The 144,179-nt window shown below is 39.5% G+C and overlaps 2 protein-coding genes across 8 annotated transcripts; both read left to right on the top strand.

Annotated features, from left to right (window-relative positions):
• Positions 1–25,301: 25,301 nt before the first annotated feature.
• On the top strand, positions 25,302–59,169 carry LOC131219008 (probable prolyl 4-hydroxylase 9). 2 transcript variants are annotated; one of them, XM_058213963.1, is made up of 8 exons: positions 25,320–25,723; positions 25,801–25,923; positions 30,088–30,245; positions 32,682–32,784; positions 36,725–36,820; positions 56,648–56,713; positions 56,804–56,923; positions 59,055–59,169. In XM_058213963.1, exons 1-8 carry the CDS (start codon positions 25,595–25,597, stop codon positions 59,136–59,138), a joined length of 879 nt encoding a protein of 292 aa, XP_058069946.1. In that variant the 5' UTR covers positions 25,320–25,594; the 3' UTR covers positions 59,139–59,169. The 2 variants fall into 2 exon arrangements, with proteins under 2 accessions (XP_058069947.1, XP_058069946.1); XM_058213964.1 differs by lacking the exons at positions 56,804–56,923; positions 59,055–59,169 and adding an exon at positions 42,097–42,195 and having other exon boundaries at positions 25,302–25,723; positions 56,648–56,711.
• Positions 59,170–71,644: 12,475 nt separating this feature from the next.
• On the top strand, positions 71,645–90,477 carry LOC131219007 (uncharacterized). Of its 6 annotated transcripts, XR_009157950.1 has the most exons (9): positions 71,645–72,301; positions 72,429–72,488; positions 72,600–72,659; positions 86,828–86,953; positions 87,098–87,270; positions 87,373–89,173; positions 89,291–89,366; positions 89,460–89,507; positions 89,927–90,200. XR_009157950.1 is itself a non-coding variant. In XM_058213962.1 (8 exons), exons 1-7 carry the CDS (start codon positions 72,179–72,181, stop codon positions 89,348–89,350), a joined length of 2,403 nt encoding a protein of 800 aa, XP_058069945.1. In that variant the 5' UTR covers positions 71,645–72,178; the 3' UTR covers positions 89,351–89,366; positions 89,989–90,200. The 6 variants fall into 6 exon arrangements, 3 of the variants coding, with proteins under 3 accessions (XP_058069945.1, XP_058069944.1, XP_058069943.1); XM_058213962.1 differs by lacking the exon at positions 89,460–89,507 and having other exon boundaries at positions 89,989–90,200; XM_058213961.1 differs by having other exon boundaries at positions 89,460–90,200.
• The last annotated feature ends 53,702 nt before the right edge of the window (positions 90,478–144,179 follow it).

Here is a 144,179-nt window from a genome sequence, read left to right as displayed (position 1 = left end):
GTTCTCCTTGGGCGTACCTATGAGTATTTCTCCGGGTGACTAGTTTGCCTTGGGCGACCCTTTATTTTGACAGCTGGATGTGCATCTCCAGATCTGTGACTTGAGCATACATTCATACATCCATACATTTACATTTAAATTCACATTATCCTCAAATATGATTGATTTTGTCTGGTTTAAACTGTTTTGAAATGACATGATATGCATGAATCCTTACGAGAAATACCCACTGAGTTTTCACTCACCCAATCGTGCGGTTGCATCAAATAGATATAAGGTTGATGACAGGTGGAGACCCCTATGACAAGACCCTAGGGATGACTGAGGTGGAGATTGACAATGAGGACCCTTATGTGAATGTAGTCGGGCCGTTGGGGCTCACTGATATTTTAGGATTTACATATTTTCATGTTGCAGACTTTGCGTTATATTTGAATTGTAATAAAAAATTTCCCTGTTGTGGGATTTCATTTTGCTTCTATTTACTTGTATTAAACTTCCTTGTTGTTACTCTTGATATCCCTAGTTTATGTAGTGATTGCTTTACTTTATACTATGAAATTTACTATTAATTAGAAGTATGATGGTCCATTTTATAACGTAATACTCAGGTTCTCAATGAAGAGCAACTATCCTCGGGTTTTGAGAATCAGGGTGTTACACAAATGAAAAAAGAGATAGAGAAAGAAGATTAGTTCTACGGACTTGGACCACTGCACTCTTCCGATTCTTATGGACCTTTTGGTCTTAGTAGTTTCAGGTTCATATTGAACCTGCTGGCTTAAATAGAGAACATTTAGAGCTTGCTGGTTTAAATGAGAGAATGAATTGGATTATTGGCGATGATCGAATGAACCAATCAAGCTCTATTTATATAGGCAAGGATGACTGAACATTTTGGGCTAAAGTCATAAATATGATGGACCATTTTTATTATTAGAGAGAAACTAGCTGGGTATTTTTATTTTATTTTTAGTTTCTGTCCGTTTTGCATGTGGGAGACTTGTTGCATGCTAGCCGTTTAGACACAGTGGCTTGCCATTTATGTTTATTAGGCTAGCCACATGCAATAGTTTATGCATGGTCTAGGTTATTATTACATGAGTAGTTACACCAAGCCTCTTAAATTACTCTACAACTCCTATATAAGATAGAGAGGTCTCTCTCAGATCTCTTACCCACAGTACTCAACTCCAAACCCAACCACCTAACCCATCTCATTTAGCCACTGTCGCACTGTAACTCACACCAACCTCACGCCAGGTCGCATAAGGTTGTGAAGTTGCGACTCATCTATGACACGATGCACACATGCGAAGTGCAAAGTGTGTTATTAGTACCTCTACAGCCACACTACTTCGCATGCTTAAGCTTGAGCCTATGCTCATGCGCATATGCGCACATGTGTTGTATTGCTCCTCTATCTCACCAAGCAAATATTAAGTTACTCAATACTCTACTTATAAAGTAGACATTTTCTTCTCTCATATCCAATATGTGACTATTCCTAAATGTGAAAAAACCAACTTTTTTCGCAAACACTAATATTTTATATATATATATATATATATATATATATATATATATATATATATATATAATTCTTTTTTATTTAAAATATTTTTAACTAAAATCATTTTTCCATAACAATCCCCCACTTGCTTGAAAATAATTTTTTAAAAAGAAGACATTTTCTAGACTAAACACAACTCATATGCATAAAGTAAGATATCTTTCGATTTGAATCCTTCTATAGTGTAAGTATCTCAAAGTTCTATTAGAATTCCTAGTAGTTGTAGCTTTGAACCAGTTATTCCTAGATGACAGAATTGGAGGTACCACACATATACTCACTTTGTGTTATTTGAGTTCCCACAAATCTTGCTTAGGACATTTAATGGTCATGTGCTTATCCTATTTCATGAATGATCTTAAGAGAAACTCTAACTTTCATGAGAGGCGGCACCACCTTTATGTTCACATATGTGAAATCCTTTTAGTGTATCCATTACTATGAAGACATTTGTCCTTTAAACCGGATTTTATTAAGAGTTTTAAGACTTGGCTCTCTATCTATAACGGCCAACAGTACTTATCATAAATGAGGTTATATATGATTTTAGTACTGAAACTTTCCATATATTAGTAACTTGTTTTTACTCATTGAACCTGAACTTAGAAATTTTTTAATTTTGGGTTGGTTTTCCATCACTGGTAGAACTTTGATTGGAAAGTTTTAATCTTATCCCTCTAGATGTTATCCTTACTACATTTCGCGTTAGAATTTTGGTAAAAGGATCAAACAAATTATTAATTGAAAATCGTAATGATTCCATATTGAATCAATTGTCTCATATAGTTGTGTCGCGGACTTATATGTCTGGACTTTCCATTATAAGTGTCACTGTAGGCTCTAGATAATGTGGCTTCATTATCACAATGTAGTGAAATAGTCGGTATAACCATCGCACAAAACATGATTTCTAATAAAAGATCCCTAAGCCAATCACTTTCTTTACCTGTTATAGCCAGTGCTATGAAATCAGACTCCATAGTCGAGTAAGTTATACAGGTTTGTTTCTTGGATCCCCAAGATACAACTGTACCTCTTAGGGTGAAGACCCACCCTATAGTAGACTTATTGTCCCCTTAACTTGATATCCAATTCGCATTAGTATATCCTTCTAACACAGCTGAAAAATCTAAGTAAAATAACATTAAGTCTTTAGTTGCTTTCAACTAACTAAGAACTCTACTAACTGTATTCCAGTGTTCCGCATTAGGTTTGCAAGTAAACCTACTGAGTTTACTCACAACATATACAATATCTGGTCTAGTGCATTACATATCATACATTAGATTGCTTATAGCAATCGCATATTCAAGTTGTGCAACTGATCTTCCATTATTCTCATTTAGCATGATACTTGGATCAAATGGGATTTTTCTTCTTTTATTTTTAGATACTTAAACTTATTTAGTATCTTCTCAATGTAATGTGATTGGCACAATGCATAACTCTCACTACGTTTCTTAACTTTGATACCTAAGATGGTATCCACTTGTCCAAGATCCTTCATTTTGAATATAGAAGATATAAACTTCTTTGTTTCAGTTACACCTTCCATTTTATTACTTATTATTAACGTGTCATCAACATTCAGACAAATAATAGTTATATAGTTACCTCTAGCTTTGTAATATGTGCATTTATCAACTACATTATGAATGAAACTATAAGATAACATTTCCGAATCAAACTCTTGATACCACTATTTGGGTGCTTGTTTTAGTCCATACAATGATGTTATCATTTTATAAACTTTCTTCTCATTTTCTGGCAGAATGAACCCATCAGGTTGTTCCATGTATACCTCCTCGTTAAGGTCACCATTCAAAAAAGTTATCTTTACATCCATTTGGTGGATGTGAAGATTATGTATGGATGCTAAAGCAAATAAAATCCTAACGAATATTATTCTAGCTGTAGGAGAATACGTGTCAAAATAATCCATCCCTTCTTTTTATCTAAACTCCTTAGCTACTAATCTAGCTTTAAAGATTTGGATAATCTCATCAGTGTGATATTTCTTCCTAAATACTCATTTACATCTTATAGGTTTGGAATCTGGAGGTAAGTCCGCCAGTTCAAATGTTTAATTTTATTAGAATACTGATTTGTGTACCTTATTTGTCAATCATGTAAGTCCATGTGTCATATTGTCGATTGAGCCCTTGGAGGCTGAAGACTAAACACAGAAAAGGACGTGCAACATCAAGGAGCAAAAAACTTATATATGAGGTACCTTGGTGACCCTAACCCTTGACTCAAAACAACCTAAATCTTTAGATGATCTTAACCCTAATAGGTTAATCTTTTATTGATCATGCCTTAACTATAGGAACCTAAATTGAACATCCTTAAATTATCTTTAGATGTCCTAAGTTGCTAGAATAACTGCACAAATTCAGCAACCTTTGGTCTCACTTAAAGTGTTGGGAATAGTACAACAAGCGCAACCCTGAAATTTATTCTAATTCGATTGAAACCAGACAAGCTTCGGCTGGACTCGGTGCTACAGAACTATGAATTCAATCCAACCAAAAATGACAAAAATGATTAGCAAGCCTTTTTAAAAAATAATATATTTCGGATCTAGCTGGACATTCCTTCGGCTGGATTTGATGCGATCGAAGGTCATGTTCAGTCCGACCAAAGGTACTAAAATTTGTCCAACAACCTTTATGGTTTTTTCCACAGGCTAATTCGGTGTGAACAAAGCTAACTTCGGTCGAACAGAAGACTAGCTGTTAGAGATCTGTTGAAACCTTTTTGTTATAAATATTGCATTCAGATCTTTGGACATATTATGAATTTTGACATTTTAGAGACCATAGTGCATTCCAAGCTCTATTAAACCTCCTAGAATTTATCCCATTGAGATTCTTAGTGATTATTCACTTAATGAGCATTCCATACTCTACAAGAAGATCATAATCTTAAGCCTTCTCTAGGTTTAGACACCATCTCTATTGGCAAATCATAGTGTTTATCAACCTCTACAGTGTCCATCAAGGAGAATCCCTTAGGAAATCAACTTCTCATTAGTTGTAGGAGATTGTACCTAACCTCGCATCACCTTACACATCGCGAAGGAGCATCATATGTAAAGTATTTGATTTTGGAGCTAAAACATTGACAATGCATTAACATCACAATCGAGGGAGCATAAAGAGAGCTGATTGAAGCATGAGAGAGTATCGTTTAAGCAACCCAAGAAGGTGTTAAAATAGGGGCTCAATCTAATAGGTTATCAATTGTAAGAGTCCAAGTAAATTCATTCTTTGTGTAGGATTGAGTGTAGAGTTTGAATATTTCTAAACTTGATAGGTTCTTCTATAGGATTTTGGTTTTTATGTATGACTTAAATCAAAGTCCTTGTGTAGGCCACCGGACACCGGTATATACGTGTCAGTCTCTAAAGGAGCCTCTGAAGGGAGTAAACATGGGTCATTAGACTAGGACCAAGGTTCGTGGCGAGCCTATAGAAAATCATGTAACTCTTCAGTGGAGCCAGCCCTTATGTAGGATTGTAAATGTTAGAGGTGAACCTGATTTAAAACCTCCGATACTGAAATCTAGTAAATTCATGGGTTGAGTGCATCCGTTGGGAATGGAGTTGGGAAACTGAATTACTATACATGCTTGTGTTTGGGATTGTTTTTGAGCACTTGTTTAATTATACTTATTTGATTAATTGATGAATTGTATGTATGCATGATTAAATGAATGCTAGGAGTTAATAGGTAGCACATCCCATACACACATGTACACTATCATTTGTATACTAGTTGCCTCATTGGAATATCATTTGTAGTCTATGTGATTGGACCCACTATTGGCTTGAAAGTGTAACACATTGAATTTCGAGCGTCGAGTAAAGCTCTACTCCCGAGATCCAGAACATCACTTATGCATTATGGATGACAATGTTTAGATTTGTTCCATGTTAATGAGTTAAGCATGCGTGGGATTATACTAAACAACACATCATACTCCGGATAAAATTAAGTTAAGCAAGCGGAAGTCTAAAACATATCTATTTAAGTATACAGGTGTTTCACAAATTTCCTCTAGAGTATGAGTACGTAACCGAGTTCAATATATATATATATATATATATGTATTATTTCAAAATAAACAAACTGAATATGTAAAAATGTTCGACTAAGCCCAGATGTCCCAGTGGTCCCTGCGTATCGGCACGAGGTCTACATTGACCCGCCCGAGAGTTGAAAGTAGGAGAATTCCTCCTCCTCGTCTAAGAAGTCCTGCTCCGTAGCATAGACGTCATCTGCACCTATATAAAAATAAGAGTCTGGTTGGTGTTTTAAAACATCATCCCAGAGTGGGAGTGAGTGATCAACTCTGTGGTTCTATAAGGCAAAATTTACACATGCTATCAAGTCAATTAAGCAGTAATAATAAAGCAATCATAAACAATCACTTCTTAACTACTCTTTTTAATGCAGGAATGGTGTGCAAGTAATGATGCATGCCCTCACATCAAAACTCCCTCACACGCGACTCCGACAACTTATTTCGCATATGACAACACTGCCTCAAAACGGTGCAACTCCAACGCATTTTAAGCACAACCTAACTAATGCAGTGCAATGCATGGTTGTGTTAGCCAAGTAATTAATTAAGCTTATTCATACAGCAAGTTTGGGAAGCTAGGATACCTCCCTTTATATCATTGACCCAAATCGAACATTCGACATCGGACAACCGTAGTAGTCTTACTCTTACGTTCTTGATCCATCTAGGTTTGTCACTCCTAGTCAAACACATATGATAGGCAAGTTGCAAGAAATTTATGCTCGTAGTCACTACGGGAAGGCTCATCACCTCAGTGTAGGCCGACAACTCGAACACAATGTCCCATACTACCATGCCTAGCTCACGAGTCTTAATTGCTCACTGGCAAGGGTGCACACGGGTCAGTTCGGTCCGGTTCTGGGGTGAAACTGGAACCGAACCATTCCTAACGGTTTTACCATTTTTGGAACTAGAACCGAACCGTTGGCACCCTGGAACCGAACCGAACCGGACCATGAAAAATGGTTCAGTTCCAGATCGGTTCCACGGTTCTGGGCATCTGTACGAAAGAGGTGATTTGTTGCAAGCCTGCAACAGACCGTATATTATCACAGGAGCAGAATGGGAGGGTGAGAGAGAGAGATATATAAATAGACAATGATCTGAAGATTCTGAACCATTCATCTGCGTGGCCTGACCACAGTACGAAAAAAATCCAATGGGTGGATGATCTTAACCATCTGATCAGCAACACTACACAAATAAATATATAAATAAACACCATTAGGACAAATTTCTCACAGTGAAGCCCACGGGATGAACCGTCCAGATCGTTCCCCATTCCAACTCATGCCATATTTTATATCACAACCATTACAATCCCAAGACAGAAATTTCTACCGATAGATCTAGAATAGCAAATTCAAATTTCACTCCGACAGATCCATCGAATTCCACACTTCCAGCAAACAAAATTAAAATAAAAAACATAGATTAATCCAATTTCTCTCATTTCCACCTAGAAAATGGGATGGACGGATAGATGGAGAGAGAGAGAGGGTGTCGCACGGTGATTGGGCAGGGGCATGGGCGCAGTCGGCGTCTCGGCGAGAGAGACTTTTCTCTGAGAGAGGGCAGGCAGGGGTGCAGTCGACGAGAGAGAGGGCAGGCAGGGGTGGCAACAATGGGCTAGAGAGTAGAGGCTTTTAGTCTTTTTTTGTTTTAAAGTAAAGGCACGGTTCGTATATACAGTTCAGGTCATGGTTCGGATCTACGATTCGAATCAATGGTTATGTTCGGTTCTACAGGGCCTTAAACCAGAACCGATTCGTATCCAACGGTTCTCCAAATTTTGGAACCAGAACCGGAACCGATGCTATCTAGAATTGGACCAAACCGGACCGATCCAACGGTTCTGGTCCAGTTCCACGGTTTTACCGGTTAAATGTGCACCCCTACTCACTGGTCACTATGGAGAGGCTCGTTACCCCAGCGTAAGCTGACAACTCAGACACGGTGTCCCATGCCACTATGCCCGGCTCATGAGTCTAGCGGATCGTGGTACCATGGTTAATGTGGGTCTTTACATTGGTGAGGGGTACCTTAGATTTAAACAGTCGTGTCCATACAGGATGAACATACAATAGATCAATCGGTTCATTAGGAAAACTCGATTGGTACAGGCGCACGTTGACTTAATCGACATGGAGCGCGTAAGCACCCCTCGTGGCCTAGCCACTATCGACAATCGTCATGCGACTCGGATTCATCGAGTTTACCCAAGGTGGCAAGACAAATTCGGCCACCCGAACAAGGACTTTTACCGATTGCCTGGGCTACGTTTGTAGCCCCAACCCTATCCAAATGCTGCTACAACAATGTGAGATATCCATCCCAGCATTCAGCAAAACTATTCAAGTGGATTTCTCATTTGGGCATTTCATCGAACACATAGAGCATGCTAATACAACATGCTTTCATCAATTGATTTCATAGATGAAAACATACATATGCATAAGACAACAGGGAATCCTATCTTAATACTTATAATAAATACAAATCATCAACAATTTCTCATTGAAACAATTTATCGAACACTTAAACTACGTTAGTTACAACATGTGTTTTATCAAATATTCATACGGAGAAATCTATATGCATATAAAAATGCTGAATCCTAGATTAGAAATCATGGCAAGTACAAATCATTTTTAATTTCTCATTTAAACATTTCAACAAACACATAAATTGCATCATTTACATATTACAGTTCATAGGTGTATTTTATACGGAAATCGGCGTATCTAAGGCAGTATGGTAGCAATCAAGGAAAACATAAATAATTGGCTGACATGAAAGCATTAATAGACCGCAACCTAAGCATTTATAGTTCATACCTTTCGTTAGAAAGCTCGATTTGGACTCGGTCCAAATTCTACGTTTCCAAAATGGAACGTCGGGCACCCAAATGACGAAACTGGTTAGCTAGGTTGACAAACAACTATCATAGATCTCTACAATGATTTTAGGGTTAGCATTTCTTACCTGAAATCGTAGCCAAAAGAGATTTGATAGTGCAACGAGGCGGTGATTTGGCATGTGGGTTCGTGGAAGAAGGTTTCTGCACAGATCTCCTAAAGTTCTCCCTTCTCTTTTTCCTCTTTTCTCCTCTTTTCTCCTCTCTCTCCCTTAAGGTTTTACAAAAATTCGCATATGGGAGAGAGAGGGTGTGTGGGAAGCTATTTATAGGCCCAGTTGTGATACAAATGGCCCCAAGGCCACTTTATACATGGTTTATACCCCGTGGGCGGCTGTTTCTGACGAATAGGGCTCATAGGAAGGCCCACAACACATCTACATCATAGGTATGCTCCCTAACAATGGATCCATGCTAGGACACGATTTCGGTGTGATCGGATAAGCCGATCGACCATGGAAAGCCTGTGTCAGATCAACGGTCGTACGTACTCAATTGGGGCCACGGTTATACGGATATGTGCAGGGAAATTTTCTTTCTCCATGGGTGAAGTTTGGTCACAAACTAGCAGTCCGAAATCCTCAACTTTGCGTGAGAGCAAACAACCCAATTCACTTAACTTTCAGTTCATTTTCTAAAGATATTGGCGTTTCTCACGCACTTCACTCATGGTTCAAGTTGGACATTTCTGGACACTATTTGGGCTTGATTCTCGCGATGGTTGTCAAGCCCAACAAGACAGACATCTTCCTATAATTTTGTGGTCATCGGACCCTCGACATGCGGTCTAGGTCTGTTACCAAGTTTCAATGTACTCTCGAGAGTGATAGGTCCTTGGGATTTTTCATAGGTCTTTAAGATGACATTGAGTCAGTGGTACTCATGGTTTTAGGCCTTTTCATTTGTGAAAATGGTGGTCCAAGCTTAATCCACCGATTATTTAGTACTTAACTAAATTCCATCTAAGTTATATATAATCGGACGTGGTCCTTGGGTAGTTCTGCCTGAGGTAGTACTCGGGTCCTTGTACAGATTTTTCCAAGACGTTACAGGAAGCCTTAGTGTGAAATTACCTTAGTTTAATACACATATTAGTTTAATAAGTAATTGTGTTTAATATATGAAAATTTTATTTAGTCCTAATCACCCTCCCCCTCTGTACTGCTCCGATTTTCAGGGGCCGAGCAGGAACTCGGCTCCCGAATTCCCGGATGCCATGTGTGTCATAATAAACTTCAGACTTTAATTACATTTGGATGATTTCATAAACAATGGAGAGTTTAACAGGGCATGAAGCATAAATAAGTCATTAAGCATAATCAAGTGCCACTAAATGTAAAAATATTCAAACCACAAATCTAAAAATATCCAAACAGGGAACTAGTCCCACCCATACATATGTACCCAAAGTAACTAGGGCCCAAGCCCAATCCCTGCAGTCACCAAGCTCAGTCTAGAAAGATCTACCATAAGCCTGGTAGTGCGCTTGCTCCTCCTCGTCGTCTATGCCGGCATCCTCCAGCGTGTCCAGCTCCATCAACCCTACATTTATAATGTGTTCTGGTTGGTGTTTTAGAACACCGTCTCAGGTGGGAGTGAGCAGCTAAATTAGTGGTTCCATTAGTTCTAAGTTATACACGTTATCAACCCAATTAGCACAGGTAATGATAAAACAAGAAATCAAACATTTTCTAAATATTCTTGTTAAATATGCACATGAAGATATGACATGATGCATGCCCTTTCCAAACAACACTCCCTCACACACGACTCCGACCACCTGGTTCGCAAATGATAACACTCTCTTAAACGTGCGACTTCAACGCTTGTTCCGCCACATTCTAACTAATGTAATGCGGTGTATGATCATGTTAGCCGAGTAATTATTAAGTTCAATTCATCTAGCATATTGGCAAAGCTAGGATACCAATGTTATGTCACGAGTCCTTATCTAGATCACGTGGCTCATTGCCACACGTAGCGACTCCTTACCAGTATCCCTTGATCCAACTTTAGGTATCACTCGTTTATCTCACAAATCAACAATTTCAAAAGTATGACATAATACATAAATGTATGAGGATCAACCCGGTATGAATTGTCACCCAATACCGGGTATGATCACTCAATTTTGAGGTGTGGGCTTAGCACATAAAACCAAAACACAGAGGAAAAGGGCTCGTCACCCAATTCCATTCACGCCCTGAGTTGTTCGAACGATACTCTATCACGCAACCATCGGCCGAGAAATTTGACGAGGGCCATTTGAACAATAGTCTATCACCTCTATTAGTGCTCAATGGTCACTATGGGGAGGCTCATCACCCCAACATAGGCCAACAACTCAGACACGGTGTCCCATACTACCATGCTCGACTCATGAGTCTTAATTGCTCACTGGTCACTACGAGGAGGCTTGTCACCCCAACATAAGCCAACAGCTCGGATACGATGTCTCATACCACCATGCCCGGCTCATGAGTCTTAGTGGAATCATATCGTACTAACGGTTATGAATGAACTCATCCATTAAGAACATGGTATCCTAGATTCAATTTGGTTGTGTTATACGTTGTGAACATACATGATCAGACGACTAGTGAACTAATTTGATTGACCTGGGAGAACCCTAGTGTAATTGACATTAGGTGCAAGCATCCCATATAGTCCAACTGCTGTCGGTTGTCCATATTTGACCCGAGTCGATCAAACAAGCCTAGGGTGGCTACTCCAACTCGGGCCACCCCTTTAGTTCAGATGGTTAGCCAACCGACCCAACATCGTAGGAATCATAAGTATCACTATGGACTAAGCATTACATTATGTAATTATAGCATATGTTCTACTACACAACCACTTAGACATTTTATCGAACATGTGAGCATCAATAGAAGCAATACACCTACTTAGACATTTTATCAAACATGTAAGCATCAATAAAACAACTCATCTACTTAGGCATTTTATCAAACATATGGGCATCAACAAAGTAGTATATTTAATTGAACATTTAATCAATCATATGAGCATCCATAAAAATAACACATTCAATCACCTAGACATTTTATCAAACATGTGAGCATCCGTATCCAACTAATAACATATATTATAGATAAACCAAAATGTTGACATATTAGCATGCACAAATTCATTTACAAGCATCTAATCATTAACTGAGACCCTCAAGGATCGATAAATGATAACCTAGAGATAATGGTCCGCGCTTTAAGAATGAACATCCAATTTTGAGCTCCTAGGGTTAGGGATTTGAGGAAAATCACAAATTTCTATATAAACACCAAGATTATATGAGATTCATGTAATTCATTTTAGAAAGAACCTAGGTTAATAAGTAGGTTTGTTTCTTACCTCCAAATCGCAAATGGGGTGGATTCGGCGAAGGAGAATGATCGATGTTTGGAGCTTTAATTGGAGGAGACCGATAAAGGGAAGCACTGAATCTTCCCCACTCCTACTCTCACTCTTCTTCTCTTCTTCTTTTTCCTTCTCTTTCTCTCTTTCTCTCCCTTGGAGGATATAAATTCGTATGGAGAGATGGGGTGCCCAAATGAGGCCCTTATATAGTGTCAGATTTGGTATAAATGGCCCCAATGGTTGGTTTTTTATTATTTTAGCCCTATGGGAGGGTTTTTCTAACCTCTAGGGCCCATTACGGGGTGTACATGTTGATATGCACCGTAGGATAGTTAGCCCTAATGATGATCTACGTATGGATATGATCGGTCTGTCATTTGGATGTGTCAATCAATGGATATGATTGGAAGTCTATTTAACGGTCATCGATGGTCGATCATGGCCACGACTATATGGATATGAGCAAAAAACTATCCTTAATCAGTAATCCAATTTTGCTTATGGATTGACGGTCTGAAAGCCACAACTTCACGAAAGAGCAGAATGTCTATTTCGCTTAAGTTTCAGATTTTGGCCTAGGGGATTCACGCATTGCAAGCACTTAGCTTTCAGCCTAAGTTGAGCCGTTCTAGACACTTTCTTGGTTCGCCATCCGCGATGGATGTCAAGTTCAGTAAGACAGACATTATTCTATAATTTTAGAACTAGTGGCCCACTAACGAGCAGTCTAAAGCTTGTTTGAAAAATCGAAACATTTCTGGAATGAATTAGGTATCGAGATTTCTCATGGGCAATGATTAGGGTTTGGATTAACTATGTTCATAGTGTGGCCTATTTATAATTAGTGAAAGTGGAGATTTGGTCATGATTACTCTAAACCGTCGGTTTTAGGCTAAAAGAGTAACGCGATTGATTTAATCTATTAGTCAAGATCCATGTTTTTTCTGACTCGGCTTCGGGTAGATCTGAGAGTGAATAAGGGTTTAGGAGGGTTTTGGGTAGTGAAAATGAGTTGAAAAGGGGTAAAAGGGGGTTTAAGGGGGTGTAGGGTCGTGTAGAGGGGACCCCTGCACGTGGGAGGGACCACATGGTCGGGCCGGCAGTAGCGTGCCACCGTCGTGGCGGTGCCACCGCGCTCCTCTGGAGCCTTCAGCGGTGTCCACTCCCCTGGGGTTTGTGTTTTCACTCCGTGGGACCCCCTGGGTCCCCTTAAATATATACATTTCATCTCTAAGTTGAGTATGGTGCATGTACTGCGGTCCAAGGGTTGTTTTTAATCAATGGTAGGTCAATTAGATAATAAATCACAAGGCTAAACTCGATACTTAGTGATCAGGCGGGTTCATCAGCTTTCTACGATTGATTTATTGAACTTGTGCAGTTCTTTACTGGTATCACCCATGTATAAATTAACATTTAGTATTAATGGTCAGTAAGTGATAATATAAGTTAATTATATATAAAAAATTCAAGGATTTTTAGAAATCCAAAACAGCGAAAATCCATGACGTTATACCCTCTAGGACATACCTTCATTCCATAACTCTGCCAAGATTTCGCGCGTCGTAATATCCTATTCCATGCAATTTCGATTAGTATCAGAATAAGTATCTCTTTAAGGGCTTAAACGCCTTAGGTTAATCAAGGAACTTGAGAATGATGTATACCTAAGAGGGGTTTGCTGTCTCATGACCATCATATTTTGATGGGTCTAACTACACATATTAGAATGCTAGGATGAGGGTCTTTATAATATCCATTAACCGTATGGTTTGAGATATTATCGAATAAGGATGGACGATACCCATTGAACAAATTGTGGTTGATGGTAGAACCATTAGTGCTCTCAAAGATAAATCTAAATGGAGTGATAATAAGAGAGTGTGGTATACCTATGTTGTCAAAGCTCTCAATGCTATTTACTGTGCAGTTTTTCCTGATGAATTTAAACGCATTTGTATATGAAATAGGGAATGAAGCATGTGACATATTGGAAGTCTCTTACTAGGGAACTAGCACAGTAAAGAGATCGAAACTTCAACTCTTAATAACCAAATTCATAAACGTCAGAATGAAAGAGTCTGAAACTTTCATGAAATTTTACTTTAAATTAAATGATAATTGTAATTCCATGTGGGGTTTAAAAGAGGATTCCGGATGGTCGTATATGTAAGAAAATACTTAGATATCTCCCGAATAGATTCACTCCCAAAATAACCTTGATAGAAGAGTGTATAAATATAAATGAGATGAATATATAAAAACTCTTAGGTTTCCTACAAACATATGAACTACACTTTAAGGTCCACTCTAGTATAAAGAAACTATTTATCCTTAAAACATCTTATAGGCATTCACATAGGCATAAAATTGTTAAATTTGATAATGATAGTAACGATAAGGATAAGGATAGAGATTTTGAAAGAAAATTCAAGAAATCCTCAAATTGAATAAATGGAAGAGTCATAATAAGACGGTTGAGAATCGAAAATGTAAATTAGTCAAACAACCTAAGCAAGTCTAATGTTACAACTATGAGGGTTATGTATATATTGCCACCAATTGCCTTAGCAAAGTAAGATCCAAATGCAGGGCTATGGTAGCAACATGGAATGATACAGAGGAGTCCGAATCCAATTTAGGAGAATCCTTTAGTGATGAATACCTTGGATACTTATGTATTATAATGGCCTACACTATGCTCTCCCTCCCTTGAAACTTGGAAGACCATAACACCTTAGATTAGTGACCTCATAAGGTCTATAAGGGCTAATTGAAAAATCAAATGATTTTAGCCTCATAGGTGTGTCATTATTTTTATTTTTTCGGGGACACTAGAAATTCCAATTGTTAAGTGTCGAGGGCACCATCCTCAAATTTGTGAAAAAAAAAATATGTGATTTTATTTTTTCAAATTTGGGGTATTTCAGCACGTTTAAACTTAATGTTCATTGCAACCGAATTCAGGTTGTGTGGCGCTGTTTAAAACTCCGCGCTATCTCATTTCCGTCATCTGACTACTAGTTTTTTTCTATACGTTTTTTCCTGTTTCAGCTAGAGGTTTTCCTTCCTACCATCGATTCAATCCTTCAATTCCTCCTTCAAATATCAGGTATTTATACTCCAATTATCCATAGGGTTTGTCCATTCTCGTTTTTCTTGAGTATCCTGCTTGACTCGCCCTCCAAATGAGTAATCCGACCACATCTCCTCCCAAAGAGGGTTGTTCCAAGAAAAAATATGATGCTAGCCCCTACACTTGCACTAAGACCAAACAACTTGTGCACAAAAGGGGCAGGACCTCTGCTTAAATCTCTAGACAAAGTCCCTTGTCTCCAGTTGTTTCCTCCTAGTTCCTTTATGGAAAGACCTTCACCATCCATTAGCCCTAATGAGACTAAGTTTTCTAAACGTAAAATCATTTGTGAAAGGAATGTCAATTTTTAGTGTTTGTAAAAGTTTAATGTCTACAACATCTTATTTCACCGTGGGTGGCATCCTATTCTATTATTTGCGGGTGTAGTAAATGAAAATCTTGTTCGGTTATTCTTCTCTCACTGCACTTAACCAGATGATGAAGAGTCCCTCAGTTTTGATGTTAAGTACAAAGGTCGAGTGTTTGACATTACTCCCACGTGCATTTCGTGTTTGATTGAAGTCCCCTTGTTCCTATACGAGCCTGCTAAATTAACATCATCAACGAAAGATAAATGGGCTATGTGGACTAAACTTCTATGTAATAGACAAAATGTCCCATGGCACAACGGGAATGCACTTCGTTCCTCCAACATGTCTAATAATTATTGTATTTTACATCTCATATTTGTGTCAAATCTATATCATTGGTTAGGAAATCATACCGAACTCACTCCTTATATAGTCAAAACTTTGTATAATCTCAGCGGTGGTGAGCCTATGTGTCTGTCCATAATGATCTATCACTAGCTTGTCTCTGTGTTCGAGTCAAATTTTACCGGTATACCATTGAATCAGTTAGTATGTCATCTTGCCATTGATTGTGGCTTTTGAGAGCCAGAGGGCATTCTAGTCATAACTCTTAAGTTCGATGCTCATTGCATTCGGAAGATGAATCTTCCCCTAGCTTTTGAATCATCTCAAGTGCCCACAACCCCTGCTCAAAGGACATCCATGCATAGGATTTTGTTGCAAACACAACTGAGGCATCATCAGATGCACCTTTGTCAACTACTACTATTGACCTTGCCACAACACTATTTAGAGACTACACCACAGACAAAGATCATTTCTCGTATCATATGCATAAAGGGCCAGTAGTCGTAGATATTGGCATAACAAACCTAGATTCTTGACAAGCAGTTGCAATTAGGCATCGACCAAATGCAGATTATAGAGCGGTAATCACGTCTAGAGCAGATGTTTCAGTCTATTTAGCATTAAGGAAAACATGTGGTGTCAAAGTCAATTTGTATATTTTTGTTGTGCCTTTTGACTAACTTGGTCATTCATGTTCATATTCATCTTTGAGCTGTGTATATGATAAGTAGTTTTATATACTATCTTATGATGGATGTTGTGCTATTCATCTATGCACATGGGATATATATTTTTTTTTTTTGTGGATGATATTGACATACATTTACTCATTCATGGCCTAGACATATCTGCCCATATTGGTGTATATTTATTTAAGTTAAATTTGTCTATGTGGGAATAACTTTCTTATGTGCTTACAAGTATGATGTTTATGTTAATCTTCATATGCATCCATTTTTCAAATACTAACAAAAAGGAGGAGAAAGATCAAGTCCCACCAAAATAAGTGTATTATGTTTTTGCAGAATTTGTTTATTGTTACAGGGATTGATAATGACAGGAGAGCAAGTATGGGGGAGAAATGCAAGTTTATATATCTTAGTATATCGAGTTATAAATTTATTTGACATATAATATTTTGAGTTGTTTTGGTATGTCATTGATATGAACCATGCATGACATTGTTTAGGTTAGTTTTTTTTTCACATAATTGATAAAGGAGGAGATTGTTAATGCACTAATTTGTACACTTTATTTTTCAATCACGTGAATTCATGTGTCATATAGTCGGTTGAGCCCTTGGAAGTTGAAGACTGATGACACAAGAGGAAGTAGAGCATCAAGGAGTTAAAAACATGTATATGAGGTGCCTTGGTAGCCCTAACCCTTGACCTAAAACAACCTAAACATCTATATGATCTTAACCCGAATAGGTAAACCTTTTATTGAAGATTCCTTATCCATAGGAGCCTAAATTAAACATCCTTAGATTGGTTTTAGATGTCCCAAGTTGTTAGAATAACTATATAAATTTAGCAACCTTCTGTCCCACCGAACCCTTCGATCCCATAAAAAGTGGTTAGAACAGGATATCAAGTATAACCCTGAAATTTATTATAGTCTGACTGCAACTGGACAAGCTTTGTCTGGATTTGGTGACACTGAACTATGAATTCGGTCTGATAAAAAATGACCAAAAATGATCAGTAAGCCTTCTTGAAAAACCAGTATATTTCGGCTTTAGCCGGACGGTCCTTTGACTGGATTTGGTACGACTAAAGGTCATGTTCGGTCTGACCAAAGGTACCAAAATTTGTCTAGTAACCTTTATGGTTTTTCGATAGGCTAATTCAATGCAACCAAAGCTAACTTCAGTCGGATCGAAGACTAGCCATTAGAGATCTGTTGGAATCTTTTTGTTATAAATATGGAATTAAGATCTTTGAAAAGATTATGAATTTTGGTATTTTAGAGACTTTAATGCATTTCAAGCTTTATCAAACCTCTTATACTTCATCTCATTGAGATTTATACTTTCTTCTAAGTGATTATTCACTTTAATGAGCATTTTATGCTCCTCTACAAGAAGATCATGATCTCAAGCCTTCTCTAGATTTTAAACACTGTCTCTATTGGCAAAGTGTTTGTCATTAGTTTTAGGAGATACTACCCAACGTCTCATCACCTTCGTCACCACAAAGGAGCATCGTATGCAAGGTGTTTGATCTTGGAGTTGAAGCATTGACAACGAATCAGCATCACGATCGGGGGAGCATAAAGAAAGTCGATTGAAGAATGAGAGAGCATTGATTAAGCAATCTAAAAAGGTACTATAAAAGGGCCTCAATCCAATAAGTTGTCAATTGTAAGAGTACAAGTACACACCTTCCTTATGCATGATTGAATGTAGAATTTGAATTGCCAAACTCAATTAGGTTCTTATATAGGACCTAAATCAAAGTCCTTGTGTAGGCTACTAGACACTGATGTGTATGTGTTAGTCTCTGAGGGAGCCTTCATGGGAGTAAACGTAGATCCTTGGGCTAGGATCAATATTGGTGGCAAGCTTATAGAAAACTACACAAGTCTTTGAGGGAGCCGATCCTTATATAAGATTGTAAAAGTTAGATGAGAATTTGAATTAAAACCTTTGATAGTAAAATTCGGTACACTCATGGGTTGAGTGTGTCCATAGAGAGTGGAGTAGGGAAACCGAACTACTATACATGCTTCTATTTGAGATTGTCTTTGAGCACTTGTTTAATTATATTTATGTGATTGATTGATAAATTGTATATATGGATGATTAGATGAATGTTAGGAGTTAATAGCTAGCACATCCCACACACACATATACACTATCATTTATAGACTAGTTGCCTCATTGTAATATGATTTGTACTTTATGTGGTTGGACTCACTATTGGCTTGGAAGCATTAGTGTTAAATTGCCTTAGTTTAATACGTATATTAGTTTAAATAAGCAATTATGTGTCTAATAGATGAAAATTTTGTTAGTTTAAATCACCTCTTATAGGACATAGCCTTCATTCTGCAACTCTGCCAAGCTTTTACGTGTCGTGGTATCATATTCCATGCAATTTCAAATTTGACACTATCAAGTTCATCTAATCATTAATGGTTTCCTTTTAAAAGGTTGAATCTCTAGAAGACATAGCATCGCTAAAGGTTTTAAGGTCAATCTTCTGTAGTCATTACTATAGTTATCTTCCTAATAACATTCTTTCTATCACTTTTTACGAGATGGAAAAAGATATGCTGAGAGTATATCTATTCATGGTCAAGACTCTTTTCTACCCTTACCCTCTGGCTCTTACGAGGTTCACTTGGAGCTCCAATTTCTTGTTGAGCTTTACTTATAGATTCCCTTCTAAGATTTAGATTTTGTTATCCTTTGAATACAAAGATAATGAGTTCTCAAATAACTCAATGTCGTTGGATTCTATAGTAGTGTTAGACTCTAAGTCTAGGAGTCTATAAGCTTTGTTATTTTATGCATACTATACAAATGTGCACTTGATAACTCTAGGTCCTAACTTGGTTCTTTCGGGATCAGGTGTTATTCAATATGCGAGACACTCCCACACTTCAAGATACCTTAGGTTAGACTTCCTACCTTTCCATACCTCATATGCTAAGATTTTGGTTTTCTTAGATAGGATAGGATGTGGAATGCTGCAAGTAGTGCTTCACCCCATAAACTTAGTGACAACTTTTCTTGTATTAGCATTGAGTTAACCATCTCTACTAAGGTCCTATTCTTCCTTTCTACTACACCATTATGTTGTGGTGTGTATGGTGCAGTGCATTGGTGTACTAAGTCGTGTTCTTCACAAAAGTTGGAGAATTCTCTTAAGAAATATTCTCCTCATCTGTTATTGTGGAAAATCTTTATTTTCTTATTTAATTGATTTTCTACTTCCACTTTATATACCTTGAATATATTCAATGTTCATCTTTATTCTTTAGTAGGTATACATACACATATCTGGAGTAATCATCAATAAAGGTTATAAAGTACTTTTTACCTCCACGGGTGAGAATGTCGTTTAACTCACAGATATCAGTGTGCACAAGATCCAATACTTGAGATGATATCTCAACACTTGAAAATGGTTTCTTTGTTAGTTTGGAGCATATGTACAATTCACATTTATCGTTCTTGTTTTTAATGTATAAGATCAGACCATTCTTAGCCATGAATCTTAAGGTATTATATCTTATATGTGCTAATCTACTATGCCATAATGTTACATATTCAACTATATACGCAGAAATGCTACTTTCATTCAAAGAAAACTTAATCATGACTTTACAAGCATATCTCTTTTTGACAAAGTTTTCATTTTTTGATATAATTAACTTGCCCAATTTATACATTATCCGTATCCCAGGTTTTTTCAGAAGATCTCAGAAATTAAGTTTCGCCTCATTCTGGGACATGCAACACGTTAGTTAAGATTACCTTCTTACTACCAATCCCATGATTCCTTTGCCACGATCTTCGATTGACTTTTATTACCCATTTGGACTTCTTGACTATTGGTCACGTCTTCATAGGTTTTAAAGGTTGGCCCATTGTAGCAGACATGGACTGTGACAACCATCATATCATCAACCAGGAATTTCCCTTGGATCATGTTAACTTCGGCGATCATGGCAACTATATCATCTTCAACTGCATTTGCTTCTATCTTCAATTTGTGAAGTTGACATACTTGAGCATAATGCCCCATTTTTCTATAGACATGACAAAGGCCTTTGAACTTGTTGTTCTTCTTTTGTGATTTCTTGAATTTTCCTTTATTAGGTTTTAGGAAATCCTCCTTCTCGGGATTCATGTTTTGAATCCTTTCTATTACTTATACCTTAGATGAGGAATTTTCATTTTTAGCTCTCTTGTCACGATTGCGAGATTCTTCCTCAATTCTTAAATATTTTTAAATTTATTCCGGTGTGTAGTCCTCGATCTTATGCAGTAACTTCTTCCTATCATCTTTCCACATCGGGGGCAATTTTACGATTATAGCCCAAACTTGGAATGACTTAGAGAGATTAATTTTAAGGGCCTTAATTTTGTTTTACAATTAGCTGTAATTCTTGAATTTGGGGCAGCAATGGTTTATTATCTACCATGTTAAAGTTGAAGTATTTGACTATCAGGAGCTTGTTGGTACATTCTTTTTCAGCCTTATATTTGAATTCTAGGGCGGTCTAAAATTCTTTTATATACATAGTTTAGGTGTACAAATCATATAGATGGTCATATAAAGCGTTTAGGATGTGTCCACGATACAACAATTCATCTTCAACTCATTTATTGCGTGCAACAACTTGTTCGGGTGTGTCCTTGTCAATTACTTCAGTAGTGGTTATAAGTTCGGATCCAAGATGTAGTAAATCTTTAATGTCGTCAGTAGAAACTTTATCTTGTCTTGCCACCTGGTGAAGTTAGTTCTGTCGAACCAATCGAGTTGAATCAGATCTCAGTTCATCAATTTGATGGAGGATACTCCTTCGATTTCCATTCTAATAATGCTTTAAGATTGTTGAGATTTGTTAATATCAAATTACTGATTTATAATTATAGTAAGACACAAGGAAATAGGAAACTGAAAATATAAAATATTAATGACAAGCTAAATCACTTGTAATCATGTTGTCCTTTAAGCGTTATTCAGCCTTTCTCAAGGTAATTGAGACTACTGACAGGTTGCAGGAAAATAACTCAAAGGATATGATTTTGTATTTAGCAAACACGAAGGAACCATTGATTGAACTTTGTAAACACAATTTTACTGGTAGATGAAAGTTAAAAAAGAAAAATCCCAAATGGAAATAGAGATAGAGAAAGAAGATTAGTTCTACTAGCTTAGACCATTGCACTACTCTAGTTCATGTGGACCTTTTGGTCCTGGCAGTCTCTGGTTCGTATTAAACCTGCTCTTTGAACAAGAAACACTTAGAGCTTGCTTGTTCAGATGAGAGAATGAATTAGATTGCTGGTGATGATCGAATGAACTAGCCAAGATCTGTTTATATACAAAAGGGTGGCTCGACATTTTGGTCCAAAGTCATAAACACGATGGACCATTCCTAACTGTTGGAGAGAAACTAGTTGTTTTTTTAGCAATTCCTAACCATTTTGCATGTGGGAGACTAGCTGGATACTAGCCGTTTAGACATAGTTGCTAGTCGTTTTTGTCTATTGAGCTAGCCACATGTAACAATTTTTGCGTGGTTTGGGCTATTACTGCATGAGCAGTTACACGAGGCCTCTTAAATGGCTCCACAACTCCTATATAAGGCAAAGATGTCTCACTCAGATCTCTTCTCCACAATACTCCTCAACTCTGAACCCATCCACCTAACATATCTCATTTAGCCATGGTCGAACCATGACTCCTACCTGCCTCACGCCGATTCGCATGAGGTCACAATAAAGCGACTCATCTATGATACGATATGCACATGCGAAGTGCAAAGTACGCCACTAGCGCCTTTACAACCACACTACCTCACATGCCCACACCCTCACACTAAGACTGATATCGTGATTGTGATCTTGCCCGTATGAGTGCGTGTATTCTGGTGCTCTTCTATCTCACCAAGCAAATATTAAGGTACTCAACACCTTACTTATAAAGTAGATTTTTTTTCTCTCTTCCATCCGATATGAGACTATTCCAAAAGGTGAAAAACCATGATCTTTTCACAAACACTAATATATATATAAAATTCTTTTTTATTTAAAATATTTTTAACAAAAATCATTATTTCATAACATATCCTTTTTTGTCATTATTTGAAAATGAAATAGAAATCCACCGTTGATGTTGCCGACACAATCAAAATAATTAGGACGACCTGATCCGAACTGTTGTCTTTGGTTCCAGTTCGACGACTAGATGGTTTGGTTTTCATACTAGGATGGCCTACTACACTATTTGATCAGCCAAGTCATCCTTGTGTTGATTCCCATCTTATGCAGGTGATTCCAAAATTATGTGCCAATTGATGGGGTTTTCCTCCTCAGTTCAGAGGAGATGTGGTGCGGATCGGATGCTTCAAATCTTCGCATTACTGCGCTGCTTGACTAGTCGAGGGATTTGCTCGACTGGTCAAGTGGGCCGCTCGACCAGTCGAGCGGTGCTCAACTCAAAGTCTAGCGAGCTATTTATTTTGGAATTCCGTAGGGCTTGACCAGTCGAGGGTCAACTCGACCAGTCAAGTGGGTTGCTTGACCAGTCGAGTGGGTCGCTTGGCTCGACTAGTCGAGAGTTACACAGATTCAGTCTGGATTTAGTGCAGACTACGTAAATTTGAGGCGGTTTCGCAAGAGGTGCGAAAGGGAGTTGCCTAAACTATAAATAGGGGTCCTAAGATTATTCTAGGGTAGTTAAAGAGAGTTTCCTAAAGCTTTGTAAGGGTTTGTTAAAGGGTTTAGGGCTATCAAAGGTGTGAGAGAGAGAAAAGAGAGAGAGGAAGCTTGTGGAAGGGAGATTCTGCTCGTAGAGGTGATCTACTTCGCAGTCGACATCTCAACGCTTCTACGTCCTCGTGATCGGTGAGATCTCTCCGTTTTCTTTATTCTCTTATTATTCATCCACTCCTGCGTGAGTGAAGAAGGTTTGATCCAAGCGATGTATGCTTGTGATCGGTTGTGACGTTTTACTTTATAGTGAATTGTTGCTTTGGACGAGGTCCTGTGGTTTTTACTTCTTTGAGGGTTTTCCACGTAAAAATTTCTTGTGTCGTGTGGTTTGTGCTTTAATTTATTTCATTGCATTATTATCCCATAATTCTGGCATTTTTGAGAGGCTAGTCCTAAGGTTTTGTACAACGGCTCCCAACACCAATTAGATATCCTCCAACCAACTTGCCAATTTGTACCCCTTTCATGAAACCACTGTGATGTATAGGTTTCGTCTACACCATACATCAACTTTTTTAGATCATTTTAGGATATGAGCTTAAAGATAAGACAAATTTGAAGCTTAAGTGGGCTACATAGTGTAGATTGAACACCCACTATTAAAAACTTATTGGGAGCCGCAAAAGTTTTGATTAATATGATATTTGTGTTTTTTCTTTATCCATGTCTCAATGATTTTATGTGCGGGTTGGATAGTAAATAAACATCATGGTGAGCCTTAAGATGGTTTCAATAGTGGCCATTGTTTTCATCGTTGTTTCTTGTGTAGTCCACTTGAGACTTGAATCTGCTTCTTTATGGGCTCATACTCTCGGAGAGTGTTTGAATTTTTTTAATTCTTAAATAAATATAATGTAAATGGTAAATTATTATATTTTACTCTTATTTAAAAATTAGGAGTATTTTTTCTTCAAAAGTGGTTTAAAAAATACTAACTTAAATTTGTTGGCCACACCGTGATGTATATTACATATTCACACTAGTCATCCATTTTGCTGTAGCATTTCAATGCATATATTACGTATTCACACTATTCATCCATTTTGTTGTAGCATTCCAGTGCATGAGCTCAAAAATAAGACAGATCCAAAGATCAAGTGGCCCATATCACATGAAACTATGGTCATAAAAAGGATGTACAACGCCAAAATAAAAGCCATACATCACGGTAACAGGATAACTGCTCAATTATTCCATTCAACGAAAACAGAATGTCATTTAAACAAACGGTGTGGAATAATAATAACAGTTCATTTATAGTACTTTACTCGCGTGAAAAAGCGCCTATGCAGAAAACCAGTACTTTGAAGAAAACTCTCCCGGCGTTGTGCGGCGGATGACATGTAAGCGTTTAGAAATTTTATACATCGCATATAAGGCTCTGATTTAGAAAATGCTAAACTGATCGATTTGATTATTCAACAATTGAGTCAGTGGACATTTGTTGGATGGTATACGACGAGAAATATGCAATGGTCTTAATTAGAAAAACAAGTGTCCACCAATCAGAAGTTTGGATTGTTTGGCAAATCTGAACTTGGGATTGTTGCTTTAGTTACTATGAATTCCACAGTTCAATCGGTTTATTTGAGTCAAGTGTTACACACGTATACAATTTCTGCATGCTCGCGTATCAAGAACCGTACACTGCCAGAGTATCAAACCATCGGGGTAATTAAGTGTTACACGTGTACAATCCCACGGCTCAACCGTTTTATTTAAGTGTTACACGTGCACAATCACACTTCAACATGCGCGCTCAGCCTTGCCATCCCCGCGCATGCACACGTGCTAGGAAACTAAACAATGTAGATTGAAAGCTCCGATCTCTCACACGTACTGCAGATAGGCACACGTGCCAGATGGTAGGGCTACCAAACACAAACGTGGAATTAGCAAACCTCGTCAACGGGCACCAACTCGGGATGAGTGTGACAAAAATCTCCGATATCATGAAAATATCGCGATAATATTCTTTACGTTATTTTCGCGATATTTGTCACCGTGAATCCGTTACCGCTGCTCGAAACCGAATCCTCCGAGAAAATTCAATTCCCTGCTCCGAACGCAGGGACACTATGGTAATTTCACTCGTCCATAAACTACCAAAAAACAGCAGAGCTGGCAGAATGAGTAGAGTCGCAGACGCTCCCGTTCCCGCCGTTTGCCTGTCTTCCAAATCCCAAACCTCAGGCCGACCACCGCTCCTTCCATTTATACCCCTCTCCAGCTCTCTATTTCCATCTCTCCCCCCTTCTCCCCAACAGCAACAAGATTCAAACGAAGAAGAAAATTAAAAAAAGAGAGAAAAATCTCAATCTCCGAACATTCTAGAAACTATATAAGCGGCAGCAACTGCAGCAGAAGGAGAAAGAGCAGATCTCTGTCGATGAGAGGGACCAAAGGGAGAGGCGTTTGGGGGAGCCTCAGCTTCAAGCTAGGGTTTCCAGCGGTTCTCGTCTTCTGCTCTCTTTTCTTCCTCGCCGGATTCTTTGGATCGATGCTCTTTCTCTCCCATGTAAGATTCTCTCTTCTTCTTCCTGTTTCAATTGGTTTCTCTTTTAAGATCGATGCTTTGATTGTCTGCGTTCGCAGGATATTGCGACGAATGTGCATAGGTCGAGGCTGCTGGAATTGTCTGGGGAAGAGGGGGAGCATGTTTTGATGATGCCGTCTGGAGAGACCGGAGAATATTCCATCACCTCGATTCCATTTCAGGTTCTTGAATTCCCCTTTCTTCTTTTGTGATTGTGGGGAGTTTTTGTTGAGCTGTCGTGAGGAACTGAGTGCTTGCATTTGGAGGGATTGTGATGCGCATGTGTGAATGATGTTGATTGCTTGATGAATGACTGCTGAGGGTTGTGATTTGTTATGAGATTGACATTTGCAGAAGAGGAATATATGATTATCGACCTGAGGGTATAGGAAAATACTTGGGGTTTTAGTTTTGTGTAAGTGGGGCTCATGTTGGGGTGATCCACGCTATTAGTTCTATTGGGCCTCACATTGCATCGATTGTGCAGAAATCTCAGAAATCCTGACCTTTCATTTTCAGTAGATGGTCAATAAGAGAAATGAGCAACTGTCCACATTTCAACTGAGAAAGAGCAAAAACTTGGTGGCTGGGATCTCCCACCTGGGAAAGTTTTGGTGCATGGTTCATTCCTGTTCGGGCTGAACAAATCACTGGTCTAGATCAGTGGACCATTAGACCCATAGTCGCAGTTTTTCTTTTTTTTTTCTTTTTCTTTTTCTTTTTTTTTTTGTGCAACAAAAAAGAAAAGAAAGAAAAGGAAAAAAAAAGTCAAATATAAGAATATCTTTTTAATTTTTTTAATGAGTTCTGGAGATGTATTCAGTGTAGGATCTAACCATTCGTTGGTAAGAAGTTCGTTTGTCGGCTTGACGCATTGATGAGTTTTTGATTCTTTGACTTCAAAAAAGAAAAAAAGAAGAAAAAACTGTTATAGCATTTGGGAAATATAATTCATTTGTTGATCATTAATTCTTATTGTAATTATTTTACATATTTTGAGTTTATAATCGAACGTCATGACAATAGTCCAATTAATTGGGGTCTGCTACATGAATCCTTTTCCTCCATTCTACTTTATCAATGGTCATAACTTTGCGTAGACCATGGTCATTATTAATTATTTTCTTACTTCCTCTACCCTATGCCCTTTTGGGCCTTCCCCTTGCCCTTTTAGAGCTTTCAACTGGTACAAGGCTTTTATTTTATTTAATTTATTTATTTATTATTTTTTTCTCTTTTATACACCCACCCACCCCACCCCACCCCACCCCACATGGGCACTCGAACCCATGACCTTAGTGTTGAAACACACTTTGTCTACCATTGAATCCATAACCAGCCCAATTCACATGACCAAACCATCTAAGGTGCTGTTTGATTTTTCATTTCCCCCTGTAATTGGTGGTAAATAAACATTTATTATTTACAAAAGGAATTCTCTCTCCAGCCGCCCCTATGACATAACATCTAATAGCTTTTGATGCTAATACTGAGGGCTGAGCTAAAATCTGTGGGGCCTACCATGATGTATGCATCTGATCCATGCCGTCCATCCATTTTACCAGCTCATTTTAGGGCATGAGCCCAAAAACGAGAAGGATCTAACGCGCAAGTGGACTGTCATAGAAGTTTCTTGGAGGAAATTGAATGCCTACCGTTGATAGCTTATTGGGGGCCATAGAAGTTTTGGATGAAGCTGATATTGGATGAAGCTGATATTTGTGTTTTTCCTTCATCCATGTTTGTTTGACCTTATGAACAGCTTGGATGACCGCCACACATAACTGTGGGCCCTAAGAAGTTTTCAAGTTTCGATGGTGGACGTCATTATCCGCCCTATTTCCTGTGGTGTGGTCCACATGAAGTTATAATCTGCCTCATTTTTGGTTTCATGCCCCAAAATGAGCTGGCAAGATGGATGGACAATGTGGATCATACACATACATCACGGTGGGACCCACAAAGTGCTATTGCTCAATCCCCATCCATTTTCTAGAAAGGCAATCTTGAAAACCAAGGCCTGAATACAAAGCTAAGTTCTTTTCTTTCAAATAGCTGTGGAAGTCATCATTATATATTTACCACTATTTACCTAAAGAAATGGAAAACAAACAGCCCCTTAGTCTACTTTCCCACATCTTATTATCTACTAGTGCTACTCCTATGCTCCCTTGGATGCATTCATTTCTAAATCTGTTCTTCCTTCTCTTGCCACTCGTCCATCTCTACATCCTCATTTCAACAACACTCATCCTACGAGTATGTTGTTCCTTAATTGCCCAACATTCTGTCCCATAGAGCATGGCTGGCCTTATAGCTATCCTATAAAAAATTTCCTTCAGTTTCATTAGTGCGCGGCAATCACATAAGACCCCACAGGCACATCTCCATTTCTTCCGCCTAGCTTGAATTTTATGGACAACATCTTTCTCAGTCTCTCCACTCCCATGCGTGGGACATCCAATCATGCATTGGTTGGCTAAGCCACCATGCTGATTACCTGACCCAAGAATCAGGCTAGTCCACTTATCAGACAGGCCAGACATCTATGTTGAATGTGTACCTGTAACATTTTCAATACCATTTTGGTTTTGTATACTGGTGGTCCACCTAGTTTGTTGACATGCCAAATTATTGGCCAGGTCATCTACACAGAGGATCGCTTGATGAGTGGTTTGGATGTCTCACAGTTGCCATATTGGCACATGTAACCATGTCTATAGATGGATGCGGGATTGGTAGAATTTGCAAAAGTAAACCATAAGCAAAATAAGCATAAGAATATTTAGAAGAGAGAAGATTTAGATTGCATATGCGCTTGTAGCTGGGTGGTTAAGTTATAGTTGTCTAAGGCATGAAGGGTAGGTTTGGGTGTGGGAGTGGGGAAGCATTTGCTTCAAAATGATAGCAAGTATACAAGCTAAGAAGCAGGAACATGAGTTGCCCGAAGCATCATTAGAAGTGGGAGTGAGTGCTTAGTAGAGGTTTTGTGCAACTAAGGACATGTTCTGTGAATGAGTGGTCTTTGTTTGTATCTCACAGGTCTTATTAATTTATTTACATCTTTCAAACATTATTTGAGACGTTGGTAACAAGCTGGGAGTTCAGTATGAGCCTGTTTACAGGCATGGACAGTTTATGTGGTTTCAGGAGGAACATTCAGTTTTAGGCCAAGCAGCACAGTTTGAACAGTTGGACCTCTTGAAACCACATAAACTGTGTATGCCTGTGAACCAAACAACTATATCTGCCGGTTTGGGTTTAATTGGCTGGGATGGTCTATTTTTAAACATTGAGGTGAACTACAGAAAGTGTTTTGGGAATTTTGAGTAAATACTATATTCTCTTGATTTGAGGTTTCTGTATCTGTGGTTGAATGGTTTTTTTAGACCTTACCTTTCATGTATTTGTTGAGTTACTAAAGCACCCCAATTGTTTTTTTTTTTTTTTTTTTCCTTGTATCCTGTATCAATTATTCATTGTATTGTCGGTGCATCGCATCATATCCATTTTAATAGTAATTGGGTTTTAACATAATGATTGCAATGCTGAAATTTTCAGCATTAGAGGTGTGCAGATTGAAGAAATATGTATTTAAATTCAGTACCACATACACTAGAAATAAAACATTTTACTATGTCTAAACCGTTGTGTAAAATGAAAGAAAAGAATGCAAAGACATTCAGCAAATTGATATTGGTGATTGACACTCAATGACAATGAAGAAAACACAGCTTTTGCTGAAATCTGGGTATTCTTGATTTGGACTTCAGAGTAGGAAACCTGGGGTGTTGGGGGTGTTTGTAGAGACAACCAACTTATGATTAAGCCTTTTTTTTTTCTTGGGGCCATATGGGGTCAGGGACTTGCATCTCTTGAGCAATCTCCTGGGCCGTGGCTTCCTTTCAGGTTCCACGGAAGCATCCTGTTTATGTGAAATTAGAAGGTTGTTTGCTCCTTTTTGAAGTTTATTTCTTGTGAATCCCTAGAGAAGCTAATGCTATTGTGGATGACTTGGCCAAGTGTGGTGTGGCAAAGCATTGGCTCTTATCCATCGTCTAAATGGTTGCGCCCTTTTTTCTTCTTTTAGTAAAATATTGTTGCTTGTAAAAAAATTACGTTATTCTCCTCAAGGAGTGCCAGGATCCAATTTATTAAATGAGTTAGTTGGGTGGAGATAAGAGTTGTTACCTTACGCAGCATGATGGTACCTGATTCTTGTTCAATATACAATAGTCAAGCAGTCAAACCAACCCACCAGTTGGATTGCATTCTTTTAGATAGAGAAATTCATGGGGTTATGTTTCCAGTAAGTTGTTTTGTTGCATTATGATTTTTGAAAGCAGGTTTTGAGCTGGAAACCTCGTGCACTTTATTTTCCGAAATTTGCAACTGCAGAACAATGCCAGAGTATTATTAGAACAGCAAAGGCAAGCCTTGTACCATCAACATTAGCTTTGCGGCATGGAGAAACTGACGAGAACACCAAAGGAATAAGAACAAGGTAACTTCTTCCTCTGTACTTTGGATGAAGGAGGAAAGTACATCTCATGTACTATATTTTGCTATGAGATACAAGCTAATTTGCCTGTAAACTGAATCTTCTGAGATTAAGAACTGAATCTTCTGAGATTAAGAGCACCTAAAGTTCTTAGGTGCAAATACATTCTAAGTGGATGGGTTCTTTTGTATATCAAGTGCCCAGACTTTATGCAAAATGGCGTCATTTTCCCATGGGTTTCAATGCTGCCTGGAGTACTCCTGTGCTTCTAGATTTGAGGGATTTGATTTAATAGTCACAGAGATCTATTAAGGGTGGCGATAGGCTGGCTTGGGCAGGGCCGTGATACCGCTAGTTATTTATCAGGCCTGCAATTCAGATCTGAGTTTTAAATCTTGAGTGTGGAAATCTTATGAAGCTGATAGGGCTGCTCTCTTAGACTTTTTTCCTGTGATTTAGTAAATATGTTTTTCGCATATTCATAAAGACAATTCTTGACGGAACAATGCCTTTTCTTGCTCATGGATGATTTATTTTCTTGTTTTGGATACAAATGCTTATTTCAAATTGCTTTCACTACATTCACTGCTAATTTAATAAAGAAATTGTTCTTTTGGAAGTGTAGTGATTGTAATTTTGGTTGTGGATTTTAGTTAGTTTGTTCACGTCTATTTATATTTTTATTTGTTGAACCTGAAGAGTAACTGGATAGTTGTATCACCATTGCTTTTGGAGCTCCTTATATTGGGCCTGCCAATAAAATTTTTTTTTGAAATGATACAAAATGATATGCTGTTTTCTGTTTAACTGAGTTGTAAGATAAATGAAACATGCTAAAGTGATACAAGGGAAGACGTCCCAGCAGCACCAGCACATCCTGTGTGTGCCCTCTTTTGCTGTTCAGTCAGGGACCTGGTTACATTCTCCAACTGATCACCCATTGAAAAGTCTTAGGGGCCTTTTGGCATCTCTGCTAATAAGAGCTTATTTGCCTATTCTAAAAAAAAATAAGAGCTTATTTTGGAAATAGACTGTTTGATAAAACTTTAATTTTAGAACTTATTATTTTAGAAACTAGGAAAAAAGCTGTTAAAAAAATAAGCAAATGGGAGGTTACTTTTTCTTTAAGAGCTTATTTGGCTTAAGTGGGTAGACATTTTTAGTTAATTTTTGGACAAGTTTGTCCTTAAACCTTAAGTAATTCCCATCTTGCCCTCTTTTCTTCTCTTTACAATTTCTCTATGGTGGGCCCACGTGATGAACAACCCATATTGAAGGTAGGGCTCCACATGATGAATGGTCCATATCAAGGTGGCTCACATAATGCACGGTCATATCAAAGGTGTGGCCTCTTGTGATGGCTTGTACACATCAAGTGGGCCCACCTAATGGACGGTCCACATCCAAGGTCTTGCATGATGGATAACGCATGCTTAACATGATGGATGATCCACATAGAAGGTGCGCCCCACATGATGGATAGTGGCCATCAAAAGTGAGCCCCACATGATGGACAACCCACTTCGAAGGCACACACGATGGACACATTAAATGTGGATTCCACATCATGAGTAGTGGACATTGAGGGGCCGCACATAAGGGACAATTGGCATTGATGGTGGGCCCCGCATGATGGAATGACCTACATCAAGGTGGGTCCCATATAATGGATGGTCCACATAAAAGGTCAACCAAAACAATTGTTTGGATTGCTCTTATAATGGAGTTGTAATCTTTAAAAAAGACATCAACTACCTTTTAAAAAAAATTCTTATTTGAACGTTTTACCAAACGTGCTTATTTCAAATAAGAGCTTTTTATGATTTTGAAAATGTGATTTACCAAACGGAACATATTTAAAACAAGAGCTAGAACAAAAGGAACTTATTAGAGTAGCTATTATTTGAAAAGCTCTTATTAGATTAGAGTAGAGATGCCAAACGGGCCCTTAGGCTAATACTAAGATGATATTATTATTATTGTTATTATTTGCACCTTCTAGGGCTTATACTGTTGTGAATATTGAATTGTAGAAAGACTCCCTGCAAACAATAAGAAAAGAAAAAAGAAACAGGAAATCAGGGTTCCAGCATTAGATTTTCTGTAAAAACAAGATGCGCTGTTCCGCCAACTTGATTGAGTCTTTTGACCAGATCCAAGACTAAATTTTTTAGGCCCTTTGGGGCTTTCACTTGTTTGTTGTTTAATATCCTTCCCTCATTCAGCATTTCATTTAACTTACTCTTATTATATAGGCTTTAGCGGTTTCCTTGTTAGAGTTTTTCACACAATTCATCCTGTTATTCAGTGCTGAATTTGCAGGTAATTACTTGTATAATAACTATGAATATATTATATCTTCAATATGTTATGAAAAGACGTTAATTTGTTAGGTGGGGTAGTAACTGATGATTGTTGGCTTATATACCTCATCAACAGTTCAGGCACATTTATCAGTGCATCAGCAGATAAAACGGGAATCTTGGAGCTTGTTGAGGAAAAGATTGCACGAGCTACGATGATTCCAAGGTTGCATGGCGAGGTATATTGCTTCGCCATTATTTTGTTTAGAAAGACGATTTCTAATGTTACTGTGGTTGTTCTTTCTTGGTAGATGGTTTAGATATTTTTACTTTCTCTCAAAATGGCCAGGCATTTATATTATCTTTAAGTATGGAAAGATAATCCTGTACATGGTTGTCAATGTTCCAAAGGAGTTCAAAACCTCTTCAACACATCCATGGTCGAATGAGTTCCAAAATCCAATTTTTGGTGGTGAATGGGCCTTGTCCCACCCAGTTTTTAAGAGGGACCCTTCTTCCCTCTTGGATTCCTCTTGTTTCAAGGGAAAACTCTGTCTGCGTGCTAAGATCAGTCTCATCTTTGTTTCTTGGTTGGATGTTTCTTGTTGTATAAGAGATGATCACTAATCATGTCTTTTATTTCGTTTCCAAGATACAGTTTTTTTTTTTTTTTGATGAATGGTGATGCTTAGTGAACAATGTTATCAAAATCATTAATTCATTATTGTATTGCAAATTGTAAAAAGGGTTGAATCATATTGAATTGTAAATCATACAGTAAATCGTAATATTTTTCCTAGTTTTCTAAAAAAATTGAAAAAAAAAAATAAAAAAATCTGAAAAAGTAAATAAAAAAAAAAAAAAAAAAAAAAAAGAAGAAGAAGAAAAAACTCAACAATCATCCATTTCCCATCAAATATGAACCAAATAATACCATATCATGATAGTGCTAAAGGATTCTTGTCCTTTTTTTTTTTTGGTCTTTTAAGAAATTTAACTTAAAGTGACTATTTGCATTCATGGAAATTTTTTTTTTTTTTTGAGGGAAATAGCTTTTTTTTCCCAGGAAATGCTATTTCTAGAAAATAGCGAGAAATGAAAAGACATTTTCCCTTGATTGTTTTTCAACAAGATTTTCTTAATTTTATTTTCTTTATTTTAAAAATTTGTTGTATAGAAAAAAGAATCTGTCATGAAAGTTTTACTTGAAGACAGAAGGTGGCACGTGTGTGTGTTGAAGATGGATCATGGCATGTGTCACATTGGCACTGGTGGGATGCTTGAAGATGGACGGTTGCACATGTTGCACATTTGGCATGTTGATGCATGTTGTGCATGTGGAGCGCTTAAAGATGGATGGCAACACGTGGCACGTGTACAACAACACGTGGTACATTTGCAAATGTGGGGTGCTTGAAAATGAGGGTGGCACAAGTTGCACATTGGGGTGTGTGCTCAAAGTGTTCCAAAATGGTAACGGTGGCCGTAACGGCCACCACCCTTACCATTATAATACAGGCTGTAATGGCCGTTACGGCCTTTTTTTATTTTTTGAAAGAACAGTTACTGGACCGTTACGGGGCCGTTATGGCCTGTTTTTCTGTAACGGCCATTACGGCCATTTCGACCCCGTAACGCTTAATGGTTATGACCGTTACCGTTACGTAACCGATTTTGAATACCTTGTGTGTGGCACCTTGACACACTTGACAATGGGTGGTTGTACATGTCAAACATGTGGCACATTGGCATGTGTATTGTGCTTTAAGATGGATTGTGGTGCATGGCACACTGGCACATAAATGGACATTTGTACATGTGGTGCATTTTAAGGTGGTTAGTGGCACATTACATATGTCGCACGTTGGTGCATGTCACGCATGTGAAGCGCTTAAAGATGGACAACAACCATGTGACACACGTGGCTCAACAACACATGGCACATATAGGGCGTTTGAAGATTAGTATGGCACATCGAAGTTTGTTGCATGTTGAAATGTGGATTGTTAAAAGATGTGTGATGGCACACGTGACAATTTTTAGATGGATGATGCACATGTTGCACATGTTGCATTGGCACATGTGGGGCACTTGAAGATGGACAATTGCACATGTGGGGAACTTAGAAGATGGGCAATGGCACATGGGACTACCATGTTGGGCACTTTATGAAAAGAGGGATAATTTCCTCTCATTTCCCTTATTTTCATAGAAATGACATTTCTTAAGTTCAAGCAAGGAAACAAAAAAAGGGGGCCTTTCAGGAAATGAGAGGGGAATGGAAATTTTGTTTTCAAGAACCTTACAAAAACAAACAACTGAAATGTGATTTGCTTGGAAATGGCGTTTCCTTGACTTATATTTCGACAAATTCAAACATACCTAAAAAGCATAGAAGAATCCTTTAATAATTTATGTTCTTTTTACCTTTATGGAGTGTAGAATCGTGTTTGAAAAGGGGCGGCATTTGATTTTGTAGAGCTATTAAAATAAATTTTGATTTCTAACCATCATTACCACAATACATATAGGTCAACATGATCTCAACCATCCATAAAAAAACATTCTAGATAAGTCATCGATCAATTTGGTGTTTCTACCAGTTAAGAACTAAAAAATCATAAGTAAAAGTTCTAGGATTTAATGTTGAAGAGAAGATCTATCATTTAATCTCTTACAAAGAACAAAATAAAACAATTGACCTTTTCTAAACAATTCTTAAAGCCTTCACCAATTTAAAACATTGAATGAAAGCCAAGCTTAAAATAGAAGAGAATTAGTATAATTTGAATTGTAAATCGGGATTTGAATCATTAATCGTAGTAGTCAAATCATAGGATCGAAGGATTCATCTAAAAAGGGATTCAAGGTGGGATTTGAATAGTTATGCCTAAGATTTCGACCCAAATTGTAAATCATAAAGTAAATTGACAACCAGTGTTTTAAATAGCGAATAGCTTGTTTTTTAGGTTGGGAAAAAAAAAAAAAAAAACAAAAGAAAAGAAAATGAAAAAGATGGCTTTCTTGTTTTTTAGACTTTCCCCAAAATTGTTCACCTAACTTCAGTTTGTGAAGTCACCTTTGTATCTTGTGTTTTGATCTTCAAAATAGGCATAGATCATTTGAAAACCCTTGTATATCCTCCACCGAGCTGGCCCCTACATAGATGCATCATTTTTCGATCCTTGCTTAGGCGGGATTGATGTTGAAACATTATTCGTGAAGTTTAACTCCAAATAATTAGGACAATGCTATGATGATGATCTTGGTGATGATGAGGATGATTAAATATTTGGTTAGCATTAGAGAGTGTGAATGCTTGGGATTAGACTAGGTTGTCTATGCTTTTTGCTAAAGTATAGATATAGGATAGTTGCATAAGAACTCGATTTTTTCTTTTTTCACAATTGAGAAATTTCTCTCAAAACTAAGTGTGGCATTTATTCTATGCAATGTTGTCAGATGGCAAAAGCAATCCTGTGCGATCGAAGGGCTGTGCGCATAATCACATATGCAGTCACACAACCCCTTGAAATTTTTTCCTCTTCGAAAAAAAAAAAAAAATCTGAAAAAATAAAGGAAAAACGAAAAAAATTATAAAAATTTATGAAAAAATATGTAAAAATACTACAAGTGTATGGAACTGTTTTTTTTATTGTTTCATTACCAATTTCATTAAAAATTTGTTATATTTATTACATCTATTAAACTATAACAAGTCAGCTAACATATCCTGTCCATCCTTCCAAAATGGCTTATGTGATCACATATGACAACACTGATTATATGCTTGCAGCCCTATTTCTTTTTCTTCTCTTGAGAATTGGCCCAAGGTATTTTCTTGTTGTACTTGTATTGGTTTTGTTTTCACTACATTGACGTTCCAGACTGATGTATTTGCCCTGTGTCATCTGAACTTGTACAAAAGGTTATGTTTTCATCTGAGTCAAATGTCCGTACTCCATAGCGTATCTTTTTAAGACTTACAAATTCATTGGTGATGGAACAATGACTTTTTATTTTATTTTATTTGGAAGTGTCTTATCTTTTCTTCCATCTATAAGGCTTTCCTATTAATTTCTCCATTTCTTTGTTTGTCTTCTTTTGAATTAGTTAATCTTGTATTTCAGGGCAATTTTAACATAGTGAGTAATGTTCGAGGATATCACCATGTTGCAGGCATTCAATATCTTACGTTATGAGATTGGGCAGAGGTACAATTCTCATTATGACGTGTTCAATCCAGCTGAATATGGCCCTCAAAGAAGCCAAAGGGTACGCACTAATCAACAGAATAGGATTTTCCTTGCTAAAAATGCAGCATGATTGTTTATCAAATATATGCCTATGTGATGCTTCCTTCACATATTACATTATCTAGCTTGTGTAGATATCCGAGCCTCCAGTGATATGCAATTGTTTGCATTTTAGCTTTGATACGTTGACATCTGCATATCTCCACTCTGACACGATCATTGCTTCAAAAATAAAAATAAAAAAAATCCATTGTGACATGCTTGTGCAGTATTCACGGATAATTTCATCAAAGTTGACTTGCTTGTGGATGTTGTTAAAAAATGGAAGTCAAAACATGTCGAACTCTTATGAACGATCTGGAATCTAAAATTGTGAACATCTATCACCTGTACAATCGTAGATGATGGATTCATAAAGATCTTTTTTTTGTTGCTCTATTAACATTTTTTCTATTTCAAGGAGTCGATGTTGAAAGTACAAGCAACAGTAAGCATACATGCAAAGGAATATAATATAGCAGCCATAGGATAATTTGTTCATGATTTACATGGATTTGTTTTCTTTTCTTCTCTAGTTTTGCATTAAACAAGATTCCAGAATTTTATTTGAATTGCTCCTAGTATACACTAAATCAGCAATAGCCAACACCGTGGGTTTGCTCCCTATAGGCGTGGGTTTGACTCCCCTCCTCGGCATTACCCGATGCACGTGGTTTTGGGTGGTTGCGTGCATCTGCAGGGAATAGTCTCGCCTAAAAATGGGGGTGGGGACAACCTAAAAAAGTATTGATTGGTGTTGTAGTTTCATTTTCGGTTCAGGTTGTATGTATCTTTGGGGGTGTTTGATTTTCCATTTCCCACAGTAATTGATGGTAAATAAACAATTATGACATTTCACCGAAGTTTGGAAGAGAGGAAAATACAGGATCAATTACGCCTCGAAAAATGTGATTCCATGCATAAAATTGGACATGGATTGCATACCTATCATCTTTGTGGGACCCACTGTGATGTAGGTCTGATCCGCACCGTCCATCCATTTTACCATCTCATTTGAGGGCATGGACCCAAAAATGAGGCAGATTCTAAGCTCAAGTGAACCACAAAATAGGAGACGGGGGAATGACGTCCGTCGTTGAAAGCTGAAACACTGGTAGGGTCCACAGGGATGCATATCTGTCATCCAACCCATTCATATGGTCACACAAACATGGATGAAAGGTATACACAAATATTAGCTTGATCCAAAACTTTTGTGGCCCCCAAGAAGGTTTCAACGGTAGGCTTTCAGTTCCCCTTGTTTCCTGTGGTGTGGATTACTTGTACTTTGGATATGCCTCATTTTGGGCTCATGCCCATTATGAGTAGGTAAATTGGATGGACGACGAGGATTGGGCACATACATAATGATGGGCCTTAAAGTGTTTTCACACAATCCGTTTTCCCGCCTCGGTTTTAGCATTGGTTTCCGCTAAACGCGCTAGTTGTCAACATCGGTCTTGGTGTTGCTGCCAGAATTGAGTACATAAGTAATAATGACTTATGTACAAGTATTTACAAAGGGATTTAAAAAATCAAACACCCCCTTATTATAACCAGTGTTCGAGTTGTCGGTGTCGCCACAAGTTTCGTTGGCCGGAGATAAAGATATAATATCGTTATTGCTGATGACTGGAAATTTGGGAAAAAAGGAAATAACATGAGGAAAACGGTGGAATATTTCAGTGAAACTTCATGACAAGCCTAAATACACATATTTGCATATTTAGAAATTAAAGTAAAAAATAAAAATAAAATTGCATGACATAACCGTAGGGCCCACTGTGATGTATGTGCCTTATATCCACACTGTCCATCAAATATGACAGCTCCTTTTAAATCATGATCAGAAAAATGAACAAGATCCAAATCTTAAGTGGACCATACCATAGGAAACAAACCGTTGTGATTAAATCACCACCATTGAAAATTTTATGGGGTCTATTGGAATGTTGATTTGCCATCCAATCTATTGATAAGGTCACAAAGACGTGGATGAAGAGACCACACAAATATCAGCGTACTCCAAAACTTTTGTGGCTCATGAGAAGTTTTATCGGTCGATTACCATTGTTTCCCACATTATGGTCCACCTGCTATTAAGATCTGCTCATTTTTTGTACCATGCCCTAAAATGAGTTTTCAAAACAGATAAACGGAGTGGATATAAGGCACATCCATCACAGTGGGCCCAGGGATTCCACCCACCTCAATGGATACAGACCCATTAAAGTTGCACCCCAGAATCCCTCAAAATCGGGAGTGCTACTTGGGTGCGACCCGAATAGCAATGTGGGTGGGACCCTGACCATAGGGCCCACCTTAATGCATGCATTGTATATCCATGCCGTTCATCTGTTTTCCAACCTAAATTAGAGTGTGGTCTAATAAATGAAGAATCAATTTCAGGTGGACCATGCCACAACAAACAATCATTGAATGTTCACCATTAAAAACTTCCTAAGGTCCATCGTAATGTTTATTGATTATCCAACCTATTGATAAGGTCAAACAAACTGGATGAAAGAAAAAAAAAATATATATCTGTTTGATCCAAAACTTGTGGCCTACAGAATGTTTTTAATGGCCAATAACCACTGTAACCTATGGTGTGGTCTACATGAAAATTATATCTACTTCATTTTTTGGGCCATGCCCTAGTTTAATCTGAAAAAATAGATGTATGGCATGGATATACAATGAATGCATAGAGGTGAGTCCTACGGTAAGGGTCCCACCTACATCGCCGGTTCCGGGGTCTCACCCAAGTCCTGCTCCAAAATCGGAGGTGGATTGGGTGTGTGCCACACCACCGACCTCCTTGGTGTGTTGACGTCACCAAGTTCTGTTGGCCCCATCTTGATGCATGTGTTATATCCACACCGTCCATTCATTTCACAAGATCATTTTAGGGCATTGGCCAAAAAATGAGTCAGATTCGAATCTCAAGTAGACCATACCACATAAAGCAGTGAGGACTGAACGTCTACCATTGAAAACTTCTTAAGGGCTTTCAAATTTGGATCTACTTAAGATTTTGCATCAGTTCATAAAATGATCATTAAAAATTGATGTAGAGTGTGGATATACAAAAAATGCATCAAGGTGGACCTTGCACATTAAGGTTAACACCCACTAAAGTTTTACCTATGTAACACCTAATCCACTTCCCTTAATAAACGGATTGCATGAGAGCATACTTTGTAAATTCTATGGGGCCCAAAATGATTTGGATGTCTTATCCAAACTGTTTATCCTTTTTAGAAGGAAATTTTATGGAAACATACCAAGAATTAAGCATATCAGAAGCTTAGGTGGACCACACCACAGGAAACAGTGTGAATTGAACGCCTACCATTGAAACTTCTTCGGAGCCACAAATTTTGAATCAAGCTGATATTTGTGTTATCCCTTCATCCTTGCCTTTGTATCCTTATGAAAAGGTTTGATGACAAATAAACATCACTGTGGGCCCTAGGAAGGTTTCAACGATGGAAATCATTATTCTCACTGTTTCCTGTGGTGTGGTCCATTGGAGCTTTGGATATGCTTCAATTTTGGGCTTAGGCCCTAAAATGAGTTGTAAAAAAGGATGGACGGCGTGGATAAACCACATACATTCAAGGTGGGCCCAAGAGAGTTTACTCAGTATGATAAAGCGTATCGAGTATATCAGTACGCAATCGGCTTCCACCCTTCGAAGCTTTAAAAAAAACCATTTGCAAGGGAAGGAATTTCACCGAAGAAAGGGGGGTTTTTGAAAGGTGGATTTCATTTGCACTGAAAACTCTCCCATCTCAGAAAGGGGGATTTTCGACTAACGGTTTCAAAACCCTAAATCCAACCCAAATCGGGAAGAAATCCCCAAAATCCCGGATTTTTTGCCGAAATCATCCATCTTATGAAAATCTTCCAATTGAAAGAAGGAAAGGGAAAATTTGAGATTTCTCTTACCTCTATTGAAGAGGGAGCTATCAATCGATGTCAAATTCTCTTCTTCCGAGTTCCGATCAACTAGGTATTACCGAAATCAAAGATTTTTTTTTTTTTAAAACTTTTTATTTTTTATTTTTTATTTTTACGTATTTACTCAAGGATACAGTCGATATTCTCGGCGAGAATCCAAATTATCGACGATAACGAAAATTTTGCCGATATTTCGTTGATATTCCATAGAGAAACGAAAAATTGGGGTTTCGGTGTCGCCAATGTAGCGACACCGATATTATCGGCGATATTTTGATAATATCGCCAACAATTTAAACGTTGATTATAACTAGGTTGGGGAAAATCCTAATTACTCTTCCTTTTTTCTTTTTTTTTTTTCCCTTTTACAGAAAGGGCTAAATTTGTCCCGTTGCTACTTGCTTTATATTTGGTCCATTGGCAATAATGATGATACAGATAATTTCCTTTTTCTGGAAAGAACTTTTTGTTCTGTACAACGATCTGTATCTCCTCTCTTAGGTACCTTAATCTCTTATGCTTCTTTCTTCCCTTAGTTCTCAAATTTTGTTTCTTTCTAAAAAGTTGCTTTTTGTTGGCCTTTTCTCCCACTGGTTCTTCCTGGCACGTCCAGGAAAAGTATCAAGACCTTCCACTTGTCTTATTGCACCCTTTAGTTCTCCCTTGCTTTTCCTTTTCCTCCTCCCTTTTCTTTTTTGTCTTCCTCAAAACTACTCAAAATTTCATTCGCTGCATTTCTCTGCCAGGCATTTTTTGGTGGTTCTGTTCATATCCACTAGGGTTTTACATATGCTCTCTTTAGAAGAGCTTACATTCTAATATTCTATAGGACAGTTTCTCTGATATAACTGTTTGTTTCAATTCACTCCATGGGAGGGGTCAGGAGGAAAATCTTTATGCAATCCACGAATAAATTTGCTCTCATGGCCTCAAATATCAACTTTTAGCTCTTTACGATTACTAGCTCCAGCTCCCAGGACTGTTTGTCATCTATGATACTCATTAGATATGTTGGTTGTATGGTAATGAAATTGTCCTATGTTTTGAATGGAAAAGCATTGCAAGCTTTCTTGTACCTTTGATGAACATACATATCATTAGAGGGCATCTTCTTCTTCGGATTCATCACAGCCATCTCAACTTACTAATGTGGTTTACTTTTGTAGTCCAAGACCACCCATCTCTCCATCTACTGTTCTATCATATCTCAGTCCTACTGATTCAACAAAGGCACAGGGCTTATGGGATCATTTGTTTGAATTTTTAAACTACATGTTCGTAATAATGCAGCATGTTGCCATGGAGGCTCCACTGGAGAGGCGTCTTTATTCGTCTTGGGTTTTGTTTCCAAGGATATTGCTGCACTCTTCATCGAGTCATAACTCATAGGTGCGACATTCTACAAATCATCCGTTGCCGTTTTTCTTGATAGTGATGCCTTTTTCTTTAGGCCAAGTTTGCTGAGTTTCAGTCCCTTCACAATGTAGATTTGCACCTAGAAAAGTAGAAATTCACATTGGCGAGATACTGCAGATGTCCAGTTTCTTGCTTTACAACAAATCACTCTCAAGATCTATTCTTCTTGGTGGTAGTAGTGTTGTGAGATATTGATGAGTTCATACTCATCATATACAAATGGGTCCATTCAATGTTAGAAAACCTTTTCTTGTTGCATGTGATTTTGTACAAGAATATGTTATGATTCATCATTATCATCTAAGTCTTATCCCAACTAATTCGGGCCAGCTACATGAATCTTATTATGCAATTCCATTGTATCCATTGTTTGAATTATCTCTGATATTATTGAAATATCTCCGATATTATCATTATCTCCGGCTTGGTGATACTGACAACACTGGTAGCGATACCGATAACACCTGTAGTATTAGAAATTCCAGGCATCAACAATGTATCGCTAAGTATTGCCAACGTATCGATATTGCCAATACTCTTAATTGTGTAAATTCCATGCGTCACTTGTATTGCCAATGTATCGATATCGCCAATGTATCGCCAATATTTTCGACTGTGTAAATTCTAGGTGACGCGTGTATCACAAGTGTATCAGCAATATTTCAATAAAATTGCCAACATAGAGATGTCACAAAAAAGTTTGTTTATTAAAAAAAATAATTTCTAAATTTTTTATGAGCACATTGTTGTATGCAGTTTTCAATTTGTCGTTGCTAATATTGATAATATCTCGATATTATCATTATCGCAACATGCACGATATCAAGACCACAATCTTTCGTTTCCTTTCCAGATGTTGATGATTCTTTGCAAAATATTGTATGTTGTTGATATTCTGCAATATCGATGGATGTTTGGATGGATGGATGATTGGATGGTTAGACTATTTCCTACGACGACACATCTTAAGCCCCCACTAAATGGAAACTTATTGTGTATACATTCTTTTTGCAAATTTTTTATTCTTGAATATATAAATATGTATATTTTAGCATCTCCTGAAGTTTCATTGAAAATATAAACGTTGTTTCCCATGTGTTCTCGCATTTTCGGTTATCAGTGATATTGTTGGCGATATCGACATTGTTTCCGTATCCTGGGCCAATGAAACTTGTAGCGATACCGATACTTCGAACACTGACTGTATCAAGGACCATATCCTTAATTGGTCCATAGGTCTACCTCCACCCATGTCCTTTTGGGCCTTTTGCCCTTTTATAACCTTCAACTCGAATCAACTCACTCCCGACTAGTACAATTCTTGGTTGCAAATGCAGATGACCATACCATCTAAGTCTACTTTTCCTCTTCTTATTAGCAATCAAGGTTGCTCCTAAGTTCTCTCAAATGCATTTGTTTCTAATTCTATCCTTGTCTAGCCACTCATCAACATCCTCATTTCAACTACGCTCATTCTATGAATGTGTTATTCCTTGATTGCCCATCATGTTGTTTATAAAGCATGTGTGGTCGTATGGTCTTACAATTGTCCAATAAACTCTCCCTTTCTTTAGATTGGTATGTGCGATCACATAAAACTCTAGAGGCACATCGCCACTTCATCCACATTCTAATTGAATGAGCAACACCCTTCTCAATCTCTCCGTTCTCAAGAACTGCCGACTTGAGATGCTTGAAGTAGAAGTATTGTTAGTAAATAAGAACGGAAATGACTTAGAGGTGCACTATGGGCACTGGGAGTTGGTGTACACATCTTTTGCCATATAAGTACGGTGGGATTTAGCAATCAAAGTGAAAATTCTCAACATCCCATTTTGAAATGGGTGTTTAGATTCTTGCTGACATTCTTGGATGTTGGGAGATGTTTGCGCAACAACTCCCAGTGCACATTTTGCACACACGAACTTCTTCCGATAAAAAAGTTATGTGAAATATTTTATCCTGTGGTAGGAGCCTCCACAATATGGATGCTCTTTTTTCTTTTTCCTCTTGATGTTGCCTGTAGGCCTCTTTATCAACTCCCGGTGCACATTGCACACACGAACTTCTTCTGATAAAAAGTTATGTGAAATATTTTATGTTGTGGTAGAAGCCTCCACAATATGGATGTTCTTTTCTTTTCTTTTCTTTTTTCCTATTGATGCCGCCTGTAGGCCTCTTTATCAGATGGATGTCACCAATGCCTTTCTTAGTGGTGGTTCACTACATGCATCAATCTGAGGGTATATGAAAATTCTAGATTTCCATCATGGTTGTTGCCTTTGGTGGGTTTTCTATTGCCTTAAATAAGCTCAGATGAATGTAATTTCAATTTAGTGTCTTTCTTACTACTAAAGGTATTGCCAATCACATCCCAATTTATTTGTCATACAATGGGATTGTAATGCTTCTTTGTGTACATGATATAGTGCTTCAAGAAGTGATGCTCTTGAAGTTTGGATTTGTCAAATTCTTCAATGCACCTTTTTTTTTTCTAATAAGTGGTGAGAATTTTATTGAAAAAAAAAAGAAAAGAAAAAAGAAGTTAAGGCAATATAGTGGAGAGGGAAATCCCTCAAGAATTGTTGATAGAAGCCCTTGGCCCTGAAACCCATAGTTCATTGTGATTAACCCTCTCCTTGTCCAATTTGTCTGCTCGATCATTAGGTGATCGGTGAATATGATGCACGAATAACACTAGAGAAGCAACTATATCTCTGGCCTTGTCGAAGTATGTAGCAACTCTCAAGGGGTAATCTCCATATTCCAACCATCAGGGACAAAACAAGGGAGGCAACGTTTGTGTGCCACATGGCTTATGGAGGGTGATAAAAATACAAGGTTCTTCCATAGTATAGCAAGTGTTCGCGCAAGATGCAACAAGATTAGTAGCATTGTAGTGGATCGATGAGAAAAAAGTGTGCAACGCGATGGTTCACTACTATAAAGAACTGCTAACTAATGAGGGGTGGATAAGACCAAAGTTAGATAATCTATCTCCTTGAATCTTTCCAAAGGAGGAGCAAAATTGCTTTAGACGCCTTTTTCTTCAACGAAAATTAAAGCGGCTGTGGATTCGTTGGGAAGGGATAAAACTCTAGGTCAGGATGGGTTCCTCCCTTTGGCATTCTTCCAGGCATTTTGGGAAGAGTAGTAGTGAAAGAGGATATCATGAATTTCTTTGAGAAGTTTTATAAAGGGGGCGGGGGCGGTTTTCTATGAAAATAGGGGCTTCCTTCATTGCCATCATTCCAATGGTGACAGGTGCAGAAAGTTTAAAGGACTTTAGGCCAGTTAGCTTGATCGGTAGTCCATATAAGATTCTCGCTAAAGTCCTGACAACCAGATTCTAGGAGGTTCTAGTAGGTGTCATTTCTAAGAACCATGGAGCTTTCGTTGCGGATCGACAAATTTTAGATAGTGCCCTCATAGCCCATGAGTGTATCAACTCTAGATAAGGATGGGATGAAAGGAATGGTGTGCAAGATGGATATTGAGAAGGCCTATGACCAAGCAGATTGGAACTCCTTGGATTATATGCTTGACTGTATTGGATTCGGGAGGAAATAAAGAGCATGGATGAGGGAGTGCACCAACTCAGCTAGATTCTCGGTTCTGATTAACTGTATCTGAAATGTTTCTTTAAAAGTTCAAGAGGCATTAGACAAGGGGACCCGCTTTCTCCACTTCTCTTTGTGGTGGTGGCCGAAGCTTTGGGAGGAATGGTGAATTGTGGGCAAGAGATTGGTCTTTTTTGCGGCTTTAGCATCACCTGGTTGAGCCCCACAATCTCCCACCTTCATTTCGTTGATGATACGAGTCTCTTCTATGATGCCAATGAGGCCATGGTGGACAGGATGAACACAGTGGTTAGATGCTTTGAAGCGGTTTTGGAGTTGAACGCTAACATCATTAAGAGTGATATGTTAGGTGTTTGTGTGTTTTGGGAGAAAGTTGATCAAGTGGCTAGCATTTTCTGGTGTGGGGCGGGTGCTTTTCCCTCCACCTACCTCAATTTGCCCGTTTGTGTTCGTAAATCAACAAAACATTTATAGGACATTGTAGTGGAAAGATTCGAAAGAAAATTATCTAGGTGGAAGAGTCGGTGCCTTTCTTTTGGTGCTTAAACACCCTTATGAAAGCAACCCTATCAGATTTACCCATCTATTTTTTCTTTATTCAAATGTCCGAAGCCTGTTTGATAAGGTTAGAGAGGCTTTGGACTATAGCGATCATTGAGATATTTTACTTTCAGTTTATGAAGCATTTGTTTAATTTTAGAAAGTGTGCATGTTTTGTGAAATGGTATTATGTGATGGGTTTTGAGCATATAATATATTAGTCATGCCCTTAGGTGCGGGATTTGAGTCTAGAGAATTCGGGTGCTAGATTTGGGGCATGGCATCTATTGCAAGTATGGGTGCAATGAGGGAGGATGATGCACTAGGGACTCCACATATAATTAGGCATAAGAGATTTAGGTTGGATGAACCTGACACTCTTGGGGGAGTGGTTATGGAGGTTTAGGACAAAGGATGGTGTGCTATTGAGGGAATGGTGTGCTAATCTTATGATGGGGGAGGTACGGGCATAAGAGATTTAGGGTGGATGAACCTACCACTCTTGGGGGAGTGGTTATGTAGGTTTGGGACGGAGGATGGTGCTCTATGGAGGGAATCTATTACTATGGGTGCAGTGAGGAAGGATGTTGCACTAGGGACTCCATTTACAGGCTTCGGCGTTCGGTAAAGGGATAGCATCTATGAAGGCGAAGTTCCTCAAGGGGATCGGCTTCTCTCTTGGGAATGAGGAGAAGATCCAGTTTTGGGAGGGTGTTTGGATTAGCGATGCCTAGTTGCAAGATACATTCCCGAGAATTGCCCATTTGTCTACTCTTTGCAATATTCCGGGCTATGCATTGCTATTCTTATTGTAGAGAGTTTGTTGTGTGGTCTCCCTCATGTTGTAGATCCCTCACCAATGAAGAAGTAGAGTTTGTGATGCTACTAGATTGTATCTAGTTGCGTCACCCAGTTAGTAGTGAATAGGACAAGATAATCTGGTGGATGGACAAGTCTAGATGCTTGTCTGTTTTTTCTTTTTATGTAATGCATGAGCAAAGTAGGCAAGGGGGCTTTGTGCAAAAGTAGTACGTGTGCCCTTATGGAGCTCCCTGGAAGATCCTTTGGTTGGCTAGTCGAAAGGGAGAGGCTTCTGATGTGTATGGCAAATGCGAAGTCGGTCAACCATCTTTTCATTCACTACCCATTTGCGCATTTAATGTGGTTTGGTTTCCTTAGAGCTTCCACATTTCATGGACTATGCTAAGTTCTGTTGGAGGCCTTATGTCTTGGCATGGTGTAGGTCTTCAGAAGCAGGAGAGGGCCTTGTGGAGTCTGAGGCCCCGTTTGTTAAATTTGAAGTCTAAAGACCGAATCTGAAATCTGAAGCCTGAATTTAAAATCTGAAGTCAAAAAACTTGTTTGATAATTATGGTTGAAGTCTAAAAATTAAGTACTGAATTTGAAACAACTTGTTTGTTAACAAACATCTTAAATGTCTGAAATATGTTAATTTGACACATTTGCCCCTATCTCACGTTTTGAAATGTTTTACATTATAAAGAAATTATTTTTTATTAAATGAAAATAAAATCATTATATTTAATTCAAATAAACTAAAATACTTAATAGAAAACTAAAATGTCATTATTCATGAGTTCCTCAATTCCTCAAGATTGTCACTACGTGTCGTGTAGGGTTGAGCACCAGTAGCAACGAAACCTTCAAATAAGGCCCACCTTGATGTTTATATGCTGTCCAAATCGTTTATGAGGTCATTCCCAATTGGATGAAGTGAAAAAAATTTTATGGCCATAAAAATGCTTCGACGGTGCTCACTGAACGCCCACTGTTTCCTCTTGTATGGCACACTTAAATATTTTATAAACTTCAATTTTAGTCACACGTCCTTAAATGACTAAGAAAAACGGATGGACGGGGTGGATTTCTCAAAAACATCGCGGTGGACTCCACCCAAAATCATCCCACAGGAAGTTCCTGTGAAAGGCTTTCGCAGGAAATCCGCATCCGGGTACTACTTGGACGAATGCGGATTGGCTGGTGTACCTCACACCAGCTATATAGCTGTTGTATTGACGTCAGCAAGTTCTGTGGGTCCCATCATGAGGTATGTGTTATATCCAAACTGTCCATCCATTTGGCGAGCTCGTATTAAGACTTGAGCAAAAAAATAAGACATATCGAACTATCAAGTGGACCACACTGCAAAAAGCAGCAGGGGATTGAATGTCTACCATTGAAACCCTTTTTGGGGTCACAGAAGTTTTGGATCAATATGATTTTTTATTTATTTTTCCTCTTCATACAGTTATTTGTGACCTTATGAACATATTGGATGGAAAATAAACATTATGGTGGACCCTATGAATTTCTTAATGGTGAAAATCATTATCTTTGCTGCTATTTGTGGGGTGGTCCATTTGATCTTTGGATATGATTCATTTTTTGGATAATGCTCTAAAATGATCTCTAAAAATAGATGAACGGTGTAGATATAATAAATACATCACTGTGGGGCCCATGTAACTTTGATCTCCTTTGAACCGTTTGTACAACTTGGAGCTCGAGGAGCATCAGTGCTCGTCTTCGCATGACACGTACCTACAACAACTATATAGCTGGTGTTTGGTACACCAGCCAATCTGATTCCGTCCAAGTAGGACGCGGATTAGCTACTGACAGGTTGAATAGCGAGATTCGCTACCGAAGTGACGTCACCAAGTTCTGTGGGCCCACTATGATGTATGTGGCCCCCACCATGATGTATGTGCTTTATCTACACTGTCCATCTATTTGGAGATTTAATTTTAGGGCATGAGTTTAAAAATGAGGCAAATCCAAATATGTAGTTAACTCACCACAAAAAACAGTGGGGAGATTAATGCCTACCGTTGAAACCTTCCTAAGGCTCACAGTGATTTTTATTTGAAATCCAACTTGTTCACAAGTTAACACAGACATGAAAGAAGGGAAAAAACAAATATCAGCTTGATTAAAAACTTTTGTGGCCTATTTAATTTTTTAATGGTGGGCATCACTCTCCCCACTGTTTTCTGTGGTGAGGTCCACTGGAGCTTTGGATTTGACTCATTCTTTGGATCTTTACCTAAAATTATATTTCCAAATGGATGGATGGCGTGGATACAAAACATACCTCATGATGGGGCCCACATAACTTGGTGATGTCACTTCAATAGCGAGTCTCGCTACTCAACCTGTAAGTATCCAATCCGCATCCGTGGAAACAAATTGGCTACTCCTTGCCACTAGCCAATGGTTGGTGGTCGGTGCTGTGTGGGCCCCACCATGATGTATGTGTTTCATCCATGCCATCCATCTATGTTTCTAGATCATTTTATGGTATGAGACCAAAAATGAGGTATATTCCAATCTCAAGCGGACCACATTATAGGAAATCAGCGTTGAATGAACGTCGACCATTAAAAACTTTTTGGGGGCCATAAAAGTTTTGGATCAAGATGATCTTTGTTTTTTCCATTCATCTGGGTCTATATGACCTAATCAACAGATTGGATGTCAAATAAACAGTCCATTGGGCCTTAAGAGAATTTTAATGGTGGATATCCAATCACTATTGTTTTCCTGTGGTGTGGTCCGCCTGAGATTTATATTCCTCTCATTTTTGGTATCAAGCCCTAAAATGATCTTTAAAAATGGATGAATGGAATGGATGAAACACATACAGCATGGTGGGCTCAGAGAAGTGCCCCATGTTAAAAGTTGGGATGTGTACAACACAAGGGAGAAAATCTCTCTCGCAAAGGATAATTTTGGATTAAAAAAATAATAATCACAGTGTGCATTCTTCATTCCCTATTAAGCTAGACTCCCATCACGGAAAATTTTCAACATAAAGGACTCCCATCAAGGAAAATTTTCAACATAAAATTGTGGAGAGCTTTCCTTCTTATGCGTTAACAAACACCACTAAACATGGAATATTTTTCCAAATTCCGCATTAAGTACAAAAATTCAGTGTTAACAAACAGGCCCTAAGTCTGCTGGCTGCCCTTTGGCCATTATGAGGAGAGGAGCAGTATATGTTTTTTGTAGTGTTAGCAATAGTGTAGAAAGTGTTTCAAAGAAGGCAATGGGCTTTGTTGTGGAATGGGCCCTCTTGTATGAATGGGCTGAGAAATTCTTGTTTTCCTTTATAGTTTGTAGTTTTGTGCCATCTTGGTGCTCTTAGTAATAAAATCATCATTACCTTTCCAAGAAAAAAAGAAAAGAAAAGAAAAAAAGAGACAAGAAGTCCACTTCCACGGCCAGGGGGGCTGCACCTTAGCAGAGCTGCCAACTTCAAGCCGTGACGTCTTCAGCGAACATATGAAATAAATCATATGGGCTGAATTTACTATTTTCCCAAATAGAAGTTTATTGATCCCCCCAACTGCATCATCTTAGCTCAACAGCAATACTTTGTTGATGTTAACTGCTTCTTGATGTTGGAATGTGAACCAACATGTACAACTTTGGATTTTAATAAGCATGGAAGTGATACTTCAGAATGAGCACCCTCCAGTGACTAAGACTTGCAAGAACTGATACAGCCTTTTCAATTCATCAAGTTTGTCACTTCATGCACATTCCTGCACATCTCCATCTTGAGGCTGTAATTTAGATTTTTCTTATATAAATGGTGTGGAATGTCATAATCTTTTTTATTTTTTATTTTTTATTCCACCTGCAATTTGTGTCATCCTACCTTTGTGAATGTTTATACTGACACAGATTTTGTTATTGTGTCGGCTATGATGATAAAATTGGCACTCCAGTAGTGGATGTTGTGTCTCATTCCCACATGTTTCTTAAAACAGTAAAAAAAAAAAAAAAAAAAAAAAAAAAACAATGCATTGTTGATCTCTTGTACGATGTTCAATGATGCAGCTGAATTAACATGGATACATCATACATCTTTTGTTCTGAGACCTAGGCATCTCTATTAGTGGTCCATTCTCCTTTCACTGCGACAATAGAGTGCCATGGAGAGCTCTGTCCACCAAACATATAAAGATTTACTGTCACTTGCTCTTAATAAAGTTCTTTCCAGTGAAGTTTCTCCATATATCTTAGCTAGGTGATTATCTGGAGATCTTTTGTTATTTGTTATTTTTGAAGTTCTGGATGCTCAACTGAGCTCTCATCTTGTGGATGAATGTTAAGAAGCATTTCTTTATATTCATTATTTCTTTTATTATCATACTCATCAATAGTAGTGCAACTAGATGCTACTTGTAATAACTTAAATTACAGGATTAATTTTAGTCTTTTTAATTGTACTCTGATCCTCTGGGTGGGGATATAGGTGTTCCCAATCTTTCATCTCCCAGGAGTGATGGAGGAGAGCCTATGCATTACCAATGAATCCACTTGCATCCTTCAATAGCATGTCTGGTTGAAATTTGTCAAAATCACTTCAGTGGTGTTTTTCTTTTCATTTGGTGGTGCAACTAGGCGCTACTTTTTAAAACTTCAATTATGGGGTTAATTTTAGTCTTTTTAATTGTACTTTGGTCATCTGGATGGGGACACGTGGTCCCAATCTTTCATCTCGTAGGAGTGATGGAGGAGAGCCTATGCATGACCAAGGAATCCACCTGCATCCTTCAAAAGCATGTCTAGTTGAAATTAATTTCAATCACTTCAGTGGTGTTTTTCTTTTCATTTCAATAGCTAGTCATATGAATATCGGTATCGTATTGGCAGTTGTATTGTATCCATATCGGAACAAGACAATATGTGATACAGGGTCATATCGGCTTGATACGAAAAAACTTGATCCGTATCAGCCTGTATCGGTCCATATTGGCAGCCGATATAGGGGCACATTGGCACCGACATGGCCGATATGCCCATAAAAGCACAATTAAATTTATTTATTTTTTCAAATTTTCACTCACGTCTCTTCTTGTTTTCATTTATAAACCATTGAAGAAGCTTAAAAACCCATTTTATTTTAGGCTAGATCTAGACTTATTTTGGGATCAAAACAAATGATTTGAATGGAATTTGACAAATCGAAGCGAAGTGGACCATTGTGGAAAAAATGGGAAAGAAGCAGGGTATCCCAAATCGGTTACGTATCGGCCGTAACGGCCGATACGTAATGGTAACGGTGGGACCCGTTACGCGATACGGGGTCGAAACGGCCGTTATGGAATTCTGTGACCGTAACGGCCGTTACGGGCCATAATGGTTGTTACAGACCCGTAACAGCCCTGAAAAAAAAAAACAAAAAAAAAAAAAAAAAAAAACCTTACCTTTTTTCCCTTTCTTTTCTTCTTCTTCTTCTCTTTTCTTCTTCTTCTTCTTGTTCTTCTCGAGCAGCTGCGGCTGCGGCTGCTTCCTGTTCTTCTTCTTCTTCTTCTTCCTCTCTCTCTCACTCTCTCTCTCTCTCAATATCTTCTTTCCCCCTTTCCCTCTTTTTTTCTTTTCTTTCTTTCCCTCTTTTTTTCTTTTCATTTCCCTCTCTCTCCATTTTTTTTTTTATTTGCAGCAGCTGGCTGCTGTAGGTATGTGTCACGCAAAGACGAGCGCTGACACTCGAGCTCCGAGTTGTACGAACGGTTCAAAGGAGATCAAAGTTATATGGGCTCCACAGTGATGTATTTATTACACATCTACACCGTTCACCTATTTTCAGAGATCATTTTAGAGCACCAGCCAAAAAATGAATTATATCCAGGGATCATCTGGACCACACCAAAAATAGCAGCAGGGATAATGATTTTCACGGTTAAATAATTTTAGGGCGCACGGTAACGTTTATTTTCCATCCAATCAGATCAGACCCGAGTGGGCCTCACCATAATGTATATATTTTATCCATATCGTCCATCCATTTTGCCATGTCATTTTAAGTCAAGATTCAAAAAATTAGTAATATCCAAATCTCAGGTGGACCACACCATAGGAAATAGTGGTTATAGAATGCTCACCATTAAAAATTTCCTAAAGTCCACTGTAATGTTTATTTTCAATCTAACCTATTAATTGGGTCACATTGACGTGAATGAAGGGAAAACACACATGTTAGCTTGATCTAAAACTTTTCTAGCCCCCAATAAATTTTTAACGGTGAACGTTTAATTATTATTGTTTCTTACGGTGCAATCCACCCGAGCTTTGGATGTGCCTCATTTTTGGGCTCATGCCCTAAAATTATTTGGCAAAATGGATGAATGGTGTAGATATAACACATTCATCACGAGTGAGGCCCAAAAAACTTTGACACGTGTGCTGCACTTTACATCCGAGTCCCTCCTAATTCAAGCCTTAAAAAATTGTACACGAGACATATATTAACTTGAAATTTGACAATTAAATTATGGACTGCAATTGCTAACTCACAATGCCAAAATCAAATTATTTGAATAGTTTTAATTGTTAATTTGTGAACTTTTATTTTTTAAAATAGGGCCTTTTGATTTGATTTTATTTTTTTATGATTCACTATCCAATAAATGTCCACCAATTTATAAGTGGGATAATGACAATAAATGGCATGAATTTGAGGCTGATTTGGAGAATAAATTGGTCCTCCAAGACAGCCCCAAATTGGCAATGCCATCTACCTGAATTTAATTTCATTTTTTAAAAGAACCATTGGGAGAAATGATATTAAGATGTTAAGTATATAAATTACATATTTAAAAAATTAAATATATAAATTTTGTAGTCAAATTCAAGTTACCTGGTTAAAAAATTAATCAGACAGTCCGATACAACTTCTCACCAAAGAGTGGACCGTTACACTACCATAAACATGTTCCAATTTATAAATGAATGCATATTTGGAATGCTTAGAATATTCTGGATTTAATCCATATTTTTTCATATTTTTTTGGCAAAAAAAAAATAATTTTGCACCGTTACAGTCCGTTACACCCCCGTATCGCTGTTACGCCCCCATATCCGTATCGGTTTCGGAGGGCACTGTTACGCCAACCCATACCGATACGGGACACCTTGGAAAGAAGGGTAAACCTTCACTTATATATATATATATATATTCATTTTCTTTTGTTGTATTTCAATGTAATGGTACCTTCACTTTATTTTCATTTTCTTTTATTGTATTTCAATGCGATGGGCCCTAGGTTTCCAAATCATGCTCGATTTGTGTTCAATTTGGGCCCATTTAGTTGACCTTCAATAAGTCAAACCACTTGACAACATTCTCATCAAAGAATGGTCTGATGTACCATTGAATTCATGACCAAAATACAAATATATATAGATATATATTAAAATATGACCGATATGGCCCCGATACGGATATGCGATGCAGTATTGTATCATTTTTCCGCCAGGTCGATATGCCGACCAATACTGACATTCAGAACCATGTAGCTAGTGGCTCGGAATGTTTAGTTTGCTCAATGCTTCATGAAGTTTCCAAGCCCTTCCACCAAAAGGTGAAGGTGGCAGGATATATTGACCAAGCAAGATCATTTCATATATATGGCGATGTGTTGACCGATCGCCTAGGTATTTATGGAAGAAGCTGAGATCAATACAACAGCATTACTGTGATCTGTTTGAGGGCCATATGATATTTTCTTCTTTACTTTTGGTCCCTCAGAGTCAAGGTGAATTCTTGATGAGGTATTGATCTCCTAGGTATATATGGAAGAAGCTGAGATCAATACAGCAGCATTACGCTCTGTTCAAGGACCATATGATATTTTTCTTCTTTACTTTTGGTCCCTCAGAGTCAAGGTGAATGCTTGCTGATGAGGTACAACATATCCCGGTGTTTGAGGCCCGTAGACAGGGTGCCTTTCAACATTGAGGTTTGGGTTCGAGCACTGCTTACCTATCCACACATGGAGGAGGAGGAGGAGGAGGAGGAGGAGGAGGAGGAGAAGCAGGAGGAGGAAGAGGAGCAAAAGGAGGAGTGGGTGAGTAATTGGAGGGGAAGGAGTAGCAGCAGGAGGAGAAGGAGAAGAAGCAGGAGGATGAGGAGGAGCAAGAAGGGGAGGAGAAGAAGATGGAGGAGAAGGAGAAGAAGAAGAAGGAGCAGAAGCAGAAGCAGCAGGAGGAGGAGGAGGAGAAGCATAAAGAACAGGAGGAGGAGATGGAGAAGCAGAAAGAATAGCAGCGGGAGGAGAAGAAGACGAAGATGAAGAAGAAGAAGATGAAGATGAAGACGAAGAAAAAGAAGAAGAAGAATTCCTTCGGACTCCCAAAACCATCGAGCATTATTTGTTAGAAAAATAAATACCACTGTGAAAGAGTTGGACAAGTTCTCCTTCAATTACTTATTGTTTTGGTCTGCATTAGGTGTTAGACTTCATTTCTGCAGTTGTTTATAATTCTGTGGGTCAAGGATCATTTAATGAACCATTGCAATTCTCTTTCAACATTTGCTTATTTATGGTGTATGGACTATGGACTCATGTAAAGTTTAAAGTTTAAGTAAAAATCCATATATCATGTTTATTTGCAATGTTGTCAAAACTGTCATCGCATCGCAAATCGTTGTAGGGTTGAATTTTATCTAATTGCAAATTGTATTGTAAATCGTAATTTATTTATTTATTTTTAACAATTTCCTTTAAATTTTTGAAAAAAAGAAAAATATAAATAAATCAAATAAAAAAATAAAAATAAAAATAAAAACCTCATCAATTTTCCTTTTGCCATCAATGTGCACCAAGTAAAATCATGTCATGATAGTGTCAAGGTTTTTTATTTCTTTATTTTTTTGTCTTTCAAGAAATTTCCCTTAATAAAACATACAAGGGTCCTTTAATAATTCATGTTCTTGTTCCCTTTCTTGAATGTAGAATCACAGTGGAAAAGTGACCTTTGATGTTGTAGATCGACGAAAAAAGATATTTTGATATCTAAACATTATTCCATAACACATATAAGTAAGCATGACCGTAACCATCCATAAAAACATTACAAGTAAGTCATACATCAATTTGGTGTGTTTCGACCAGTTAAGAAGTAAGAAATCACAAAAAGCTACACAATTTATCGTTGAAGAGAATATATATCATTTAATCTTATAATGAACAAATAAAATAATTTACCTTTTCTAAATGATACTTAAAGCGCCAACCAATTTAAAAATGTAACAATGAAAGCTAGGTGAAGCTTAAACTATAAGAGAACAAGTATAATTTGAATAGTAAATCGGGATTTGAATGGTAAATGGTAGGATTCATATAAAAAGGGATTCAAGGTTGGGATTCAAATCGTTTTGCTTAAGATTCGACTAAAATCGGTTATTTGCATTATTTTCAGATTTACTATGAATTATATTCAGCACCCAACAAACTCATTATCAAAATTGATTGTTTTTCATGCAGATAGCTTCCTTCTTGTTATATCTATCTGATGTCGAGGAAGGTGGGGAGACCATGTTCCCTTTTGAGGTAAGCTAATTAGGATAGCTACACCACTCTGTTCTGTTTTAATAATTCTTACTGCTAAAATAAGCAATTATCACTCCTTTTGATGTGCAGAATGGTATGAATATGGATGGTAGCTATGATTACAAAAAATGTATAGGTTTGAAGGTGAGGCCACGCCAGGGGGATGGTCTTCTATTTTATTCGGTGTTTCCAAATGGAACAATTGATCAGGTAAGTGTCCTTTCTTTCCTCGTGTCATCCTTTTACATAAACATGATCATTTTATGAGGCATTCAACATTTCCATATTTTTCATTTTTTAGCTGAAATATGCTTCATTTTCGTAACGCTTCAATGTGTAGCTGTAGTTGGTTAGTATGCATGCTGAAGTAATGAAATAACTTGACTATATTATGGAGACTTGCTGTAGTAGCAAAATAATGTGCCACCAAGACGTGAGCTTCACTATGTGGAAAACTTGAACGAAGTAACATCATTCCATCCAAGCATTTAACTAAAGTTTCTTTGAATTTATATATCTAAAGCAATTATTTCCATTCATCTGTGAAGAATGAATGCCCATGTATGCTGAAGTAACAATTTAACTTGATTATTATTCAGAGACTTGTTGTAGTAGCAAAATAATCTTTTAGAGAATTCAACAGATCTCCCCTTAGAGTGTGCTAAGACTACCATTGGCCATGCTAGCTGCTCTGAATGCAGAACCTATTCTCTTAGTGCTTTGAACATCCATGCTACACAGCCCAAGCCAGCACCATTCTTGTCACCACAAGCATTGCACTTGCATCCTTTCTTCATGTCAAAAATGTCAAGCTTTAAGAAATTAGGTATCATCTTATCTTCCTATTTATGTCATATTCAACAAACTCGAATGGGATCCATTTTCATTAAAAAAAGAAGTCACCAACACTGACAATTTTTTTATCGTCTGTTCTATTGCATTAGGTATTCTTAGAACTAGAACGCATTGCCTGCAGCAATTATCCATTGTTGCTGGTTCTTATCTAATCTTTTTTTTTTTGCTAAAACGAAAATGGGAAATTATACTGCAGTAGAACTACTAACTTTTTTTTTTTTCTTTTTTTTTTCTTTTTTTTGTGGTTGAAGATAGCCAATGAGTTAGGCAGCAAGAAATGAGTTATACTAGGGAATTATTAAACAAACCAATGACTTACACAGCAAGAAATGAATTATGCTAAAGGAATTATAAGGTACCAATCCATCAAGACATGTTTGATGTGCCCAGTCCACAATAGTTGGGTTTATGATTCACTGTTCCAACGGGCCCTGCCATGTGTGGGGGATGCTGGAAAACTCCACCTTTCATTAGAAAATGCTGTAGTAGAAAATCCCAGCTATGAGAAGGTGCGATCTTCGTGTGTGGAAATGTGTAATGTTGTGTGTGGAAATGCCGTGGTGTGTGTGTGTGTGTGTGTGTGTGTGTGTGAATCTAACGTATGAAAACATGTGATGTGTGTGCTTGTGTGCACCTGTGAAAACATTTTGTGTTTCAGAAAATACAATAACGGTCCAGAAAAAGGTAAAAGGTGTCCTACCTTTGGTTAGAAAATACAGTATAACTAGAAAATTGCACCTGTGAAACAATGTGTTTTAGAAAATATAGTAACAATCCAGGAAAAAAAAAAGAGGCAAAATCTCACATGTGAAAACATATGTATCAGAAAATACAGTAACAATCAAGAAAGGTGTAAGACTGGATAGCTACAGTCTTTCAGGCATCCCCAATCCCAAGGTCAATAGTCTTGATCTCCGAACAGTAACCCCACTTGTACAACCTGGATGCATCAGGACATTAAACCATCATGACCTTACAATTTATTCCTTCTCACATTATTGCCGTTGAGTCCTCTCTTACTGTGGTACTCATCTGGCACTGGCATATATGTCAGTGGAGTTTGGCTCTATATAGGTCAGTAGATTTTTGCAAACTCCACGTAGAAAGGCAGCTCATCGATGTGCAACAATAAACACCGATGCTACATGCTTGTTCGATATCCGACCCATTCCATCGCATAGATCTCACTATGTAATTGGCCCATGTTAAAATCATGGTTGACCATATGGGCCATAACTTGGGCAAGATTTCCTTAGCTGATGAATTTGTTCCGTAGACTGGCCCACCTGATCAGTGGACCAGCCTGCATTTTTGGGCTATCTACACTGAGACCTACTTTATCTAGGCTCTCACACCCTTGATACTGTGGTTTCACATGACTTAGCCTTTAGAGGGCCCACCTTATACACCCATGTGAGATTAGGAAAACCGCTAGTCAGTGTATTATATTCTATCTAATTCACACTTCCTTGACATGTATATGCAGACATCGCTTCATGGGAGCTGCCCAGTGCTTAAAGGTGAGAAATGGGTGGCCACCAAGTGGATCAGAGATCAAGAAGAAATATGAAAATACACTTTTTTTTCCTTTCTTTTTCTTTTTTTTTCTTTTCTTTTTTTTGTTAAATCCCTATTTATTGAACTCTTCCTTTTAGTGACTTTTGGTTTTAAAAAATGAAAAAAGAAGAAGAGGAAAGGACTTGGAATAGAAGATAAAAGAGCTGAGTATGTATTAGGCTTTTGCTGTTGTATGGTATGCACAGTTCAATTAGGCTGAGAATCCTGATAAAATTTTCTCTTAACTTTGCATTTTTGGATCTGGAAAAAGAAAATAGTGGGTGGAGACTGTTATGGTCATAACCAACTTACAGTAGATGCCTTCTCATCGATGATGCTGTACGGTGGGGTGCACCCAAGTTAGAACAGCTAATATCGTGCTGGTAGGTGCGGTCCACCAATATGTAAAACATACAAGGTAGCCCAACTTCAACGGATAGTGAAGAAGAGATACTGCAACAGTGCACTTTCAACTGAAATGGCCTGATATTAGTGGCTAGGATCTTTAGACCTGAGAGGTCTTCATACCATGGTCCATTTGCCGTGGGTCCAATAGACCAATGGTCTAGATCACTGAAACTTGGCCCTACTTGTATTAACTGAAAGCCATTAACTTCCTCTTGTTACGGACCGTTATTTGGAGTGTTTTCTCCGTTCACTGACAACCATTTTTTATTTTTTAAGCCGTTGGTGCTGTGTCCAAAAATCAAAAGATCATTTCACTAATGTGCCATTTTTCCGTGGCCCATACATGGAGACCTCTTACCATTTTTCTTCACTAATGTAGTACATGAGGAATGATTAGATAGTCCTCAGCATTCAGAACTGACCATGCTGCTCCATTTTTTGGGGGAATTATAAAAATTACTACCTGATTAATACAGTATTCACATCCTGGTGCCTTCTAAAATTCTTTTCATGAAGCTACCTCATTAATCAAGATAATTAGATAATTTCATTCGGTTAGTTTTCTCCAGTTTCCGTCGTGTTTTTTCATAAAATGACAAAAATGCCTGGTCGTATTGTGTTTACTTGGCAACGTTCTGTGGGCCCCACCTAGATTCATGTGTTATATCCACACCGTACATTCATTTTGCTGCATCATTTTAAAGCATGAATTCAAAAAACGAGGCAGATCCAAAGCTTAAATGAACCACGTCTCAAAGGGTAGTGGGGACAATGGCGTCCACCGTTGAAACCTTCCTAGTTCCCACCATGATTTTTTTTATTTTTTTATTTTTCATCAAAGCTGTTCATAAGGTCACACAGACCTGGATTATGGGAAAGCACACATTTCAGCTTGATCCAAAACTTCTGTGACCCTCAGGAAGTTTTCAAGGGTAGCCGTTCATTTTCATCTTGAACAGACTTGAGGCCCACCTGATGAAAGGTATTTCCTAATTTTCAACTAGTAGCGATCCAGAAGATTCAATGAGGTTGCTTAAGAATAATTAAATGTAAGTTTTATTAATAAAGTGTTATTATATATATATATATATATATATATATATATATATATATATATCCTTAAAATTGCATTGTAATGGGGGTGTGGCTACTGGTGGGTACTATGTGACCCATCGTCACGTTTGTGTCCAGCCATTTTTCCATATCATTTTAGGGCAAGCAGTGGTGATCGAACGCCCACCATTAAAATGGATGAACGATGTGGATTAAACACATACATCACGGTGATGTAAAGCCCATAGAGCACACCGTATGCAATTCAGGCAGAAGGCACCAGTCTAGGGTCCTTAGCGGGCGCAGATTGCTCATGGCTCGGCACAGGAAGTTCCTGTAGGCAGAAACTGTGGGGACATAGAGATGCCCGTAAAAAATCCACTCGGTCCATCAGTTTTTCGAGACAACAAAAAGATAAGAGCCTAAAGACAGGACAAATCCAAAACTTATGCGGGAAACCACGCTATGTTGCCCTCAATTCGGTTAGTCATAGTTGCTCGTGTGACTGAGGGCCTAGATAGGATGTGCGTATGCATGTATGATTGTGCGGGGATGCCAAAGTCTGCCTTGCTCGAAGTTTTCTTCTCTTGACTGAATTGTTGGTGCACCCGTGCTGAGATAGACAAATTAGAGATTGGATCGGGATTTAGGATCCTCTTGACCATCAATTGATGTGCTCTGTACTCAGCAATTTGTGCAAGGGTAGTAGTTAGTCTTAAAAAAAAAAAAAATTATTATACCAATGCTTTAGTGTGGTATTTCTCAATGAGAATGGAAGATTTATACATAAGGAAATAAAGGCTATACTAAACAGGATCGATTTTATTAATAACTTGACTCTGTTAAAACTATCGTGCTCTACAACCATATATAAATAAAAGCGAGAAATAAAATAAGTGCATGATGCGCCTATCGCAATAGATGATCGAGGCAGGTGGCTAGCGGTATATGACAGGGGTATCAACAATTAAATCGAAACTTAGATGAACATCGCGACCTAGCAACTTAAGGTCGTAGATATTTAATCTACTCCTAAGATAAATGTACTGTAATGAGAGCCACTGGGCAATATCGAACTAAAATAAGAAAAGTAAGATGGACATTAAAGTAAGGCAAATGTAAAAGTATGTAGATATGCTTGATATAAGACATCGAACTCTTCTTCTTGTGATCCTTTTATAGCTTTCCTGAGGCGGTAGGAGCTCCTAGTTGGGCTTCTGGATCTTTTGTGCAGGCTTTTCAAATACGTAATCTCTTTTTTAGCAAACCAGGAATTGCATTGGAGAGAGGGCTCTGGACTCACTGACTTCTCAAATCTTCTTCCATAGATGATTCTTCGTAGAGATCTTCGTGACCCACTTTGGATTAGTCTTGAGACCACCAAAGTTTCTTCGATGAAGGCAACTAGGCCAAAGTTTGGGAATCTCAAGGACTAGACTTGGATCGATCATGGCCAATCAACATCTCTACTGATGGCCCACCTTGTTAACTTCAAGGTGTTGGACAATTCGGATCAAACCACCTCTTACATTTAACCATCCCTAAGGGGAAGAGATGAAGTGAGATGAGATTTGACACCTGTTCCCAATCGGTTATCGGACCAGGTTGGATCTAGTTCTATTCTTTTAATTATGATCATCATGTAAAATAGAACCTGATAAAACTTTAGCCATCCATTTATGATTCGGATTTGAGACCATATATGGGTTAGCTCGGATGTCGATTCGATTTATTAGTCTTCAGAATCTTCTAGATCACTACTAGTTCTCCAAACATCTCTAAGAGAGTCTCCCATTTTAGAAGGATTGTGAGAGACGACCTCACAGATGAGATCATATCTAGTTGTGAGATAGGATGCGCTCGCTCAAAGAGTCTTTATAGACGTGCCAAGCACGTTGTCTCATTTAATAGGCACGTTAATTGTAGGCACGTGACATGCGATGATTCATCCCCTTAAAGGACCTGATAAAAGTCTGTACTGTCGCATTAATGACAAAATACGTAATGCCAAAGGAATATCAAATGTAAATATTTTCGAATGCGTGGATGATGGGATCCCAAGTCGGAATTGACTTGAGGGCCACTTTTCTCCACGAGTTACCTCTTTCGAGGGCTTTTGCATTGTGATTGAGTGATTATGTTTGACCAAAGTCGTCACTAGCTAATTTCTCCATTTCTATACTTGGTTAGACCATATAGAAACATTAGGGTAGGAATTCGAAGATTTCAACCCCTAAGATGACTCTTCGGTTTTACGATCAAAGATTCTAAGTAAGGGACCGTGGTTACAGAGAGGGAAGGTGTTAAGCATCCGTTCTGCCTGTACAAATGTACGGTCTTTACTTCATAGTATCTGACTGTTCTTGAGGATAATGATTTAATTTTTGTATATGAATGTATGCAATGCTGGTGATAAAATGTGAAGTAATTGGTAAGTTTTCTGTTAGACAAGATCCGATTAAATCGGCAAGTCTCAAAGCATACTTCTGATTTAATTTAGTGCAAAGTGTGCTGGATGATGAGGTGAATGTTGCGCTATGCAAATGCTATGGCTAAATGAAGCTTAACTGAAGATAAAATGGTTGGATAGACGGTAGTGTCGTAAAGGTTGGGATAAGAGGGGTTAAATCAACACCTGGATGGCTTAGGTGTTTTTGGATTTGGCTGGACTTAGTTGTACCTAACTGGACTCTTTCTGATATCTCTTTCCTCTCCTCAGTGGAGGGATGAAATGGGTAGACTAAGGGGTTAAGGGGTGAGTGAAAATGCTTGAAATGAAAGTGGATTCTTCCTTGATGATTAAAATGTGAAGGGAATGGGGGTATTTATAACCCTTCGGCTTGATTTTTTGATAATTCTTGCAAAGCTTGAGGTTAAGAATGGTTTGGATGACTGAGATTTGAGATTGTTATATTGCAAGGTCTTATGTGTTGGTTTGAATGGAATAAGGTGTAATTTTAGCTCAAGGGAGGAGCATCGGAGTAATTTTCAGATTTTGCACATGCATGAAATAGGTAGAAAGGACACCATTCCTTTTTTGCTTTAGCTTTAGAAGGAGGTTCCTCCTATACACATGGACAACTTTGGCTCTCTGAAGCTGCCTTATTGTCTCCCCTCTTCTCCAAATTGGGATTTTAAATGCGTTTGATTTGCAGGGTGAGTTGACTGGGTAGGCTATGTGGGTTGACAGGTGAGTTGACTAGAGGGTTAACTTTGTAGGTTAGGTTTTTCCTAGGGTTTGGGTTCGAGACCAAGTTTATGATTAATATTCTAGAGCTTAGATTAGGTTTAGATCAGTGTTTGGAGTTTGAACTAGGGTTAATAGTTTGGATCCGGGTTTAGGATTTGGACTAAGGTTAAGGGTATGGATTAGGGTTTGGCTTAGGGTTAAGGGTGAGGATCGGGGTTCAGCTTCAATCAAGCTTATCGGCTCGAGGTGGGGTGTCTATAAGGTGCGAGTATGAATTACGCATATGCCAAACACATAGTGTCTCCATGTGGCATCCTCCTATTAGTCCACATCAGGGCGATGAAAATAGGTGCAAACACATTAAATGGTGGAAACAAAAATGCTCACCATTGAAACCTTCCTGAAGCCGACCACTATGTTTATAGGCTATCCAAATTGTCCATAGGGTTATTAATACTCGGATAAATTGTAGGCATAAATATCATCCTAATACAAAACTTTCGTGTGTTCATCCCTATTGTTGCCATTTCCTATGAGAGCCAATTAGAATGAATTATATGTAATCAGGAGGGATTTGCGTAGTGTATTTAAAGATCTTCGACGTATATGGAAAGGATTCTGTGGTAATACAGCTGGTGTGTATCGAGCAATGCTACGCCATCCACTAAGTAGTCGAGTGAAAAGTGATAGTGCCAAAGTTGTTACAAGACAAATAACAAGTTGAGAAGTAAAAAAGGTCAAATAGTGTTAAAACAGTTATAACAATTGTAAGAATGTAGGAAGCATCTAGATAGCTAAGTTAAGACTATAAATAGTAAATGAATTCAGCAAAACAAATCGTCTCATACCAACTATACCAAACTAAACCAAGCTTATCTTTCAAATTATCAGTTATTTATATTTCTTAGTGTAATCCTTTTACATTTACCTACTAATTACATTCTTCATGTAATCCTTACCTTTACCTGTTATTTTTATTCCTTATTGTAATTTGTAGCGGTAATCAAGTAACTATTAAACTTTAGCTGTAATTTGAGTCTACGCTTATATGTTAGATTTAATTTAAGTATCAAGCAAAGTTCTCTATCCATAAAGGTGTTTTAGAGCTGTCTTCATGACCGACTGTAAAAATTTTCTTTTTGTTGTTCTTTTATTTGTATCGAAAAATCCTTTCATATGAAAAACAAAGGTGTAACCCATTTTTAAAGGACGAACCTTATCCTCTAACTATCACCTTATCGTTTTAAAACGCTGTGCAAGTGACTGAATATGTGACCAATCTTATTTGATCTTGGTCACATACGACATATTTGCATATCTTGGCGCTTGGAGTCATAGTTGTTCGGTTTGAATTGAGCCGCACATTCAATTTTGGCATGCCAACATTTATCACATGACCGAATCTATACATCGAACCACAACATCTTTTGGCATGCTCGGTGGGACCCTGTCTCTAATTTATCGAGACAACATTACCAATTGAAAATATAAATAGAAGGAGTAATCAAATTGTTAGGGATGATCCTTCCACACTGACTGCACTACCTCCAATTGAGGACGTGTCAATTCAAGTGGCCCTCAAAACGCTGAATGTAATAGTAGTCCGATACTCAATACTAGAAATCATGAAGGGGCCTCGACCTCTTTGACCGTTTCTCCTAAAGAGATAACGGTCGCACCGTGAGACATGCAACTGAGTATCCAATATGTTAAGGAATATAGAAGAGCTCAAGTGGAGTTGGTGCACACCCAAGTCAAGAAGTTCCATATTCAAACTAAGAACGTTAACAGATACATGACTAACTAAACTGACGCCATGCATCGGTTGATGGCATCATTATTGAAAGAACACCTACAGTGACACAATATAATGCCGAGGGAAGTTCTATCAGTAACGCGGTTCAGTCACCATCTATGCCTCCCTTGCAATGGTCCCCTAACAAATAGTTATGATTTCTTTGTTTATATCGACATCGAAGATTATGCGGCAAAAGGGTTCGTGGTTCAAACCACACCTTGAGAGAGAGAGAGAGAGAGAGAGAGAGAGAGAGAGAGAGATTTACACATCCCTCTTTATGGGCGTCAACACATCCCTACTGTGGGCGTCCCACACACATGATCCAATACAATCTTCTTTTCTCTTCTAACATGTGAGTTTCAAAAGTTTCTCCTTTGATGACTAGTTGGCTTAACTTGGATCTTCTCCAAATGGTTGTAACAATAAATCCAGATCTAACAAAATGTACATAATTCCCAGCTAATTGTGATTTTGAAAACAATCCTAGCTGTCGATTCTTTTACATCCATTTAAAACTTGTATTCTCAAATCAACTATTAATAATAACTATCAAATAATTCGATTTCATGAAAACACATTATCATCTTACCACAATATTCATAAAAGGAGGGAAAAAAAAGAAACCATGGATAGTCTCTATGCACCATTATTAACAATTAATTCAATTTCCACTCATAGCAATATGATAAATTGAATCTTAATGATCTTTCAATCCATACATCAATTTGGGAAAAAAATTTGAAAGATAAATTTCTAAGGGAAACCTCTTAAATCTATACAAATACAAGCACAAATAACTATACTTATTGGAATGATTAAAATGTTGGAACCAATTAACATCTATGATGAGACCGTTATAATACCACTTTTATGGGTTGTTTTTGAAAGATGGGAAAACATAAACTTTAGAAAAATTTCTAGATTTTCAAATCAATAAGGTTCTCATGTAGATGCAATCAAATTTCAAAATACATTAACTAAGTGTGGAGTTGTTTTCTTATATTTGTGTCCCTTGATCGTGTAAAGGCCGATGTTAATTCTTTAAAGTAGGTCTCTCTTGATCTATTCTGACAAAGAGATCGAAGCAAGAGCTTGCTCAAGCCCCTCACTACAAGGCAAGGGACGTGCACAAGGCAAGGATCTCTCTCTCTCTCTCTCTCTCTCTCTCTCTCTCTCTCTCTCCTCGGGATATGATTTATTTATGAGTAAGGTTTTCATAGGAATACAACAATTGTGGTGCTTGTCACCTGCACAAGGTTTATTATGCCGTACATCAGAAGAATGTAATTTTGCCTATTAATGTATCCAAATTGACCAAATCCCTCCACCAATAGTGGTATCCATTCTTGGACCATAAATTTCATGTAAGTCTAAGAGATGGACACTAAGATCTCAACCATCGAATACCAATCAAGTTTGATAAAACCTGTCTTTATACTGAAATAAAAGATCAATGATTAAAGACAATCGTGAAAACACATAAAACCATTTAAATATCAAGCCCAGTTAAAAACAATTTAATGGACAATCCGAATTTAACCCACTAAAGCATTTCGTGTCAAATAGTAGATCCCATATTAGATTATGTGAGTTGCACCATGTCTTAAACATATAAACTCAACAACATCCATATGTGAATCATAATTATAAATTTAGGGATGAAACAATGCACACAGCACTGACCTTGAAACACCCATACATCTTCAATTAAATGATTAGTCAAATTAAGATAGTACATGATCAGGTCAATGCAAGTTGGACATGATGGGTGTCCTGGATAAAAAACTCAGTACAATCTTCCAATGTAAGTGTCTAGTTAGGCCTAAGCATAAGAATCCGCAAACATGATAAACCCTCACACTCTTATGTGGGGTAAGGAAATGTTAAAAGATAACTGATGATCAATACTATCTATCCCAACTCATCATTGGTTTCCATCACACAAAATGCCCATAAAATATTATCACAGGTAGCCCAAACTTGTTTCAATGGACATGACACTTGAGAACTACGACCCATAACTCTCACTTGGTTATGATAGCCAATGTGGCTACTCTCATATTCCCTAGAGACAAATAAAGAGAACTCTTTCTTTAACACTTACGCTAGGTGATATTCTATCTTTCCAAGAGTACTGCCATGTACATAGTTTATGTTTGGGGAGGTAGGTACGATAAAGAGGTCCTCCACTCGCCAGCCGCTTCATTCAATTATATGTTCTATTCTAAGACAAGTTGGTTAATTTTCCAAAAAAAAATCCAGACATAGAACTTTATAAATTTTAAGATTTTAAAAAACTTGTTAAGATACTCTCTTTTAAATATTATCAAGTTCCAAAAGGCATAAATTCAATGTGAGTGTGTGGGGTGGTAGACTCTCAAGAGTTTCAACTCCCGGTCAAGGGTTCAAGTACCCATAGGTGGTGAAATTCCATCAGCGTGAATGTGTGGGGTGTGTGTGTGTGTAAAAAAAAATAATAATAATAAATAAATAAAAAAGGCATAAATTCAATGTATATGATACTACTACAAATTTATGCCTTGTGATCGTTGAAGTAGTTTGGATATCCCAGAAAAGAGGAGAATATAGAGCTTTATGTATGCTTAGGGTAGGGTGGGTGCACGCAACAAAGATTTGTCCAACTGGTGGATGCCACCACGTGTGGGCGTCTGATCAAGGAGTGGAGAGAAAATTTTCTCTTCTTCAACTATTGTCTTCCTTCTTTTTTTTTTTCTCTCTCTCTACAATGGGTATACATAGGGCGGGGACATCCAAGGATCATTAGATCATTTTGTAAATTATTTTTTAACAAAAAAAAAATCTTCATTTAAAAATTGCACAAGAATCCTGTAAGATCTCTTATGCTCTATTCACCTTAGGATTTGATCTATTAATAAGGAGGAATCAGGGTTTCACAATGAATCCTAGATGAGGGCACCCCATCCATATGAAATTCAATATGTCCTCCACTATTAAAAGTATGTAAACTTACCTTATTCATGCACCTAAATTGACCTAATCCTTCAACTGTCTAGTGACAACCACTTTTGACCAAAATTCCATGGCATTTAAGACGCACACCATAAGATATCAACAATTAAATATCCATCAAGCATGATAAAACACTTTTAACGGTTAAAATAAAAGATCAACAATTAAAAACCTTCAAACATTTAAAACCACTTATGAGCCTGACTAGCTAAAAAAATCTCTTGATGGATGTTTATGGCTAAAAGAACATAAATCAATGATGACTCCCCAAGACATCTCTAGTGTCCCTATAGGACAGATCGGTTAGAGCCTGCCGGATGACAATTGGAAGAGGTGTGGAATGAAATGTTTCATGGAGGGATGATGATGTGTTTGGAGTCCGCACTGGCCAAAGTCTTTGAATATACATTAATCTAGGTATCTTTGGATCACAATGACCTAAATGTCAAGACGAACAATTTGAATTTTAGTGACTTCCACTTGTGGTCTATGTCCATAGATTCTAAGTAAGAGCTATATTTATAGAGAAAGAAAGAGTTAGCACCTTTCCTTACCCGTACAAATTTTCAGTATCTACTTCATGATATTTGGAATTTTTACAATTCCAGCTCTAGAGTAGTACTTGAAAGTAAAGAAATAAAATAAAAGATAAAGATACAATAAGAGTGTATGAGAAAAAAGAGGTTGCAGCAACAAATGTAAGGCAATGTAAATAAAAGTAATAAAAGAAGCTACTCATGCTTGACCAAGAGTACTGTATTCATGAGTAGGGGATAAAGAACGTTGGCACTCTTCACAGGAGAATGATTAGAGCTCTTATATCATCGACATTACCTAGAAATGTGATTTAGAAAAGAAAAACACCAGCACTTCTCTAATATATATATATATATATATATATATATATATATATATATACACACACACACACACACACACACATCACCTAGAAATGTGATTTAGAAAAGAAAAACACCAGCACTTCTCTAATATATATATGTGTGTGTGTGTGTGTGTGTGTGTACACACTTGGAGTCCCTTATATAAACCCTGCTCTTAAAACCCACCTCAAGGGGCTTATGGGAGAGAAGGTTTTGTCGGAAATGTGGTCCACTTGAACTTTGGCCCTCGAATGAGTTGGGTAAAACACATACATCATGGTGAGCCCCCACCAGGGATGTTGGTAATGGCAATGTCATCACTCAATCCGCGGTCCATGGAACTCATGCTTGTGTGGTTCAGACCGTTGATCTTTGGACCATCTATTAGATGGGTCGTGGGGCTCTCTATGGGAAAATCCTATACCTTCCATTGGCAGCCTTCAAACCGGACGGGTAAGAGAACAAGAAGCAATGGCGCACGTTCATCTCTGTTAAAACCAAAGATTGGGTCCAGGATCATTCAATCAGAAAAAGAAAAAAAAAATAAAAATAAAAATTGATTCATGGTCATTCAATGTATGATGGAAGAACATCAACGGCCTGGATCATTAAACGATGGGCCCAGAAGCACAAACTGAAAACAAGCGTAATACTATGGACACCAGTGGAGCTCTGTGGAGCTCACCGGTGATGCTTGTGTGAAATCCAGTCCGTCCATCATTTTCTCTAGCTTATTCTAGCCTCTTGGACCAAAAATAGGCAAATAAAAAACCAAGTGGTCCACACTACAAGGACAGTGGGGGATGGGGACACACACCAGTGAAGCCTTCATGGGCCTACTGCGATGTTTATACACCGTCTTACCGTTCATAAGGTGAAGCCTTCGTGGGGCCCACTGCGAGTACATCCAGGACGAAGGTTTCCATTCAAAATTTTGGTGAGCCAAAAGGGCCTCGGATTCGGTAGTGACCCCTCCGGTACGGAGGTAGATACGCCCTCCCATGATATGCGTCTTTTATCCACGCTGCCCATCTATTTTTCGAGAGTCCTGCTAAAGCTTTTCGCATGAATTTCCTTGCGCAAGGATGCTAGGTGGGGCCATGGAGGTGTTTGTGAGAAATCCACCCTGTCCATCGGTTTTGGGAGCTCATTTTAGTACATGCTAAAACTAGGTGTATCCAAAACTCAAGTTGATCACACGAGAGGGAAAATTGGGGAAAGAAAACTTCACCATTGAAAACTTCCTAAGCTCCATCTCGATGTTTATATGACATCCAAACCATTCATAAGGTCATTACCAATGGGATGAAGTGAAAAATACCAAAAATATTGCCTGACACAAAAAATTTATGTCCACAAGAATGTTTCAACGATTCACACTAAATCTCCACTGTTTCCTCTCGTGTGACCCACTTAACTTTTGGATAGACATCATTTTTCGTCGCATCTCCTAAAATGAGATCTCAAAGACGATGAACGTCGTGGATTTCTAACAAACATCTCTGTGGGCCCCACACAACATCCTTGCGCAGGAAGTTGCTGCCAGGATATCCGCGTCCAAGGAAGATAGAAGTCTCGAGTAGACAACACGGTTGGGATTGAATTCCCACCATTAGGATCAAGCTGATCTTTTTGTTTTCCTTATCAACAGGTTGGATGGCAAATAAACATTAGCGCTAGGAAGTTTTTAATGGTCAGCTTCAATTACTGCCGTTTCCTGTGTTGTGGTCCAACCAAGATTTGGATCTGCCTCGTTTTTGGACTCGTACTCTAAAATGATTTGGAAAAATAGATGGACGGCGTGGATAAAACACACACATTATGATGGGCCCACACAAACCTCGGTACCGGATGGTCAATACCGAATCCGAGTCCAGCCAGCCAAAAGAAGGTTTGGATCCTAGGTGTCCCCATCCACACTTTTTTATATGGAGTGGCCCAATCGAGCTTTAGACTGGCCTAGCTTCTAGAGCCATATCCTAACATGAGCTTCCGCAAATAATGGACAGTGTGGATGTCACACGCGTCACGGTGAGCCCCACATATCTCTTTTTTTATTTTTTTGCACGAACCCGTTGCTGGAACTGGAAATTTGCGTCCGTTGGGCAAACATCCGGGAATCATAGGGTACGCGAGGTGCGGCTTTCAACAGTGCACATGGATTTCTAATTTGGACAAGTGGGGTCAACGATTCCATGATCCAGACCGTTGTTCTGCTCCTCCCAACTGATAATTGCCTATTTCCCAAAAAAGGAAAATCGAATGAAAGATAATAAATACCAATATTTGGACTTCTCTTACTTGAAAGAGGACCATCAATAAATAATAACCGTCCATTTTTTTACCAAATTCCGAAAGCTAAATTCATCCTATTGAGTATATTTTTCATTGATGGCCTTATCCATTGTGGAAAACACATACCAATGGCCTGGATTACCTAAATATGCTCCCCACTCGTTAGATCTAAAATCCCGCGTACTTTCGACAAATACTCGGCTCTCTATCCTACGATTTCCTTCTCAGGTCGTAACGGATAGTTTCTCCCATTTGAATTTTGCATATAAATTCGCATCTCTAACCCATTTCTTCTCATTTTCAAGAAGATAAAAAGCGAATCTTCTTCTTCTTCTTCTCGATTTCTTCACAGATCTTCTTCCTTGAAGATCTCATCAAGCGGTCGATATTTTCTCTTGAATCCTCGATACTTCCCATTTCGATCTAAGGTTCTCGCCATGGATTCAAGCTTCATTTCCCCCCCATCGACGCAGATCGGCGGAACCATTCTAGATCCGCAGAAGAAAGAATGTAGCGCCCAGGAGTCGTCAGGATCCACGTCGATTGTAAATGTTGGAAAGGTAAATTTCGAAATGCGGAAATCCCCATTAGGTTTTGAATAAGTTTCTTAGTTTTGATTCCAAAGAATTAAACCCTAACCCTAAATTATTCTTCAAATCAATGGATGGATTTTGGATGTGTTCTCAGATGAATGAATTCGGTTCCAAGGAGTTGTTGGGATCTGCATTGGCTGTGAAGGGTGGGAAGGTAATTTCTCAAGGAGAGAGATTTGAATTTCTTAATTTTGATCCCAAAGAGGAAAACCCTAACCATTAAATGGTCTGAAACTCATCGGGCGGATGTTTGATCTGTTTGCAGAAGAAAGAATCCGTTGCTGAGAAGTCTCCAGGATCTTCGTCAACTGTTAAGACTGGAAAGGTAATTTTGCAACGTGGAAAGCCTCATTACATTAGGTTTGATTGTGTTTCTTGATTTGATTCTGAAGATGTAAACCCAAACCCTAAAGTGGTCTGGAACTTGTTGGATGGATGTTTGGTTTGTTGTTGATATTGATCCTCAATCATTTAGTTGTTTAATAAAGAATAGTCCTTTTATGAAGAATTTTAGGCCTGTTTGGATGAGCATGAAAATTAATATTGGTCCTGCTTCCTTGGCAAAGCCTAGCTACTATGCATGTGGGCGGCTCAACAAATGTAAACTTCATTAGGTCTGATTCCTGTTTTCAAGATTTTTCCTCTGCAAAGTGATAGTGAGATGAGAACAGATTAAAGCTGATCTTCTCTGACTTCCGGTTTGTGCGGAGTGCCTGGCATCTTCGGCTGAAGTCAGTAACTCTCCAAACATGACCTTAGCCACTGCACTGAACCAGTTGATGCACCCGTTGATGTTAGTGAAAACCAACATAACATGCCTTGTTGAGTTATCAATCTAAAGAGAGAGAGGGAGTTTGGGGTTCATGATGAGATCTGAATAGTCTACATGATATTTATCCCATGGAAATGGGTATGTTTGGCCATGTCTAAGTGCAGTTTTGAGTTTACACGCCATGTTGAGTTATCAATCTAGAGAGAGAGAGAGAGAGAGAGAGAGAGAGAGAGAGAGAGAGAGTTTGGGTTCATGATGAGATTTGAATGGTCCACATGATATTTATCCTATGCAGAGTTCGAAATATCGGTATCGCATTACGTATCGCATTCTTGGGATACGGATACGTATCGGTTATCGCATGGGATATATCGGTTGTATCGCGTAATGTATCACTATTGTTGGAAACATGGGGAAACATTGGGAAATTGGTTGAATTATTTTATGAAACTTCGGTGATTGTTAAAAAATAGATCAATATACACTTATAAATCAAAACATTACAAAAAAAAAGTACACATAATAGGTTTTCTTTGTATGGGGTCCTAATTTATGCGTTGTCTAACTGAATTGATGCAAGAATATTCGATGTCTATTAATATAATTTAGAAATGTAAGAAGACGTGTGGAAACACAAGCAATACATTCAAAAGCAAAAGAAGAATCACTAGATTAGGTTACAAACATTTTTAATGTGATGTTTGAACACAAAGATTGCAAACGATTTGTGAGAAATTGAAATTTTTTTATTTTTTTCAAAATTTCACAACTTGGCCCATCTCCTCCAAATATCGAAATCGAAGCTCCCAATCCATGATTTTGCATGGAGAACATGAAAAATCATGAATTTGTAACAATTTGACACTAATTTAACATGAATTATAGAAAATAAGAGCATCGAAGTTCGAAAATGCTTACTAGATCGAACATGTGGGATATATTGCACTACTTGTGCGTTTCGTATCGCATTGGTGGGATACAAGATGTATCGTGGGATACATCGGCCAATATCGTCGATATTTAAAACAATGATACTATGGAATGGGTATGTTTGGCCATGTCTAAGTGCAGTTTTGGTTTCACTTGAATTCCTACAATATAAATCTCCTTAGCAATATCAATGTGGTAGAATATCTATGAAATGATGTAGCTCCTCTTGTTTACTTTTCAAATGAGACTGCTAATAGAAAGAGCATCTTTTGTTGATTATTTAAGTTTTTTTTTTTTGAGAAAAATTCTGTATGGCAGCAATGTGCTTGCTGGTCCCAAGCCCAAGTAAAGGAGGGCTGGGTGGGCATCTCTGGTTGTCCAACTTTTTCCAAGCAATTATGAGAACACCTATTCCAAATTTGGATAATTGGTGTAGAAGATACCTAAAGCCAACCCTAAATAGGTGGGACCAAGCTATAACGATGAACTTTGGTAATCACCTTTACTGTTGTCAACAAAGTTGATTTCATTAAATTATGCCATATTCATCATGTAGTTGCTTAGTTAGTCTTATGGCAGCAATGTGCTTGCTGGTCCCAAGCCCAAGTAAAGGAGGGCTGGGTGGGCATCTCTGGTTGTCCAACTTTTTCCAAGCAATTATGAGAACACCTATTCCAAATTTGGATAATTGGTGTAGAAGATACCTAAAGCCAACCCTAAATAGGTGGGACCAAGCTATAACGATGAACTTTGGTAATCACCTTTACTGTTGTCAACAAAGTTGATTTCATTAAATTATGCCATATTCATCATGTAGTTGCTTAGTTAGTCTCGCCTAACTCGTGCTTTGTATTCTCTTCAATTGGCACAACATGAAGCCTAAAGCTAACCTGAAATAGGTGGCATAACGACTTTGATGTTCACCTTTAGGGCCAGTTTGGATAGAGACGGAATCTTGTGTAAAAGAAATTGTTTCCACAATTATTACATTTCCTCCTCTATTTGGATTGCAAAGAAAATCATGGATTCCATAAAGTAATTATTAGTTCTACTCACAATTGCAATTTTCTAGCATGAGATGTGAGGTGATTGTTGCCTAAAGAATCTAGAAATTCCATTTTCGAAACATACGAAACCCTGAATTTTGGAATCCATGAGATTTCATAAATTGTAGAAAAGTAAAATATAATCATTGCATGTTTCTCGTGTAAAAGAAATCGTTTTCACCTTTAGGGCCAGTTTGGATAGAGACAGAATTATCTTGTGTAAAAGAAATCATTTCCACAATTATTACATTTCCTCCTCTATTTGGATTGCAAACAAAATCATGGATTCCATAAAGTAATTATTAGTTCTATTCACAATTGCAATTTTCTAGCATGAGATGTGAGGTGATTGTTGCCTAAAGAATCCGGAAGTTCCATTTTCGAAACATACACAACCTTGAATTTTGGAATACATGAGAATTCATAAATTGTAGAAAAGTAAAATGTAATCATTGCACGTATCAATTCTTTCACTTGGAATTCCTTGTATAATTGGCCTTTGATGTTTTCAACATAGTTGATTTCATTAAATTTTGTAGTGCTTAGTTAGCCTCTTATAAGTCTTGCTTTGTATCCTCTTCAATTTGATGTCTTATCGTTCCTTCTTTTGTAGACCCCATTAAACTTACTTTACCCCATTAAACTTACTTTATGTTGAATATTTGTAGATGCCTTCTTCTTTGCTGAAGTTCAATTAATTGGACTCTTAGTCTCCCTTTACTAAAATCTCTTAGTTTTGGATTGTAAGACTGGTGTAGAAACATAAGTGGAAGATCAACATGAAAAGGATGGAGATTAACAACGCAAAGAGTAATGAAAAGTAAAAGAAAGAATCAACTCAAAACTCCTAACTAGGGGTTCATTTTTAGAGAGAAATAACTCCCAACTATAAAGGCAAGGTTAGACTAGAACTTGCAAGTAGAAGATCGACATGGAAAGGATGAATATTCACAACCCAAAGGTAGTGAAAACTCTGAAAAGTGAAAGAAGGTTCCACAATCCAAAGAGTAGTGAAAACTCTAAAAAGTGAAAGAAGGTTAACAACCCATGGCATAGTTGTTTCTATACCATCCAAATTACTAGTTCAATTGTTGATGGAAAGTAATCCAAAACCTTACATCAATGGTTAGTGTGAAGAAAGGGAGAGAGATGAGGAGAAAGCGTACAATGCTTGAGAGTTGTATCCCTCTCCTCAATATTCTATTTATAGTAAAATAGGTTACAAAAGGCAAAGATAAGCACCATTAATCGCTAATCTAATCACATTTAATCTTGGGAAATCAAATATAATTCTATATCTTGTCCTCAAGTACAATACACTCTAGCTGTACCTAAGTTTGTGCACTAGTATCTTCAAGTATGGTGCATCGTGGGTGCACACTGTGTATACTAACACTCCCCCTCAAGTTGGTGCATGGATATCAACCATGCCAAGCTTTGTACTATTTCTCTTGGGGTCCATAATGGATATGTCTTTGGTGAAGACATCTACTAATTGATCTTGTGAACGATCAACGAACAAAGGGGGTATGTAGAAGCTTGACAGTTAATTTCTCTCGAATGAAGTGGCAGTCGACTTTAGTATGCTTTGTTCATGCAATGTGCATGGTTGCTTGATTGTTGCAAATCGCAATGTAGAGGAATGGCCAAATGGGAGAGGGTGTGGTGAATCCCATATCCTAAAGGATGGCTTCCACCCATAGTAGTTTAGAAGTTGAGTGAGCCATTGCACGGTATTTAGCCTCAGCAGAGGAGCAAGAAACAACTCATTGCTTCATGCTTCTCCAAGTAACTAGATTTTCTTTTACAAATGTGCAATATTCTGTAATAGAATGTCGATCAGAGGAAGAGCCAGACTTTGAACATCATGTGCTATTTCTTCGTTTTTACAATGCACGTGTCTAAGATTTGGGCCTTTCATCGGGTGGTCATATTTCAAAACTAGGGTAAGAAGCACACTACCAAGTTAAGTGAGAAGAGATAAGGTTCTCATTGTTGGTCATTTGAGGCTCAAGACATGACTAATAACATTGGTGGATGTTATCTCTACCTTTATAACGAGGAAATAGTTGATAGCTTATTCTTGCATTGGGAATTCTTGATGGCCATATGGTGGTATTTTTTTAGCCCTCTTTGGAGTTGATTGTCTGATGCCTCGTCACATTCATCTTAGGCTTTGCACAAATTTCATTTGGGAAGAAGGAAGTCATGTGATTGCTCTCCTTGCTTGCAATGTGATGGTCCATAGTAAGAAATACACGTGTCATTTCTACATCTATACAACACAAGTGTCAGACATTGGGCCTCTTATCGGGTGGGGCACATTTTGAACATGCCATCTATTAAAATCAAGGTAAGCATACTCATAAAGTGAGAAGAGATAAGGTTCTCACCATCGGTCATTTAAGGCTGAAGACATGAATGTTGTCTCTATCTTAATAACGAGTATGTTGTCTCTATCATTTAAGGCCCTAGTGGATGTTGTCTATATCTTTATAACAAGGAAATAGTCGATCTCGTATTCTTGCATCGTGAATTCTCAATGACCATATAGTGGTGGAGTTGCACATATTTGCAACTTTGCACATATTTCTTCTGGGAAGAAGGAAGTCATGTGAGATGGTCCCATCTAGAATGAAATACTAAAGTGCTTGGCAACTTACCTGAGTTGAGAGAAGATGTTTTTATGCGAGCCAAGAACAAGGCTATTAGTTGGGTCCTAATGATAGAAGATTGTATTAGGGATGTAGATGTTTTTTAATGAAGGTCAAGGCTAGCATTGTTCTAGATGATCTTTCATCATATTTTATTGTGTTTTAATTTACACATCTTTTTCAATAAAGTTTTGTTGCCATTAGAAATAGCACACCAAATTACTCTAGGGAACATAGAAAATTACTGAATCTATATCTATTCACGTTACTTAACCTAAATGAAAACCACTTAAACAATTAGATTTTGCATAAATACATTAACATGCTACTCAATCTATTGTAGTGATCTTGGTGTGTGGTGTGGCCACAGTAGTTTGAAGTTTGGTCTAATTCATTGAGGAATATTTGTTTTTTTTTTCTTTTTTCTTTTTTTTTTTTTGACAAATCGCTTACTTAGTAAGTTTTTTATTTTATTTTTTGGGTTAGCTTGTTAGTACACACCCCACTGTCAGTACACACTCCACTGTTAGCCACCCCCACTAGGGAATCGATACCAAGACCTCAATGTTGAAACAAGGGTATCTTCACTCAGTCTACCACTTGAGTTATGGGTCAGGGTTAGTAAGTTGGCTCATAGAAAAATTACTTAATCTATCCTTAGTCGCATTACTTAACCCAAATGAAAAAATAATAAAACAATTAGAATTTGCATAAATAGCTTGACAAGCTATGCAGTCTAATGTATTGCTGATGGTATGAGGAATAGCCACAATAATAGCACTTATCTTCAATCCACCAAAAGTAACCAAAATATTCCTTGGTGAATTGGTTAAAACTTTGAACTATACACATATGTACTATTAAAAATAGGTACAAGTCGACAAACATATATAGAACCTAGTGCTTTGCTCATGGTATGAGGAGGAGTAGCCACAATAACACTAGCTTTTATATACGTATGTCGACTTTTACCTAATTTAAATAGTATCATTGTTCAAAGTATCCCCGATATTATCGAAATATTTCCAATATTATCCGTATCTCTAGCTCGATGATACTGATAACACTGGTAGTGATGTCGATAGCACTAGTAGTATAAAAAATTCCAAGTATACTTTTGATATATTACATACATCAATCCATTAATTATGAAGGGAAGGGTGTCTATATTGTGATATAAAAAAATATCCTGATATATCGTGTGATACATATGGTATGTTGAGCGAAACATTGGATTGTTTTTTAATTCCCTCACATCTTGTATCACTAGACTGAATACTGATATATCGATCAATACTATCATTATTTAGAACATTAGTCCCATTGGGATATAAAATGATGGAGAGCAGATAGATGACATAGTCGATGTACATCAAAGACAAAAGTTGGCTCATATGAGGAGAGTTGGAGACAAAGAGGATGGCCTAAAAGGATTGAGGGTGGTTAAAAGGGATATGAATGAAGGCTCACCAAGGCTTTAGGACCATATTATGGATTGACTTGCAAATAGGATTGTAAAGCTAACCTAAAATTTGAAGAGAGAGAGAGAGAGAGAGAGAGAGAGCACAATGTCTATGACAAAGTGTTGTTATGTTTGACTAGAAGTGAACCATGTTTAGAAATGGAGAACATGATATGATGGGTTCTTACTTTTGGGAAGGTGAAGTGCGGATTGGATTTGCAAGTTAGAAGGGATATGAATGAAGGCTCACCAAGGATTTAGGGCCATATTATGGATTGACTTGCAAATAAGATTGTAAAGCTAACCCAAAATTCAGAGAGAGAGAGAGAGAGAGAGAGAGAGAGAGAGAGAGAGAGCACAATGCATATGACAAAGCGTTGTTATGTTTGAATAAAAGTGAACCATGTTTAGAAATGAAGAACATGATATAGATGGGTTCTTACTTTTGGGAAGGTGAAGTGCGGATTGGATTTGCAAGTTAGAGGGGATATGAATGAAGGCTCACCAAGGCTTTAGGGCCATATTATGGATTGACTTGCAAATAAGATTGTAAAGCTAACCCAAAATTCAAAGAGAGAGAGAGAGAGAGAAAGAGAGAACACAAAGCGTTGTTATGTTTGACTAGAAGTGTAACTGTGTTTAGAAATGGAGAACATGATATGATTGATTCTTACTTTTGGGAAGGTGAAGTGTGGATTGGATTTGCAAGTTGGTACTTTGCCAATGTGGCATGATTCCAATTATTAAAACAGGGTTACCGACATCAATAATAGTGAACATTTAGAACGTGAAGAACATGTGGGTTTGGGATGGTTGTTATTTTTCATGTAAAATAAAGATTTAGGACATTAGGAGATGAAAATATGAAAGGAGTAAGGAATCCACAGGGCATCAATGACCAACAACTATTATCTTTAATTTAAGTAGCAAAAGTAACATTATTCAGAAAGTGGAGTACATGAGGAGTTCTTTGCTTTGGGACGATGAAGTGATGGTTGAGTTTGCAAGTTGGTGGTCATCATTCACAATATCAAAATGGAATTCACTACAATATGATGGGTTCTTACTTTTGGGAAGGTGAAGTGCGGGTTGGATTTGCAAGTTGGGTACCCTGCAAATGTGTCATGATTCCAATTGTTAAAATAGACATCAATAGTGAACATTTAGAACGTGAAGAACATGTGCGATCTTGGGTTTGTGATGGTTGTTATTTTTCATGTAAAATAAATATTTAGGTCATTAGGAGATGAAAATATGAAAGGAGTAAGGAATCATAGGGCGTTAATGACCAAAAACTATTATATTTAATTTAAGTAGCAAAAGTAACATTATTCAGAAAGTGGAGTACATGAGGAGTTCTTTGCTTTGGGACGACGAAGTGATGGTTGAGTTTGCAAGTTGGTGGTCATCGTTCACAATATCAAAATGGAATTCACTACAATATGATGGGTTCTTACTTTTGGGAAGGTGAAGTGCGGGTTGGATTTGCAAGTTGGGTACCCTACAAACGTGTCATGATTCCAATTGTTAAAATAGACATCAATAGTGAACATTTAGAATGTGAAGGACATGTGCGATCTTGGGTTTGTGATGGTTGTTATTTTTCATGTAAAATAAATATTTTGGACATTAGGAGGTGAAAATATGAAAGGAGTAAGGAATCATAGGGCGTCAATGACCAAAAACTATTATATTTAATTTAAGTAGCAAAAGTAACATTATTCAGAAAGAGGAGTACATGAGGAGTTCTTCGTTTAGGGATGACGAAGTGATGGTTGAGTTTTCATGTTCGTGGTCATCAACATGGGATTCACTACAATAGTGGTCTCCATTTAAATCTTGGAGAGCATGTGTGGTCTCAAGTTTGGGATGGGACGTGGATTTCCTGCAAAAACCTTTCGCAAGAAGTTCCTGCATTGGAAACCTTGGTGGGGCACACTGTGATGTTTGTGAGAAATCCACCCCGTCCATCCGTTTTTTGAAACCATTTTAGGACCTAGGAACAAAAATGAGCTAGATCCAATACTTCAAGTGGGCCGCCCTAAAGGAAAAGGTGGGTAGGGAAATTCCTACCGTTGAAACCTCCTTGGAGTCGACAGTGGTGTTTACATGCCATCCATACCATTCATAATGAGACAGTATTGGATTTCACACAAACATCTTGGAGACTACAATAGTGGTCTCCATTTAAAGAGAGCGTGTGGTCTCGAGTTTGGGATGGGGACGTGGATTTCCTACAAAAGCCTTTCACAGGAAATTCCTGCATTGGAAACCTTGGTGGGGCACACCGTGATGTTTGTGAGAAATCCACCCCATCCATCCATTTTTTGAGATCATTTTAGGACCTGTGAACAAAAATGAGCTAGATCCAATACTTCAAGTGGGCCGCCCTAGAGGAAAAGGTGGGTAGGAAAATTCCTACCGTTGAAACCTCCTTGGGGTCGACAGTGATGTTTACATGCCATCCATACCATTCATAATGAGACAGTATTGGATTTCACACAAACATCTTGGAGACTACAATAGTGGTCTCCATTTAAAGAGAGCGTGTGGTCTCGAGTTTGGGATGGGGACGTGGATTTCCTACAAAAGCCTTTCACAGGAAGTTCCTGCATTGGAAACCTTGGTGGGGCACACCGTGATGTTTGTGAGAAATCCACCCCATCCATCCATTTTTGAGATCATTTTAGGACCTGTGAACAAAAATGAGCTAGATCCAATACTTCAAGTGGGCCGCCCTAAAGGAAAAGGTGGGTAGGAAAATTCCTACCGTTGAAACCTCCTTGGGGTCGACAGTGATGTTTACATGCCATCCATACCATTCATAATGAGACAGTGCTTATTAGCTAAAATTTAAAAGATAATTTACAATTACGTTAGAGTCCATATCATCATTCTTATACAACCAACCATTTCAATTAATGGGGACCTCAAAATTAATATATAAAATAATTCCACAACCCGATACTTCTGTACATGACTCCAATGCAAGGTATTCAAAATCAGTTACGTAAACGGCCGTAACGGAAAAATAGGCCATAACAACCCTGTAACTGTTTTTTCAAAAACTAAAAAACGGCCGTTACGGCCCGTATCATAAAGGTAACAGTCATGGCCGTTACGGCCACCGATACTGTTTTGGAACACCTTGCTCCAATGGTGATCTCAAAATTTAGGAGAAACATCATCAATCACAGTGGCCTCCATATCCTACATCCGATTAAACAACGTCAATGGCAATAGTGTGGTGGCTGTTACAGCCACCGATACCGTTTTGGAACACCTTGCTCCAATGGTGATCTCAAATTTTAGGCGAAACAAAATAGTCTTGATCATCAATCACAATGGCCTCCATATCCTGCATCCAATTAACTGATACTTGTTTTAAAACAACATCCCAGATGGGAGTGAGTGGGCAACACAATCAAGTTTAGGTAATGAAACATTGACTCCAATGCAAGGTATTCAAAATCGGTTACGTAATGGCCGTAACGGCCGTTACAGAAAAATGGGCCATAACGGCCTTGTAACGGTTTTTTTAAAAAAACTAAAAAAACGACCGTTACGGCCCGTATCATAATGAAACATTGACTCCAACACATCCTGATACTACTGTATATGACTCCAATGCAAGGTATTCAAAATTGGTTACGTAATGGCCGTAATAGCTGTTACAGAAAAATGGGCCATAACGGCGCCATAACGGTTTTTTGTCAAAAACTAAAAAACGGCCGTTACGGCTCGTATCATAACGGTAATAGTGGTGGTTGTCTGTTTTGGAACACCTTGCTCCAATGGTGATCTCAAAATTTAGGCGAAACAAAATAGTTTTGATCATCAATCACAGTGGCCTCCATATCCTGCATCCGATTAATTAGTACTTGTTTTAAAACAACGTCAACGGTAATAGTGGTGGCTGTTACGGCCACCGATACTGTTTTGGAACACCTTGCTCCAATGGTGATCTCAAATTTTAGGTGAAACAAAATAGTCCTGATCATTAATCACAGTGGCCTCCGTATCCTGCATCCAATTAACTGGTACTTGTTTTAAAACAACATCCCAAATGGGAGTGAGTAGGCAACACAATCAAGTTCAGGTAATGAAACATTGTTTCACAAGAGGTCCTAATCTACTTGTTAATGCATGAGTGCAAAAGGCATGGATTTATGGTTTGAACAATTTTAACGTGGGGTTCTCGCCTTTCACCATGTATTCTAGGGGTCGAGTTAACCAATTGGGGTTCTCGTCGAACAACCATGTACATGAGTGCATGATTTACCAAACCTTTATTTATTCGTATTCAAACAGCAATATTAGCAAAGCCAGATTACCACAATTGTAGTATGAGTCAAATACACAGGAACCACATGGCTCATTACCAGGGTCCTTAATCCATCTAGTGTCGTCACCATCTAATATGAAAATGGAATTGCCAAGGATTTACGAGAACACCTCAAGACGGCATGACTCATGGATTAGAAAATCCAAGGACTTACATGTCGACCAAGAGGGTCACTCACTACCGTGAACACCAAATTTCAAATCAATACTAATTTTGAGTTATCAACTCAATCAATGATGGTAGGCTCGTCTCCTCCATCGATGCTCAAGACTTATTGTAAGGCTCGCCCCACCTACACAGGTCAGAGATAACACAAACACATTGTCCCATACCGCCATGCCTGGCTCATGAGCTATGACAAGTAGCTCGTTGAAACACAGATACAACGGCTATAAATGGTAACTATATATCAATAGTAATCATGGTAGTATGGATTACACAGAAAATTCGTCAACATTTACAAAACAATAATTGTCTCTAAATTGACTACCCAGGCATAAGTAGCCAACTAGAGTCAGTCCTGTATTCTATCTTAATTGATCAAGTGGCAACTAAACCCAATGAAGGCGGTCCATATATTCAACTATTTCCAGAGACTAATTCAAAACAATAAGAATTCCATAATATCCAAACATGGTTACAAACTCAAATTACATCATTTCTTAGATGTGCCAAATGTACAATTTCTTATTTCATAAAAATCAAGCTTATGGAATATGTCATCAATTCAACACACATAGCATATAAATCATAATCATATAATAAATTTAACATTTGAATACATATTATTTCATAAACTTCTAAAACTGTCAGGGGCTGATAAAAGCTACCTTAGAAGAATAGTCCTCACCTATTATTATGGTTTTACATTCTAGGATTTAGGATTCGAGAGAAAACCCCTAATTCCTATATAAATTCCATATAAAATTGAATTAAGATTAAAGCAAATTACAAGCTACCTTAGAAGAATAGTCCTGACCTTCAATTGTTGATTAACTATAATCAGACTGTGGAAACAAATAGTAGAATCAAAGGAGTTTACGAAAAATCCCAAAAAACCTAAAATTCTTATTTCTTTTTTAAAGAAGTTTATGAAAAACAAGATGAATTACACAACTCACACTCTCGGATTCTAATCTAAATTATGCAATTCAAGGAATAATTCTGACAATCTAATCTAGACATAATGTCAAGCCCTCTAAAGCAAACATCTTATTATAATTTCAGGATCGATGGCTCACTAATGAGCGTTCTAGAACTCTTTTGGATATTCCAGCCATCTCTAGAACAATTTAGGGAATAGGATTTGATAAATCTCGGCTCTAAGCTTGTATAAAACATTAATAGGTTCAAAGATTTAAGCAACAATGCACGTTGATTTGAACTTCTTCAAAAAATAGTAGATTGGATCAAGATAATTCTTTATACCTAAAGGACGGTTTAGTCATTTTAACTTTTGTGCTTAGAGTAATTCAAATCCAAACCATTGGTTTAGTTAGTCTCAAATAGATCTCCATTATAATTTAAGTAATTGTATAAATTAATAGTGGTTTTTCTCAAATCTCAATTCTCGATTCATAAATCACAGAGTTAAATATAAAATTTAGAGTGAATCATTGTTTAGTGTCAAAGATGCAATATTCGATATATCTAATATTGCATCTTTGAACATTAATAGGTTCAAAGATTTAAGCAACAATGCACATTGATTTGAACTTCTTTAAAAAACATTAGATTGGATCAAGATAATTCTTTATACATAAAGGACAGTTTAGTCATTTTAAGTTCTGTGCTTTGAGTATTTCAGATCCAAACCATTGGTTTAGTTAGTCTCAAATAGATCTCCATTATAATTTAAGTAATTGTATAAATTAATATTGGTTTTTCTTAAATCTCAATTCTCGATTCATAAATCATAGGGTTAAATATAAAATTTAGAGTGATCAGATAATGATTCGATATGTTTAGGGCCTGTTTGTTTTTTCAAAGCAATGGGAAATACATGGTAAATCGTAATTATTACAATTTCACCGTGTTTGAAAATTCATAGGAATTTGTGCTTTTGAAATTGGTTCAAAAGAGATCATTTTAATTTTTGAACTGCAAGGTAATGCGTATGATATATCCATTCCGTCCATCTGTTTTATTACAATATTTTAGAACATGAGACAAAAAATGAAGCAGATCCAACACTCAAGTGGCCCACTCCAAAAGAAACAGTGGCCCTACAAAGTTTTTAACGGTAAGTATTCGATTCCCTTTTTTGTATGACATGGTCCACTTGAGTATTGGATATGCCTCAATTTTTTAGTCATGCTATGAATTCAATTGGAATAATGGATGAACGGTGTGGATAAGTGAAATGCATCACAGTGGGACCCACAGATATTTTGTAATATTCTTGGTTTTCAGGTCAAAAAGTAAGCAGTCATATCAGGTACTTTGTAAACGCAAGGGGAAATAATTATTACCGTTTTACATGGTATTTACCAGTTCATCAGAAAATCAAACACGCCCTTAGTGTAATCCAGCCTAGAAATGGTATTCGATGTGTTCAGATTCCTAGAGTTAATTTATGAACAACTTAATTTAATTACCATAATAATTTATTAGGTTTCCATAAACAAGTCCCCAAATACCATTTCTAAGTATTCAAAGCCTAAAATTTAGTCAAATACACGTATGCTAACTAATTAATCGGAAAGATCTCTAGTGCCACCCAAGTACTTCCAATACTCTTAAGTATCGTAAAATCTAGGATGTTACAACAATGCTTTTGGAATTTTTTTTTAATCAAAACTCTTTTTATGCCATTAACGACTAAATGCATGGCAATTAAAATGGTTCTTGTCATTTAATAGGCCACTCAATTCAGATTATATCCAACAAATATGTTGTAGCACTGGTCTAAGTTATATCCAACTTCTATCAGTCAAGTTTTCTTTGCATACAAAATGAATGAAAAATCAAAATGCCTGTTGTTATTTATAGGACACCCGCTTATAGTAGATTATATATATCCGACAAAAATGTTGTGCCAGGGAGACTTTTCACCTATCTAAGTCATATCCAACTTCTATCAGTTAACTTTTCTTTGCATACAAAATGAATGAAAAATCAAAATGCCTGTTGTCATTTAGAGGACACCCGCTTATATAGTAGATTATATCCTACAAAAATGTTGTACCGGGGAGAATTTGCACCTATCTAAGTTTTTTATCCAACTTCTATCTTTTTTCTTCTTCTTCTTCTTCTTCTTTTTTTTTTTATTTCTTTGAATACAGAGTTCTGTCAACAAAATTTCATCACAGATTAAGAAACCCCCTCACCGGAGAAGTACTTCTCCCCTCAACTGGTTCCCAAGGAAAAAGACCGACTCTTTCTTGAAGCGGAAGATAAGGCTTTTGCAGGTATTTACTATTCTTATTTCATATTTTAAATGCAAAGACCATTTATATAAAAGAAAAATCAGAAGATTGCAGTCAATGGCTCTAATTGGATTATATGTTTGCCAGAAGGTTACTTTAACAAATCTTAACCTACTTTTGTTGCAGGAAGTTGGAGGCATGAATTCATCTCTCGATGAGACTTTGGGTGATTCATATCCTCATTACTGTAGGGTAGAGAGAGAAAAGATTGCTGCCAGAGAGGCTGCACGCAAGGCCATGGAGGCCCGCAAAGCTGCAATGGTGGAAGCATCATGGTGCCGAATACTTCGAGCAGCCAGGTTATTTTGATCTTGGGTTATTATGATAATTGAATTCAAACAGAGATTCAGAGAACTTTGGTTCTTTTTCACTCACCTATTCTTTTTTCATGAATTCATCAGGATTCTGAACAAAGAGGCAGAATCCCAGCTGATGAAAGCAGAAAAAAGTGTGACAGAAGCTTTTGAGGAGGCTGCAGCAGTGGGAGTGATAATGTATGACAAGCCTGATTGTCCACGACAACCATGTGAAATAGAAACTTCCCCCACTATTGGAGGAGGTTCTACTCACACCATTACTGCATCTTTCGAAACTGCATTTGAGGTAGATAAGGAGGTAGCGGCAGCAGTTAAGACAGCATTCATTCGACTGGCACATTGTCCCACTTCTTCAAATAAAGATGAATTCCAAGACTTGCTTCGAAAGATCAGCCAGAATCCAGACATAAGTGGAACTGATCAAGATTTATCAGAATGTGAATCAGATCATGGGTCAGAACTGGAATCAGTTCCACATAGTACTGGTGACGTGAATTTTAAGAGACCGGACATGGAAGTGAGAAGAAGAATGTACAGGAACAGGAAGCTTCCTTCAAATGATACTATGAATATGAATAGCTCCAATTCACCAATGAAGCTTGTTGATACAATGCTTGACAGGCTGAAACTACTGCAAGAAGATGAACTCGCTTCGCTTGCCACCATAGTTGCGACTTGCGGCTTGAGTGCTGCTCTACTTGAAGAAAACAGTAAGCGGCATGATCCTGATTCTATTGCCAACTGCACCGTGGGCCCATCAGTTACTTTCACCAGAGCAGGATCAAGGAGGGAATCCTCCATAGCTTACTTTATGGATGGCGATATGAAAAGGAAACCAGCTGTTACGGAAGTTCCTAGTCTAGACAAGTTCTTGGTGAAGCATGTCTCGAGGCTCGAAAGAGAGGTCCAAGAAGCTAAGAACGCAAGGAAAATTAGTGCGAGGGAAGATAGTGGGAAAACCATGGAACGATCAGATGGGCACGCTTTGGAAAGCAGTGTGGCTGATGATATGTACACTTTGGAAAGCAGTGCGGCTGATGATGGGCGCGCTTCAGAAAGCAGTTTGGCTGATCCAAAAAGCATTGCAAGATTGTCTAACGTTGTACCAGACTTGGGAAGTATTCTTCTAAAGCATACTTCCCGACTCGAAAAGGAAATTGAAGAGGCAAAGAAAACACAAAGAGCATTTGAAAAAGATCATGAAAGGTTCCGAGACGCGAAAGATAGACTGACGCAGGATGCAGACAATGTGGACAAAGAAAATATAGACTTGAACAATTCGATACCGGCATTATTTGACAAGAAAAGTATGCAAGCATCAGATGGGATTTTGGCTACTAGGAAAGATTCATCAACAGTTAAATACATGTCACGGATTGAAAGGGCAAAATTGGAAGCAATAGAAGCTTTTGCAGCTCGAGATGGTGAAGATAATGGACTTGACAAGATCTTTGTCAAGTCGGTGCACAGGTTGGAAAGGGAGAAAATGCAAGCGTTGGCATCACGAAAGGACAATCTGATTCAAACAGACCAAAAGAAGCAAGAAACTGTGGTTACTTATGAAAGTCTAGATAAGGTGCTACTAGTGAAGCATGTTTCTAGACTTCAGAAAGAAAAAATGGTGCATCAGGCAAATGTAGAAGTGGGGGTAGTAAGGAAGAAGGAAGAGCAGTATGAGAAAAGTGGAGGGAGCCTGGATGAGATCTTAGTCAAACATCAGTCAGTGCTTGAAAAGGAGAAGTTGGCCATGGCCCAACAATTTGTTCATGCTAAGCATTCAGAAACGCGTCGAGAAGCAAGAGAGAGGGAGTTGCAAGAAGCATGGGGAGGACTGAGCTTGGGAAATTCTATAAGACCCCATCTTTCAAAACTGGAGCGAGAAAAGGCATGCAGCAGATTGTTTCTTGTTTCACATTTTTCTTAATCAGCTTCTTCTTCTTTTTCTAATTCTGTTTCTCCTTACTTTGTTAATCTTTTTTTTTTTTTCCTTTTTTCTTCTCAGGCTGCTTGGAAAAGAGCTGAGGAAGAGGAGCGAATGCAAGCAAGGGGCTTGAATTGCTAGATTTCAAGACCAAGCAGTAATCATCAGCTTCCTGTTCCACCTTGTTTTGTTCATGAGCCTGCTATGTCTACCAGCTGAGTTGGATTTTGAATCCTAGTCACCCGTGCAGGAACTGGGCCCCTCACCTATACCTTATTTGCAAGGTCCTTTTAACTAGGTAACACTCCTGCTTGAAATCCCCAGTTCAGACACTCGCTCTCTCCCTGCTTTGGACTCTCACACTGCTCCCACTTTGGATCCACTTTGGACTCTCGCTCCCGCTTCAAATCCCCACTTCAGATTCTTGCTCTCATTCTCATGTTCTACCTATGTATTGTATACTCGTTTATGTTTTGAAAGAGATGCTTCCTGCTCCTACACCCGAATTTGTTGCTGCTGATACACGTTTGTTTCTTGAATATGTTCCAAATATGGATCATCAGACTGTCATTTACCACATTTCACATGAATTCATGGCCCCACCTTGAGGAAGGACCACATGGATTTCAAAAGCCCATACTCGCCAGTAGCCATGGCATTTCTTGATTTTAATCAGTTGTATTTCATTCCGAAAGATCTGTTATTATGCGTTTTCAGGCTTCTTGGACAAAGGTGTTGGAAGAGGATTGCTGCCAACCATGTGATTTTTCTTTTATCAGATTACTGCCAACCTTGATTGAAGAAGAGTAAGGGAGTACCAACCATGTGAATTTTCTTTTATCAGATTGCTGCCAACCTTGATTGAAGAAGAGCAAGGGAGCACCAACCATGTGAATTTCTTTTATCAGATTGCTGCTACCTTCTCGCTGAAGGTGTAATATTCTATTTGTTCATTCACCATTTTAAAAAATCAACAATGTTTTTCCACTGCCATCTTTTCTGCCTTTCAATTGTGAGTATACATGGCTTATGCTTTTCTTTTCCCTTCATCTGTTCTGCCACTGCCATTCGAAACTCACTGATTTGCCTACAACTATGTAAGCAGGGCCCCATGGTTCAATGATCCAGATCATTGAATTGAGCTCATCCGACCCATCGTGGATGGACTTCCCTAAAGATCTCCCAGATTGGAAGATTGTAGCCCAAATGTTGTTGGCTTTTCGAGTTGATGTTGAAATCTTTCTTAATAATGTAAAGTTGTTCTATCATTTTGAGGATGGTCCATCCAAGGTGGGCACCTAAGAGCCCATCAATAGTATTGGCACGCTTGGGAGCTCATCCAGGCTCATTACTGTTTCGAAGTCGTGGATCACATGTCCTTGGGTGATACAAGAAATGACTGATCACCTACAGCTCGTGGATCACGTCCTTGGGTGATACAAGAAACGACTGATCACCTACAGCGGACTGAGCTTGCAGCATCTTTGACAGTTGACACCAATCTATCTTCTGCATGACATCCACGCCATGCAACGGTGGCTCACACCATAAAGATTGCATGGTTTGAGAATCAGACAGATGGTTGGCTGACAATATCTTCTGCATGACATCCACTCCATGCAACGGTGGGTCACACCATAAAGATTGCATGGTTTGAGAATCAGACAGATGGTTGGCTGACAATATACAGGTGGGCCCAATCTGTTTCAGCATATACAGGTGAGGCATACTTAATGAGCGATCGACTTGATTTTCATGACAGGCGATACATCCTCATGTGGGTCCGTCCTTTTTCACGGGCGAGAAATTAGCATAAGGAGATCATCCTCAATAAAAATAGAATACTGATCACCTGCAACCGAGTCTAGTACGATCTTTCTTTTTTTTATCGTGTGAACTTCTGTTTCTACCAACCCTTTGAAAACATTGTAATATTTTCGAGGGAAAATGCTGTAGCTTGCCAGATGTTAATATCTTATAAAACAACCGCATACGTAAATTTGACCTCTGATTATATAAAATCACGTTTTTATTCTTGACTACGTGGAGATGGGAAAAAATCTCATTCAGTCCTATGCAAATATAAAAAAAGGTTATCCATGACATTTGAATGATTTTGATCTATCATTTGGACGATCTACACCAAATTTCATGAATGGCCCACCATTGGACGATCTGGATCATGTGTGGCTATGTGGATTTTGAAATCTCCCAAAATGAAAATATCTCTCATGTCCACAAAGTTAAGGAAAAAAAAAAAAGAAGTAATATTTCATGTCATCAATTTTCAAATTTAAATAGTTAATTGTCCTCTTTAACGGCCAACTCTAACAAAAACCATAGGAAGTTTTACAACTAATATGAAAAAGGAAAAAGCATGTGGCAAAAACGGCAAGAGATTTTTCTGGCATATAACAAAAAGAGATGGTGGTATATGTCTAGAACTCTTTTTTATCTGCATTTCCAATTTTTGGATATTTTTGGATATCTTAAGGAAAATGACCAATAGTTTAAAGTTAGCTTCCAACCATACGTAGGTGACGAGTTCTTGATATTGGGTTGCAAGTTCAATTTGTGATTTGGATGGTATTGGATGGAGGAGTAAGGCTTGTTTGTTAAATTTGAAGTGCGAAGCTTAAATCTGAAATCTGAGTTCGAAGTCTGAATATGAATTCTATAAACTTCTTTGCTGTGTCTTGAAGAAATGTTGAAGTCAAAAAATTAATTAAATACTGAATTTAAAACAACCTATTTAATAACAAATGATGAAATATCTGAAATCTGTTAATTTAACGCATTTGCCCAGTCTTCCTTAAAAATTTTCTAAGGCGCCCCACCATACGGTGTATGTACCATCCAATCTGTTAATATCTAAAATCTGTTGGATGGTAAATACGCAATAAGGTGATGTAGAGCAGGTTGCAGATACATTCATAGCCAAGATGGACCAGAGAAGGCCCGATCAGAGGCAGAAGTGATCAGATCGGAGGCAGAAGTGATCAGGACTGTCAGAACCTAAGCAGGCATATCTCGCAAATCGGAATGAGTTATTCGACATACAATACAATGCTTTTGGGGTAGGAGAAGCTACTTTAGCCACCTAACCTCACTATGCCAGGTTGCCTATGCCGAATTCATGAGATTTCATCAGATCAATGGTTGAAAGTCTATTTTCATTTTTTTTTTACTACTTACAATAAATTTTAGTTCAATCATAACTCTTGATCCTTTGAGTTTTACGAATCGTGCCCAACATAAAAATGGGACTTGCTATTTTGGCCGAAAACCATGAACTCTAGTAGAAATCATGACTATCTATAAATATAAATTCATTTTTATTATCAATCAATTTTTATTTTTTGAATTTATCTATTTATCTATTTTTCCTCATGGATTCGAGAAATCTCCGTGAGGAGTCCAAAGAAGCTCCATGGATTTAGAGTAATTATCCCCTAAGGAAGACGGTGATCGACCTCATCATGTCAATCTCTGCGTTAATTGGTATCAGAGCGAGGACTCCTCTCGAGTTGATGACAAATAAAGCAAGAATGAACCAAAATTGTATGGACGGTGATAAAAGGATTCGTTATATTTTGGAAAGAATGGAAGCTTTCCACTAGAAGATTTAGTTGACCATGCAACGGCTACAAGCAACCCGCAACCATCTTACGGATATACTAATTCTGGCCTAAGCCCAAGACGATACTCAGCCGCTCGTGGTTGTTGTACGACACAACCTTGATTTCTGTATGGTACTTTCAAAGGTAAATCGTAGGGCTACCCCAAATGAGTCGAGCTCCAACAATGAGGACATCAATGGTGGCTTTGCCCGACGACCAATCCATGAAGGCGATCGACTAGATCGTGCTGAAAAAGACTATCGATGTAAGGTCGAACTTCCTAGTTTTAATGGTTTATTGCATATAGAAGATTTCGTCGAATGGTTAAGCGAAGTAGAACGATATTTTGATTACATGGACGTGCCGGAACATAAAAGGTAAAATTAGTAGTATTCAAATTAAAATCCGGGGCTTCTGCATGGTGGGAGCAATTACAATTGTCATGTGTCTGACAAAATAAGGTGCTCATCCGATCATGGTCATGGATGAGACGCCTTCTCCAATCACAATTCCTCCCTAGTGATTATGAATAGGTACTGTTCCAGCAAGACCAAAATTACCGACAGGGGAGTTGAACTGTCACATATTACACCGAAGAATTCTAGTAGTTAGCAATGCGGAATGGCCTATCGAAAATCGAATCGCAGAAGGTAGCATAATTCATAGGCGAGCTGCGATTGACAATTCATGATCGAGTTCAGATGCACCTAATTGGGACCGTAAATGAAGTGGTTCAGTTGGCATGTAAGGCGGAAATGTAGCTTGTAAGACTCTCTACTCAGCCTTATCCTTCAACTCGGCCTCCCATGATGGGTCGCACAAAGGATTCAGTGTTGGCACGAGAAAAATAACTAGTAGGAGGATATCCTCAACCTCCTACAACCGCAAACCGTGACACGAAGAGCAGTCCATCTTGGCCTCAACATGTGGCACTTACTGCAGCGGGTCCGAATAGGATTCCAAATCCTTATGGTTGACCAAATGCCGAACACTTATTACCGTTGTGGCCAACTAGGACATTTATCAAACACCTACTCTCAACGGCCCACAACCCACTTAACTATTAACGAAGGGTGCACTGAAGGTGATGCAATGGAATAAGACCTTGGATTTAATGAAGATGAACAAGCCATTGAAGAATGAGCTGGTGATGAATAATGGCTGGTTGAGGATCATAGCAAATCCTTGGTCATGAGGTGATTATTGTACACTCCACGAAAGGAATTGCATCCACAACGACACAATATATTTTATCCGCGGTGTACCGTCAATGGTAAGGTTTGTAATGTAATCATAGATAGTGACAGTAACGAGAACATCATCTTGAAAGTTATAGTGGATAAGTTGCGGCTACCTAGCATCATTCCCCTACTCGATTGTCTAGATTAAAAAAGTAAACGAGACCAAACTAACCAAATAATGCACTGTCTCGTTTTCAATTGGTAAAAATTATAAGGATCGAGTACTTTGTGACGTGGTCGACATGGAAGCATACCATATGCTACTCAATTGACCATGACAATCAGACCTTGATGTGACCCACCAAGGATGAGACAATATTTATGTCTTCATCAAAGACGGTTAAAAGATGGTCAATTCCCTTACGACACTAGAGAACCACCCTAAAGCTTCTAAAGTGGAGGGGAGTTCCCTCCTAACCATTCAGAATTTCATAGAGGAATCTAAGGAAACCAGCGAGGTGTACACCATATTAGCAAAGGGCAAAGAATTGGAACCCTTAAATATTTCCCTAAGTTTAAGTCTGTTGCCGAACGAATTCAAGGAAATATAGCCCAAAGAGTCACCCAATGGATTGCCCCCTATTCGGGATATCCAACATCACATATATCTTGTCATGGGAGACACTTGCCCAACCGCCCTTACTATTGAATGAGTCTAAAATGGTTATATGAGTGGTTGGTCATGCTCTTTGGTTTATCGAATGCACTAAGCACTTTTATGCGTTTGATGAATCAAGTGTTGAAGTCATTTATTAGTTGATTTGTGGTAGTATATTTTGATGACATCTTGATATATAGCCAGGATGAGACGGAGCACATGGAACATCTCAGGCAGGTGTTATAGGTCCTGCCAGTTAACAAGTTATAAATCAACTTGAAGAAGTGCAGTTTTTTAACGACAACTTGTTATTCATAGGATTTGTGGTGACGTCCACGAGCATCTGTGTGAATGATGAAATAGTGCAAGCCATCAGGGAATGGTTGATCTTAAGGAACATACATGAAGGAGTTTCCATGGGTTGGTGACCTTCTATTGTCGATTCGTGTGACATATCAACACTATAGTCACACTGTAAGACCCGTATCCTAGTCCGTACTGTTCCATCGAGTCCCGCGATCCTTCCTGTCGAATTTCGACAACCCGTGACGTATAATCGACGTTGCGATCGACCCTAAGTCGTATGTTGTACATTTGAGTCGGCTTAAATCAAGACCTTTACCATTGCGACCGCACCGTCGCCGCGGTTCCGACGCCGCGTCTCTTGTACCGATCCGATACCCTGGCAGGAAGATGTGAGCCGGCGTTTATTTCGAAGAAAACGCCGCGCATTTGCAATCCCAAGAGAATCTCTACAATGTGTCAAATCAATCCCATCAATCAATCCCATCCATCACCTCATGTCAAGTACAAGCAACCCATGCTTTCTCTCTCCAAAGTCAACCTTTTCTCACCCTCTCTCTTACACACCCATGCTAGTCAAGTACACATCACCTCACCCATCACTCACATCCATCACTCTCTCTCTCTTTACATCCCATCTCTCCCTCTCTCTTTCTCATTTCTCAACTCAACTCCAAGCAACCAAGGAGAGAGCTCACGTCCAAGCTTCTCCATGTGAGAGAGTGCATGTGTGTGGCCCACTTTCCCATCCCAAATCTTCCATCCTAGCCTTTCATTTTCCATCTTCCACCGTTGAAGTGAAGCCTAAGGAGATCGGCATTTCAACGGACCGAGAAGATCGACCGGTGGGTGCTTCTATAGACTAGGTTTTTCATGTTCTTATGATGGGCCAAGTGAGGCCTACCGATCAATGGTATGGATCTCACTTTGGACCCTTGATGTGGCCAATGGCCCACTTTGATGCTTAAGATCATTCCATGATGGGGCCATTCTCCATGGACCCCATCATGATGTTTATTTTCTTGCATGAATAGGGTCATCTAGACCTTCTATTTTGGTGGAGAAAGGATCTCCACCGTTGATTTTCAATTTGGTGGACCCATATGCAATGGGACCCACTTGATGTACGATTGGATGCTTGAAATGGAGGGCCCATAGTGCCGGGGTCCCTCTATCACGCGTGTCCCACTCTCCTTTTTCTCTCTCTCCCTCTCTTTTTATTTATTTATCTTGGTGTGTGATGGAATGGCCATATGGTCCACCCGAATGGACCCCACCATGAAGCATGATTTGGACCCAATCCATTTGTGGGTGAGGCCCATCTTACATGTGTATGTGATCCACACCACCCCACCATGTGATGGCCCGCCTAAGCAGGGCCCACCCCAATGCACGTGTTACATCCAAACGTCCAGGGACGTCCCTGGACGTTACTTGAAAACACAAATATTAGCTTTTCCAAAGCTTATTGGGTGTGCCATTCATGTAGGCCCCACCTTGATGTAAGTGTCCAATCCACGCCGTTCATTCTATTCTCGAGATCATTTTAGGCGTTGAGCCAAAAGATGAAACTGATCCAAGCTTCTGGCGGGCCATACCTTTCAAAACAGTGATCTCCACCGTTTAAAGTTCTCTAGATTTTTCTATACGCTGAAACAGGTCCAATATTGGGCTTGATGAACTTGTTATGGACTATGAAATCTGATGGTTAGAGTGGATTACCTTGAAGCGGGCCTCACACGTGAAAAACCACAAAAATACCTGTTTTTCCAAAAAAAAAAAATATAAAAAAAAGAAGGGGCAGCGTCTGCTGCCACTGACACAGCAGCAGCAGCAGCAGCACGCTGCTGCGTTCTTTGACGGGCGGCCAGTAGGGACCCACGGCTCTAGCCGTGGGCCCCACAGTGATGTATATTTTCCATCCAATCCGTCCATTAGGTGGGACCCTGCTCGAAGTGGGCCCCCTCCAAATTTCAGCCTCTTCCAAGGCTCAGTTGGCCCACATCAAAGGAAACAGTGGGATTAAACTCTCTACCATTGAAACCATTTTTGGGCCCACAGAAGTTTAGGATCAATATGAAATTTGTTTTTCCACTTCAATCCAGGTCTGCGTGACCTCTTCAACAGGTTGGATGGAAAGTAAACGTTATGGTGGGCCCCACGTGGGACCCACAGTGATGTATATATTTTATTCACACCGTCCCCAGCACGGGACGGTGGAAGTCACCGTGTATGTGTTCTCTCCAGGCCGTCCACTGCCGTGGACGGTGAACTCCACCATGATTTATGTGGTTATCCACACTGTCCACTCTCTGGACAGTGGACCCCACCATGATCTATATGTGTTTTTCCACACCGTCCATACCTGGACGGTGGGACCCACCATGATGCATATGTTGCATCCAAACCGTCAATCCATTTTGCAAGCTCATTTTTTGAGCATGAGCTAAAGAATGAATCAGATCCATGGTCCATGATGCATGTGTTGCATCCAAGTCATCCAATCACTTGGAAGCTCATTTTAAAGCCTGAGAGAAAAATAAAATAAAAATGAGACAGATCTAGGAATAGGTGGACCACATTATAGAAAGTAATGGGTTTGAAGGCCCACCGTTAAGATCCTTGTCTACTAAGTTTGGGACCACATATGATATTGGTTTTTTTTCCTTTTAATTCAGGTATGTGAGGCCTTATAATTAGATTGGATGATGAATAAATATTAGGGTGGGCCTTAGAAATTTAGTGTGGAAATCATTACCACTACTTGTATTTGAGTGTGGCCCATTGGATATGCATATGGCCCATGCGATGTGGCCCACCTGTCATATTTAAGGCCCATTTGAGGAGGCCCACCTTGATATTTATAAGGCCCATTTAAGGAGGCCCACCTTGATGTATTTGTGGCCTGTTGTTGAGGCCCATCCTGATATATGCGAGGCCCATTGTGATGTTTTCAAAGGCCCATGGGATATGGCCCATTGCAACATACATAAGGCCCGTTGGTGGGGGCCCATTAATGCGGCCCATTTGATGAATGTAAGGCCCATGTGATACGGCCCATTTGATGTATCTAAGGCCCATGGGTCGAGGCCCAACGGGATGTCCTTAGGGTCCATTGCAATGTGTAATTCCATATGGTTTGTGTAATGGTATTTTATGGCAAGCCATGCCTTGGGAGCGATGTTGGTTTGACGTCCACATTGTAAATACAATGTTGGTTAAATGTCCGCATTGTAACTCTCCTTAAGGCCCATTGATAGGCCCATACTTGTTGATAGTTCATTACTTCATAGCATGCTTAGTGCACTTCTATGATTCATGCCCATACGCATCATATGTATGCTTGAGATGAGGAATGTTTGATCATAGCATAAGCCGTTGGGCTGAGACATTTACGGGACTCTTTATGAGACGAAGTGCCCCACATGATCGCGTGGTACGCGGAGATGCCGCATGATTGTACGGTGTGACTCATGCATCTCGCATATGTGTGACTTGATCACCGCATGCCCTAGCGACATCGGGCCGTGGCTCCACGGACACATCGTGGATGGCCGTATCGGATCTGGAAATGCTTGGTTCTAGACGTGGGCACTTAGGATGTCCTTGGGTGAAAGTCCAACTTTTTGGTACCAGGAGATGCTCCAACGCCTGCCGAGTGGATACACGAGCGCCCGAGTGCCGAATACCGAGAGGCCGCGTCCCCACTGTTTCGTGGTCGGTTGGAAGGGGGTGTGGCCTTATCCGCCCGAGTGAGGGGGCTATAAGCTAGCCTGAGTTTGACCAGCTCGCAAATGAGTCCGTTATCAACGAGCCAGATAGGTATTGGCAGACTACTTGTTAGGCGGATAGTGTGGTCTCTTCCACTTGGCTGTGCAACTAGGGAGGAGGCAGTCAGTGTGAGGTGTATTAGACCCCGGTGATATCCAGAGAGGAACTGTACTGATATGTGTACTTGATGAGGACTGACATGCTTGCTTCGCATCTCGCATATGACATTTGGCTACATAGGCCTCGCATCGCATGGCCTTGGTATGGCCGATAGCATTCATGTCTTGCATCATATAGCGTTGGTACAGCTGATAGCATTCATGGACTTATCGCATATTTTCGCATTACTTTGATATTGTACACTTGGCACTCGCCTTACACACACTTTCACCACCCTCTAAGCTTTCTATAAGCTTATGCACGATAGATGCGTGCAGGTGGCGTTAGGTTGCAGCAGCGTTGAGCTTGGAGCGTGCAGCCGAGCTTCTGGAGTTTCTTTTACTATATTGTATTTCCCTTTCATACGCATTGTACTTAAAGTCTTTGATTTAGTGGATATGTGGTGATGTTGTTTTGTGACTTGGTTATGCTTGTAGTTATGCTCCATTACAAAAAAAAAAAATTCGTACTGAAAATCCTCCTTGTAGGATCCCAGGATCGGAATCTGGCGTATGGGCGCTGGGAGCCGAGAATGGGGTGCTACGGAGGCTGTCGGCACCGGATTCGGCGATCGGGAATTTTGTGAGCCTGTTTTCCGAGTTTGGGGCGTGACACACACCTATTACTAATTACATGAAAAAGGCCTGTTTTAGTGGATTGATGAGGCTGATAAGAGCTTTGCTAAAATCAAGCATCGATTGTCCATAACACCAGTCTTGGTTCTTCCCAGTTTTGACAAGCTGTTTGAGATTGAGTGTGACGTCTCATATGTCAGAATTGGAGGAGTCTTATCATAGGAAGGCAAGCCGGTAGCCTTCTATAGAGAGAAGCTCAGCGAAACTTAGAAGAAGTGGTCGACATATGAGCTTGAGTTGTACGTAATTGTTTAAGAGTTGCGACGTTGGCAGCATTATCTGATTCAGAGAGAGTTTATTTGTTACATTGACTAATATACATGAAATATTGATAGAGCTATGCTCATGAAATTATACCCATTGGTATCTTATTTTATCCTAATTCCATATGATTTTGTGATTGTAAGGATTCTTAAGGATAACAGAAGATGATGTGAAAATACAGAAAAGATGTGTAAGAATGTACCTCTTCCAAATTCATGGTCCAGATGAGTTGTGAAGCTGTCCAACCCTAAAAAAATCATCCAAGGTAAGTCCTAGAATTTTATTAGGTGAAGAAAATGAATGGATGCATCAGATTGCAATTATTTGAAAATTCAGGGGGCAACATGTATGTTGAATATGAAATCTTGGGACAAGTCTGTGGTTGTACGATTAAAATAGTATTGTGAGTATGCTAGATGGTCTAGATTGGATGGTAACAATGTGTGTGGACTAGAATACAGCAGGAGAGCATAAACACTTTGTACACCAACGTTAAAATATCAACTTTTTGCTGGAGCAGAATCTTGAGTTGATTTTTTTTACTAGTGTGAAGAGTGCGTCGAAAAAAACCAAGGTGTCAAGTATCACTCCAATATGATGACCGTGAAGGAAGTTATATGCAAAAAACGGAAAGAAGCAATTTTTTAAAAGAAAGAATAAGAAACTCATGAGCACATTAACATATGCATATGTCATCATCATTCCTTGAAATTTTGGATCGAAATTAGGGATCCAATGTGGGCCATCTGATCCGTCCACCTTGAAGAGAACATGAAATTAGGGCTTGGGTCCAAATTTGGTAGGAATTTGATATGCCAATACACCATACGATCAAAATCTAATCGATAGACGTTTGAGTATTTTTTTTTAGAGTTTTGGCCATCTATTGCTCATACCGACAGTCTATTTAGGCAAATAGCATGCTTGAAATATGGCCAACGTTTCAGATTTTTAATCACCCTAATGTATTTTAAAAGAAAAGAAAAGAAAAGAAAAAAAAAAGAGAGAAGAACATGAACCAGCACACTAGTGCTGGAAGCTGGAAAGGAATAGAAAGAGAAAGAGGGGGTTGCCTTTGTTCGTCTACGTAAAAGAAAAAAGAAAAGAAATAAGAAACAAGTTTTTCGTTTTGGGGTTCCAACCAAGAGAAGAAATAACAAGAGTTTCCATTTTCCTCTGCAAGGACAAGAGACGAAGTAGTTGCTAGATGTTTTTGGACGGTCGAAACAGCTATAAAGCCATGGGAAATCAGAAGATTAAAGGGCATTGGGAAATCATCTCCTCTTCAAAAAGGGATTGCTTTTGTTTGAGTTGGAGTGGAAAAATTTATTATGGGTAAAAATAGATTGACCGAAGAAAAGAGGTAAGCTCGGACCTCCGTGCTCATCATGTGATCGACCATCACCAATCACGACCAAGGAGCTCCTTAACGGCCAGAAAGCATTAGCATACTATTGAGGAAACGACCCACCCCCCGAGCTCGGCTGCCAGAAGATGAAGTACCCCCGCTTCCATCAGACACTGGGCTCTTCCACGGTCCTATTCATTTCCTAGCTTTTGCTCGGATCATTTCTTAGGAAGAGCCTCTAAAGCATGGCCTACTACAGGACAAAACTCGGAGCTACTACACCTGGGGAAGCCCTGCCCCACATGGTAAGATGAAGAGAAGGGTTATCCCCAATTTCGTCTACTAAGGAAATGAGCTCGGTCTCAGTGCTTGGACACAAATCCCAATGGCAAATCGATAGGTCGGCCATCTGCTTGATACTAAGGGAAAACTCGATCACAACTCACCAGAGAATCCAGGTTGGTAAACTCCTCTTCAAAACAACCATCACCTTGGACTCCCCACTTCGACCTCCTACCATGTTCTTCCATTGGTTCCGACCTGGTTCCAATCGTACCTACCCGAGATCCCAGTTGAGGATCTCGGGAGAAGAACGCAACACGGATCTGCCTGAGATCTTTGCCGAGGATCTCGGGAGATATCTATGACATATTCAGGATACGAATCCCTTTAAAACAAGCACGATCACAATCTACGCTACTACCCCTTTTTAACTATAAATAGGAGTATCTCCAACGGTGAAAGTTACGCACAATCTTACGCATGAACCACTGTAAAAAAACCAACGTTCTATTAGACCTAGCTTGCCTATTTGACTTTGGCATCAGAGGGGCCCCTGCGGCAACCAAGGTCTCCATATGTCTTCTCTTGCGGGTAATGGGCGATCTAAGGAGGACATCTTGATTTCTATATCAACGGTTTGGCACCGTCTGTGGGAACGACATTGAAAGTTGTTCTCATCACTTACAGTGATTCAACAATGGCAAAGGGGAGAAAGAAAGCCCAGACCACCACTGTTGTGCGTAGTCCTACGCTGCCAGAATAGTTTGTAGACCATCGGGACTTATTTTCCCAACCTCAGGCTGATTCTGCACCCACAGGCCCGGTGCAGCGGTCCCGAAACCGAGGAGGTTGGCTCATCTTTATGAGCATCAAGTTGAAACTCTAACTAGCAACATCAACCAAATAAGGCGAATGCTAGAGCGACAGAATCCGCCCCCTGACCAGGGGGTGAGGAGGCTATTGCTTGAGAAACCACTAAAGTTTTAACACCATCTCAAGCACCTGTCGACTCCTGGAGGAGCAAATTGGCTTGTGAAGTACTAAGACATGCGCCCTCCCATGCCTCGGGCATTGTTATGTTGGCTGCCTCTGACCTACGTCATGAGTTGGAAAAAGAAAAGGCATGGTAAAGCTCCCGAGACAGTGGTTGAGAACGAGGACCCTCGGGAGGCCGAGCTCAGTGAACTACGAGGTCAGATCAGTGATATACGACAGGCCTATTGCACACACGCTCCTACCTCGATAGAAGTCATGTTAGAAGAAACCGAGCCACCATTCACCGACAACATCACGCATGCTCAGCTCCTGTCCAGATTCCGAATGTTGCAGATCACTCCTTATTCCGGGGCCACCGATCCAGCCAAGCAATCAGAATCTTTCAGGGCAACTGCGGTGATGTGTCGAGAATTCTCCTTAACTTTGTCAGGAAAATGGTTTCGACAATTGAAACCACAGTCCATCTGCTCATTCACACAACTCAGTAAGGCCTTCATTACCAACTTCATCGGAGGAAAAGAAAGGCTCAAGCTAACAACTCCCCTCCTCACCATCACTCAGAAGGAGAAGGAGCTATTGAAGGATTACACTAAGTGCTTCAACATAGAGGCAATGCAAGTAAAAGGTTATTTGGATTAAATAACACTAGCCTCTTTGATGGCTGACCTAAAGGAGGGAAGATTCCTCTTCTCGCTTGGCAAGAACCCCTAACGACATTAGCCGATCTCCTTAACCGAGCTTAGAAATACTCTAACACCGAGGAACTTTTCAATTCACGGAAAGTCACCAGGAATGGAGGAAGCTCGACCAGAGATCAACTACCTAAGGAGGAATAAACATCAGCTCCTAATAGTAAGGGTAGAAGAGACGACGATCTAAACAAAGGTCAACGTTTGAGTAGACGACCTGAGAGTAGATTCAGCTCTTACACTCCCCTTAACTCGACGCTCGAGCAGGTCCTCATGGAAGTTTAAGACAAATAACTCCTCAAATGGCCAAACAGGATAAAGACCGATGCCGACAAGCAGGATAAATGGAAGTACTGCCACTTTCACCATGACCATGGCCATTCCACCAGCGATTGATTCAACCTTAAGGAAGAAATTGAGGCCCTCATCCGCGGTGGACATCTGAGAGAGTATGTCAGTAGGAGGGAGGAACAACCAGATTAGAAGAATGAGCAGCCCAGCAATGGCAACAACAATGAGGCTACATGAGAAATCCGCACCATCTTTGGTGGGCCTACGGGAGGAGGAGATTCAAATAGAGCATGCAAAGCCATGCTCGAAGTATCAACCATGAAAGTTCAGAACATAGAGTCCATCTCACCTGCAGATCCTCAAAGGAACAGAAGGTAATCCCCTGCGAACTGATATTCACCGAGGAGGATTCCCGAGGAATCCACCATCCCTATGATGATGCACTAGTGGTGGCCATGACCATAGCTAACCACAAAGTGTTTCAAATTCTAGTGGACACCAGTAGAAGTAAACGATTACAATATGGAATGTAAATTGATGGGATAATTTGAAAGATAAATTTGGTTTGATTGGTTTGGTATGAGATAAATTACTTTGTTGCAATCTTCTTCTATTTATAGCTCTAATCCAACCATTCTGGATCCTTCCCACGTTTTGATGGTTATGATAACCGTTCTTCACTACTTCTATTCTAAATGTTTCTTATGTTATGTTCCCTTTGAATTATTCTCATGCCATCTGTTAAACAACCATGTGAACTCGACCGCTTAGCATCTGCCATATGATCGTTTAAACTCAGTCGCTTCCCTTCTCGACCGCTCCAACAACACTCGGTCATAATTGATATGTTGTAGCTCTTCTTTTCAAGGCGTAATCATACATATCTATAGGAAATCATATGGCTACCCAACTGTGTCCATACATATTGAAATTGTGGTAATAACCGCTTTAGTTGAAGTGGAAATATGCCAAGATGTCCTGGGGGGGGGGGAGTGGGGTGAATAGGACTTTTAAAAAACTATCAACCCTATCCTGAATAAATATGTAAGTATCAAAATTTCTTCAAAATAACTCTAATGGCTTCCAAGCCAAATAGAGGATTCAATCACAAAACTATTCAAAAGATAAACAAGATGCATAACATAGTTCATGATGGATGTAACTGTGTGTGGGGTGTGATTCTACTTAGTTCCAGAAAAACATGTACATATGGAATATGAAAACAATCAGAGAAATCACATAAATAGTAGAAGTAAATGGCAATCTCGAACACAATCATTTTTATAGTGGTTCGACTACATGTCTACTCCACTTCCGGCAGACACACTCAACCCTTGAGTGTACCGGATCTCACTAACGGAGGTTTCAAATCAAGTTTACCTCAAACCAGTATAACCTACAGTAGGCTGACTCTAACGTGTCTACATGACACAAGTTTATGCCCCACACAGGAGCAAGGGTCAACACACAATACCTAACTTTTAGGCCACACAGGCCAAGGATCCACACAAGGAACCTACTAGTTTATGCTCCCATGAACAAGGGTCAACACACAACACCCAGGTTTTAGGCCACACAGGCTAAAGATTCACATAAGGAACCTACTAGTTTATGCTCCCATGAGCAAGGTTCAACACACAGCACCCAGGTTTTAAGCCACATAGGCCAATGATCCACATAAGAAACCTACCAGTTTATGCTCCCATGAGTAAGGGTCAACACACAGCACCCAGGTTTTAGACCACACAGGTCTAGGACCTACACAAGGACCTAAGTTTATGCTCTCCATAGAGCAAGGATCAACACAAAGCACCCCCATGTACACTTTCGTCAGAGGCCTCTTATGAGGACTTAAAAGGGGTAAGAAGCACATTAGACCTAATCCTATAAAAAGAATGATCACAAGGGTTCTCTGGACTCTAATGACTTACAGATAAGTAGATGAGCCCCATTAAGCATGTTGATGAAGATCTCCTCATTTGATGACGAAGAATCTTCAGCTCCCTTGAACCGCAACTCAGATGATGTTCCAATGTAAGGCAATGGGTTGGGTCAAGGTTATGATGGAATCCTACTCTATTAAATATTTTCCTATAAAGGAGACAATGATTCCAATCATCTATGCATTCAACGTATCCTAGCTTAATGATTTTCCATTAAGGTGGTAGCTACAGGATCCTTAAATAAGGAAGTTCATTCCCCAATCCACTCTATTGAATATCAATGATGAGGGTAGATTGGAAGATGAACTTCCATTAGAGAAAAGGCTTAGGTATATGACCTAGGTTTAAATACTCAAAAGCACTCTCTATTTTCTCTACAAACAACCAAAGGCAAGCTCTCATTAAATAGGTAAAAAGTTCCAACAGATATAAAACATCATATTTTTTACAGAATTCAATATCATCGAGCGTATACTCTCGATAGCATCAAATGGCCGCTCGATGATACGAACTCTAACTGTCAAACGCTTTTGAATCTTTTTGTGTAATGCCCTGAAAATCGAGGGTCGAGCATAAACTCAACTTCCGAGTTCCAATGCATCACTTATGTAACATAGATAATGATGATTAAATGTTGTCCATATTAGTACTTTAAATATAAATGGGATTATACCAAAACAGCATATCATACGCCAGAGGCAATTAAAGTACGCTAGCGGAAGACTGTGATGTATACATAAACTGTACAAAAGTAACAATAAGCCCTTAGAGTATGAATGTAACTAGGTTAAATAATTACAAGTTTAATTCAAAATATGCAAAAATCAGAAAGTGTAATGTTCTCTATCCAAAACCCTGTAGCCTCGTCAGTGCAACTTCAGGTCTACATAGACCTACCAGAGAGTTGCATATAGGAGAACTCCTCGTCATTATAATATTCTGGCTCTACCTCATAAGCATCGCCATCACCTGCAGCTAAGACAGAGTCTGGTTGGTGTTTAAAACACCGTCCCAGAACGTGGGAGTGAGTGATCAACTCAGTGGAGCTATAAGGCAAAGGTTAACATGTTATCAATTCAATCAAGCAGTAATGATAAAGCAATACAATCAAGCATCCCTAAGTACTCTGGTTAATGCAAAATGATATATATTAATGATGCATGCCCTCGCTTGCACTCTCTCTGCGATCTTCCTCTTATGGTCGCGGCATGCACCCCTTTCTCTGTGCTCAACACCAACGTCAAAGGCACATGTAATGCGGTGCATAAGCATGATTACCGAAGTCTTATTAGACTTTTTCATACAGCAGGATTGGGAAGCTAAGGCACCCCCTTTATATCATATACTCAAACATTATCTAGGGTCATCAATCCTAGCAGTCATATACGATAGGCAGTTTTCAGGCTGCTACGGAGAGGCTCGTCACCTTAGCGTAGGCCTGGTTTATACTCTAGTTTACTACGGAGAGGCTCGTCACCTGATCGTAGTCCTAGTGTATACTCGAGGTCATTACCACCAACGCCCTACCAAATAGCAGTCTATTTTCGAAGGCTCATCACCAACCCGACTGGGGACCACAGCCAGGCTGAGCCGGAGTAGGTCAACAGCTCGAATACAGTGTCCCATACTACCGTATTCGGTTCACAAGTTTGGGTTCCTCACTGGACACTATGGGGAGGCTCATCACTCCAGCGTAGGCCGACAGCTCGACCATGTGTCCCATACCACCATGTCCGGCTCATGAGTCTTAACGGATCGTGGTACTAAGGTTAAACGGGCTTCATACTAGTAAGTTGGTACCTTAGATTCAAGCAGTAGCGTCCATACATGGTGAATATTCATCGGGCCAATCGGGTTACTTGACAAGTTCGACTTGTACGAGCATACGTCGAACCGATCGACATGGAGCGTGTAAGCACTCCACGTGGCCTAACCACTGTCGACTAATAGCATATGACTCGGATTCCTCGAACATGTCTGGTGTGGCGAAACAACCTTGGCCACTAACTCAAAAATCATTATCGATCACCTAAACTACGTCGTAGCCCCAAACACATTTCATGTACATTAGGCATTCATATGTACCAGTCCAAAACCGCATGTGCCAACCAAAATCAGATACAAATCTTGCTTGAGCAATTTAATCATACACATACTACACATATTATCATATACGGACATTTCATTCATACAGCACATAATAGTAAGATAGGTTATAGAAAGGGTACCATATCTATAGGTAAGGGGATTGAGAATCCTATCTAAACACCCTCCATACATGCATTTAAACAAGCATTTTCTCATTCAAGCATTTTATCAAACACTTAGACTATGCCTATAACACACATGCACTTAATTAGTTTAAAACGCATATCATAGCAAATCCTTCTACATAGGAGTTGTCATATCAACAACAATCATGTATTCTCTAACGACAATCATATCAAACACGAATCATAATTCCACATGCATTCAAACATTTCAACAAACACATGAAATGCATCTAAAACCAACATAGTTTACATATATATGTAATTTACAGAAAATATCGTATCTAGTATATGTGATAGCAATCAAGTCAGACATAAATCATTGCTGACATTGAAAGCCTTGAAAACCATAACCTGGACATTTATAGTCCGCACCTTACGCCGGTAGACACGTAACAAACTCAGTTCGTTCTCTAACTCATCGTCTACGACACAACTGTAACCTACAGTATGAAATAGATTAGCTATTTCATCCTTTACTCTACTTAAAACCCTAAAATAGGTTAGGGTTGGGATTTCTTACTCGAAAATGGAATCAGAATCGCTAGTGTAGAGATACGGTAGCGGTGATACGATACGTAGAGCGACAGGGGAGGATCTCTGTAGCAAACCCTAGCTTTCCCTCACACTTTCTCTCTCTTTCCTTCTCTTTCTTTTCTCTTCTCTCACCTAGGGTTTCAAATTCGTATGGAATGAGAGAGAGAGAGGGTTTAAGGCCCTTATATAGGCCCAGAACAGACGGAAATGGCCCCAGGGCCATGGTATACTTAGTTTATAGCCAAAGACTGGCTGTTTCGGTCCAATGAAATTGTTCTGGAGGCCCCTTTTCCACATGCGGTCGGACTTAAGCTTCCTGACGTTGGATCTAGGTCAGGCTAAGATCTTGGCCCGATCAGACCAGTGGATCGATTTCGGGGGACCAATTTCAGTTTAACGGTCACCGGCACTCGATCAGGGCCACAAGTACACTGACATGTGTTAGAAATTTTTCCTGATCTGAGGGTGTAATTGGGTTAGAATCAGATGGTCTGAATCCTTAGATTTGTCCTGCAAGTGAATGACTCAATTCACTTAAGTTTTAGTTCATTTCCTAAAAATATTCTCGTTTCTTACACACTTCGCTCCGGGCTCAAGTTGTGTGTTTCAGGATACTATCTGGACTTGATTTCTGAGGTGGTAGTCAAGTACAACAATGCGGTCATAACCATATAATTTTGGGGTAATCGGACCTTCGACACATGGTCCAGGTCCGATACGGAGTTTCAAAGTGCTCCCAAGAGCAACTAGGTTTTGAGATGGATTCTAAGTTTTAAGGTAATGTAGCGTTAACGGTTTTACTCATTTTGGGTCTTACAGATTGTATTTAAAGTGATTAGTGCTAATGTCACAGGTAACCTAGTTTATCACTTAGTTAATTCTCGTCTAATTTTTAAAGGATTTGGTCCTTTGTGATTTCTACCTGAGGTGGTACTTGGGTCTTTGTATGGATTTTTTCAAGACGTTACATTTTGCCAACTGGTCGAGGGGATCAAATATGCTTTGATGTCATTGAATTTTGAACTCCGATTTCATCGAAACGAGGTTCGATTCCTCGACATTTGAAAATGAGAGAGCAGATGTCTTTGAAACTTATCAGGTATATGATATAATCGAGGATCCTTCGATATCATCGGAATTTGAATATCGATGGTATCAATGACAATGTCGATTCATCGATAATTTCAAGGAATTTTCTTATAAGCTTGCTGGACAATTTATGTCTTATTTCGATGATATCAACCACGTCTCGACATGATCGATATTTGAATATTGATTTTATCAAGTGATCCTCGATACGAGAAATATTTTACCTAAAAACTTGTTGGGTAGTTTAGTGTCCCAATCTGATATTATCGAAGGTCTATCGATATCATCGAGATTTGAATTTCAAAGATGTCGAGGCTCTCTTCGATATATTGAGTATCACATGATTTTCCTTAGCAGTATATTGGACACAACTGACCAGATGTCGATTTTATCGAGTCGACTCGATGGACTCGAGATTCAAAATTCGATGATATCGAACAGTCCATCGATTCATCGATAATTTAGTCCAGAGTTCTTTGTGGTTGCTAGACATCTAAAGTCCTCATTTCGATAATATCGAGTGAGTTTTGAGGACATCGATAACAGGGTTCGATTTCATTGAACCACATGTCGATAATTTGACAAAGGCAGAAAACTTAGAAATTTTCCTGATTTTGCAGAGTAGTTTTCTCACCTAAAACCTTAAGAAGTTCTATCCATTTTTAAGGATTTTATATGCCTGGTATTTTGGGACATGGGATGTAAGGCTAAGGTTTACCTTTGCCGAGTTCGGGCACACATCCAGTTGAGGCAGACACGTGAACAATCTTCATATGGGGCTCCTTTGTCTTGTTGACTCAACACTCACGCTAATTGACAAACCATGACACTTTCACATATCGCACGTAAATGACTATGATTGGTCGAAATAGGTCTCGTCTGAAATGGGTACAAATAGTATGTAGACACAATTATCTCACGTGGTTTGCTTTGTTGGATGGAGTCTCCCTATATTCTTATGTATTTCTCATTGTAGTTCCATCTATATCTCTATATGCACATGAATATTATTCTGTGATTAAAAATGCACTCTTTTAGAGTAATTATTAGTATTTAAGGTTCCTTATGAAAGATTCTAAAGGTGATTTGCATGGTGTAGACACCTCACCTCGAGCCTATAAATTGATTAAGTTGGACTAAGTCAACTCCGCCAAACCCTCAACTAAACTTAACCTTAAACCTAACCCCAGGACCCTAAACCCTAGAACCTTAAATCCAAGCCAACTCACCAAGTCAACCCATTGGGCCAATTTGTTGAATCAACCCATCTACTCAACTCAAGCCCAAAACCAACCCTTATCCAAGCCCATAAGCCCAAAGTCCAATCAAAATCCGGAGCAACGGTAATGTAGCACCAATAGAGATAGAGCCTCCACATGTGCATGGGAGCCCCCTTGCCAAAACAAGGGACTCCGTATGGCTCTAGCGACACCCAGTCACATGGTAACTCCCTTGTCTTGGCAGAAGCCCAATACATGTGGGTTCTTTCCTTTTGCGATGCCTAAACGTGTGGTATTGACTCTGATACCCCTCCCTAGCACCCAAAATTATCATGCATGCCATTAAATCTAACCATCGAATATCATGCCATGTGGCAGTCCCAAATCTAGACACTCCAAGCCACTTTCAACCCTACACTTGCCAAGAATTACCAGAAATCTGAGTTTGGGGGCTATAAATAAACCCCTCCACCTCTCATTTCAAGCATATAGAATAAACATTTTCTCTCACCAAAACCCATAAGCCTCTCACTCCCCTTAGCTATCTTTTAGCTATTCCATCCATCCAATAAGGAGAGGAAGGAGTAATAGGAAAGAGTCCAGCCCAGGTTAGCTCGGCCTAGCCCTAAACTCTAGCCACTCGAGTAACCAAAGTCTTAATACAAGCCACTTGATCTAATCATTATGACATTGCCACCTATCTTACCATCCAACTTTCAATCAGCTTCGTACATCTTTATATAAGTATCATGTAACATCTACTCTCTACTCTACCGCCTACTTATCCAATCCATAACATTACATCACATAGCATCATACACCTAATCGACTATGAGTGTATGCTTTGTAACTTGTTGATATAATCGAATTCGTCCCATTAGAAAATTTGGTTGATTAGTTTACGCTTTAGCAAGTGGAAGAGTCAAGGTAGATTTATCCAGCCTAGGATATACCTTATCATAAGCATTGCATATAACACAACATTGCACACACCTTGCATCATTAGTGCGTAAGAACTAATCCTAATTCTTAATAGTTTGTGAGATCTTGTGAAGTAGCGATCATGCATTGTATGGGTAAAGTAGGTGCTTAACACCTTCCCTCTCTATAACTGTGGTCCCTTACTCAGAATCTTTAGTTGTAGATCAAGGAGTCATTTTAGGATAGTGAATCCTCAAACTCTCTATCTTAACGTTTCTACAAGGTCTAGCCGATTGTAGAATTAGATTAATTAGCTACTGGTGATTCCAGCCAAATATAATCCTTTTTCAAATATCAGTCCAATCCTCACGTGAGAGCGATCCACCTCCATGCGAATCCCAACATCCACACCTGCTAAGATGGGGCTTCCCAATCAGCATTCAAATGTTATTATCACTAGTATCATTCTACATAGGATAAATTATTTAACTTGGTCCAAGTCAACAAAGTTATTTCTCAGAGGAGGAGTTGGGCTATATCACTAGTATTAAAAAGACATATAGTGAGCCAATTTATTTGTATAATGATTGAGTTAGGAATAACTATACAATAATGTGAACGCTGGAGATTTCTCCGGGTGGGGGGGTCGGCTCACTTTTCCATGGGTTGCCTTGCTCAAGGGCTTTCATTTGGGGGTATGAGGGTGTTATATTTAATCAGAGTCACCATTAACCAATTACTTTGAATGTATAATCAGTTAGACCCCATTAAAATGCTTAGGATTGAGAACCTTAAGATCCTTAACCCTAAATAACTCTTGAGTTTGCATTATAGAGATTCCAAGTAAGGGACCATAATTACAAAGAGGGAAGGAGTTAGGCACCCACACTTCCCGTACAGATGTACGGTCTTTACTTCACAAGATCTAATTAATTTCTGAGGAATATAATTAGTTCTCACACATGAAAGATGTAATGTAATGCAATGATGATGGTGGGTAATCAGACCAAATTTTCAATGAGCAAGATCCGATTATATCGGTAAGCCACAGAGCATATACTTAAACCGATCGAGTGCAGGGTGCAAAGTATGTAGAAATATGATATATGTGATGCTCGATGCTGTATTGATGTTTATGATAAATCAACAGCTAACTGGCTAAGGTTTCTAGTGGGCCATTTTTTTATTATATTAACAAGCTACAGAGCATGCGCTCGTTAGTTAGATATGAGAAAATGATGGATTGTGATGTAATACTAATGTATATGACAAAATGACGGGTAACTGGCTAAGGTTTCTTGTGGGCTAGTTTTGATTATATCACCGAGCTACAGAGCATACACTTGCTAGTTAGATGCGAGAAAATGATGAAATGCAATGCAGTAATGATGTATATGAGGAGCAAGGCAGTCAAGAAGGGAATGAGTGTTGCAAAATGCTAATGTTCAGATGTGGTCGAAGCTTGAAGGGCTAGATGGATAGTAGTATCGCAAGGCAAGATTGAGTGTCTTAGGTGGCTCAGGAGACTTGGACTCTGGCTATGCTAGGCTAGATCAGGGTTGGACTCTCTCTCTCTCTCTCATTCTTACTCTTCTTGGTGGAGGGATGGGATGATGGTTAAGGCTAAAGGATCTCTAGGATCTTTTGAATCTAATGGATGTAGTGGATCATGATCTACTAAATGCTTAAAATGAGAAGGGGAGGGGCGTCACTTGCACTAGTTTCCATGCATTTAAAGTATTTAATTGATTAACTAACATCTAGTCTGTACATGTGAGGGACTCTAGGAAACAAAGATGAAATCATGCCTAAGAAGAAGGGTTAAAGCTCAAAAGATTAATAAAAAACCTTTAGATATTTGGAAGTCATTAATAAAGAATTTGAATTCCAAAGATCCAAGAAAACTAAGTACAAAAGGTGGAGAAAAGACTGAAATCACACAACGTAAATAATAGAATAAACAGATTGTTCGGTGCCACCTAAGGTTGGTTCGGTCCGACTGAAAGTGCATAAAACAGTTCAACAACAAATGGTGATTTTCAGAGATATTTCGATTAGACTTTAGGTGTGACCAAAGTTAAGTTTGGTGCCATCAAAGGGGGGTGGGGGGGTGGGGGTTGTAAGGCTCGTATCCTAGCTCGTACCATTCTGTAGGCTTCCGCGGCCATACCGGTCGAATTCTAACTACCCGCGATCTGTTATCGGTGTTTGCGTGCAACCCTGAGTCGTATCCCGTATTTCATAGTCGACTCGACTCGAGGCTTATATCCTTACGACCGCGCCGTCGCCGCGGTTCCGATGCCACGTCTCGCGCGTTGAGGCGATACCCAGGGCAGGAGATGTGGGCCCGCGTTCAGTTCGAGAACAACGCAGTGCGTTGCTAAACCCAAGAGAATCCATCACATCAATCACCTCACTTGTCAAAAGTACACCTATCACTCAACCCATTACTCTCCCCATTTCCAAGTACAAAAGCAACCTCAAAAAGTCAACTTTCCATCACCTCACCATCCATCTCTCCCATCACTTCCCTTACATCACACTCTCTCTCATCCTCTCATTCTCCAAGCAATTCCAAAACTCCTAACATCCAAGCTTTCCTCCTTTTTCCAGCCACCATGAAGCTTCATACCCCATCATCCAACCTCTAAAATCCAATCTCAACCATTGATTCTTTCTCCGTGAAGCTAGATTGCCCTAGTGCGGAAGGAGTAGTAGTTTTGAAGGTGGGTGCTTTTATTTGTTGATTTTGTGATTTGAGGGTCCACATATGTGGGACCCATCTTAATGTATTCATGTATAGGGAGGGCCCATAGTGGCGGGGTCCCTCCCCTCTCACGATCATGTCTCTCTCTCTCTCTCTATGTGCGGCCCACCCTATGCGTGTGATATATCCACGCCATCCATCATCGTGGAGCCCACCATGATGCATGTGTTGCATTTAAACTGTCCAAATGGTGGGACCCATCTACTGACTGTCGTCAGCAAGTTCAATGGGTCCCATGTATGTGTATGTGTTGGATCCCAACCGCCCACTTGCTAATGGGCCACACAATGATGTATTTGTTTCATCCACACCGTCTAGGCCATCTGGACGGTGCTGGACGGGTTGGACGGTCCTATGGACCCCCACTCATGATATATGTGATTCATCCATGCTGTAGAGCAGCTGTGGTACCCACACTTACGTGGACCCACCATAATGTTTATGTCAATCCACACCGTCCAGAGATGGGCCCCTTGAAATATATGGATTTAATCCATCTATCCAGACCGTCCATCTGGACGCTGGAGGGTGTACATATAATAAATAAATTAATATGATATATAGTATATATTAATATAATATTATGGTGGGCCCCACGTGGGGACCCACGTTGATATATCTGCTTTATCCTCACCGTCTAGTATATTTGGATGGTGGGACATTAGGCCATCCATCATCAGGGGTCCCACTTGCTCGTGTGTCCAGTACCGTCCAAGCTACTGGACGGTGGGACCCACCATTACATTTGGGTTTTGATCCCAGTCGTCCGTCCATTTTTGGACGGTGGGCCCCTTCTTGTTGATGATGACAGCAAGTTCAGTGGGTTCGGTCCTGGGATATGTGATGTCCCAGCCATCCATCATATGTACGGTGGGCTTGCAGCCCTCCTTGCAGCAAATCAACTGCTCTTATGACGTCAGCAAGAGGGCCCCACATGATGCACGCGTTATATACCCACTGTCCATCATCTGGATGGTGGGTCAGCAACTCACGCACCAGCTATATAGTTGCTGATATGTAATATCTCGAAAAATTTCGTGTAAAGTCCCGAGTACCACCTCAATCAGAATTCTCTTTGGACTCAATCCTTTAGAAGTTAAATGTGAGTTAACTAGCGCTAAACTCGATTACCTGCGAAATTAGCATCAATCACTTTAAATTCGATCTGTAAGGCCCAAAACCTGTAGAATAGTTAGCGCTGCGATACCCTGAAATCTAGGATTCAACGCTAAATCCAGTTACGCTCGGGAGTACTTGGAAACTTTGTATCGGACCTGGACCACGCGTCGAAAGTCCGATAGCGATGAACTTAGATAAGTATGATCAGCTAATTGGGCTTGACAATCACCTCAAAACTCAAGTCTAAATGATGTCTTGAGACGATTTGCTTGAGTCCGGAGTAAAGAGTGTGAGAAAGGTGAAATTATTTAGAAATTAAATATGAATTTAAGAAATCTGAGTCATGTCGCTTGCGCACCAATTTTAAGCATTCTGACTGTTAGATTCTGACCTAAATTTACCCTTGGATCAGGGAAGATGGCCCACACATGTCAAAGTGCTTGTGGTCCTGATCGAGTTTCGGTGACCGTTGAATTGAAATTGGTCCGCCATGAGCGATCTGAAAACCCGATCGGACAAAAAACTTAACTTACTTAAGATCCAATATTAGTGAGCTTAAGTCCAACTGCACTTAGAAAAAGAACCTCCAGAAACACTCCATTAGATCGAAATAGACCCGATTTGGTTATAACCTAGGTATACCTTGGCCCTGGGGCTATTTCCATCAATTTTAGGCCTATATAAAGACCTTAAACCCTCACTTTCAAACTCCATACGAATTTTCCAAACCCTAGCTAAGAGAGAGAGAGAGAGAGGAAAAGAGAGAGAAAGTGAGAGAGAAGTTGGTGAATCATCTTGAGATTATTCCCAGTTACTCTACGTACCTAATCCATTGTATCTGAATCGTTATTCCGGCGATTTTAATCTCATTCTTGGGTAAGTCAATCAAATCCTAACCTGTTTTGGAGCTTAGGATAGTCTAAGTGTTGATGTAGCTAATTTAATTCATGCCTTAGGTTATCTAATCGCCGTTGACGAAGACTTATCGTCTAAATCAGATCTGTTGCGCACTTTCTGGTTTAAGGTGCGGACTATATTCATATAGGTTATGGTTTTTAATGCTTTTAATGTCAGTTAATGATTTATTACTGACGTGGGTGCCATTTCACATGCCAAATACAATATCTGTTTCATTTTACGCATATCGATAGTCTATGTTGTAAGTAGTGTGATTCATGTGTTTGTTAAAATGTTTGTATGCATTTGGAATTTGGTGTTGTGATTGCCATGATTAATTGTTGTAGGAATATGATTGTTATTTATGCGACAACTCCTTGTCAAAAGGATTTGCCCTAATATGTACTATGGCCGACATATGTGATGTATGTTGCCAAGTGTAGTCTACGTGTTTGTGAAAATGTCTGAATGAGTTTGTATTTAGTAAGGTGTGAACCATGCGGGAGTTGAGATATGAAATCCCAATTACCTTACTTATATGTACTATTTCCTCCATGAATTGCTTAGTCTAATTATCCATGTCGACTATGTGTATGATTTTCTCCATGCAAGTTGTTAACTGTACCGCTTTACTTATGAAATGCATGTGTATGGATTCTCGTTATCTTGCATCTTATAACATGTTTGTTATTATAGTTAAATGTGTATGGGGCCACGTTATGGTCCAGGCAATCGGTAACAAGCTTTGAGTTCATGGCTAAGGTTGCTTTCGTCACGTAGGACGTGTTTGACGAACCTGAGTCGTATTAGGGTTGTCAGCAGTGGTTTAGACACACGGAGTGTTTGCACACTTCATGTCGTTCAACTCAATGTGCGCTCGTGCTAGTCGAGCTCGTCAAGCAACCCGATTGGCCCGATGGATGTTCACCATGTATGGATGCTACTGTTTGAATCTAGGGTACCAAACTTACTAGTGCAATCCCGTTAACCATTGTACCTCGATCCGCTAAGACTCATGAGTCAGGCATGGTGGTATGGGACACCGTGGTCGAGCTGTCAGCCTACGCTGGGGTGACGAGCCTCCCCGTAGTGACCAATGAGCAATTCAGACTCGTGAGCCGATTATGGTGGTATGGGACACTATATTCATGCTGTCAGCCTACATTGATTGGTGACGAGCCCTTTGTAGTGCCCTCGAGCATACCTTGATACTGTATTGAGGCGATGAGCCTTATTGTAGTAACTAAGGTATGATTAGGCATGCATTGATTGGTGACGAGCCCTTTGCAGTGACCTAGAACTATAATATCGTATGAGATTGTCTAGGACTGACGACCCTAGAATGGATCACTGTTTGGGAATCAACATAAGGAAGGTACCTTAGCTTCCCAATCCTGCTATATGAAAAGGACTAATAATAACTTGGTAATCATATTCATACACCGCGTTGCATGTGCCTTGGTGTCGTGGAGCACTGCGGGAGGTTGTCATGTGTACCGTAAGATGAAGACGCTGAGGGAGTGCAGGCGAGGGCATTCATCATTTCTACATACATCCTTGCATTAACAAGAGTAATTAAGACATGTTTGATTGTATTGCTTTATCATTACTGCTTGATTAAATTGATAACATATTAACTTTTACTGTATAGTTCCACTGAGTTGATCACTCACTCTCACATTCTGGGACAGTGTTTCAACACCAACCAGACTCTGTCTTAGATGCAGATGATGATGCGACCCCCGAGATAGAGCAGGAGTTTGAGGATGATGAGGAGGTGTTCTCCTCTATACAGTTCTCAGGCGGGTTCATGTGAGCCGTGTCCTGATCTACGAGGATTCAGTATTTATTTTGTAATGGGTTATTTCATTTTGATACTTATATTTTGAAACAAACACTTGTAATTATGACCTGGCAGAGCATACATATCTCAGGGACTTATACATATATATGTATGTATTTCTTTAGTCTTTCGCTTGCATATTTCACCTGTCCTTGGATTATGTTGCAGTTTTGGCTTAATCTACTTCATGTGTTATGCACTAATACAGACAACATGCATTCATCATTACATATGTTGCATAAGTGATGTTTTGAAACTTGGGAGCTGAGTTGTGCTCGACCCCCGAATTTCAGAGCGTTACTAGTTGGTATCAAAGCATGATTTGGATTAAACCAGACCTGGGTTATGGTCACACAATGCATGCTGATGCCATCTTAGCGTAGGAAGGTGCGAGATAAATCTAGAATTAGTATAGGATTTCCAATTGCACCTATCGGTGAAAGTTTACTGAAAACGATCGCCGTGATCGAGTCTGTGCACACTCTTGATCACACACAGCGACCCCAAATCTCTTCTAGACCGTCCATCGATGGGTTTAGAACGTGTATTATCCCATCCCAGCCTTGAAAAACCTGGTAAACTTGAATCTGTATCAAGTTCTATTCTAGGTGACCTGAAATGAGTCGAAACGGACTAGGGGCCCAATCGGGGCATTTTCAGGGGGACCCGGGGTGGGACCCACATCATTTTCTGACTCAGGGGGCAGGAGGACCTCGCCCAACTGGCGAGCCCTCGCCAAACAGTCCGAAGACCGGCGAGGCCCTCGTCACCCAGTGGGCCCGAACGGGCTTGGCCAGTCAGGCCGACGCTCATAAGGCCTAGTGTAGCCCACTCCTCCATGGTTGGTTATTTAAAACCCCTCCTAAACCATCTTCCCTTCACAAACCATCCCTCTAAGCTTCCCTTTTTCAGAAATTTCTCTCAAAACTCCATAAAAATCCCTCTCCAAACCCTTTCTTCTTCCATTTTCGTGCACCCTCAATCTACCCATCTCAAAACCCACCTCCATTACTGATTTCCCTTTCTTTTCTTTCCATTTGAGCACTCAAATCCCTACTTTGAGCCTCAAATTCGTGGAAGCCCCATTATTCCTTCAATTTTCCTCTTTTCTCTCATTTTCCATGGCCCTATTCGAGCTTATTACAGCCATATTTTCCATTTTCACCATTCTCTCTTTCATGGGGAAGAAAAGAGCTCCCGTTGATGAAGCTGGGCCTAGTCGCCCAACCCATTCACGAAGGCCGAGAGGTGCCGCCACGAGCACAACCGCCACTCGAGAGTTTCAGACAAAGCGGGATCTCGATCCTCAGTCTCCTGTTGGAAGGACTTTATTGGCGGAGCTATCTCATGGAATTTATGAGGGCCGTAGGGTCCTTTTTGAAGCTCATGTAGATATGCGGCTATTTGGAGAATATCTCTTATTTGAGCACCTGGAAGAGGCCAGGTGGGGTCCGCTATTTGAGGGTGAATACCGCGCAAATGTGGGTACTGTCCGAGCTTTCTATGCCCACATTCGAGAACCTTCGCTGGAGCCATTGCAGTTCAAGATCCCTTACAGAAGAGATCGGGAGGCCACAATCAACGTTGCTTTCATATCCCGACTTCTGAACGTGCCGCTTGGCGAGGTTCATGCAAGTGAGAAGAATCTGAGTAGTGCGCGTGAGAGGGATCACTGCATGCAGTTCCTTTGTGGTCGTCTGGTTGAATGATAGCCTAATAGAAGCCTTTTAGTGACCAATATGACGGACGATTTTCGCTTGCTTCACCACATCTGCACATTCAATGTCTTTCCTAAGTGAAGCAACTGCAGTGAGTGCATGCGCCTGATGGTAGATTTCTTGTATCAAGTGGGGCAAGGAGAGAAGCAGTGTGTGCCTACGTACATCTTACGACAGATAGTCCCTATCGTATGTTCGAATAGAAGGACTGAATCACTCTTATTTGGTTGACTCATCTGTAAGATTGCACATGAGTTTGGCTACAGACTTGGGGCGGAAAGGCCGGTACCTGTCTGTTACATCAATGAGACGACTCTTAATCAGATGGATATCGGGCCATGTCGATGGCAAGCCTTACTTAAAGAAAGTGAGGATGATACTGAGAGCGAAGAGGAAGAGAGTAATGGCGAAGGTGGAGCTGAAATAGAAGAGGAAGAAGAGCAGGACGAGGAAGAAGTGGAGGCCCAGGACACGAGTGAGAGTTCTCCTCCTACGGCACAGGAGTAGGGCACGGATCAGGCCGCCAGGGTTTGTATGGGTTATTTGATTGATCTAGGGAGCAGATCGATTCTAGTTGACCTATTTGTCGTACCTCTATATCATTATGACGTCATTTTGGGCATGGATTGGCTCACAAAGATGCGAGCAGAGATTGATTGTGAGGCTAGGCGGGTGACAGCTCATGGACCTGAGGGCGAGACATTTACTTTCTCTGTTCAGGTCAGTTACCCTTTCCGATTTGGTTGTTATACTTCTCTGTTGGAGAGTATTTCTGGTTCGGTGCTTGAAAACACGCCAGTAGTTCAGGACTTTGAGGATGTATTTGAGACGATTCATGGATTACCCCCACGGCGCGAGATTGATTTTACTATCGATCTCATGCTTGGTGCGACACCTATTTCATTGCCCACCTATCGCATGCCTCCCAGTGAAATGGAGGAATTGAGGAAGCAGATAGATAGCTTGTTGAATTTGGGCTTTATTCGACCTAGTGTGTCCCCTTGGGGAGCACCTATTTTGTTCGCCAAGAAGAAGGATGGTTTCTTGCGATTATGTATAGATTATCGCAGGTTGAATCAGGTGACAGTGAAGAATAAGTATCCCTTGCCCAAGATCGATGATCTGTTTGATTAGTTGAAGGGGGCACGGTACTTTTCGAAGATTGATCTGCAGTCAGGGTATCATCAGTTGCGCGTCAAGGATGAGGACGTGCAGAAGACCGCATTCAGAACTAGCTTTGGCCATTACGAGTTCCTTGTGATGTCATTCGGTCTTACGAAACACCGGCCGTGTTCATGGATCTGATGACCAGGGTGTTTCGGCCATTTTTATTCCGATTCATCATTGTCTTTATCGATGACATTTTGATATACTCTACGAGTCAGGGAGAGCACGAGGAGAACCTAAGAGCGATCTTAGATGCTCTCAAGAAGAATCAACTTTTTGAGCAGTACAAGAAATGTGACTTCTGGAAAGAGGAAGTCAAGTTCCTAGGACATGTGGTGTCCAAGGAAGGGATAGCTGTCGACCTCGCTAAGGTAACTACAGTTCAGGACTGGAAGCAACCTAGTTCGGTTACTGAGGTGAGAAGCTTTTTGGGCCTAACAGGCTATTATCGATGCTTTATACGAGATTTCTCGAAGATAGCCAGACCGTTGTCTCAGTTGACACGGAAAGACTTGAAGTTTGCCTAGATGAGAAGGCCGAAACAGCTTTTTAGGAGCTGAAGGACGAGTTGACGTCTGCCCCTGTGCTAGTATTACCAGAGCAAGGGGTTAAGTATATAATATATACTGACGCCTCTCGCATTGGGTTGGGTTGTGTTCTAATGCAGAAGGACAGTGATTGCTCATGCCTCGTGACAGTCGAGGAAGCACGAGGAAAACTACCCTACGTACGACCTGGAGTTGGCATCTGTCATTTTCGTACTAAAGCTCTGAAGACATTACCCCTACAGAGAGGAGTTCGAGCTCTTTTGCGACCACAAGAGCCTTAAGTATATATTCACTCAGCGTGACTTAAATATGAGGCAACGCCGATGGATGGAAACCTTGAAGGATTTTAAGTTTGATGTCTCCTACCATCCGGGTAAGGCAAACCTTATGGCAGATGCGTTGAGCCGCAAGAAGACTATAGAGTTTGTGGCTTCGCTAATGATAGCAGAATGGGACATGATGGAGTTTGTGCGAGACTTTGAGCAGAAACTCACGGTGGAAGAGCCGTATGAGGTTATCTTACACATTCGAGTACAACCTCTCATTGACGAGAGGATCATTGCAGCTCAGGCAAATGATGAGCTATTGGCGAAGATGAGAGAGCGGGTTCGTACAGATGAGGACTCCGAGTGGAGTGTTGGTTCGGATGGGGGCCTACGATATCGTGACCGTCTATGTGTCCTAGACGTTCCTGACTTGAGACGGGAGGTTCTCGAGTCAGCCCATAATTTAAAGGTTGCGATGCATCCAGGTAGCACGAAGATGTATCAAGACATGAGAAGATCCTACTGGTGGGACAACATGAAGGTTCACATTGTTGAGTTCATATCCCGTTGTCTCACGTGCCAGCAAGTCAAGGCAGAGCATCGCCGACCTCCTGGACTACTCCAGCCCATGCCCATAACTGAATGGAAGTGAGATTTTATCTCTATGGATTTTATTTCAGGGCTACCGAAGACGAGGAAGGAACATGACTTCATTTGGGTGATCGTCGACCGATTGATGAAATCGGCTTATTTCTTACCGATCAGAGTTACGAACTCTGCAGACGAGTTGGCTAGGTTGTACATTAAGGAGATTATACGTCTGTCATGGTCGAATATTGCATATTAGACCTTAATCATTACCAGATTTTACGTATATGATAATGCTTAATGGAGTATTTTAATTGTATTTTTGTTACAGGATGAAGTCAGGAGCGTTAATTGAAAATTGATATTAAAGGCATGGATTTCATGATCCAAAGTCTCCATCCAAGATTTCATCAAAGTTATTTCTTTTCTTTATTGGTGCCTGAGATATGAGGAAAGCAAGCCAAAGGGGCCCGAAAAGGGTCCAGAATGCAAGATCACATGGTTCCCGCTATCCGATCAGTTCGAAACTTCATACATGGGATGAGGGCCGTAAATTAACCGTACATATTAAATTTCAGCCATTGAAGATCTCGGGAAGTGGTCCAACGGACAGATCAGCCTATTAATCTCCAATTTGGGGCCCACCTGATATTTGGAACTGCCTCAACCTTGGTATTGACGGCTAAATTACCATGATAAAGAGGATGGATGGTGTAGATTTCTCGTAAACATCACGGTGGGCCCTGTGTATGAGGAGTGTGCACACTGCACGTTTTCACCGGCTACACACCGCACTGCCAGGACGGTCAGCGAGCCGGTGACCTGCGCTCTCTCTCCTGCGTCTTCAAAACAGCGCCCGCCGTTCCAGCGTCCGCAAACATGACCTGCGGTCGTCGGTTGTGGGTCCCACCTATTGTCCAAATGGACAATCCAAACCGTCCATCCGCTTCCTGGGGCAGCCATAATCCACGCCAAGGTGACGGAATGGAAAGTACAATGAATAGTAGTTTTTCAACTGTTTAATGGTAAAACGGACGGTGAGTTCAAAACTCTGTGGGCCACCACAAAAATAACTCGAAATTAGGCATTCCCAACCGTTTTTTTCATTCTCCATCCAATGAACGGAGTGAATTTCTAGAATACCAAGTATGTGGACCCCACCATCACAACAGCAGCGGGTTTCGCGTTCGCATAACGGACGGTCGCTGATTGTGGGCCCCGTACGTTAACCGTACGGAAGATCTGATCCGTCCATCTTGTAGAGTGGTTCGAGAGCTTCAAAACCATGCTGATATTCTTCTCTCATGCGTGCACACGTGCGTGATACAGAGGCCACAAACAGGCCGTCTTGTGACGTTCAAAACTGATCTTTTTTGAGATTTCTTCTGTAGGCCGCGCTAATGGACCTTCAAAACCACCCATTCTTGACTGAAATTTCGTTCTGAATCCAATGGACGGGGTTGATTTTCCAGAAAATACCTCTGTGGGGCACACCGATCACGGTTGCGAAAAAATTACACTCCGTGTCCTGCTACGACTCTGCCACCGACTCCAGCCCTCCAACAGCTATAAAAGAGGAATTATGGACGTGGGAAATGGAGGCAGAACTAGGGGATTCCAGATCTGGAGCAAGGGAGAGAAGAGAGAGAAGAAAGAGAAGAAAGAAGAGAGAGATCGATCGGTTTGATGTTCCTTGTTTTTATGAATTTTATTTCATCTATTTAATGGATTTTATGGGTCACTAATCTCTCAGCTAGGGCTGAGATGAAGCCCCTAATTTGATTAGCTCTTGTATTGGTTGATTTACTTTGAATTTTAATTAATTTGTTTCTTTCTTTAAGTGGGCTTTATGGGTTTAAATTTTATACTTCTCCATCTATGAACTTGACCAAAGTATATATATGGATGTTGTTTGGATGCTTATTATTGGTGCTTGTGTCTGATCATGAACAGTTTCCTATAGAGGAAGAAACAGGATGCTTTAATGAATTGTACATCCCTTAATTATGCCCGACCAAGGATATGGGATATGTCATTCATGGCATTGCTTAAAGGAATTAGATAGTCTGTATGCCCGATTAAGGACACAGATTGTGCTTTCTCTATTTAAGTGGTATCAATCTAGATCAAGGTGAATCAACAGACAAAACAAGGGTTAGGATAATTAGGGGTGGATTCGAAAGTCCTAGTGCTCTCTTTCTGATTGAATTTTCTTCCCTGTTCTTAATTATTTTTTTCTCTAAAATTGTGCTTAGTAGTTCATTCCATTATCTGTTGGATTAGTTAAGGAGAGTCATAGATTCGAATTGTGACGGCCAGTCCTCGTGGGAACGATCTCGTAATACGTACCGTATCTGCATCTGATTCGTATACTTGCGAGTTTAAATATCATTTAAATCGTGTTGGTTTAAATAAAACATCAACCACTACCACCACCGGGTCAGTGGTAGGGGAGTAGCCAATCCGCTTTCATTTCCATTTGGGATTTAGCGCCACATTGAGTAGTGAGACTCGCTATTGAAATGATGTCACCTATAGACGGGCAGACGGAATGTATGAATCAGATTTTGGAGGACATGTTGCGAGCTTGTGTTTTGGATTTCAAGGACAGTTGGGATGACTGTATCCCTTATGCAGAGTTTGCGTACAACAACAGCTTCCAGACAAGTATCAGCATGGCTCCCTACGAGGCATTGTATGGTCGCCCATGTAGAGCACCACATTGCTGGGCAGAAGTTGGCGAGCGTAGTTTGATTGGCCCAGAGTTGGTTCAGGCGACTTCAGAGAAAATTGACATTATTCGACGTCGACTTCTGACAGCTCAGAGCAGGCAGAAGAGTTACGCTGATACGAGGCGGCGACCGCTTGAGTTCGAGGTTGGAGACCATGTATTTCTTAAGGTTTTCCCTATGAAAGGAGTCCTGCAGTTTGGTAAGAAGGGGAAGCTCACGCCGAGATTTATTGGTCCATTTCAGATACTGGATCGAGTGGGGGTAGTAGCATATCGCCTTGCTTTGCCCACACCACTCGCGGGCGTGCATAACATATTTCAAGTATCCATGTTGAAGAAGTACGTTCCTGATCGTTCGCATATTATCAGTTGGGAGCAGGTGCAGTTAAGCGAGGATGCCACCTATGTACTGCGACCGGCATGTATCCTAGATAGGAAGGAGCAAATACTGCGTAGCAATGTCATCCTACTTATGAAAGTACTGTGGACGCATCACAATGAAGAAGAGGCTACTTGGGAGACTAAAGTAGAGGTCAGGAAGAACTACCCTCAGATCCTCGAGGAGTATGAGAAGGTATGAATTTCGAGAACGAAATTTTTTCTTCAAGGGGGGTAGATTGTAATATCCCGAAAAATTTTGTGTAAAGTTCCGAGTACCACCTCAATCAGAATTCTCTTTAGACTCAATCTTTTAGAAGTTAAATGTGAGTTAACTAGCGCTAAACTCGATTACCTGTGAAATTAGCACCAATCATTTTAAATTCGATCTGTAAGACTCAAAACCTGTAGAATCGTTAGCGCTACATTACCCTGAAATCTAGGATTCAACGCTAAATCCAATTGCCCTCGGGAGTACTTGGAAACTTTGTATCGGACCTGGACTGCGCATCGAAAGTCCGATAGCGATGAACTTAGATAAGTATGATCACCTTGTTGTGCTTGACACTCACCTCAAAAATCAAGTCCAGATGATGTCCTGAGACGATTTGCTTGAGTCCGAAGTAAAGAGTGTGAGAAAGGTGAAATTATTTAGAAATTAAATATGAATTTAAGAAATCTGAGTCGTGTCTCTTGCGCGCCGATTTTAAGCATTCTGACCCAAATTTACCCTCGGATCAGGGAAGATGGCCCACACATGTCAAAGTGCATGTGGTCCTGATCGAGTTTCGGTGACCGTTGAATTGAAATTGGTCTGTCATGAGCGATCTGAAAACCCGATCGGACTGAAAACTTAACTTGCTTAAGATCCAATATTAGTGAGCTTAAGTCCGATCGCACTCAGAAAAAGGACCTCCAGAAACGCTCCATTGGATTGAAATAGACCCGATTTGGTTATAACCTAAGTATACCTTGGTCCTGGGGCTATTTCCATCAATTTTAGGCCTATATAAAAACCTTAAACCCTCACTCTCAAACTCCATACGAATTTTTCAAACCCTAGCTAAGAGAGAGAGAGAGGAAAAGAGAGAGAAAGTGAGAGAGAAGTTGGTGAATCATTTTGAGATTCTTCCCAGTTACTCTGCGTACCTAATCCATCATATCTGAATCATTATTCTGGCATTCTAATCTCATTCTTGGGTAAGTCAATCAAACCCTAACCTGTTTTGGAGCTTAGGATAGTCTAAGTGTTGATGTAGCTAATTTAATTCATGCCTTAGGTTATCTAGTCGCCGTTGACGAAGACTTATCGTCTAAATCAGATCTGTTGCGCACTTTCTGGTTTAAGGTGCGGACTATATTCATATAGATTATGGTTTTCAATGCTTTCAATGTCAGTTAATGATTTATTACTGACGTGGGTGCCATTTTACATGACAAATGCGATATCTGTTTCATTTTACGTATATCAATAGTCTATATAGTAAGTAATGTGATTCATGTGTTTGTTAAAATGTTTGTATGCATTTGGAATTTGGCGTTGTGATTGCCATGATTAATTGTCGTAGGAATATGATTGTTATTTATGCGATAACTCCTTGTCAAAAGGATTTGCCCTAATATGTATTATGGCCGACATATGTGATGTATGTTGCCAAGTGTAGTCTACGTGTTTGTGAAAATGTCTGAATGAGTTCGTATTTAGTAAGGTGTGAACCATGAGGCAGTTGAGATATGAAATCCCAATTACCTTACTTATATGTACTATTTCCTCTATGAATTGCTTAGTCTAATTATCCATGTCGACTATGTGTATGATTTCCTCCATGCAAGTTGTTAATTGTACCGCTTTACTTATGAAATGCATGTGTATGGATTCTTGTTATCTTGCATCTTATAACATGTTTGTTATTATGGTTAAATGTGTATGGGGCCACGTTATGGTCCAGGCAATCGGTAACAAGCTTTGAGTTCGTGGCTGAGGTTGCTTTCGTCACATAGAACGTGTTTGACAAACCCGAGTCGTATTAGGGTTGTCGGCAGTGGTTTGGCCACACGGAGTGTTTGCGCACTTCATGTCGTTCAACTCAACATGCGCTCGTGCTAGTCGAGCTCATCAAGCAACCCGATTGGCCCGATGGATGTTCACCATGTATGGACGCTAGTGTTTGAATCTAGGGTACCAAACTTACCAGTGTAATCCCGTTAACCATTGTACTTCGATCCGCTAAGACTCATAAGCCGGGCATGGTGGTATGGGATACCGTGGTCGAGCTGTCAGCCTACGCTGGGGTGACGAGCCTCCCCATAGTGACCAATGAGCAATCCAGACTCGTGAACCAATTATGGTGGTATGGGATACTATATTCGTGCTGTCGGCCTACATTGATTGGTGACGAGCCCTTTGTAGTGCCCTCGAGCATACCTTGATACTGTATTGAGGCGACGAGCCTTATTGTAGTAACTAAGGTATGATTAGGCATACATTGATTAGTGACGAGCCCTTTGCAGCGACTTAGAACCATAATATCGTATGAGATTGTCTAGGACTGACAACCCTAGAATGGATGACTGTTTGGGAATCGATATAAGGAAGGTACTTTAGCTTCCCAATCCTACTGTATGAAAAGGACTAATAACAACTTGGTAATCATATTCATGCACCGCATTGCATGTGCCTTGGTGTCGTGGAGCACTGCGGGAGGTTGTCATGCGTACCGTAAGATGAAGATGCTGAGGGAGTGCAGGTGAGGGCATGCATCATTTCTACATACATCCTTGCATTAACAAGAGTAATTAAGACATGTTTGATTGTATTGCTTTATATTACTGCTTGATTAAATTGAAAACATGTTAACTTTTACTGTATAGTTCCACTGAGTTGATCACTCACTCCCACGTTTTGGGACGGTGTTTCAACACCAACCAAACTCTGTCTTAGATGCAAATGATGATCGACCCCCAAGGCAGAGCAGGAGTTTGAGGATGATGAGGAGGCGTTCTCCTCTATGCAGTTCTCAGGTGGGTTCATGTGAGCCGTGTCCTGATCTACGGGGATTCAGGGTTTATTTTGTAATGCGTTATTTCATTTTGATACTTATATTTTGAAACAAACACTTGTAATTATGACCTGGCAGAGCATACATATCTCAGAGACTTATATATATGTATGTATTTCTTTAGTCTTTCGCTTGCATATTTCACCTGTCCTTGGATTATGTTGCAGTTTTGGCTTAATTTACTTCATGTGTTATGCACTAATACAGACAACATACATTCATCATTACATATGTTGCATAAGTGATGTTTTGAAACTCGGGAGCTTAGTTGTGCTCGACCCCCGAATTTCAGGGCGTTACATGATACGTCAGTAAGATATGGGTCCCACGCATGATGTATGTGGGGGAAATCCACACCATCCAGGACATGGATGTGGGTCCCATCTGATGTAAGTGTTTCATCATCGCCGTCCTTTTGTTTGCATCCAGTCCACCCATCTGTGGGGCCCATACATAATGCATGTATTATATATAAACCATCCATCCAATTGGCAAGCTCATTTTAAGGCCTGAGGCTAAAAATGAGGCAGTTCTATCAGGTGGGCCACACTGCATAAAATAGCGGAGAGTTGCACGTCCACCATTGAACCGCTAGGGTCACAACAATTCTAGATCAATATGATATCTGTTTTCCCTCTTAATCCAGGTCTTGTGACCTTATGATCAGATTAGATGGAGAATAAACTTTATGGTGGGCCCTATGATTAGTTTAACAGTGAGAATCATTATCTCCACGGTTATTTGTGGGATGGCCCATATGATCTCCCATTATGATTCATTTGGGTAACACGCTAAAGTGATCTTTGAAGATAGATGGTGTAGATGGTGCGGCCCATTAATGCAGCCCATTGGATGTACATGAGGCCCATTGGTGTGGTCCATGTGATGGGGCCCACCTTGGTGTACGTACTCTATATTCGCATCGTCTAAGGGCCTACCATTGATGCATGTATTGTATATCTACACCGTCCATTTGTGCGGCCCACCGTGATGAATGTATTGTATATCTATGCCAACCATTGATGCAGCTCACTTGATGTGTGTGAGGCCCATGTGCAGGGCCCACCTGTGATGTATATTAGGCCCATGAGTAGGGCCCACCTATTATGTATTTGAAACCCATGGGTTGTGACCCATTGTGATGTATTCGAGGCCCATGGGCAAGGCCTGATGTGATGTATTTATGGCCCATGTGATGGGACCCACAGTGATGTGTATTAGGACCATGTGATGCGGCTCGATGTGTTGTATATGAGGCCTATATGATAAGGCCCGATGTGATGTAGAAGGCCCATGTCCTGCAGCCCATTGTGATGTATTTTTGGCCCATTTGACATATTGGGGCCCATTTGGTGCGGCCGATGTGATGTACTTAAGGCTCATTTGATAAGGCCCAATGTAATATATAAGAGGCCCAACTTGTCATATTTGCGGAGGCCCAATTGATCTATTGCGACCCATTTGAGTGAGGCCCAATGTGATGTGTATATGCTCTATAAGTGAGGCCCATGATGATGTATATTAGGCCCTTGTGCGAGGCCATGGGCCCACTATGTGTTTGGTTCTATGTGGGCCACTCCTTAGGAGCAATATTGGTTAAATGTTCACATTGATGGGCGATGATGGTTGGATGTCCACATTATGACCTTCCCATAGGCATTGTTAAGCCGATTATCGATCGAGACCGATTACCGATTCTGATTCGAGGCCGATTACCGATTGCTGATTAGCGATTGAGGCCGATTATCATGACCGATTATGGTGACTGATTTGCTGATTTTGATTATCATGACCGATTGCCGATTTTGATCGACGTGACTGATTTACCGATTCTAATTATCGATCGATTCCGATTGTCGTGGCCGATTACCAATTGGCGATCGAGGCCGATTATTATGACTAGTTGCTGATTCCGATTGACGTGACCAATTTGCCAATTCTGATTATCGATCGATCCCGATTGTCGATTTTGATTGAGGTGACCGATTTGCCGATTCTTATTATCGATCGATCTCGATTGTCAATTTAGATTGAGGTGACCGATTTGCCAATTCTGATTATCGACCAATCCTGATTGTCGTGACCGATTTACCTATTCTGATTATTGATCGATCTCGATTGTCGTGACCGATTTATCGATTCTGATTATCGATCGATTCCGATTGTCATGACCGATTGTCGATTCTGATTATCGATCGATTCCGATTGTCAATACCGATTGTCGATTCTGATTAGCGCGACTGATTTGCCGATTTTGATTATCGATCGATCTCGATTGTCAATTCTGATTGACATGACCATTTGCCTATTCTGATTATCGATCGATTCCAATTGTCGTGACCGATTGCCGATCCCGATTGACGTGACCGATTTACCAATTCCGATTATCAATCGATTCTGATTGTCGATTCCGATTGTCGAGGTTGAGTATCGAGGTCAATTTCAATTGTCGAGGCCGATTGTTGAGACCTATATGATGTATATGCGGCCCATTGTGATGTGTATTTAACCCGTGTGTAAGGCCTAAGGTGATGAATATGAGGTCTATGTGATTAGGCCCATGTGAAAGGCCAATTGTGATGTGTGTTAAGCTCTTGAGTGAGACTCATGGCATTGTATATCAGGCCCTTTGTAAGGCATGGGTCCACTATTTGTAAGGCTCTATGTGGGCCATTCCTTGGGGGTAATGTTGGTTAAATGTCCACATTGTCGAGGCCGGTTGTCGATGACGATTGTTGGTGCTAGTTATTGATACCGATTATGAGTATGTGATAGCATAGCATCACGATACATGCCCATACGCATCATCTGCATGTTTGTTATGAGATGTGGTTGACCATTGCATATGACATTGGGCATGTTGTTATGAGACTCCCGGATAGGTGGAGATTGTCTCACATGAGTACACGGTATGCGCAGGATTGATGCATGACTAGATTGTATGACTCATGCATCTTGCATTGTGTGTTGTGATTACTGTACGCCCTAGCGACATCAGGGTCGTAGCCTCCATAGGTATTTCGTGGATGGCCAGATGGGACACCAGAAATCTGCTCTATACGGAGTGCTATAAATATCCCTGGGTGAAAGTCCCTAAACCCCCTTAGTTCCAGAGGTTGCTCTAACGTCTAGACTGAGCGGATGCATGACCGCATGAGGGTCGTATACCGTTAGGCCGCTTCTCCCACTGTGTCGTGGTCGGTTGGAAGAGGGTACGGCCTTACCTGCCCGAGAAGAGGGGGCAATGCTAGGCTGAGTCTGACCAGCTCGAGGAGTGGGTCCGCTATTGACGAGCAGGGCCCGATATTAGCAAGCGAATAGTGAGGTCTCTTCCACTCACCTTGTTGCGTGCGATGGGGCGGCAATCTGGTTTAGAGTGTAATAGACCCTAGTGATTCCTAGAGAGGAACCATACTGATATGTGGACTTATTGAGCAGGAATTGCATACTAATTCATTCATTCATTCACTATCCACTCGGGCTGGTGGTGCGCAACCATTTGTTACGTATACCTTCGCATGGCCAGGATTTCGATTAGGTGCGCGACTAACCTGAAATCAGGAGTTTACCACACTGAGTCTGACTATCTAAATTTAGGTATGGGACTGGTTTGGATAAAAGTCCCTTGTGGTGGACCCCGTAGCCTGTGATACTACGTACTATCATCCCGATTTCACACTCCAGCTTAGTCATTTTATTCGCATCGCATATTGCATTACATCCGCACGCATCTGGCATTTTTGGATTGTTATAATTCTGCACTTATATGGCCTAGACGGACTTAGCAGGATTTACATATTGCATTGCATCCTTGGCATCTGATATTTGGCTCTCTACGACTCCTCATTTGCCTAACTGATCTGTATTGTATACTCTAATATTTTATGATTTAAGATCTTGTCAGTATTTATGTTTACTCTGATAATTCCTGATCTTGTCAGTACTTCTGCTTACTCTGATAATTTATGATCTTGTTAGTATTTCTACTTATTCCGATATTATACGATTTATGGATCACCAGTATTCTCGGTATTGTATGATTATGGCATTGTATTGCACACTTGGCACTTACCTTATGCACACACTTACACCACCCTCTAAGCTTTTTATAAGCTTATGTAGGATAGATGCGTGCAAGTGATGTTAGGTTGCAGCAGCGTGGAGCTTGGAGCATGTAACTGACTTCTGGAACTTTAATTTTTACATATGTATTTCCCTTTCAGTATTGTACTCAAATGTTTATATTAATGGATATGTGATGATGATGTGCCTTTGTGATTTGGGTATATTGTGGTTATGCTTATTACGAGTTAAATGTACATTGGAAAAAAAATCCTCATTGTAGGACCTCAGTATCGGAATCTGGCGTATAGACGTTAGGAGTCGAAAATGGAGTACTACGGAGGCTGTAGGCACTAGATTCGGCGATCGAAAATTTTTGAACTCGGTTTCCGAGTTTGGGGCATGACCGGGGGGAGGGGGGGGTTCGGTGCGACTTAAGGAAGATAGAGACTTCAGATGGAAATCAAAGAAATTCAGTTGCATTCGAGAGTTAATTTGGTGCGACCAAATGTTATGTTCAATGCAACCGAAGGTCCTAGTCAGCTACAACCGAAGCATAACCAAAGTGCGTAAATTGGAGTTGGTTCCAACTTGGTGCAAACTTTTTCGATTTAAGGAGGTGTTTTAAGCTTTCCTATATATGAATAAGGGTATAAGGTGTAAAGCAAGTAGTTGTGGAGCCTCCAAGGAGTCCTCATTCTTCTCTAATCCTTTGGTTCTAGTTGGTTTTTATGTTTTTTCTTTTTGAGTTTTAGTTCAATCATGTATTTGATTTGTTAATCTCTTAGTTAAGGCTAAGGAATGAACATTTTAATGGATATTTAATATTTAATTTATTTCTTCAATGAAAGTTAAGGTTTTATGTTAAATTATGATTGGATGTGATTGAATTACTAGATTGGGGAAGGAATCAATCTGTAAAGTTGTTTGATCTATTGTTGCCTCTGGATAAATTAGATGCCTTTAATTAATTCCCTGTGATATGATTACCTAGATCTTCATGAGAGATCAAGCCTATCATGAATCTAATCTAAGTTGAATATTTTTTTTTATTGATATTAATGTGTTATCTTCCAATTAGAATGGATTGGAATCAGTTCTAGTTGAGTTATCAACTCGAGAAGATGAATTGAATTCAAATTCTATTGATTGGGGATTCTTGGATCCTTAGTCCTTTTTGTCACTGTTTTTAAAAATCGATCTCACTGGATTAAAAACCCAAACCAGCCATTTTTCTTAAATTAAAATCTTAGCATATTCTCACCAAATTTCCTGAGGATTGACCTAGGTCTTACTGGGTTATTACTACATCGCAGCCCTATACTTGGGGTTGTCAACCCTTGGGTTCAATTAAGTTTTTAGCGTTGTTGCCGAGGAATTTACATTGAGAATACATAGGTTTAAGTTAGGATTTTGATTTCTAGTTTTAATTCTAAGAAGTTTAGTTTTAATTAGGTTATTATAGATTTGTTTAAAAACTAACATCGTTTGTTTGGTTTTTGTTTTGTAGCATCATTAATCATAGTTCTCCTAAACCGATAACTCCATTCCCTCATCTTATTACTTCCTAGCTAATTCTAATTGATGTAGGATTTTATTTTTTTAGTTTTAGGTTTTAAACTTAGTCTCCTGTGCTTGGTTTATGTTCAAGTGGGTAATGAACCATACATAATGACTTCTAAGTGAAGGTGGTCTATGAAATTACGGTAAAGACCGCTTTAGTTGAAGTAGGAATATGCCAATATGTCCTAGAGGGGGGTGAATAGGACTCTTTAATACTTTTATAACAATTTTAAAATCTTACACTCTAATCCTTATAACAAGCATATATTAGGATCACTTAAGAGTAACTCTACTGGCTTCCAAGCCTTGTAGAGGATCCAATCACAAACTATTTGAGAAATGAACAATATGCAAACTAGTGTGTGATGGATATGACTGTGCGTGTGTGTGAGGTGTGATCTCAGATAATCAGATATGAAAGTATTTAAGGAAATCACATAAACAAATGAAAGACAATAACAATCTCAAACATAGTCATTTTTATAGTGGTTCGAATACTTGTCTACTCCACTCTCGGTAACCGCACTCAACCCTTGAGTGTACCGAATTTCACTAAGGAAGTTTCACATGGTTCACCCCGAACCCAAGGTTTTAAATCAGGTTCATCTTTAACCTTTACAACCTACACCTAGGCTGACTGTTTATGCTCTCAGGAGCAAGGGTCAACATAACGCACCCACTTTTAGGCACACTGGCCAAGGATCTTCCATAAGACCCTAACTGTTTATGCTCTCCATAGAGCAAGGGTCAACACAACGCACCCACCAAGTACAATCTCGTTGGAGGTCTCCTAGAAGACTTGCAAGGGGTGAGAAACACCTTAGACCCAATCTTACAAAGGAATGATCACAAGGGTCCTCTGGACTCTGATAACTTACAGATAAGAAGATGAGTCCCTTTGAGCTCGTTAACGAAGATCTCCTCCTTTGTCGATGAAGAGTCTTCTGCTTCCTTAAACCGCAACTCAGAAGATATACTAATGCATGGCGATAGGTTGGGTCAAGGTTATGATGGAATCCTACTCTCAAATATTTTTCTATAAATGAGATAGAGTGATTTCAATCATCTATGCATTCAAGGCATCCCAGCTTAATGATTTGCCATTAAAGTGGTAGCTGGAGGATCCTTCAATGCGAAAGTTCATTCCCCAATCCACTCTATTGAATATCAATGATGAGGGTGGATTGGAGGATGAACTCCCTTGAGAGAAAGGGCTTTGGGTATATGATCTAAGGTTAAACACTCAAAAGCACTCTCTTCTTTCTCTACCAGCAACAAAAGACAAGTTCTCTATATATAGGCAAAAAGTTCCAATGGATATAAAATGGTCACATTTATGACAGAGTTCGATATCATCGAGCGGGTTCAATATCATCGAGCGTATACTCTTGATTGTATCGACGGGCTGCTCGATGACACAAACTCAAATGTCATACGCTTTTGAAACTTTTTACCAGTTGATCGATGGAATCGAAACAAGTGTTGATGTCATCGAATTTTGAACTCCGATTTCATCGATACGAGGTTCGATTCTTCGATATTTGAAAATGAGAGAAACTTGCTTTGAAATATTTCAGGTTCAAAGGAATGATCAAGGGACTTTTGATATCATTGGAATTTGAATGTCGATGATATCGATAGCAGTGTTGATGCATCGATAAATCCAACAAATTTTCCATTAAGCTTGCTGGACAGTTTATGTCCATGTCCGATGCAATCGATACTGTATCGATATCATCGATATTTGAGTATCGATTCTATCGAGTGACCCTCAATCAAAGATAAATTATCCTGAAATATTTGCTGGATATCTGTGGGTCCAAGACCGATATCATCGAAGGCCTTCTGATATCATCGAGATTTGAATTCCGATGATATCAAGAAGTACTTCGATATATCGATGATCTTATGATTTTTCTTAGAAAAAATAAGGACTCATCTGCTCTGTTGTCGATTTTATCGAGTCAACTTTGATAGACTCGAGATTCGAATATCGATGATATCAATAGGTATATCAATACATCGATAATTCTGTCCAGATGAGTATGTGGTTGTTGGACATATTTTGTCTTCATTTCGATGATATCGTTTAGTTATCGAGGACATCGACAGCGCATGTCGATAATATCGATCAGTATATCGATAAAATCGACAGAGCTAGAAAACTTGGAGATTTTCTGAATTCTAAAAAAGTTTTCTAACTCAAAACCCTATGATGTTCTAATTTGTTTTAAGGATTTTAATTACGGACATGGCATGTGAGGCTTAGATTTACCTGTGACGAGTTCGTGCACACATCTGGTTGAGGCAGACGCTTTGATCGATCTTCCTATGAGGCTCTGCAGTTTAACTGACTCAACACTCACGCTAATTGACAAACCAGGGCACTTTCAGTCTAGTCAACGAGCTTTCCTGTAACACCCCGTACTTTTCAGTACTCGAGTGTTACCATGAGGACCTAATTTAGGATCGCAAACCCGATTTAGCTAAGCATTTACCCTCACCCGTTAAGGGTAAACTTCGCCCGTAGATCAAGTCATCCATCCGTCGTCTTCCAAAATGGAGCATCACATCACAAGAGAGGTCTATTTTAGGGCTCAATCACCCTGATAGATAAATAAAATATTCATTGTCAATATCAAAAGCCGAATGATCAAAACCCGCCATTCATTAGATTGACCACCTTCTGTAAGGCAACTGTGAATTCATTGGGCTTTAGGAGCATCGGTCTAAGTGTATCTAGATTAGCTTGAGAATGTTTAAGGACGTTAAAAAACAAGTATGAACATGATCTGACCGTTGGATTGTCGGGTATCACTAGATTGAATGTAAAACCACCAGATGAGGCCCACCTGGACTATGGATCTGCCTCATAGTTAGATTGGTGGCCGATATTAAGCTGTTGGAGCTGACGGACGGGCTAGATTTTGAGTAGACATCTTGGTGGACCACTAATGATCGGTGTTAAAGCGATCTAGCCTTTCAAGCTCACCATCGTGAGCCCAATTGAGATATAGGATTGACAAACCATAGGAGTGTTTGACAAATTCCCTCTAAATTGAACTATAAACCTTTGTAGCTGCTGATGACCACATTCAGATATAATCTAACCTTCAGATTAATAAAACCTATAACTAAGGACCTGAATCACAACGTATGGTCCACCGGAGTTTCGGATCTGACCAAATTTTGGACTAATGGCCTATTAGGACCAATAGAGGCCAGTCAATGGAATGGATCCATCAAAAGGATCATAGTGGGCCCCACATTTGAGCTGGGAGTACACAACCTATGTACTCCTGCGCTGCACTAAAAACAGTGCTTTGTCAAATCGGGTTTAACCCGATGAAAATGGCAAAAATAGAAGAGCTTTCCCGCCCACGTCCGGATGAACGTACAGCGTCCGTTTGGGACGCGTCGTGGCCCACCATGATCATCCATCTGGACGATCTGAACCGTCCAATCATGTGCCCGATGAGTGGAAGACCAAAACCATGTACAAGTGAGTTCATACACACGTATATGCACACGAACATCGGCCCAAGAAGAGTCGTGCGTGTAACGATTTCTGGAAATGGAAAAACCTGTTTTTCTTGCTGCCACGTTGGCTCCTGCAGCGTATCGGCCGTTGGTGTAAATCTATCCCAACCGTCCAATCTCTTCGCGGTTTAGGGGTCCTCCGTAGTGGTAAAACGAAACTGCGGCTGGTTTTGTTTTTACCAGCCGCTTGTAGTCAGTTGTAAAGTGAAACAATCTAGGCCATCCATCCCTCATCCAATGGCTCTAAAGGGCTAGGGAAAACCTTAAAAGAGGGAGGATCGAACATCACTCCACTGTCTCTTCCATTTCTTTCGAAAACCATAGAAAATAGCCGCAACCTTCAAGTTTCGAACCCACCGGAAAAACCTCCTTAAAGCTTCTATCTAAGCATTCTCCATGCTCCTTTGGCCTCATCCACACCCTCCATGATAACCAGATCAAAGGAAAACCTAATGATATGAAATCTGCCATGATCATCCTTCTTCTTCCTTGCTTGAAGATCGGGTCTGTGCGACGAATGTGGGTCCCATTCAAAGATCAGAAAAGCTCATTAGATGGCCTGTTTGGTCAGCATTCCATCCTGTAACCAAACCTATATCCATCCCATACGTGCAAGGATGAAACTCGACGAGATCAGTGCACGAAGGTTGTGGGCGCGCTGCCTGCACTTCCAACTGTGATGTTGTTGAGTCAGGCTATGAGTTCACTCAAGCTCGAGATCTGTTCATGTCCGGTTTTCTTGCTGATTAAGCCTGAGAAAGAAGAAGGGAGAAAAGAGAGGAAGGCAGAGGAAGAAAGAAAGAGAAAACGAGAAGGAGAGGGGTGGTTGATGTCCCAACCCAACCCAGCTAGGTTGAGCGTGAATCAGGCGCTGACTGGTCCAGGTTGCTGGACAGTGCAGTGGAGAGAAGAAGGAGAAAGAGAAAAGAAAGCGGGAGAGAGAGAGAGAGAGAGAGAGAGAGAGAGAGAGAGAGAGAGAGAGAGAGAGAGAGAGAGAGAGAGAGAGAGAGGACGTTGTCCTCATTCTTATTCCTGTCAGCTGCCACACCAGGCCACTTCCGGGTTTGGACTGAGTTCGGACCGAGTTGGGTGTGGTCTGGACAAGCCCAGACTCTGTCCTGTCCAACAGTAGAGGAGAAGGTAGCAAGAGGGTTAGTGGTGGGGCTACTGTTCGGTCAAAACCGAGTTGACTCGGTTGGAACCGAGTCCAGTCGAGTCGAGTTAGGTTTGGGCCTTGGTCCAGACATTGCTGGACATTCCAGCAAAAATAAAAGAAAAGCAGAAGAAAATAAAGAGAAAGGAGAAGAGAAGAGAGATAGGGTGGGTGTCACACCTACGAGCCGACTCAGTTGAGTTGTTAGGCATGGGCCCAGTGCAGGTTCGATTGGAATCCCAATAGGGAGAGAGGAGGTAGACTCGAGGCTCAATCGAGTCGACTTGGTTGATTTTAACTAAGTTCGTGTCAAGCCGCCAAGATAGAGGTAAATCAAAACTCATCTATATCCATTAGTTACTGAATGAGTTTTCACTTAGTATATTGACCATAGGAGCCAAGTATTAACCATCTTCCTTGATGTTTTGATTGGGTCATGGTCGCATGTTTATCGACTAGATTTGACTCTATCGGACTTCAGTTGCGCTAGGGCCACGCAACTAGATTGCTTGCTCGAGGTGAGGACTCACCCTTTGAGCTTCCCACTTAAATTCATTAATCAAGACAGATATAATGTCTTGATTTCTCTCATTGAATTATTTAACTTACTATATGAATATGATAATCTATTGTGCACTTGATTCCTATGTTAGATAATAAACATGTCTTTCTAAATATAGTAAGCATAAATGATTTGATGATAACATGCTATCATTATCTGTACATTTGTTAATTAACTGTATGCTTGCTGCTTGTGCTTATGTGATGTATTGAATGGAATCTGTCATGAATTTACCATCTTGCAGGCCATATTCGACATACGCGGCTTGGACCGCATATTTGCCTTACGTGGCTTGGCTCGCTTATTTACCCTTTGTGGCTTTGATGGGACATTGCCGCCCTTTTGTGAAATATTGGTTATATTCACATATCTTATTGATTTTCTAGTCATCTTGCGGTGTTCAATCGTATTGTGATTTTTGGGTGGAGCGGGAGTTTGCTTATCAATTTTCTAGCCATCTTGCGATGTTCACATACAATATGATTTTCGGGTGGTCTAGAGTTTGTATATTGTTATCTCTTCATCTTGCGGTATTCAGTCGTATTGTGATTTTTGGGTGGAGCGGGAGTTCACTTATCTATTTTTTAGCCATCTTGCAGTGTTCATATACGATATGATTTTCAGGTGAAGTAAATGTTTGTATGTTGTTATCTCTTCATCTTACGGTGTTCAGTCGTACCATGATTTTCGGGTAGAACGGGAGTTCGCTTATCGATTTTTAAACCATCTTATGGAATTTACGTACGCTATGATTTTCGGGTGAAGTAGATGTTTAAAGGTTGATTTTTTATTCATCTTGTGGAGTTCACTTGTACTGTGATTTTCAGGTGGAGCAGGAGTTCACTTATCGATTTTCTAGTCATCTTTCAGATTTCATGTACAATGTGATTTTCGGGTGCAATAGAAAGTTGCATGATTGATTATTTGATTATCTGGGTACAAACACTTGCATTGCGATTACTATTATATTTTACTTATGATGAGATTATGTTGGTTGGCTTAATTTTTGAATATATGCTCATGATTATTAATTGTGTTAATTAATACGTTCATTTTCATGACTTGCAATCTATCCTGAATTATGAATGATGAGTGTGTAATCTTAGAGGGTGTTCCTCACTGCGATACCCGTTGACGCTATCAAACCATATCAGTTAATACAGGTGTAGAGAGAATAGATGTTGTTCACTTGGTTGCTAAAGCATATCGGGTACTTGATGAGCTAGACGGGGTCCTTGCGGCCCATATTAAGCCCCACCATTAAATGATAGATTCATGTTTTATTTAATGAACTTGTTATTTGGATTTGTACAAGTCCCGTATGGGCGCTACATTTGAAATTTTGTGATGATCAGAATGTTTTTATACAATGCATGGTTTGTTCCGCCAACATTTGCTGCTAACTCTGATTAATGATAAGCGGTTCAAATTTACACTGAATTTTAAAGTATAACACTTAGATTTTTGGAGAACGAGTCATATACTCGGTTTCCAAAAACTGGGGCGTTACATTTCCATCCACTATCGAGTTTGAAAATATCTAAGTACGCCTGAATCATCTCAAATCACGGCTGAAAACGCTCCAAACATGCCAGAGCAAGAGCCATACTTTGAGGAGAATATAGCAGAAACTAGATGAAATTCTAATGAGATTCCTATGTGGAATGCGACATCGGCTAGGACGATGCATGATGAGCACGAAACACGTTACATTCCCTCGGTCAAATGTTTAAGAGATTAGCTACTGTTGAGGGTCGAATATTGCATATCAGACCCCGATTACTACCTGATTTTACGTACACGATAATGCCTAATATTATAATTTAATCGTGTTTTTATTGCAGGATGTAATAAGGAGCTTTGATTGAAAAAGAGTATTAAAAGCATGGATTTAACGCTCCGAAGTCACCAGAGCAAGGGACACACTCCAGAGAAGCAAGACTGAAGAATTTACATGCCAGGGATCCGAGGAAATCAGGCCATTCACGTGGCCTGAAAGTTAGTCAGAATGCAAGATCACAGGGTTTCCACCATCCACTCGGCTCGAAACTTCTTACATGGCCTGAGGACCATAAATTAACTGTACATGTCAAATTTCAGCCATTAGATCCTTGTGGAAGTGGCCCAACAGAGAGATCAGAGGACAATAACCATTAAGAAAGCATCTTGGACATCCTTGGGAGATCTGGACCCAAACTGAACTGATGGAAAGAGCACGAAAAACGGTGGATATTTGCCAAATTTCACTTCTTTTGGATGGTGCAGTAGGGAGAAACGAACGACGGACGTTTTAGAAGGCAGAGTGGCAATTCTATAAATATAACGAAATTCATATGCATGCATACACGTAAGCAAGAGGTTTGCTTCAACGTTCTGTATCGACTCATCACAGGTTGATTGTGTGGCCCACCTAGAGTTTGGATCTACTTCATACTTTGACCCATAGGCTTATACTTTATTAAGAAAATGATGAGCGGAGTAGATCTTTGAAAATACCATCAGAAGTGGACCCCACCTATTTTTTGCGCAAAAACATCCAAATTGAGAAGTTTCGCACGTCCAGTGACGGACGTGTTCCACTGGGTTTTGACAGTGGGCCCCACCCATCATTCCATTAGATGATCTGACCGGTCCATTTGCTCTGGAGGATGGCCATGACCTTGGATATGATTCCTTTCTAGTCCCATACAAGCGATCGTGTGAATTTCTTATCCAAACGGAAGACGGACGGTGCAATGAAACGTTCCGTGGGCCACACTGAATCTAACCCAAAACCAGTCAATTCTACATAGTTTTTCGAGCAGAATCTAATGGACGGCGTGGATCTTTCACCTGACACCAAGAAGTGGGGCCCACCAACATCCAGCGTAAGCTCTATTACGCACGCACGTCTTCCGCTATGCGTAAAGGCTACGCACACAAGATGTTGTTGCCTATAAGAAGAAAGAGAGTAAAGGGATGGGGGGATCGAAGTTGGAAGTGGACAGCCGTGGAGGCCAAGGGAGAGGTGGCACGTGAGCGTGGCTTGGGCTGGACGTCAGGGGGAGAATTGAGAAAAAAGCTGGGACATGGAGTTTGGCTTGGCTGGAACAAGGAGGACGATTTAAAGGGAGATGGGAACGTGAAGACAGGGAGGAGAGAGAGAATTTTTTTTACTTTCCTTGTTGTGGTTTTTCTTTCCTCTTCTTTTTCTTTTGTTTATTTGTTTATTTTAGCCCATTCATGTGTGGCTAAACCCCTTAGCTAGGGCTAAGAGGTGAAGCCTGTAGCGAGATGGGAGATACTATTTCAAGCTTTTAACTTAAATTCATAAACTGAATTTGATTTGTGTTGATTATTAAAGGAATGTTTTTCTTAGTCTTTAATGATCTGTTGTGACTAAAATTACAATGGGTCTGCAATAGCTTTGAATATTTCTTTTTCCCTTTTTGATGTTTATGATGTCAGGAAGCCCTGTTGTTCACCATCGTTTCTTAGGCATGGTTGGATGATGGTACCTTTCCTAACTTTCATGCACTGTTGATTGGTTGGTAATTAGTTTAATCCTGTTGTTTGCTTTGTCTCCTGGGCATGGTTAGATGATGGAATTCATTCTAATTCATATACCTTTCATCTCTTAAAAACCAGATCAAGTAAAGTTCAGTTTAAATTTCATGATTCTTGATGCAGGCATAAGATCTCCCTGATCCCTACAAGTGGATCCTCTGAATCCCTAGTTTCCTTCCTCTAAATTCCTTAAGTTTTACATTAATCTCTCACCCTTATTCATCAATTTATATTTGATTTAGATTGCATCTTAGGCTAGTTTTATTTCTAGTTAGTTTCAGGAAACGTACAAGTTTCAGTCCCTGTGGATTCGACCTCGGTCTTACCGAGTTTATTACTACATCACAACCCTATACTTGGGGAGTGAACAGCTACAACCAGTAAGAAGAACCACACCATCTTGTATGATTTTTTTTGGTTAATGTAGGTAACCTGGACTTCAAACTAGAAGTGATCCAACTTTTTCCTAAATTTCATTGACTTGACTCAGAAAGTCTATATCTACATCTCAAGGAATTCGGTAAGATGGTAGCGACTTTGCATTACAACAATGTCGCTCAATTCATCATTAGACTTAAGCTATTTTCATTCTCCTTAAAGGAGAGCCAAGTCATGGCTCCATTCACTGAGACTGCGCTCCATAGGTACATGGGTTGTGATGACTTAGGAGTTCCTTTAAAAGTTCTTCTCGGTAAACAAAACCAATACCTTAAGGCGTGTCATCATGAATTTCTCCCAAAAGGAAGAGGAGATATTCTTCTAATGTTGGGAGAGATTGAAGGACCTGATACTCGCTTGCCCATACCATGGTTATGAGATTTGGTGAGTAATTAGTTTCTTTTATGATGGACTGAAATCAAATATGCACCAATTTGTTGAGATGATGTGCAATTGTATATATAACAAATGATCCAAAGGAGGCATGGGATTATCTTGATAGGTTAGCTGAAAATGTACAATCATAGGACACCACCAACAAATCGAGTAATTCCAAACCCAACCCTAAAGAAAAATGGGGAATGTATCTCCTCAAGAAGGAGGATGATGTGAATGCAAAGATTATGGGTCTTACTCAAAAAGTTAAGGCTATGTAACTAAGGAAGGTAGAAGTGATCCAACACACCAATGTGGCTGTGGAGAGTGCATGTGGCATATGCGAGAGTAATGCATACCTTACAAAGGTGTTTCGACCATAAATAGAAAGTGTTTGATTTAGGGAATTATCTCACTTAATAATAACAAAGAGAAGGAATGAAGAGAATAATCATCAAGTTTATTTGTTCTGA

The sequence above is a fragment of the Magnolia sinica genome, chromosome 11, assembly GCF_029962835.1.
Source record: "Magnolia sinica isolate HGM2019 chromosome 11, MsV1, whole genome shotgun sequence".
Taxonomy (NCBI): Eukaryota; Viridiplantae; Streptophyta; class Magnoliopsida; order Magnoliales; family Magnoliaceae; genus Magnolia; species Magnolia sinica.
This window is presented reverse-complemented; position numbering and strand designations above follow the sequence as displayed.

Excerpts from the sequence above, each read along its gene's own strand:
- LOC131219007 (XM_058213962.1), top strand. The coding sequence starts at position 72,179 with ATGGATTCAAGCTTCATTTCCCCCCCATCGACGCAGATCGGCGGAACC. Across the intron at positions 86,954-87,097 it reads GGAAGATAAGGCTTTTGCAG|GAAGTTGGAGGCATGAATTC; the intron begins GTATTTACTATT and ends CTTTTGTTGCAG. Across the intron at positions 89,174-89,290 it reads CAAAACTGGAGCGAGAAAAG|GCTGCTTGGAAAAGAGCTGA; the intron begins GCATGCAGCAGA and ends TTTTCTTCTCAG.
- LOC131219008 (XM_058213963.1), top strand. The coding sequence starts at position 25,595 with ATGAGAGGGACCAAAGGGAGAGGCGTTTGGGGGAGCCTCAGCTTCAAG. Across the intron at positions 36,821-56,647 it reads GCCCTCAAAGAAGCCAAAGG|ATAGCTTCCTTCTTGTTATA; the intron begins GTACGCACTAAT and ends TTTTTCATGCAG. Across the intron at positions 56,714-56,803 it reads AGACCATGTTCCCTTTTGAG|AATGGTATGAATATGGATGG; the intron begins GTAAGCTAATTA and ends TTTGATGTGCAG.